The 144,179-nt window shown below is 46.0% G+C and overlaps 1 protein-coding gene and 1 non-coding gene across 2 annotated transcripts; both read right to left on the reverse strand.

Moving 5' to 3' along the window:
- Window positions 1-11,816: 11,816 nt before the first annotated feature.
- B4GALT1 (beta-1,4-galactosyltransferase 1) lies at window positions 11,817-64,990 on the reverse strand. Its single transcript, NM_177512.2, is given in 6 exon segments — window positions 11,817-12,285; window positions 12,750-12,854; window positions 15,849-15,971; window positions 23,060-23,247; window positions 35,298-35,533; window positions 64,384-64,990. Coding segments are annotated over 6 exon segments (1,209 nt in total). The 5' UTR covers window positions 64,808-64,990; the 3' UTR covers window positions 11,817-12,152.
- MIR12061 (microRNA mir-12061) lies at window positions 12,894-12,941 on the reverse strand. Its single transcript, NR_162437.1, has one exon. It is a non-coding gene; the product is annotated as a microRNA mir-12061 (primary transcript).
- Window positions 64,991-144,179: the final 79,189 nt, after the last annotated feature.

Genomic DNA, 144,179 nt, shown 5'->3' on the forward strand with positions numbered 1-144,179 from the left:
TGACTGAATATTTGATATTAAGGAGTTATTATTAATTATTATATTTGGGTTTTAGAAAGAATACTGACCTTTTAGTGATAGACAATGAAATATCATATTGTCAGGTATCTGATTCAAAATACTCTGAGACAGCGTAGGGATAGGAGTGAAACAAGTTAAGTAGGTACTGATAATTATTTAAGTTGTGGTTTAGTCGTCAAGTTGTGTCCAACTCTTTTGCAACCCCATGGACTGTACACCATCATGCTCTTCTGTCCGTGGTATTCTCCAGGCAAGAATACTGGAGTGGGTAGCCACTTCCTTCTCTAGGTATCTTTCCGACCCAGGGGTCGAAGCTGGGTATCCTGCATTGCAGGCAGATTCTTTACTGTCTGAGCCACCAGGGAAGCCCAAACCAGTCAATCCTAAAGAAGATTAACCCTGAATATTCACTGATGCTAAAGCTGAAACTCCAATACTTTATCTATCTGATGCAAGGAGCCGACTTATTGGAAAAGACCCTGATGCTGGGAAAGATGGAAGGCAAAAGGAGGAGGTGGCAGAGAACAAGATGGTTAGATGGCATCACCAACTCGATGGACACGAATCTGAGCAAACTCCGGGAGATAGTAAAGGACAGGGAAGCCTGACACACTGCAGTCTATGGGTTGCAAAGAGTCAGACACAGCTTAGCAACTAAAGAACAACAACATTATTTATTACAATATAAATATACCAAATACCTAGGGGAAAAAAGCGTAAGAACCCTAAGCATAAAGAAGACCTAAACCAGAGTTCTCTGGCAGTCCAGTGGTTAAGACTTGGCACTTTCACTGCCTGGGCCCAGGTTCAATCCTTGGTCAGGGAACTAAGATCCTGCAAACTGCATGGTATGGCCAAAAAATAAAAATAATAAAAAGAAGACCTAACCAAAAGAGGATTATAATACATTTATCTTTTTTAGATAAAAGAGATTAAGTCTCCTTATAGTGGTGCATAGAAAGAAAAGTGAAAGTGTTAGTGGCTCAGTCGTGTCCAACTCTCTGTGACCCCAAGGACTGTAGCCCACCAGGCTCCTCTGTCCATGGGATTCTCCAGGCAAGAATACTGGAGTGGGTTGCCATGCCTTTCTCCAGGAGATCTTCCTGACCCAGGGATTGAACCCAAGTCTCCCGCACTGTGGGCAGATGCTTAACCACCTGAGTCACCCAGGAAGCCTGAGTGGTTTCATAGACTCATCATAATTTCAGTCAGGATCTCAACAAGTGTGGTGATGGTGGCGGTGGTTTTCTGGTGGAACTTTTGTGAGAAAGCAGAAGCCTGGCCACCAGATGCCCTGGGCACAAGTCTTGTGTTTCACCTTGTGAGTTGAATTCGGATTTATTGCAGCTTCAGTCCAGGTGACAAGACAAGGAAGAAGGAAAAGCATAAGTTCCCTCCGGGAAGGCTTGCAGTCCAGTTCCCTTTGGACTCTGGACCCTGACCCTGAGGGTGCCTTGGATCTACCCTTCCTTTTACCTTCCCCCTTCCTGGTTCCTGGACTAACAAAGAGGACTTTTGTTTCTTGCCTTGAATTCTGGCTTAAGTGCTCCAGCAGCAACCTCAAACAGGCAGAGAGGGCTGGAAGAATAAACCACCCCAAAGAGTTTTCCTAGAACCACAGCCAGCAGCCCCAGTGGGCTCTCACATCCTTCTCAGCCGGTTTCTGGATGGGGACCAGAGAGGATATGGCCTTGGTCACCCAGCAAGTCAACACTGGGCTTCCAGTCAACACTGGCCTTCCTCAATTTCCTCTCCTGTCTCATCCTCCTGAAGCCAGTCACTCCAGCAGTGTGGTAAGACATGTGCTCACTCAGTATTGGTAGCGAGCCAGGGAAAGGCCTGGCAGGCCCTGTTTCCCATGAAGAAAAGCCCTGAAAAGATCTTCTGGAAGGTGTGGACAGTGAACGTGCAAGACAGGGCAAGTCCCAGGTAGAGAGAGTGCCCACAGGCCCCATGGAGCCAGCACAGCCAAGCTCAGCAGCCAGGCCCACCAGTCACCAAGTCCAGGGCCTGTGAGAGACGGAGTTGAGCCCCAGCACCTGAATCAGAGGCAGAGTGTTCCGAGCTGGCAGCAGGGCCCAGCCTGGCATCTGAGAGACATTGCCCAACAAATTGGTTGTGGCAGAGGTTTCCTCCGTCCTCAGCAGCAGGTTAGCTCTCCCCATTCCACGTCTCATTGTGGCCAGGTCAGCTTCCATCCAGAGCAAACCGCATGAAACAGAAATAACTGAGTCTGATGAAGTTAAACCCAGCAGAGCTTTTTAGAACTATTGATTGAGACAGTCTAAAAATCATGAATCATCAGGATACAGCCCCTGGCTTCATTTAGGAAAATGCCATTGGATAAGAAAGTTTGGGAGGATTGGGAATGGGGTGACAGCTGCTCTCCTTTGGACAGAGGGTGTACAGTGAGGAGAAGGGGTGACAAGAAGGAAAAGGGAGAGATGAGTAGGAGTCCAGGCCTCAGCAGAGCCGCCCGCCTCTCGGCCCTCCGGCACTTCCCCAGGAGCCTTGGGACAACACTGTCCTGAGCCCCCTGGATGCCAGGTGTTAGCCCAGGGGAAGAGCAGGACTGAGCACTGGGATGAAGGAGCTGTTGTTGTTCAGTCACTCAGCCATATCCGACTCTTTGCGACCTCATGGACTGCAGTACACCAGGCCTCCCTGTCCTTCACTATTTCCTGGAGTTTGCTCAAACTCACGTCCATTGAGCCAGTGATCATCCAACCATTTCATCCTCTGTTGTCCACTTCTCCTCCTGCCTTCAATCTTTCCCAGCATCAGGGTCTTTTCCAATGAGTTGGCTCTTCATATCAGGTGGCCAAAGTATCGGAGCTTCTGTTTCAGCATAAGTCCTTCCGATGAATATTCAGGATTGATTTCCTTTAGGATTGACTGGTTTGATCTCTTTACAGTCCAGGGGACTCGCAAGAGTCTTCTCCAACACAGTTCAAAGGCATCAAGTTTTTGGCACTCAGCCTTTTTTACTGTCCAGCTCTCACAACCATACATGACTACTGGAAAAATAGTCAATAGCTTTGACTATACGACCTTTGTAGGCAAAGTAATGTCTCTACTTTTAAATACACCATCTAGGTTTGTCATTGCTTTTCTTCCAAGAAGCAAGCGTCTTTTAATTTCAGAAGGAGCTGTACTGTCTGTGAACAAGGGACTGTTTCTTGCCGTCCAGAGCGATGCTTCCAGAGGCAAAAAGCAGTCCCAACTTCTTCAGGTCCGTGTGGACCCTCAGCTCTCAAGGGTCTCCCCTCCTCTCTGTACCCATGACCCAGGCCCCCTGAATCGTCATGGATGATTTCAGTGTTAACCACTCCAGTGTGTCTCCCAGACGGAGGCTGCAATGATATCCCTGGCATAGGGAGCTGTTGCCACCGAGTATACTGGCTTCCCAAATCCTCTTGAACTGTAAAAGGAAAACGAAACAGAACCCAAACCACACAAAACAGAAACCAGGTCTTGGGTCCAGCCCGTGGTCTATACTGCACTTCTCTTAGTGACACTAGCAGCGAGGCTCAAGGCGAGGCTCCTGTCTTCTTGCTGAGGCGGGACACCCTCCTTCCCCAGCCTCGGGCTTCCATCTGTTTTGTGGAGGACGAGCCCCTGAAGCTGATGAGTGGCTGGATCATGGTTCCATGGACAGAGCCCAGGCTGGGACTCAGCACTCCTGCATCAGAGAGTAACTCTGTGTGATCTTGTGTCCTTACGTGACTGCCTCGAGCCTATGTTTCTCATGACGGGGATGATTGTAATGAGCAGTGCAGCACAGGAGGTGGCAAAGGGCCAGATGTGCTCAAAAGGGGAGAAGCTGGGTGAAGGGTCACAGTGGAGCAGCAGTTCGCCAGGTCCTCCTCTTCTGTCCATCACTACAGACCCTTGGTGAAGTGGGAGACCACAGAGCTGGGGCCTGGGAGCTGGCCTGTCCCTGTGCTGCTGTTGTCAGGGAAAAGCAAAGTCCCTAAAGCCACAGCAACAGGACATTTCGCAGAGAGGGAGCACTCTCAAAGCCCCCCGATGGCCCTAGTCCCCAGCTAGATGATGGCTGCTGGCCCACCCTGTCCAGTCTCTCAGTGCAGGAAGCTCAAGCTGGCTGAGCTCCCATGGAGCTGAGCAGCAGTGGGGGCAAGACTGGGCATGCAGCTCTTGGCACCCCACCAGACAGAGATTCCAAGGCAGTGGAGTGCACTCTTACTGGTCACAGCCTGGTGCCCACCCTTCCCTGGCACATGCCTCCCAGGCAGGATGAGGTCCCAGAGGACATGCCAATCGTCCAGCACTCACATCTGGCCCGGAAATGAATCTCTGAGAGCTCTAGGCTTGGGTCTGCATGAAAATCCAGATGGCAGGGCCTTCTCGTGCCAGCAACAGGACTCCTGGATTCTGGGGCCAGAGATCCAAAGGCAGCCAGATCCCCCTCACTTCCTGCTCCTCCCAGGGTCCTGATGAGGTGTCTCAGGCCAATCTTGCCCCTCCAGAGCCAAAGGGCACAGTGCTCCCCGCCCTCGCCACTTTTTTTGGTTGGTTAATATTACCAAGTGTAACAGGTGTGAATGTTCAATGGCACTCAGAAAAGAGTAGCAAACTGTTCTAATTTTTATGTTTCTAAACCCGAGAACTGATAGAAACTTCTGAGCCTGAGTTGATCCTGTCCAGCCTCCATGGACAACCCCACAGCGTGCCACGTCCCCTACCCTGCCCAAGGTGAACAGGGCACAGGCCTCCATCACCTCCTCAGAGGAAGAGGACCTGTCTCCCTTCCACACCTGGGCACTTTGAGGGAATGCAACTCCCCTGGAAAAGATGCTGATGCTGGGAGTGCAGGAGGAGAAGGGGGTGGCAAAGGATGAGATGGCTGGAAGGCATCACCGACTCACTCAATGGACATGAGTTGGAGCAAACTCTGGGACAAACTCTGGGAGATGGTGAAGGACAGGGAAGCCTGGCATGCTGCAGTCCACGGGGCTGTAAAGCCCCTAAACACGACTGAACAACTGAACAACTCCCCTGGGGACAACCCAGCTCATTCTCTCAATGAGGCTGGTCCTGTTAAAGGCCTCGGCCCTCAGGCAGCCCCCAAACACTAAAGGCTGTTACCCTAGGCTTGGAGCCTGGCCGCAAAAGCGGTGCAGAGAGAGGAGATCATCTTTCCATTTTATTGCTTGTGTATCTGCTCCCACCAACAATCACAGAATAATTTTTGCACTAAATTATTCAGGCATTTCCTGTCTTATATGGAGATCCCATTCTGTAGCTTGCCTTCTCCCTTCAGACCTCTTTCCAATCAGTAAGTACAGATCCACTCCATCATGCTCAGTGGTCGCCTTGTTTGGACACACCTCATTTCACTGAGCACAGCCCCCACTGATGGTGGCTCTTAGGTTTTCAGTGTTATGAGTAATGGCAGGGTAAACACGGCTACTACAGAGGCTCCTGTGCTTCTCCCTCAGGGCCGATGGGATAATCAGGAAGCTTGAATCTGGAAAACCCAAGGGGAAGCAGGTGACAGGAGTCTGTCCAAAGTTGGAGGGGCCACAGGCAGAAGACGGAGACAGAAAAGCAATAGTATTCCAGCCTGCTCCTCCAGGTAGAAATTTTTGTTTTGTTTTTAAAAGTTTCAGAAAAATATTTATTTATTTGGCTGAGTCAAGTCTTAGTTGCAGTACAAGGGCTCGGTAGTTGTGGTGTGTGGGCTTAGTTGCCCTGCAGTGTGTAGAATCTTAGTTCCCTAACCAGGGATCAAACTCTTGTCTCCTGCATTGAATGGTGGATTCTTAACCACTGGACTGCCTGGGAAATCCCAGGTAGAATTTTTTTTTTCTTTTTCTGGGTAGAGTTTTAAAAGTGTATCTTGTGGGACTTCCCTAGTGGTCAGTGGTTCAGACTTTACCTTCCAGTGCAGGGGGTGAGGGTTCAATCCCTGTTCAGGGAGTTAAGAGCCTACATTTTTTTTTTTTTTTTTCAGTCGCTCAGTCATGTCCGACTCTTTGTGATCCCATGAATCACAGCATGCCAGGCCTCCCTGTCCATCACCAACTCCTGGAGTTCACTCAAACCCACGTCCATCAAGTTGGTGACTGCCATCCAGCCATCTCATCCTCTGTCATTCCCTTCTTCTCTGGCCCCCAATCCCTCCCAGCATCAGAGTCTTTTCCAATGAGTCAACTCTTTGCATGAGGTGGCCAAAGTACTGGAGTTTCAGCTTTAGCATCATCCCTTCCAAAGAAATCCCAGGGCTAATCTCCTTTAGAATGGACTGGTTGGATCTCCTTGCAGTCCAAGGGACTCTCAGGAGTCTTCTCCAACATCACAGTTCAAAAGCATCAATTCTTCAGTGCTCAGCTTTCTTCACAGTCCAACTCTCACATCCATACATGACCACTGGAAAAACCATAGCCTTGACTAGACGGACCTTTGTTGGCAAAGTAACGTCTCTGCTCTTCAATATGCTATCTAGGTTGGTCATAACTTTTCTTCCAAGGAGTAAGCATCTTTTAATTTCATGGCTGCAGTAACCATCTGCAGTGATTTTGGAGCCCCCCAAAATAAAGTCTGATACTGTTTCCACTGTTTCCCCATCTATTTCCCATGAAGTGATGGGACCAGATGCCATGATCTTAGTTTTCTGATGTTGAGCTTTAAGCCAACTTTTTCACTCTCCTCTTTCATTACTCTTGGCCAGAAAACTGAAACATGAAATAGAAGCAGCACAGAAGTAACAAATTCAATAAGGACTTTAAAAATGGTCCACATCAAAAAATCTTAAAAAAAAAAGAAGTATATCCTGTGATGCTCAATGCTGGGAGAAGAGGGGAAAGGCAGGGGTGATCCTGCTATTTTTACAAATAAAGTCTCAGATAAAATAACTTCCTCCAAGGCAGCATGAAGGGTGAGTCTCAGAAGCAAGGGGAAACCCGAGACCACAGCACTTCCTTCTGCGGGGAGGGAAAAACTATGGGGAGACCAGGGGTAGATTCATAAAACAGGAGAGCAAACTGAGGCTCGAGGAGGGGAACGGACTTTAACTGAGTGAGCCAGTGAGTGGGAAATCAGAGGGCCAGACATAGTGACCACTCTTTGTATGGCCTCCTCCAGCCCTCCTCCTGGCCCCTGCCTGGTGTCCTGGCACATAACTTGCTCAAGTGCCAGTATCTTGAGAATGTCACAGTCCTCTGCTTTCTGGTCCATTGACCCTATCATTTCACATGCCATTCAGACCCTGCCGGCTCCTCTGCCGCCCAGCCTGGGGACAGGTCCTGGAGCCTAAATGAAGGCAGCGGCCACGTTCTCTACCTGGGGACCGTGCCAGGGGAGGAAATAAGGTTCATCTGGCACAACCGGCTCAGCTAGCAAAGCTCATTTCCTTTCTGATGGGGTAAGAAGTTCCAGTTCTTAAGAAGAAATCAGCCCCTAGGAATGTCCAAACTCCCACCTCCTGGAATAAACAGGAGGAGGCGAGCTCAGGAGAGTGGTGGAGACTTGGCAACACCTAGCACTCGCTCATCTTCTCATTTCCTCCACCTTCCCCCAATCTTCCCCACACACAGCTTCCCTCTATCACCAGTAGCAAAAACTCCTGCCAGGGAGGTTTCACTCATATACTTCCACGGGCACCACAGCCCTGCCTCTAAAGGACATCTGTGGGTCAGTGATTAGGCATCCAGGTCACATTCTCTCATGGAAAAGAGGTACTCTATGGGGGGCAAGACTGGTACCCACCAAATCCACACCCACGGCTACTGGGCTCTGCCCTGGCTCAGACTTGGTTTGGGTCCCAGGTGAAGCAGCAGACTAAGGGCACTTCTCAAGGAAATGGCTACCCCAGGAGCCTGGCCCTGGCCCTCTTCCTCCCATCTTCCTGGCGCCTTAGAGCACACCAACACAGGATTTGAGCCCCGCTCCCTTGCCAAGGCCACCATTCCAAACACCTTCTGTCAGGGCAGGCAGGATGGGGTGGGGAAATAGCATTGCTGAGGTCTCGGGTGTCTCCAGAAGAGAAGTGGTCACTTACCCTGAGATCCATTCACCCAACTGCCACACAGTTAAGTCCCAGACATGCGCCCTAGAAGAGGAAAAAGATCCCCAGCACACCTGGTGTGTTCATGTGTATATGTGGGTACCATGTACACAGCAGTCTATGTACATGTTGGTATGCATGTGTACCTGCACTTTTAAAATTTAACAAATATTTGTAAAGGGCATAATGCTTATTATGAGCTAGATGTGGTCTGAGTGCTTTATAAAATTAATTCACTTGATCTTTCTGACAATCCTATGAAAGAAGTACTATTATCCTATTAAACAGATGAACAAACTGAGGCATAGAGAGGCTAAGTCACTCACTCAAGGTCGTGAAACTGGGAAGCAGCAGCAACAGGATTCAAAGACAGACATTCTGGCCTCTCCTAAGTACTCGGTGGTGTCCATGTATTTTGGGAGTGGGAAGGGTGCCCCACTTAACCCAGACCTTATAGCTTGCAAAGCCCTGTAAAGGCAGCACTCTGTCCAAAGGAGTCTGGTCAGAAAGCCAGATCTGAGTGCCAGCCACTGCTCAAGCCTGAGGCTACTAGGGCTCCTTCCAGGAGTCACAGGGATGGGTGGAGACGGCCAGATGGCCCTGGTGGGGCTTCAGACAGCTGTCCTTCCGGCTCTGTTTCCCAGCTGGTCCCACAATCACAACTCCATCCAGCAGGGCCTGTGGCCCCTCAGCCTGGACAGCGTGGGGGTGACCTCTCCTGCATACTGGTTTTCTCTGGCCCATTTCTTCCAGAAGCCAATTCAATCAAAGCCACATGTCAGAGGCCGCAGTGCCTGATCTGGAGCACTGGAGGAGGTGTCCAAGGTGCTTACTGTCTCAAGTCCTTGGGGCACAGCTAAGGCCTTTTGTAGTGCCAGGTTAGATTTCCTAGGGCTGAGAAGAAAGCGTATTGACCTAAGCTAAGCTGCGAACACCTTGTGTAAACGGCTCTGAGAACACGCTGGCTTGTGTGGAAAACAGAACAGAGCCAGAAAACTGCTGGGAAAACTTTTTCTCTGAAGGGTCCCCAGCAGCTATGTGTAAGTACCTGTGACGTGCCTATCGCTGTATTTGACACATCTCTTTTAAGCCTCAGAAAGTGTGTGTGTTACTATTCCCATTTTACGGATATCCGTATGAGACTCAAATGGGGAAACGGCTGATTCCAGTAAGGTGCGTGTGATCCTAGGCAGGTGAGATAACATCTCCTCCCCTCACCCAAGCCCCCAGCTCTGCCCCCAACACAGTGAGGCAGGCAGAGGAGGTACAGCCCCGCTTTCCTCAGACCCTCCCAGCAGGCAGCCCCCATCACTGCCCTCCAGCTTTGGAGGAACCTAACCCCCTACATCAGAAGAGAGACCACCTGCCGTTACAAAGATAGGGTCATTTATTCACGTTATATTACTGGATTTTAAAGGCAAAAATACAGTTCTGTTTTGAACACCAACGTCAGACATTCACCCACTTACAATGGTAAATACATACATTTGTGTACATGGGAAATCAAAATACACAGCACACAGGTCTCTAGGACAGGAAGGCTCCCCTCCCTCCAGCCCACCCCCCCACCACTGGTCAGCAGAGGCCCTGAGGGGGCAGCACCAGCATTTCCTTTACCCTCTTGCGCCACCTCTGCCCTCTGACCTTTCCCAAAGGCCACCTTAGAGGGTCACCAGCAACAGAATGGACAGAAACAGAGAAGGGCACGTGACAATATCATGGTGACAACTTCCAGGTGAAGGAAATGCTCCTGAACCCTCAGTACTCAACTCCCCAGGGAGGAAGTAAGCGCTGCAGCATCTGATGAACCAGACCAGGGCTAGGCTTAACCTTGGGCCCAGGTGGACCCCATGAGCGCACCAGGAGATGAGCAAACGGGGAATGGGTGATGAAGCAGCGTCTCCGGTGGTCCTGAGAATGAACCACAGATTTGACTATTACAATGGAACATGAAAGAAAATGTAATAGGAAAACAAAAAAGAAAAAAAAAGTCAGAATTTAATTTTTAAAAGTAAAGTAACAAAAAGGTTACCACCCAGGATACTTGTCTCCTTTCTTTTAAGGCACTTTGGAAAAGTCAGGATCTGGGAACAGAAAGTGAGGTCTTCATTCTTTGCGTTTCCCAAAGCTTCCTGTCAGGGCTATTCCTGGCTTGAACAACATCGTTATTAAGGAGTGGGGAATTGACAGACAGAATACTCTTTGCATAGCCCAGCTACAGTGGAAAATAATTTGTAACCAACACAAAGGTTTCTGGAAAAAGAACCAGGTAATAGCATGAGATGCTCAAAGCAATAAAGGCACAGGTATGATTGGGGCCAGGCACCAGTTCAGCGTCCACACTGAGGGCTGGTTTCTAGGCTGCCCCCAGCTGAAAGGTTAACCCTGGGATTAGAAAGCTGAATTTTAAGCCCTCAGCCCAGCCTGGACCCAGCACTCGTGCCCAGTGGCAGGAACTGCCTTGTGCATCTCACCCAGGCAGGCTAAATAAAACCTCCAGCAGCAGAGGTGGGCTTGGGGAAGACATCCACTGTGAGTCGGCCTCTCTGGGGTAGGAGCACCTGCTAAAACCTGAGGGGGGATGGGACGCTTTCGGCACCAGAGTGGCCGTGGGAGGAATGTGGGTGTGTTCAGCTGAACTGCTCTCTAGATCTCTAATTAAAAGGCACATTCATGCTGGAGAATGGACAGTCTGTTTGACCCTGAGTGCCACAGGCCAGTTTTAGGAAACAGGCAAGAGGCAATGGAACAAAAAGGGGGAGGGAGGGAAGAGAAAGGCAGCACAAGGGAGGCAGGAAGAGGAGGAGGACAGAAAACCGGTCCTGCAAGGTGGGCCAGGCAGCTCAGCCAACGGTGCCTGGAAGGCAGCCCCCGGGGGCAGATGGAAGGCCAGTAAACAATCTGATGGCTGTCATTTCCAGCTCCACAGCCTGGGGCCTAAGAGGGTTGCTGGGATCAGTCTGAGGTGGGGGTTGTTCCCTGGCCCTGCCCACCTGGGGAGGGCAGGGAGGTGGCGAGGTGGGGAACTCTGCCAGGCAGGCCAAGATGTCTGCCTCCCCCGCAGAGTCCAGCTTGACAGCGCTCATGGGGCGCCTTAGCTCTCACCGAAGGACCCAAAGATGTCTATGTTCTTCAGAAAACCTGGCCTGCCAGCTCCATCCGAAGCCCATGTGGGGCCACTACAGCATACGTTATTTTTCCCCCTAAAAAATGCTCAATCCCCATCCCCACATGTAAAACACAATAAAAATACATAGGAAATTCAAGTTTATATAGCATGCTCAGAAAAATAAATTGCCATGACTAAAGACTATGCCATTCTGGATCAACACAAAAATCAAGCTAGACCATAAGGAGGATCTGATTTGTTCTTTCTTTAAAATACTACAAATGCTATTTAAAAAAAGGATTTACATTCAGAAATCAGACATTTGGAGAAAGGCCACTGACTGTGAGAACACCCAAGGCTTTTGCTCTGGTGGCTAAAGTGGCCTTGGAATTCAAGCCTCAAGTTTTAAAATTCTTTTGCTAAGAAAAGATACACACACACAGTGATTGTAATAGTTGCATATCATGGAGAGAGGGTCGAGGGTTGGGGGTGATAACATGAGAATGGTTGAAACTGGGTGTTTTTCTGTTAAAACACGACAATGGAAAAACACCACACCAATCCGATTTCAGCAGCACTCTCCAATTTTTCACAAAGTAAGAATACCATGATTTAAAGCAAAACTCTTACCTATATCACAACAAATTAGCAGTTTTTTTTTTTTTTTTTTGCTGGGGATGAGTCCCACAGTCACCAGATTTGGAGCTGTGCACAGCTTTGATTCTTTGGGGTGAACCATGAACATGCCGAGAGCCTCCAAAGGCTGATGGTTTCTATGCTTACATACACCTCATGGGGCTGACAAGTCACATGCTGAGCCAAGTTGGGGGCAATATATCCCACTTGTCCTGGTCGTCCGGAAAGGCGTCTGAATGATGAGCAGAGAGGGCCTATCACTGATTGTGAGAATGAGAGGGACCAGCCCAGCACACAGGCAGAGACACAGCAGAGGTCCCTGGCCATTTTCAGGTCTCTGATCAGTGCACCAAAATGCTAGCTCGGCGTCCCGATGTCCACTGTGATTTTGGTATACAACGGGTACCTCTGGACCTCTAACACCATGTAGGTGAGTGAGTTCAAACCATCAGAGAGCATTGTCTCCTTTGTATGTGCAATTCGGTCAAACCTATAAGGAACAAACAGACAAAGGGTTTGAAGCCAAAACAAAAATCTTTACTCAAAACTTTAAATGTGTGTACTTTAATGGCCCCTTTTCCCTCCTACTAGGCTTCTCCGGTGGCTCATCAGTAAGGAATCTACCTGCCAATATAGGAGATGCAGGTTCAATCCCAGGGTCGGGAAGATCCTCTGGAGAAGGAAGTGGCAACCCACTCCAGTATTCTTGCCTGGGAAATCCCATGGACAGAGGGGCCTGGTGGGCTACAGTCCGTGGGGTCGCAGAGTCACACACAACTGAGTGACTAAATCACCACCACCACCACCACCTCCCTCCTACTCCAACCCTGCCCTGTGGATAGAAGCTGTTTTCCCTTGAGGCACAGAGCCCACTCCAGAGCCCCATTCCTGCAGCCAGCCCCACCTGAAGGCGGAAGGAAACACACACAGGGGAGAGAATAAAAGAGAACACACCTCTGAGGATTAGGTTCATTTTTCTTGTCTCTCGAGTGGCGGATCATCCGACACTTCCCGATCACAGCATTTGGGCGAGACACAGACATGCCTCTAAAAGCTAATCTGTAAGGAGCAAAGGGACAAGTGGTCATCACAGAGCTGCCACAAGACCCAGGTCCCACAGCCCCAGCTGCAAGACTTTTGTCCCGTCTACCATCCTATCCTGCCAGCTGGTCTCACCAACCCACACCCCAGCCCAGTGTACAGGCAGCAGTTAAAACTCACACCCCTTCCTCATAACCTTTTACCCTTGGTTCTAGATCTTGTGGGGGGACTATCTTGTGCCAGGCACTGGGGGTGTCTGCCCTCGTGGAATTTATGATGTGGATGCTTAGAACGTAGGGCCATAGGGGCCAGGACGAAGGGGAGGAGGTGGGCGTGGGGATGCTCAGCACAGAGGGAGAAGCAACCAACTCCACCTGATCTAGACTGGGCAGAGCCAAGCCCTGAAGATGAGTGGGTGTTTGCCAGAACATTTTGGGCAGTCAGGACAGCACAGGCAAAGGCAGGGAGGTGAGAGCAAGCGTAGTGCCCTCTGGGATCATCAAAGTTTGGGGTAGGAAGTGGCCAGAGGTGAAGCAGGAAAGAAGGGCAGAGACTGTATCATGGAAGCCTTCCAGAGCATCTCCCAGAACAGGGCCAATGTCTGAAAGGGATATAACACAGTCATCCCTTGGTATCCCCAGGGGATCGGTTCCTGGACAACCTCCTTCCCCGTGGTTGCTCAAGTCCCTTATGTAAAATGTGTAGCATTTCCATATAACCTATGCACGTCCTCATCCTCCCATATACTTTACATCACCTCTAGATAACTTATAATACCTAATATAGTGTGAATGATATGTAGAGAGTTATAAATACAATGTAAATGTTATGGAAATAGTTTCAGGTGCACAGCGATTTCAAGTTTTGTTTTCTGGAATTTTCTGGAATTCTTCTCCCCCCCTGAATATTTTTGATTGAAGGTGCGTTGAATCTGTGGGGATGTGTAATCTGCAGATATGGAGAGCTCACTATATGCTGTGTTTCCCAACACCATACACAGAGTTGGCCAACGGGAAGTCTCTCTGTTAGGCAGTATAATAATGGAAAGCGGGGAACAAGACTAGAGGCAGCCAGATCACAGTGGAAGATTCTGTGTGGGTTCTGAAGGAGAAAGGAATGAGGAATACCAACCAAAGTCTTGACAGGAAGAATACAACACTAAGCCGAGAGGCAGAAATGGCTGGTCTGAGGTGACTTAAAGGTTCCCAGCCCGGCCTCCCTCAGTGCTGAGCTAGGGCCTAGCAAAAGCAAGCTGGTACAGAGTAAGAGTTAGGTTCTTTACCTTTCAGGAAAACTGCTCCAGGAGGAGAAGCAAGATAGGCATAAGGGTTTAAGAGGTAAAAACCACTACGTATAAGATAAATATAGCTTCCCTGGTGGCTCAAATGGTAAAGAATCTGCCTGCAATGCAGGAGACCTAGGTTTGATCCCTGGGTTGGGAAGATCCCCTGCAGAAGTGAATGGCTACCCACTCCAGTATTCTTGTTTGGAGAATTCCATGGACAGAGGAGCCTGGCAGGCTACAGTCCATGGGGTTGCAAAGAGTCAGACATGACTGAGTGACTAACATGTCCACTTCCCGTACGACAAATAAGCCACAAGGATATATTACACAGCACTGGGACTATAGCCAAAGTTTTATAATGACCATACATGGAATATAACTTTTAAAAATTGTGAATTACTATGTTGTACATCTGAAACATACATTGTACATCAACTATACCTCAATTTAAAAATTTTAAAAACTTTTTTTTAAAGAAAGGACAGAAAGCTCCTCCATAACCACTGATGCTTCTGTTCCCCCACCCTCAGGAGTTCGTCCTCAGGGCTCCCTCCTGGAGACTTTTCTGATCACTCAGGTCTGTGCAGCACGTCAGTCTTGTACACCGTCACAGGGGCCCCGCATGGGTGCGGTGCTGTGAAAGGAGGTCTGTTTCTGTCTGGAATCCCTCTTCAGGGCTTCAGTGTCTTCCTCCCCACCGGTCCTGCCTGGCCCAGTGTTCTGCATATTGATAATCAATCTCTAAAATTCAAATTTTCTTCAAGGACTGTGTTAAAGACTTGGGTCTATGCTGCAAAGCTAATCTTAAGTGACTTGGATGCAGCTCTGAAAGACATCTTCTGTTAATGATGAAATTAAAGTACTCCAGTTCAGGAAGGCACCAGGGGGTATTCTGGTTTCAAACTCAGTGGCAAGTTCAGGTTGGCTCCCAGAGGGAGAAGGTGCTTTTTGCCTACATCCAGCAGGGGTGAAGATTCCACTGCCAGGAAAAACCAAGCAGAATGTGCTTTCAAATGCCACTGACAGATGGTTTTTTTTACCATCTGTGATGACAACTCACATAATAAAGTTTTACCAACTCATGAAGAGCCCCAGGGTGTGGATGGCCATGTCGTGTGATTCACCCCTTCACATGTTTCTCATTTTACATTTTCCAGAAGGCTAAGGCAAAAATCACAGAAGCTAGTTTTCCTAAAGATACTTTTTAATGTTTTAAAATTTTTTTTGTATTGGTGTATAGCCAATTAAAAATGTTACCATAGTTTCAGGTGGACAAAGAAGGGACTCAGCTATACATCATATACATGTATCCATTCTTCCCCAAACTTCCCTCCCATCTAGGCTGTCACATAACATTGAGCAGAGTCCCATGTGCTATACAATAGGATCTTACTGGTTATCCATTTAAATACAGCAGTGAGTACAGGTTGCGTTTTTTGTTGTTTTTGTTCCTAATGCAGGTAGGTTAAAACCTTCAAGTGCACATCAGAGTTACACACATGCTTATTTTCAGATGCTTTCCAGTTTCGTTAAGGGTTCTCATGGTGTGTCTCTTAAGACACTCTTTATCACCTGGAGCATCTACAGCAGGGCTCACCTAAGAATTCAGGCTCAGTGGGGATTGCATCTCTCCTCAGGGTCAATCCTTGCAAAATAACCAAGCATGGATAGAAAAACTAGAAGTGAAGGGAGACAGGGAAGCACGAGATCTAAGTTGTGACTCTTACCTGTTATAAATGTCATCATCTTCACCTCCCCAGCCCCAGTAGTTATTAGGAAATCCATTGATGCTGAGAAACTGTTGTTTACTTAGAGCAGAGACACCTCCAAAATACTGCACGTAAGGTAGGCTGGGGAAAAAAACCATACACATGCACACACAGAGGACCAGTAGTTAGTATTTATTCTTTAATAAAGTTCACTCAAAATATAAATACTTCTGGGATTCCCCCAATGCAGGAGACATGGGTTCAATCTCTGGTCCAGGAAGACCTCACATGTCTCGGAACAACTAAGCTCTGCGCCACAACTATTGAGCCTGTGCTCTCAAGCCCAAGAACCGCAACTATTGGAGCTCGTGTGCCTCGAGCCCATGCTCTGCAACAAGAGAAGCCACCACAATGAGAGACCCACGCACTGCGGCGAAGAGTTAGCCCCATTCGCCGCCACTAGAGAAAAGCCCACATGCAGCAACGAAGACCCAGCACTGCCAAAAATCAATCAGTTCAGTCACTCAGCCGTCTCCAACTCTTTGTGACCCCATGGGCTGCAGCATGCCAGGCTTCCCTGTCCATCACCAACTCCTGGAGCTTTCTCAAACTCATGTCCGTCAAGTCGCTGATGCCAGCCAACTATCTTATCCTCTGTCGCCCCTTCTGCTCCTGCCTTCAATCTTTCCCAGCATCAGGGTCTTATTATTTTTTAAAGATACATAAACACTTCTAAAGTTATTTTTATTCCCTGGAACTTTTAAGTTAGGGATTTATGAGGGTTTCCTTTGTTTTGTTTTCATATCAGACTCAGATTATCTCAGAGAAGACACAGATATCAAAAAGCAGAATCTTGCACTTTCCAAGAACACTGGTAATCTAGACAATCAGTCAGTGACAAATACAGAGGCCCAGTTCTGCACTGCTTGAGAACCTGCTTTCCATGGGTCAGAAATTCTTCTCCAGAAGGTCCCAGAAACTGAGACTGCTTTAGAATCTCCTGTGCCCACCTTGTCATGCCCCCCTTCCCACCCCTGGCCCATCAACAGTCTTCTTTCATTCTTCCAAAGGTATACTGACTTGAACACTGACCCCAACAGTCAAGACAAAATTTGCTAAAATAAAAATTTTCTTGGAAAATTCTACCACATCCTGACTTGGCAAAATGTATGATGATGAATCTATTTTGACCCATTTTCAAGCAGCAGGGCATCTGGGCTTTCATCCTTCCAAACCATTCTGCATTTCAATATTTCAGTGGTTATGAATCATGGACTCCTGAGGGACACAGAGGAAGAACTGACGAGAAATGTTAAGAATCTGGATGTGCCCAGAGGGCAAGCAAAGGCTTTCCTGTGGGCTTTATAAAGGCTGCGATTCTGTGACAGTCCTGTGTGTACCTCCAAACCACAACTGGGCTTTTACTGGAATCCAAAGAGACCAAAACCCATCACACAAATTAAGGAAAACTCTAACTCAGACTTTGAGGGGGAAGTCAGCCAAACCATACAAAATGTATGAAAAAAAAGATGCAGTTATTATTTTCAAATACGTTCCAGAATTCTGAATGCAAGCATACACAAGCAAAGATCCCTGGGGGCCTGCTTTAATGAATCAAAGATCAGATCAGTCGCTCAGTCGTGTCCGACTCTTTGGGACCCTATGAATCGCAGCACGTCAGGCCTCCCTGTCCATCACCAACTCCCGGAGTTCACTCAGACTCATGTCCATCGAGTCAGTGATGCCATCCAGCCATCTCATCCTCTGTCGTCCCTTTCTCCTCTGGCCCCCAATCCCTTCCAGCATCAGTCTTTTCCAATGAGTCAACTCTTCGCATGAGGTGGCCAAAGTACTGGAGTTTCAGCTTTAGCATCATTCCTTCCAAAGAAATCCCAGGGCTGATCTCCTTCAGAATGGACTGGTTGGATCTCCTTGCAGTCCAAGGGACTCTCAGGAGTCTTCTCCAACATCACAGTTCAAAAGCATCAATTCTTCGGTGCTCAGCCTTCTTCACAGTCCAACTCTCACATCCATACATGACCACTGGAAATAGCCTTGACTGGACGGACCTTTGTTGGCAAAGTAATGTCTCTGCTTTTGAATATGCTATCTAGGTTGGTCATAACTGTCCTTCCAAGGAGTAAGCGTCTTTTAATTTCATGGCTGCAGTCACCATCTGCAGTGATTTTGGAGCCCAGAAAAATAAAGTCTGACACTGTTTCCACTGTTTCCCCATCTATTTCCCATGAAGTGATGGGACTGGATGCCATGATCTTTGTTTTCTGAATGTTGAGCTTTAAAAGCCAACTTTTTCACTCTCCACTTCCACCTTCATCAAGAGGCTTTTTAAGTTCCTCTTCACTTTCTGCCATAAGGGTGGTGTCATCTGCATATCTAAGGTTATCGATATTTCTCCCAGCAATCTTGATTCCAGCTTGTGTTTCTTTCAGCCCAGCGTTTCTCATGATGTACTCTGCATAGAAGTTAAATAAACAGGGTGACAATATACAGCCTTAACGTACTCCTTTTCCTATTTGGAACCAGTCTGTTGTTCCATGTCCAGTTCTAACTGTTGCTTCCTGACCTGCATACAAATTTCTCAAGAGGCAGCTCAGGTGGTCTGGTATTCCCATCTCTTTCAGAATTTTCCATAGTTTATTGTGATCTGCACAGTCAAAGGCTTTGGCATAGTCAATAAAGCAGAAATAGATGTTTTTCTGGAACTCTTGCTTTTTCCATGATCCAGCGGATGTTGGCAATTTGATCTCTGGTTCCTCTGCCTTTTCTAAAACCAGCTTGAACGTCAGGAAGTTCACGGTTCACATATTGCTGAAGCCTGGCTTGGAGAATTTTAAGCATTACTTTACTAGCGTGTGAGATGAGTGCAATTGTGCGGTAGTTTGAGCATTCTTTGGCATTGCCTTTCTTTGGGATTGGAATGAAAACTGACCTTTTCCAGTCCTGTGGCCACTGCTGAGTTCTCCAAATTTGCTGGCATATTGAGTGCAGCACTTTCACAGCATCATCTTTCAGGATTTGGAATAGCTCAACTGGAATTCCATCACCCCCACTAGCTTTGTTTGTAGCGATGCTTTCTAAGGCTCACTTGACTTCACATTCCAGGATGTCTGGCTCTAGGTCAGTGATCACACCATCGTGATTATCTGGGACATGAAAGATCTTTTTTGTACAGTTCTTCTGTGTATTCTTGCCATCTCTTCTTAATATCTTCTGCTTCTGTTAGGTCCATACCATTTCTGTCCTTTATCGAGCCCATCTTTGCATGAAATGTTCCCTTGGTATCTCTGATTTTCTTGAAGAGATCTCTCGTCTTTCCCATTCTGTTGTTTTCCTCTATTTCTTTGCATTGATCGCTGAAGAAGGCTTTCTCATCTCTTCTTGCTATTCTTTGGAACTCTGCATTCAGATGTTTATATCTTTCCTTTTCTCCTTTGCTTTTCGCTTCTCTTCTTTTCACAGCTATAATCCACTTGTAATTAGGTATCATCATTTAAGCATCGAGTCATCCCCCTTTGATTCTGCACACTATAGTCTGCACTTATAATGTGAGGGTTTGAAAACCAGAGGTGACCAGGCCATTAAGGCTTTTTCATAATCAGTGTTTTTATAGAAGTGGACTCTCAGCCACTGCACAGGGGAAGTATATGCTATTCTGACCAGATTTGGTTTTGCTGTCTCTGCTGGTTTCTCTTACCTTCCTGCCTCGTCTCCCAAGCCTAACTAGTTCTGGGTGAAATATACATGATGCTGTGGTAAAGAATTAGGTAAGCACCACCACACTTCAAGGGCAGAGTTCAGAGGAACCGGTGTGTCTCAAAGAGGAGAAGATGCACAAACAGGGAGGGAGATGGGGAAGATAGGAGGGTACAAAGTTCTGTTTACATCCTTTAAGACAGGATGTTTATGGTCTGAACGCTTTAATCTTGGGGAAGGACTTCAGAGCATCCTCTGTTCATCTCACAACCCTCATGCCCCCAGCAAGGGAGGACAGAAAGAAATGATGAGAGCAAGATGAGTTTGGGGCTTCCCTGGTGGTCCACTGATTAAGGATCTGCCTTGCAATCCAAGGGACACTGGTTTGATTCCTGGTCCAGGAAGATCCCATGTGTTGCAGAGCAACTAAGTCCGTGAGCCACAACTACTGAAGCCCTCGTGCCTAGAGCCTGTGCTCACAACAAGAGAAGCCACTGCAATGAGAAGCCTGTGCACCACAAGTAACCCCTGCTTCCTGCAACTAGAGAAAGCCCATGTGCAGTAACAAAGACCCAGCACGGCCAAAAAATTAAATAAACTTTAAAAAATAAATAAAATGAATCTGAAAGAAAGCTGCTGTATCTATACCGAGGGACTGACAGTTGGCACACAGGCCTGCAGTACTGCGGTAGTCAAGCCTGAGCCAGGGATGCTCAGCACACGAGGTACCCACAGCACACCTTCTTGGAGCTTCCAGGTTGACTTAGAACATGGAGGAAGAGGTCAGGTTACCCAACTGACAGGTGCCTTAAGTTTATGTTGATACAAACGTGGACAAATTATGGAATTAAATACAAATTTACTTTTTAAGATTAAAAAAATGGACCACAAGACTATTTTCCACCTATGACAATAGGCTTTAATTACACTGCTGCTCCTGGGGACAGGCATCAGCTAGCTTCCTCGCAAAGGGGCATTTTGGTGGGAAAGTCTGAGCCCCAGTGTTTAAGCAGAAGCCTGTGCTTTGCAGGGAAAGAGAACCGTGTTCCTTCTTAAAGTGCCAAGGAAGATCTGCTCAATTACCCAAGTCTAAGAAATTACTGAGGGAAGATGACTCCAATTTGCTTCCCAAATTGTGAGGGGAAGGGGAGAAGAAAATCAAGTAATACAATCACCTGGAGCCTGAAGATAAGTACCATCCCAAATATAAACACTTCTCACCTGGAGGTGCAGAGGTATAGGTGCTTCTGGACTCCACTTCCCTCCTTAAATAATAACCAACTATAACTATTCTCCATCTGAATGCAGAGTTCCAAAGAATAGCAAGGAGAGAGAAGAAAGCCTTCCTCAGTGAGCAGTGCAAAGAAACAGAGGAAAACAATAGAATGGGAAAGATGAGAGATCTCTTCAAGAAAAATTAGAGATACCAAGGGAACATTTCATGCAAAGATGGGCTCAATAAAGGACAGAAATGGTATGGCCCTAACAGAAGCAGAAGATATTAAGAGGTGGCAAGAATACACAGAAGAACTGTACAAAAAAGAGCTTCACGACCCAGATAATCATGATGGTGTGATTACTGACCTAGAGCCAGACATCCTGGAATGGGAAGTCAAGTGGGCCTTAGAAAGCATCACTATGAACAAAGTTAGTGGAGGTGATGGAATTGCAGTGAAGCTATTTCGAATCCTGAAAGATGATGCTGTGAAAGTGCTGCACTCAATATGCCAGCAAATTTGGAGAACTCAGCAGTGGCCACAGGACTGGAAAAGGTCAGTTTTCATTCTAATCCCAAAGAAAGGCGATGTCAAAGAATGCTCAAACTACCGCACAACTGCACTCATCTCACACACTACTAAAGTAATGCTTAAAATTCTCCAAGCCAGGCTTCAGCAATACGTGGACCACAAACTTCCAGATTATCAAGCTGGTTTTTGAAAAGGCAGAGGAACCAGAGATCAAATTGCCAACATCCGCTGGATCATTGTAAAAGCAAGAGAGTTTCAGAAAAACATCTATTTCTGCTTTATTGACTATGCCAAAGCCTTTGACTGTGTGGATCACAATAAACTGTGAAAAATTCTGAAAGAACTGGGATGGGAATACCAGACCACCCAACCTGCCTCTTCAGAAATCTGTACTGGACATGGAACAACAGACTGGTTCCAAATAGGAAAAGGAGTACGTCAAGGCTGTATATTGTCACCCTGCTTATTTAACTTGTATGCAGAGTACATCATGAGAAACGCTGGGCTGGATGAAGCACAAGCATGGAATCGAGATTGCCGGGAGAAATATCAATAACCTCAGATATGTAGATGACACCACCCTTACGGCAGAAAGTGAAGAAGAACTAAAGAGCCTCTTGATGAAAGTGAAAGTGGAGAGTGAAAAAGTTGGCTTAAAGCTCAACATTCAGAAAACTAAGATCATGGCATCCGGTCCCATCACTTCATGGGAAATAGATGGGGAAACAGTGGAAACAGTGTCAGACTTTATTTTTCTGGGCTCCAAAATCACTGCAGATGGTGACTGCAGCCATGAAATTAAAAGATGCTTACTGCTTGGAAGGAAAGTCATGACCAACCTAGACAGCGTACTAAAGCAGAGACATTACTTTGCCAACAAAGGTCCGTCTAGTCAAGGCTATGGTTTTTCCAGTACTCATGTATGGATGTGAAAGCTGGACTCTAAAGAAAGCTGAGTGCTGAAGCGTTGATGCTTTTGAACTGTGGTGTTGGAGAAGACTCTTGAGAGTCCCCTGGACTGCAAGGAGATCCAACCAGTCCATCCTAAAGGAGATCAGTCCTGAGTGTTCATTGGAAGGACTGATGTTGAAGCTGAAACTTGAATACTTGGGTCACCTGATGCAAAGAGCTGATTCATTTGAAAAGATCCTGATGCTGGGAAAGATTGAGGGCAGGGGGAAAAGGGGATGACAGAGGATGAGATGGTTGGATGGCATCACCAACTCAATGGAGATGAGTTTAAGTAAACTCTAGGAGTTGGTGGTGGACAGGGAGGCCTGGCGTGCTGTGGTCCATGGGGTCGCAAAGAGTCAGACACAACCGAGCGACTCAACTGAACTGATGAGCTTCAAAGGACTTCCCAGGTGGCTCCAGTGGTCTAGAACTCCTACCAATGCAGGAGATGGAAGAGACATGGGTTCGATCACTGGGCCAGGAAGATCCCCTGGAGGTGGGGCATAACAAGCCACTCCAGGATTCTTGCCTAGAGAATCCCACAGACAGAGGGGCCTGGTGGGCTACGGTCCATAGGGGTGCAAGGAGTCAGACACGACTGAAGTGACTTAGCACAGCATTCAGCACACGTGCACTCTGAAGAGACTTAACACAGCATTCACACACATGTGCTTCAAAAGCACCCAGTTCTCCCAAAAGCCATTCTCTTCCAAAGCCTAAGAGGCACTACTCCTGGGCTAGAGGAACTGTGTTCCCTGGTTGTCATGGAAGACACAAAAATGTTTTCTGCAGATTCCAGTAAACATCTCTTACCTAAATCCAAACTTATCCATTGCTACAGAAATGTGCCGTGGCTGTGAAAAGCACCTGTAGGTGTTATGGTCGTTCATTGGGATGAGGTCCACATCGCTAAACACAAAGCAGTTGTAGTCATAGTCCTTCAAGGCCTCTTTAAAGCCAACATTGAGGAGCTTTGCGCGGTTGAACATGGACTCTCCAGCCTGGTGCAGAAACAAAAAAAAATGCCATCAGATGCCATGAGGCCTTTCAGCCAAACACTCATGGGGACTGGTGACCTGTCTGCTTCACGTAGCCCTTAGACCATTCCTGGGCCTCATTTTCTACCCTCACTTTACAACTCAATCCTGAATAGCATTCCCTGAACCAGCAATCCCTCTTCTAGGAGTTATTCTGTAGGACTTGCAAGTGTGCAAATGACAGGTGAACAACGTGTTCACTCTTTTCACCACATGTTCACCAACGCAAAAGGCTGCAAACAATGACGTAAGCATGATCAGGAAACGGCTTCAACAAACCATGATGCATCCATATAATGGAATAGAGCTGTTTAAAAAAAAAAACAAGGAAGCTCTAAAAGGAAATGATCATTGAGATAGTATTGTTAGGTGAAAGGTGTTTAAACAGATGTGTTATTTATTCTTATAGTACATATAGGCTAATTGCAGGAAGGATATCAGGAAACTGCCGACAATGGGACTTTTTCACTTCTACCTGCTTTTGTGTGGTTGACTAGGGTTTGATCATCACATTGGGTCCAGGTATTTGTCACTAAACCAGGCACCAGGAAATATGGCAAATTCAAGTCAGTCTCTGCCCTCCCAGTGCTCACAGTGTAGGGTGGAACCAGTGAGCTACAGGGCATAGTAGAGATAGTGTGTATGAGAGAGGAGGACACCCCCTTCAGGATGCCAACCACGGGGTCTACAAGAATTAAGTGTGTTGGTGCAAAGGTACTTCATATTTTATTTACTTCTCGTTTATTTTCAGTCTTCCCAATTAGAACCTAAGCTCAATGAACGCTGGAATTTTTTTTTTTTGCTGTTTCTTCACCCATTGGAAACAGGCCTGGAACATAGCCTGGCATACAGTAAGAGCTCAGTATATAACCACTGGATGGATGGATGGATGGATGGCTGGATGAGTAGACAAATGGATGGACTTCAACATACAATGGCAGATGGCAACCCTTTGGGGAGACTCCAACCTAAGGGGCCTCTCATGGGTCTCTGCTCTTACCAGTTACCAAGGCCCCAGGTTAGTAAGGACAGTAACATCATTGACACAATCATGCTTACACTTAATTCACAAGCACTTCAATACCCATACTCTCATCCTGGCTGGAATTCTCCCATCATTGTCATGAAGAAACTAAGGCCACATAAATGACACAGCTGGTGCTGGAGCCCAACCCTCTAGAATCCTCACTTTTCAGTCTTTCTCAGGATCAAGAAGATCAAGGACCTCTACTTTGGGGGAAAATGTGCCTCACGAGGGCCTACAGTATCTGTACGGTCTCTAAGGTGGGGTGCTGCACATCTTCTCTCCAGGACTCTAAGATAGGGCCTGGACACTGGCTCTCCACCAGGCTGCCTGAGTGAGGACAGAGTGCCCAGATGGTGCCACAGCCCCCAGTGTCAGGAGGGTGACTCAGGGCAACAGACCATTTGAGAAAGACAAGTACCAGGAAGTCAGAAAGAGCAGCCCAAAAGAGTAAATGAAACATTTTACATGAGAGCTCCTTTCTTCAGCCTGTGACAAAGCATTCTAACCATGCATGGTAAAGGGAGAAGGCTGTGCCCTGTGGTACTCGGGGTGTACTTGGGCTGCTCTGTCAGTTAAAGAGAGGCACCATGGCGTCGCAAAGAGTTGGACACAACTGAGCACGCATGCAGGCACACACGCCAGTTAAGAACCATTTAGAATTCTGCCTTCAGCTAATTCTGTGTAAGTCCTGAGACCAAGAAAAAAAAAAAGACCAAAGTTTAGGAACTGCATATGAAGTTGTTGTCATTATTATTATTATAATAACACACCGCTAATATTCTCGGGGGGATCTGATACACCAGGCACAGGAAGTATTTTACAAGCATGGTGTGTCCTTTAATCATCTCAACAATCTTGTTAACAACTTTCACCCCCAAATCTGATTTGCTTCCTTCTCCCACACCCTTCGACCTCCTGGAAATAGAGGCCTGCATCTAGTGGTTTCCATCTTCCTCCTCCAGCCCCATTAAGATTCTCAGAGAGTTAGCTTTCTCTGAATATTGTGAGATAAAATTCAGCCCCATTGAACATGTTTCCAACAAGTGAACAGGCAATGTTCCAACAAAGCCTTTTCCCAGTTGTGGAGCAGACTCCCACCCAAGTCGCTGCCCAGTGCTCCCTTCTGTTGGTCTGTTCCCCAGTGACAGGAGCAGGGTGTTGGTGGCCTTGTCTGAAGCACAGGACCTGGCCTGTTGGCCATGACTGATTGACCTAAGCAGATACCTGAATGAGACTACCCTAAGCATTTTCCTCCCACAGGAACTAGAAATATGGAACCATGAATGGGCACCGCTGGTGCCAACCCCAGGACCAATGGCAGTCTGGAGGAGAAACCCAAAGAGCAGACCTGTTCTACCCCTTTCCCCATGTGTGGGGTGACTGACAAGTGGGTGTATCAGTCAAGAGAGGCCAACATCCATCAGTCCAGAGGGGACAGGAGTCTGGGCCTGGTCAGTGTGCTGGCCTGGGGAAGAGTGAGGACACGTGAGGTGGGAGGCCTGGCAGAGTCTACGCTCTCCAGACGCTTCATGCAGCAAACCCGATGCCCTTTGGGCAGATCTGGGTGGCAGGGACAAATGTCTCAAGCAGTGTCAGATGGCTCTCCAAGGCATTAAAACCTTTTTCTGAGAGCCCTAAACATGTACCCTAAACATAAGAGCAAGTAATATGTCCACTCAGAATCCTCATACACTGCTGGTGGGAATACAAAATCGTGCTGCCATCTTGGAAGACAGTCTGGAGTTCCTCACATGGATAAACAAAGAGTCACCATGTGATCCAGAAATTCTACTCCCACATATATACTCAAGAGAAATGGAAACATGTCCACACAAAAACTTTCAAATAAAGTTCACAGCAGCACTGTCCAGCACTTTTTAGATAGCTAAAAAGTGGAAACAACCCAAATGGCCATTAACTGATAAATGGACAAATAAAATATGGTATATGCATACAATTCAACATTATTCTGCAATAAAAAGAATGAAGTACTGCTACATGCTGTAAATTGGATGAACCTTGAAAACATCATGCTAAGTGAAAGAAATCAGTCACAAAGGATCACAGATAAGGTTGCACTTATATGAAATGTCCAGAACAGGCAAATCCACAGAGACAGAATATAGAATTGTAGCTACTAGGGCGGGAGAGAATGGAGGAGTTAACTGATAGCTAAGAAGTGTAGGGGAGTTTTTTTGGCTTAATAAAGATGTTCTAAAATTGATCATGGTTGATGGATGCCCAATTCTGAATATACTAAAAGCTACTGAATTATATACTTTAAATAGGTATATTGTATGATATGTAATTATATCTCAATTAAATTATATAAAAAAAGAAAAGCCTGCTCCGGAGATGGGAGAGGACCAGAGGGCCCTGTTTCTCCCTCTTTTTCTGTATTGATTCTGCTCATTTATTGGGTATCTACTTTTTGCTTAGCAGTAGGGATACAGAAAAAGAAAAGACACAAGCTCTGCTTTTGAGAAGTTCCAAGTTAAACAGGCAATTGTATTTTTATGGAGTGATGAGCTCTTTAGGGTGGACAGCTAGCTAAAGGGGAAGGAGGAGAAAGGAGCTCCCTAGCCCAGCACATACAGAGAAGTAGAGGTGGAAACACGAACCCAATCATAGAAAATTAGAGAAGGCCTCAAAGAAGCTAGCCAAGTTTAGTTGGGAGGCATGAGAAGAATATTCCGAGATGAGCAAGCAGCATTTGTAAAGCCTGTGAGAAAAGATAGCATTCAAGGAACTACAGAAACACAGACTGGGGAAGCCAGACTAAGACAAGAAGGTAGATGTGGACCAAAACATGAGGCAGGAAAGGGAGGCTAGGAACTTTGCTAAAATAATCAAGACTTTCTCTTTTTTATTCAGGCCATAGGAAGCTCTTGAGGTTTTAAATGAGAATTATGTTTTGCAAGCCCAGGAGGAATTTGTGCCCTACTTGCCAACTGAGGGCAGCAAGACCAGTCTGCAAGCTATGGCATGATTACTGGAGACTAGGCAATGACACGGGGCAAGCAGAGAATGCCTCTCCGGAAGGGCTAAGGTGGGGACTCCACTTCCCCATTTCACACCTCACTTGTTCCCAGGCCTGTGCGCTGCACCTGCAAGCAGCCTTCGTGGGGTTTCCAGGAGAGGTACCAGAATCTGGTCTAATCACCAGGCAAATCCTGTGGTTAAGGCAAGTGCAGCCTTTCCCTGATGGTAAGAGGAGACAGATGACCAACTATCGAAAGCCACAGCGCCAACTGCCCAAGTTCTCACAGTTTCTAGAAGACCCACCAAACCACCCTGGCTTCCCTGGATGTCAGGCCCTCGTGTGTACACAGCACACATATCCCCTGATCATGATGGCATGGGGGCTGACTACCTGGCCCCTCCGCCACCAAAAACACAGCAGCAAAGAGGTTGGAAACACCAACCCTAAGCCCAGAGTCTCAAATAATCAGAATTTCTATGGGACGGGAGAAACAATTTTGCTCCTATACACACCCCCTGCCCATCACACCACTCCTCCCCTTCACAATAGCTACAGTAACCCACAGGCTCTCGAGCCCACAGCTCCAGAGGCAGGTCTGCAGGCAGTGGAAATCTCTACAGATATATCCTTTTGCATGCTTCTCTGTGCCCCCTCAGACTCCAAGAGGAAAGACCCAGGACAAATGGGTGGCAGACAAGCAGAGGAAGCTCTGGCCAGGCAGCCATGTAGCAGGACTGACCGGCAAGCCTCTGGAGGGTAGACAGGCTGGCTGTGAGGGGATCTCCAGAGAATTGCTGGGATTACACAAACGCTGAGTCTGTGGCAGGCTAATATCCACTGACCCATTATTTCACAGCAGTTGGGTCTCTGGCTTTGAACCTTAATAACACAGGAGCCCTGAGTTCAGACAAGGCCCTCAATAAAACCTGGATCAGAGACTTAAGCTCTTCTCCCAGTGAGTGAAGGAAATGTGCCCTCCAGGGTTCGTTGGGGGTGGGCGGTAGTCCTCTTGTTTGCCCCAGTAATTACTCACAAGAGAGGGCATATCCTTGGCCCCTGACAGACCAGAACACAGGTCAGAGCCATAAGGTCCCTTCAGAGAGAACAGAGCTAATAGAACAGCCAAGCAAGGACTCTGGGTAAGGTAAACAGAAAATAATTTTAAAACTTCAGTTCTACAGCAGGATGTCTGCCTCTCTCCCAGGGCCTAAGGCACTGAGATGAGATTTTCTGCAGAAAAACACTCAGAAAATAAAGGCTTCATTTTCAAGAAAGCAATTTGGCCACTTATATTACAAACCATAGAAATGTTTACACCATTTCTGAACCCATAGTCTTGTATCTGAAAATCTAGCCTAGAGAAATAAATCTAAATATGGAAGAAACACCACAGAATAAGCCATAAACTGAAAGATGTTCATTACAGTCTTATTTACACTACTGAGAAAGTGAAAATTACCTAAAGGCCTTCTAACAGAGGAATGTCTACACTAATTATGGTAGAACTACATGCTCAACTATTATGAAGGCATGGAAAGTGATGATTATGAAGACTATGAAATAACATGGGAAGATGCTGATGATATACAATTTAAGGGAAAAAAGCAAGGTACAAAAGTATACATACATACAGTATGAGCTCAACTCCGGCTTGATTTTAATGCAGTCTCTTTGACCTTTGCACAACAGGCAGGCTCGCACCAACCTCAGCATTTCTCAGTGAGCCCACAGGGGCCAGGGCCCTGCCTGGGAAACCCCAGGGCCCTGGATGGCACATGCTCAGGATCATTTACACAGCTTCCCCCTGTCCAGCAGCGCCTGGGCTCTGGACTGGATTTGGGGGCATGTGGACATTACCAGGGTGGCGGCAGTGGTGGCAGCGGCGGCAGCAGTCGCAGCGGTAGTAAGGTCGGCATTCCTCTCTCTCTCTAGGAGGTGAAGGGCACAGAAGAGGAGCAGGTGGAGAGCAAGAAGCAGATCACAGAGAGGAGGTCCTCCTTCAGCTTGCTTTGCTACAAACAGGATTAACAAGGAAAAGCAAAGGGCCCCCACTAGAAGGAAAAAAAGAAAAGAGAGACAAGGATGGCTGCAAGGGAGAGACGTGAGGAAGACAGGCAAGGGTCTGGGCTGTGGCCACCCTGGTTTCCAAGGCAAAGGCACATTCCTAATAAGTGGTCAGTCCCCATCACAAAGTCACGGGGGAATGACATTTCCCAGGACAATGCCCAGGGAGGCAATTCACCAGCTCAGGCAAGTACATGTAAGTGCTGCTTCAACATGATCCCTGCAGGCTGGAGCGAGCCACAGACAGAGCAAGGGGAAACACACGGCAAAGGAAACGACCAGTCACGGGGGCAGCACATGAGCAGCGGTGGGATGCGGATATCTACAGCCGTCCCACCAAAGGTCCCAGTGCCCAGAGAAAGGGGCTGCTGCAGAATGGGGCCGGTCCCACCCCTCTGCAGCCCTACTCCTGCATACCTCAATCTGGGTGCTGACAGCTCAGGCAGGAAATGCAAGGCAGGGAGGCAGGGTGGCAAACAGACAATCAAGATGGAAACCAACCCAGGGGGATGCCTCAGGCCCAGGCAGCTGTCCACCGGAGCAGGGCAGATGCAGGAGCCTGCTTCACTCTAACAGTCTTGGCCTCATTTAGGAATCAGCTGCCTGGCCCAGGGACACAGGTAAGCAGCCAAGGAGGGTAACAGAGGCTCTCGCTCACTGAGGGTGCCAGGGGCTGTCTCCAAACCTGCCCACTCTTGGTCTCAGACAAGCAGCTTAGAACCACCTCACGACTGTGCACAGATGAGAAGGAAGAGGGAAAAAACTCCAAAGCTGGACGGAGACTCTTCTGATGGGAGCTGGGGCCTCCATTCAGGCCAGGTTTTACCCATAACCATGACAACTGGGCCAGCCTCCTGGGGGTTCTGAGGCTGCTACTCCCAAGCCACTGTCCTCTTCTTGTGACCCAGTGGGACTCACGGGGGACACTGCCAAGTGGAAATGGAGCTGCTCCTCAGTGAGGAACAGACACATGGCAAGGTGAGGCATTCCAGGGGCCGCAGGTGATTTCTGTCCTGGCTCTGCTGCCCGGCCATCGCGAAACCCCCAGCAAGCTGCTCCCTTCTGGGAGTCTTCCCTCAGCAGGAACGGTGTGCAGGAGGGGTACCGATTGCCTCAGTAGGGGCTGTCACGGTCAAAACTCAAACTTTGAGACCATGAAAGAGGCTCAGTCCAAAAGACCATCATGTATTATGACCATCAACCACCACAGGACTAAAGTAGGGTCTCTGCTGGGCAGGAAGCTTTGACGGGGCAGAGGGGAGAAGGCCATGCAGGTTCCCAGGGGTCATGACCTGGCCTGGAGGGGAAAGGAGGCTTCACGTCTCAGGTTCTCACTTGCCAGAAAGCCAGGAGCAAAGGGTCCTGTCCCGAGAGCTGATGGATCCACAGGAAGCAGCTCTGGCTCCACACCCTAACCGTGCAGTAGATGAAGCATGGAGCCTGGTGGTCAGGCAGACAAGGGAGTCAAGCCTGAGGGATGTGGGTCTCGGGGCCACAGGGGCGGGGAGAGCCCGCACACAGGCAAGCACTCCTCTCCCCTCACTAGAAAGCACTATGCGGCCTGGAAGCAGCCCAGATGGAGAAGGCAGCACAGCTCCACTCCAAGCCTTTGCAGAGCTAAGGGGAGGGCCTTCCATGGTGGCCAGAAAGAAAGCAACCAGGGGAGGGAAGGGAGGCACACAGGATAGAGGTATTCGATGCAGCATGAGCAGAGGTCCAGGAGGGAGCGTGTCTCAGGGATGGTAGTGAGTCCAGTGCGGCGTGTGAAGGAGACCTGAGGGGAAGTGGCGGCAGGTCTCAGTCCGGGTGCCAAGCTCAGGCTTCCATGCCCTTCAGACCCTCGCCTGTGGGCGAGGACATAATGGAGTTTAGAGAGGGCATGCCATGGTCGGAGCTAGAAAAACTTAATGAGCGCAGAGGCACCAGAAGACCTACAAACTGAATCAGAGACGGATCCTGGGCCCTCTTTCTGGGGCAGGGTGCTGTCACAGCTACTATGAACCCACTTGCATTTGTCATCCATTTGGTAATTCCCCTGGTGACTTATCTCACAAACATCCTGTATTTCTTATTAGAGTCAGGGCTGCCAGGTGGTGATCTGCCTTCCCTCTGCCCTTGATGGTTTTATAGTTTCCTTTCTTAATGAAAGTATAAGAAAGTGAGGTGTGCACCCCACCTCCCATCTGCTAAAATATCTTACTGTCCTCCTCTGTACCTGCGCTGGACCTCAGGTAGGATATCTGAGCCTCAGAGTAGCACCCTTGGCTCTGAAAGGCCGGACCCGCCAGAACCCTAATAGGATATTCAGACACCAGTGGAAGAAGGCAGGAGGAGGGCTGGACGCTGAGGACAGACAGCAATGCTGCTGCTTCTCAGGACTCACTCAACCCTCTACCCCTCTTCTTGTGAGATGCAAGTTATGATGGGGAATGGAGGGGACTGAACCAAAAGAAAGTGGTCAACAGCTGAGGATCCATAGCAGGAGCCATAGAAGCCCATGCAAGCTCACCCCTGTGGGTGGAGCCAGAGACACAACCCTTCTCTGAAGAAGCTGGCAGGTGGGCCATGGTCCCTAAGTCCACGACCTTCTGCTCAAACAGAGAACCCAAGAATGGGAGGGAGGGTCTCGATACTGGTACTGACAGGGGGTGAAACAGGAGGCAGGGAGAATAGTACAGAGTTTATCACCATAGTCCTGGGCAGAGAAAACAGGCAGGAAGATGGGGGACGGTGGGGGGCGGGGGGAGAAGGAACTCAAAGCAGCTAATGTTTACAGAGGGTTCCCGTGTGCCAGGTGTGTGCGTCACAGCCCCGTCCCGTGCGTGCAAAGGACTGAAGGCTTCCCCTCCCATGAATGAGGAAACCGAGCTGTGAAGGACTTGAGTCCAAGGTCACTGAGCTGGGAAGGGGCAGAGCCAGCACCCAGGCAGTCTGAGCCTGGAGCTCACTGCCAGTCCTGGACGCCCAGCTCTGAGGAGGAGGGACTAAGTGCCCTTGAGAAGGGAACTGGTGCTAATGTGCTGAGAGGGCACTAGGGCACGGGGCTGGGCTCGGAGCTGCAGCCCTACTGTGGCTTACGTGCCTTCCTACCAGTCCCTTCCCCCGATCCCTGAGCCTCAGTTTCCTCATCGGCAAAACAGATGAGAACAGAACTCTCTGTTCTGTACCTCAGGGGTACAGGTGAATCCCGGCAAAGAATGAAGGGGAAGTCAGGGATAGAGGTGGGAACACAGCCCCCACTTCAGGCAGAACATGCTGTGACCCAATGTGACCCACTGTGGATGCAGGGCTAGGCAGCATTTCAACGTGGCAGGGGGAGGTTTGTTCTTAAAAACCTGCCCGAGAACCTGAGGGCTAGATGTCTCAGGGGCCCCTCCTATTTTAGGCACTTTCTCTTCTTAAATCGGGTGTGTGTGTTGGGGCGGGGCAGTGAATGAATGTCAAGATGACAGCAGGGTGTCTGAGACAGGAAGAGGCCTAGCTGCTCAACAAATGGTACACAAAACCCAAGCCAGATGCTCTGAACCGGAGCATCTAATTGTAACACAGGGAACACGGGAGTTCTAAGTTGTAGAGAGGGCACGCTCCAAATGTTTCCCCTCCCACCTCTTTCAAGGCTTGGGTTTTCCTATCATTGCTTTATTATGGGTTTCTTATAGATACCCTACAAGATGTTCTTTGCTGGAAAGGTAGGGGCAATTTCAGGTTTCTTTTTGACTTGGTTACCTGGAAGTCAGATCATATTTTCCCAAAGAAATAATCAGGGTGGAGCTGGAGCAGAAGAAATAAGATTAGCTGGGGGAGAGGGAGATAAAGGAAATGATTTTCTCAAGGCGGAAAGTTAACCCTTGGGAGAGCAGAAAAAGATGAAGAAACCACAAGACCCGGACTAGAGCAGAGGGTAGGGGTGGTGGTGGGGTGTTGAGGGGGAGATGATTATACTGACCAGACTAGAGGAAAAAAAAAAAGAGATGTAAAGGTTTGAAAAATGAAAAATAAAATCCTTCCGATGCTGAGATACATGTGGGAGAAGACAGGAGTTGGGGGTGTTTCTCAGCATCCTAGGGAAAGTGAGGAGGTGGGAGAAGAGGAGGCCTGCTTTCCCCCAGCCTTCAATTCACAGAATAGTTGTCACTTGAGATGGTTCTTGGAAGGCGGTTCCTCCAGTCAGATGAGCTCAGGAAACGTGCCGAGTTCCCTCTGGAGGCTGTCATGTACACCAGGACACTGAAGGCTCTGCAGGAACAAAACCTGCTTCACGTTGTCCCCAGCATCCCTCAAATGCACGTGACCTCAGGTCTCCATTTCGGAGAGCACACTTGGGGAGAAGTCCCGTCTTGGGCAGTGACCGGGGTGAGCTGGCACAGCAGTACCGCTGGTCCAAGCTGGCTTGCCTGTTTATTGTTCTGCCAGCCTGGACTGGGGCAGGCAGGAGGAAATAGCTGGTGTAAGACATGTGGAAATCTGTTGTTTGAAACTTGGGTAATATCTATATAAATCCTGCCATAGGAACTTAGGACAGCAGCTAAATTTTACCAGTCCAATATATGTTTGACTTCATAATTGAACGAGGCAATCTCACATTTACCTAAAATACAACCTTTCTATACATTAGCATTCTCCACTCCTGCCCCCAAGTCTTCCTCGATCAGTCACCTAAATTCAAACACTTGGCATCATCACTCACTCTCTTTAACACTCTTTACCCAAGTTATGCATTTTAATCTATACAGTTTATATGCCACCCAGACCACAGCTGTCTAACTTCTGTTTAGTCAGATTTGTAGGAGGCTATCAGACACCCTGATGAAACAATCTGCCACGGTGTCTACCGTGTTATCACTCATCTACTGGTATAACAATTATCAATGAGGGAAAGGAGAGGCAGCTGGCGTGGCTTGTGCTTAGTAATCCCTGATGGCCTGGTAACCGTGGCTTCCTCTTCCAGGCGCTCAGAGCCACTGCTTTAATAACGGGCTCCTGAATCCTACCATGATCGACATGTGCACACTGGCATCAGACAAGTGTTCCTTGACGGCAGGGCTTTTTTTAAACAAATACTCGTTGGACTGAAGTGGCTTGGATTTTGCAGGGCATATACCTATTCTCTCTTACATAATACAAATATTCTTCCATGATAAAGCCCAACTGCCTGGCTATCTTACAAGCAGATTTTCTTGGGGCCTTGGTCTGTGCCTCACTTGGCCAAGGCCCTCCAACAGCCCTGAGGGGTTTTGCCTACCACCTGTTCTCCCACTTTGAGATTCAGTTCTTGAGATTATTAGCAAATTGTTCCTTGGAAGGGTCCCACTTGCCATAAATGAGGATGGAAGCTTCAGGACAGGTAGAACCAGGAAACTTCGTCGTTTCTTTAGTATCTCTCTGCTTTGTCCTGGCAGTGCTCAGAAATGCTTGATGGACACATTGTTGTTTCTAGCTTTTCTTCTGGTCCAAGGAACACTCACAGAGTCCCTCAGTTTTGATGGAAGCTGTCAGCTGCTAACAATCTTTCTATTCAAACTAACTTACTACAAAAAGATCCATAGTTTATCTTGAAGTGAAATGGACACTGGGCTTTTTAGAAATGGAAATGTATATACTCTGTCTCTTCAAAGGAATTTCAATGGAATTTAGTAGACAGATAAGTTAGATGTGTTATTCCACCTGGGAGATTATAGTCTAAAGATGGGAATTTAAGTATTCAGGCTAAACTTGAAATACCAAAGTTAAATTCTTGGGTAGGGGTAGGGGTAACTATACAGCATTTAGCTCATTTGCACCTGAGGGTGGTAATGGTAGAATTTCAAAATGCCAGATGTCTAAAAGATTACTTCTATTCCTTCACCCCTCATCACTCACATATTTAAGTACATAAGTGTGCACATGCACACACATGACATGCATGCCTTCCCTCCCTCCCTCCACCCCCCCAGACCTCACCTGGTTGATAACATAGATGCCATAGTCTAACTGCTGACGCTGTAGGATTGGGTGCAAGTAATACAGCCAGTACTTGAGGTGTTCCTGCCGGTTGCGGAATGGAATGATGATGGCCACCTTGTGAGGAGAGATGCAGTCCATGGGGGTGTAGCGACCACCCAACTTCACCTTCGGGTTCTGCTGCTCCACAAGCTTCAGGTCCACAGGTATGTTAAACTCAATCAGCATGGGGCCGACTAGAGAGGTGGGGGAAAGGAGAAGACATCAGGCTCCAGGACTGCCTCAGGAAGCCATCCCTGGGGAAGTAGTGTGGCCATGGAAAAGGCTCTCAGGCCGAGCACTAGGTACCATGTCCAGCACCAGTGTGACCAACCATCTTGGAAAACCTTTCAGTCCCCAGCAAACCCAGACAGCTGGTCACCCTTTGAAGCACTCTCCTATCCCCAGGACCCACTCAGACTCTTATGTTGCTCAACTGAAAAAATGGAAATAGAGTAATTCTTGCTCAGATTTCCGGACAAGCTGTTATAAGGATCAGAGAGCACGGTTGAGAAAGCACTTTCTCAGAAATCCGGACGTTGAAACTTAACTCTGCTATCTCCCAGCTGTGTGGCCTTGGACAAACAACTTACATCATCTCTCTGAACCTAACCTAGTTGGAAGGGAAGCGTGCATATGTGTTGAGGAGCTCAGTGTTGAGGAAATCGGCCTGAAGTCAGAAGGCAGCAGCGAGTGGCATGGGTTACCCATGTCTGGGGAAGGGATGTGATGCATGAATGAAACAAATTTGATGGGGAGGGGCTGGAGGAACTGGGGAAACAGAAGGAACAGCCAGAAAGAACACCAAAGAAGAATGCTTAGAATAAGTAGCGGATGAAGAAGGGAGAAGAAGTTGGGGGAGACTCCACAAAGATTCTGTCCTGGAAGAACACGGCTCCAAATGAGAGAATTAAGTTCCCTGGTGCCTCAGATGGCAAAGAATCCTACTGCAATGAGGGAGACCTGGGTTTGATCCCTGGATTGGGAAGATCCCCTGGAGGAGGGCATGGCAACTCACTCCAGTATTCTTAGCCTAGAGAATCCCCAAGGACAGAAGAGCCTGGCAGGCTACAGTCCATGGGGTCGCCAAGAGTCAGACACGACTGAGCAACTAAGTACATCACATTAAAGTAAGAGAGCTTGGGGCTTAGAGGAAAAACTGATGAGATCCAGATGGTGGATTCTGAGGTAGTGGCAGGTTAGGAGCAGAGGAAAAGGTCAAAGTCAAGATCCAGATACAGGAATGAACGTCCCCGCCTCCTAAATAGAAACAGGTGGAGCCGAGAGAAGACTCCAAGTGTGAGGACTGCCTCTGCCACAGTACACAAGGGGAGGGCAGGAGAAAGAGGCCCAGGGACAGACAGGGGATGGTGGACAGAGTCAACATTTCAAACCAGGTCCCCAGTATTCCCGGTAGGCCAGACTTTCTCAAAGTGGATTCCAGGAAGCACTAGTCCCAGTAAGATGCTCAATGGAAAAACAGGTTCCCCTGGTCAAAGAAGTCTGGGAACCCCACAAACTAAATCTTGCTTCTGGAAGGTCATAAGGCACACCAAAAGCTCTGAGGAGCTGTGCAGTCAAGAAACCCCATTCAGGGACTTCCCTGGTGGTCCAGTGGCTAAGACTCCATGCTTCCAATGCAGGGGGACCTGGTTCGATCCCTGGTCTGGAAACTAGCTCCCATATGCCACAACTAAGGGTTCCCAGGATGCGACTAAAGATCCCATGTGCTGCAATGAAGATCAAAGACTCTGGGTGCTAGAACTAAGACCTAGAGCAGCCAAATAAACAAATAAATATTTTTAAAAAGAGAAAGAAACCCCATTCACTTTATCTAACCCACCACTTCCTAAACTTACTTAGCCACAGAACCATTTTATCAGTGAACATGCTTTGGGAACCATTACTCTAGCCTAACCAACTTTACCTGTGGAGCAAACCATCCACAGGAAGGAAACTACACACAACACAACAGAGGCCAGACCCTGATCTCAAGCTCAGAGCGAGTTCACCTGAAACATGCTGGTGAGGACCACCCGAGGGCCAGTGGGGCCTCTGCTGGCTTGTCAGTAGCATGTGACTTTGTCTGAGCACCTCTCGTCTTCATGGATCACTCACTCTCCCGAGATGCGGCAGCCCAAGGAAAGGAAGCCATGACTCTCGCTCCTCTGGCCTGTCAGCAGGTGTGAACCTGCCGTCTCTTCTTCCTCTCGCCTTTCCTGGATCCCTGGGACTCCTCACCCCTTCCCTCCCTCTGACACTGATCCAGTTCCATCCTCACAGGACCTGCTCCCAATAGTCCATTTTCTTCCAAGACACAGCTCTGATCCTGTCATTTTCCTGCTAAAACCCTCCAATGGCTCTAAGGCCATGATCTTGGACCATGTAGGGTTAAGCCTCTTAGCTCCCCTTCCTTTCCCGCCCCTATAAACTGTGTCTGTGCCCACACTTTCCTCTCTGCCAGAAATGCCCTTCCCTCTTTCCTCTAATGGCATTGAGAGACCAGAATCTTCAAACTGAAGCCCCAATCTGGCCTTGTCCTTTATCTCTACTCCTTCCCACAGAGCTCAGATGGCAGACCTCCTGGGCAGAAGGGGATCTTTAGGGATCAAAAGCCCTGGTCATGGACTTCCCTTGTGGCACACTGGATATGGATCCACCTGCCAATGCAGGAGACATGGGTTTGATCCCTGGTCCAGGAAGATTCCACATGCAGTGGAGCAACTAAGCCCACGCACACAACTACTGAGCCTGTGCTCTGGAACAAGAGAAACCACTGCAGTGAGAAGCCCCTGCTCGCCACAACTAGAGAAAGCTCTCACGCAGCATCAAAGACCCTGCGCAACAAAAACAAAACCAAAAAGCCCTGGTCTCTCCCTGGCCATGCACATGGTCTCTGGAGGAACAGAGGCCTCACAGACCAGTCCCTCCCACGACTGCCTGTTGCCCCAGCCCCAAACTCCCATGGTGCCCTCCAGTGAGTAGGTCCTATGCCCCAGAGCTAAGTAAGGGGTTGGTGTGACCATTTTATCCACACTGATCATCAAAATCAAGTGAGGCAATCAGTAAAAACATGGAATCTCAGGCCTCTGCCCTAGGGAGTCTGACTCGTCAGATCTCAGGAAGGACCCACGTAAATAACAAGCAGCCCAAGCAACTCTTTCTGGACAAATTGGGAGGTGGGGAGCGGACAGGGCCAGCCTGTGCATCTTTACAAGCTTGGGGCCTTCGGGGAGGTAGTAGCCCTTTCCCACGGGGTCCCATAGGCCCGGGTTACTCGACTCCCCAGCCGTGGGCACAGCCTTCTGGGAGGCCCTGCTGCACAGGGCACTTGTGAAAAACACGAAGAAAAGATCGGTGCTCAGGTTCTTCTCACTTCAGAAGGCCCCATGACATCTGCACTCCATCCACGGCCTGCCCCACTTTTGGTTCGGAAGATGCAGCTAAACATATCTTCATTTTCGGGAACCCAAAGGGCATCTGGACTGTCACTCTACCAACTTTCTCACAACTTCTGAAACCAACCCAGGAAAGAGGTATTTTACACTTGGGCTGCCTGGCCTCCCTGGAGCAGACACCTGCAGGCTTAAAGCATCTTAATCTCGTCCCTTCGGCAGCTCTAGGAAGACAGCGGTGAGGCAGAGTTTCCTGGTCAGGAAAAGGCTGCCTGGGCCCTAGCTCAGCTCTGCCGGTGACTTGCTGGATGATCTTTGGGTGACGACCATCCACTCTCAGGATACTGGTTTCCAGTTGTAAATTCCAGGGGTTGGAACTCAAATGAACACTTAACCTCATTACTTCCACCAACCACCACCACCACCACCACTACCTAGGGCCAACCAGCTTCTGCTCCAGAGTTCCTTCAGCAACTGATAACACTGTCCACCCAGTTATGGCAGCTGATAACCTTCCTCCCCTTCCTTTAATCCCAGAGTGTGGTATTAATAGCATGTGACCACCCATCCATGGGAACCTACTCAAGCATCAAGCCAGAGTCTTTTCTGAAGTGTTTGTTTAATGTAAACATTTCCTGTGGTGTGTCAAGGCCACTTTCAATTCGTTTCAATCAATACTTTCCGGACATCCACTGTGAACCAGGTCGGGGAGGTGGGAGGTGATGATGGGATAGACACGACAGTTCCTGACCTCGAGGCACTCCCTGCTGAAAAGGGCAGGACCCATGTGAAAACTACCCTGGCTCAAGGCTGTCTAAGGGACTGGCTGTCCCAGCGGCTCCACGCAGAGCCTGATCACCAAACAGCCTCTTCCCGCTCGCTGCTCCTCCCTATGCCCCTCTTACAGCCCTGCCGTGTCTCCCACATGGATGGGAAGAGTGAATCCTGGCCCTTCCTGCCCAATCTGACAATTCTTTCCCCCCCTTTCTCTCCTTGAAGCTGCCACTGCTCTGAGAACCCTCCAGCTCACAACCCTGAGATGGGTCAGGGCTTGGCAGCCGTGGAGGCTCCCGATCTGGAGCCAAATGCCTTCCTGGGTCTGGCGCCAGGTGGGAAGCCTCCCCATGTGCCCTGCACACCTCCTGCTACGCGGCAGGGGCTGTCCTGGGCAGCACACCTGGCTCTGTCCTAATGACAAAGTCTAAGCGCTCAGACTCCAGGAGGGCAGTGACCAGCTCTCCCCGGAACCTCAGGGACTTGCCAGCCAGTCTCAGAGACACCGTGGGGGCCTCAGGGAGAGGCGTGAGGAGGAGGCAGAAGGCCGAGCCAAGGCCCCCTTGCTGGGTGGCGCATGGCGGTGCTACCACAAACCCTTGGCCCCGCTGGGTCGGCTTGTGTGTTTTCTTGGCTCTGAGAGCCGGGAGGCAGGGTTACGTAAGCAGATGAGCAGATGTGAGCCTGTCCTCAGCTCCTCCTGCTAAAGCTCTGCCACGTGGGCCTCTCAGCTGGGAGTCCAGGTCACGGCCTAGCGTGTAAGTCGCTCAATAACTTCAATGTGTGAGCTCAACTCAGACAAATTCCACTGCTCCCTAGCCCAGCACAGCAAACCCAAACACACACGCGCCCCTCGTCAGAAGCCCTACAGATCAAGAGCCAGCCCAGCATGGACGCCCTGCCACCCTGCCAGCCAAGCCACTGGTTCATTCCTCTGGCCTCAGCCAAAGAGGCTGGAACATCCAGTCACGGCTTCCCAACTGACCAACCGATTGGTCAAGACAGTCCTCGGCCTGAAGTGGGGTGATGACAACAGTTCACCAGCCCAAGACAAAATGGTTAATGTAAGGACTATGTGGGGCTTCCCAGGTGGCTCAGTGGTAAGACTCTGCCTGCAATGCAGGAGCCACAGGAGACGCAGGTTCTTGGGTAGGGAAGATACCCTGGAGAAGGAAACAGCAGCCTACTCCAGCATTCTTGCCTGAAAAATCCCATGGACAGAGGAACCTGGGGGGGCTACAGTCCATGTCACAACACGACTGAGCGACTGAACAACAACAAAAGATAATGTAGGTGGTCCTTCATTAAGCTCAAAGCAATCAATATATCAGAATGCCCGTTCTTCCAAGAGGAAGTGCTTCTTACTCATTAAATGTTAAGATCTCCTTTCTTTTAGGAAATGATCACAGTGGATTTTAATGTTGGATTGATTGTTTTTTAATTTAAATGTATACCTGTGGCGGATTCATTTCAATATTTGGCAAAACCAATACAATATTGTAAAGTTTAAAAATAAAATAAAATTTAAACAAACAAACAAACCCTTACTTGGAAACCAGGGGTCAGGACTCCCCAGTTTTAAAAAAAATTTTCTTGAGTGACGAAATTCACATTTTCGGGAACTAGCCAATGCCCACAACTTTGTGACTCAACCAGCTGAGATGTTGGAATCTCTTCCTTGGCCAAGCCTCAGACCTAACAACATGGCACAGCCCCTCTTCAAACCATCCCTCCCGCAGCCCACCCCTCAGCTCCCCTGAGGTGTTGCTCCTCAGACTCTTGTTGAGGGTGAGCCATTTTCCTCTGTACCAACCTTCCAAAGACCTGATGTAGGCTGGAAGCCGAACTAGGCACTATCAAATCCCCAGGCACAGGAATGACAGCTGTCTGCAGTGGTCTTATCAACCCACGGTGCCCCTTGTGACTACAGACTAGAAGTGAGAACCAACGTTTCCTGCAAGGGGCTTACACTAAACCATCTCTCCAACAACTTCATTATCACCAATCCAACAGCTGCCTGGCCACAGCTCAAACATCACCTCTCCTCGGAAGCCTTCTCACCACTCAAGGTTGGTTCTTACTCTTCCTCTTCTTTCGTTAAGGACTCGTAGCACCATGTCCATTTAAGCATGCACCTAGTTAGCACACACCACTTGCCAGTTGGTGCCAGGCATGCAAGCAGTGGGGGATGGGTTAAGAAGTCTTTGCCCTTGGCCAGGAGGGAGACTAGCAATGCAAACACAATGCTGAGGGTGATAGTGGTGAGAATAGCAGAAATGGCACAAAGGAAGGGGAGTCAACTCTGAGGCCAGGGAACAGAGTCAAGGAAAGCTCTGCAGAGAGCTCTACTGGCTCCCTCAGCTCCACCCCGGGAGAAGAGTCATGAGTGTCCACTTGGCTGCCGTGGGCATGGAGTATGCCAACAAACCTGAGCTGAATGGATGGTGCGCAGTTCTTCTCCCTGCCACCAATACAAGAAACGAAGAAGATTTCAATAAACCTTGAGAAAATGTGATGAAGGTTTAATGTACAAGAAAACACGAGAGAACGCGATGGAGGAGGACAGGACAGAAAGCCACCAGATGGGACTGCTCATGGTTCATGGTAACTATGTCTCACTGGGTTTTAAAATCCAAACCACAAAGGCTCCCAAAGTACTGGAAATCATTTCTTAAATCAGATGTTCATGCTCCTTTTCTTTATACTTTTGGGTATATCTTTAAAATTGAACAATAACTATCTAAAAATATAACCCGAGGACAAGAAGTGTGACCACCCCCCCTTCTTCATCCTTTTCCCAATAAAGAAGTGTCTTCCAAAATAAAGACTTCACAACATACAACTCCGTGACCAGAAAACAGGAATCATTTACTCTAAAGGCTGGCCTGCTGAGTCTCAGACACACTAAACGCAGGACGCTATTTCAACACCCACTTGTTTTCTGCCAACTCATCATCCAAGTCGCTATTAGACCCTGAGGGGAAAAACACTTTTTCAACAGGAAGCTGAGCACATTTGTGGTCTCAGAACCCTGCATTTGGGGGCACAGAGAAAAACAAAGTATTTGCTCAAAAAAATAAAAGAGCCTGCCAGAGCAGGTCTACAGAAGAGAGCCCAAGAGGGCGAGGGGAAGCTGGACAAGCCGGACAACACAGTGGGGCCAGCTGCTTGCCATCCATCTCTGTGCTGAGGAGTGTCCCTGCCACGCGCCTGAATTACCACATTGAGTACCTCTTCTAAAATATGACCTGAAAGTGACCTGGCCAGGAATGAACCTCAGTGGAACTGCCTATTCTTATGCCCTGCTCTCTCTCCCACTAAATTCCCACCCAGCCTTCACACAAAGGCCAAGCCTTCACGTTTGCTTTACTGCATGTGCTTTCAAGATATTGTTCAGGTTTCCATCTACTGCAGAGGTTCTCAAGTTGTGGAGTACATAGAAAGTCATCTGGGGAAGCAAGTAAAATTGCAGATTCCTGGATCTTCCTGCCCAGAGCTTCTGATCTGGTAGGTCTGGGGTTGGGGCCCAGGACTCTGCCTTTTACAAGCACTCTAGGTAGCATTAACATAGGTCCCTAGAGTATGTTTTGAGGAATGCTGGTTTGCAGGCTCACCTGCTAACCACCACCTCCCTCCCACCCCCATGAAGATCTTGAAGAGTGAAGCACCAAGAAAAACAACTTAGGCTCAGGAACTACTACATATCGTTGTTCTCTGACGTTTCACTTGTAGCTTTTGCAAAGCGACAGATGAAATGGCTGTGCTGGGTTGCCGCATCTGAATATCTACATTTTAACTCTGCCTGAATCTTAACTTTTAAGCCACATTTTCTCTTTCTCTTGTTTTATTTATGTTGATCCTTTTTTACAGTGTGTACTCTTGCCTGGAGAATCCCATGGACGGAGGAGCCTGGTAGGCTGCAGTCCACGGGGTTGTTAAGAGTCGGACATGACTGAGCGACTTCACTTTCACTTTTCATTTTCATGCATTGGAGAAGGAAATGGCAACCCACTCCAGTGTTCTTGCCTGGAGAATCCCGGGGACGGGGGAGCCTGGTGGGCTGCCATCTATGGGGTCGCACAGAGTCAGACACGACTGAATCGACTTAGCAGCAGCAGCAGCAGCATTCTTATGCTATCTCAAAAACCTTTGTGAAGTAGGCAAGGGAACAATCCTTCAAAGATCAAACTTTGAATTTCAAAGCTTTTCCAGGATCCTTCAGGCCAACTGGTCCGTGCTCCAGATGCCTTACGAACACTCTTCACCTACCAATGTTTCAACCTTTACAAGCCCACATCCAAGCCTCCTGGGAGGAGGGTGCTAGTCTATCTACCTGCTTCCTCTAGTAGACCCTTGTCTCCTTGAGGGTAGGGGCTGTATACCATTCCTTTTGAACTAGGAACAGTTTCTGAAAGAACAGGCTGTACAAATGTTGGTGACCCCCACAACCCATTCAGCTATGAACTAAGAAGCTGAGTTAGCAGAATTGGGAGCCATCTTGCCTATATGATGCTTAAGAATCTAGACTGTTGTCCTAATTACACACCTACACCCAAGGTGACCAAGGGCAAGAAAACTCTCCCTTCTGAGCTCTAAAGATGCCTTTGGTTTCCAGGTATAGCACCTAATTCATGACCTACGGGCATATCCCCCACCCTACATTTTAAAATGAGTTTCCTCCAGATTCTAGCCCTATAATTTTAGACACAGTGATAGTGTATAGCCTCATCTTCCAAACAATATATTGCTATTTCCTCATCTAAACCTCACACTGCCACATCAAACAGGTGCTTCCCCAAATACTACTTATTCCTTGAGAAAATAACTCCAAAGCTCAAAGTGTAACATGGGTCGTAAAATCATCAGAAAAGCCTTGGATGTTCATCTGGTCCAGGATCCTATTACCAAGGACACCAAGGCTTAAACCTAAGGGAGTGAAGTCAAGGTCAGATTCCATCACCTTGAAGGGTCAGGATCCACCTTGAAACAGGCCCCTTGGATAATCCTAGCAGACCAGAGCTGGAGGGACCTTGAGAATTATATTTTAACCCCAGTGTTAAACAAAGGACAGAGAGCCTGACGGATTTCTGCAAGGACACTTAAGATTTGCAAAAAAAGTCATCTTTATCATCTCCTTATTAATCCTTTAAGGTTCTGATGATCATGGCTACATCTACACAGTGGGCAGCAGATCATAGCTCACGTGGCCCTTTGCTTTCCTTCCACTGCAGGGGGATAGTCCATCTCAGAACTCCAGGGTTCAGAATCCATGGGGATTCTGACTCAAGGAGCCTAAAAGTGAACCCAATGTAACATCGCTGATCTAAACCCTTCTCAAGTGTATTTCCACACATACATGGTCATGGTTCAGAATTCAGAGTGGGCAGTAGAAACAAGGATAGAGAACTAGGAAGCCCTGGGAGACCCCAGGACCGGGCGCCTAACAGTATACATCTGTCCTGGGGTAACCCAAAGAGGTTTCTACAGGCACAGAGATGCAAGGCCTGAGATCAGGAAGCAGTACCCAGGAATCAAGGCTTTTACAGCCCAGTAAACAGGCTTCCCCCATTTGTCCTCTGGGAAAAAACTGTCCCAGGAGGAATTTCTGCTTTGTTTGGTTCCAGCCCAAACGCACACTTCCTCCTCACCCAGCCCTTCTCCTGCCGGGCTGGAATTTGTGGAAACTGCGCCTGCTCACCGTTATTACTACCAGGAAAGGCTTGGGGGGCCTGGAAATTCTATGTTAGCCCCCAGGATGATCCAGCTGTATCTCTCTCCTCTTAGAATCAGGGCACTTCTGGAAGGGATGATTTGAGCTTCTCAGAAAGGATTAGATGATACAGGTCTGGGTGTTATTTTAAGACCTTCCCCTGCAGGCAGAGGCAGCCTCCCAGTCTCCTCTGGGTCTGACACTATCAGCCTGGAGCCAGTCACCAGCGGGTAGCCCAGGGTCTGCCAGGCCCAGGAAGGCGGGAGCCACACTTCCCTCCACTCCTCTCCTGATGACTTTCCCCTCCCTGGATGCCGGGGGAGAGCACTTTGCTTTCTGCCTTCTTAGGCCATTTGTTACAAAAGGTGTGGAAATTTGACACACGGTTCTATAGGAATCAAATGCAATTTCTGAGGGAAGCAGCACAGGGGGAAAGACCAGGTTTAAATCCCTATTCCAGAAGTAGAGAACGGACATGTGGGCATGAGGGCAACGGGAAGGATGGCACAGATCGGAAGAATGGCATTCACAAACATACACTACCAAGTGTAAAACAGATAGCTATGGGAAGCTACTGGATAACACAGGGAGCTCAGCCCGGTGCTCTGTGATGACCAGAGGGGAGGGATGGGGGTGACTGGGAGGGAGATCTGAGAGGGAGGGGGTATACTTATAGTCAATTCACTTCGCTGTACAGCAGAAACCAACACAACATTGTAAAGCAATTATACTCTAATAATAAAATTTAATAAAAAAGCAAAAAATCCCTACTCTACCTCTGAAAAGCCACAGGCATGTTTCACCCTCTTTGAACCTTATCTGTGATACAGCACAGTGCCTAATAGATAGTGGGTTTACAACACGGATTTACTGAATAAATATATGAATAATACCTGCATGCGGACCTTACATTCTAAGAGGCAAAGTCATTCTTAACAGAATTCAATAGAGGCTAAGAAGTCATAAGACAGACTGCTGTGGAGAATCACCAGAGCTTAGTCATACCAGCACATTTAAAATGTGGAGGGACTAAGGGTATTCACATAGTTATAGAAAAAGGCTACTGGTGAGAGAAAGCATAAAACCAAGGGGGGGAAAGTCTTCCCTTCAAACAAAAGATAGCATGGCCAGAGTGAATAGATAAAGGACAGACTGAGAGAAGAGACCTGCAATGTCTGAGACCAGCAAGAGATTAGTATCCAGGATGTATAAGGAAATCTTACATATCATCACGAAACCACAAGAGCCCCAGCCAAAGAAGAATTATGAATAAGCAATTTCCCAAAGAAGACTCCCAAAGGCCATCAAGCATATGAAAAGATGCGCCAGCTCATTTGTCATCAGAGAAAATCAAGTTAAAACAAGAGCTCACCCAGCATATCTAATCGTTTGGCAAAAATGAGGAAGTTCGTTAAGGCTAAGTATTTGTGGAGAGGTACAGAGACGCTCTGCGCTCCGCTGGTGGAGATGTAAACGGGGGCAGCCGGTCTGCAGCCCTATCTGGCACTCAGGGAGCAGCATAAATCCACACACAGGTCTATGGAGAAGGCTGTTCCTTACGTCACGATGTGTGAAGGTAGTGTGGGAGTCTGTCATTAATGGAGAGAGAAAACTGGGATGAACACCACAGACACTAGATTACACATGGCAAAGCGGATGGACCTTAAAATCAAGGGTGAGTGCCTGGAGCCCAGCTCCTGGTTTCTAAACGCCATCCTCTACTAACAAGAACGAGAGCTCATCGGAGAAGTGGCTGATTCCGGGGCTGAGTCAAAACGAACAAGAGGGGGCTGGAACATCTTGATTTGTCTAAAAGTGAAGGAAATGCTCAAAGAACAGAGGGATGTGCCCAGATGACACAGGAGCTAGCCTGACGGGGATCTCGTCGGCCAAATCTGGGACGTACGTGCTTAGTTGCTCAGCCGTGTCTGATTCTTTGTGACCCGAGAGAGTCTGAACATTAAAATAAATAATGTTAGTGAAGAATTATGAACTACTGAACAAAGAAGGATCTGTAACTCTGTACTAATATATGAGTGGGAAGAAGGGAAAGCTCTTCCTTATAAGAAAATGCCCACTAATAAATGTAGAAGCAATGATAGAATTAGATCGCCAAACACCGTAAAAGTAATGGATTCCAGTAAGAATCACTGATAGGTGCTAAAAGCCAATGGATGAAAGTTTGACGAATAACAAGATATTCACATAATCTCAAAGTAAATGCCCGTAAGACACATTTTAATTAAAATGGGTAAAATAACAAACTTGAAAATGGAGAAACGGCAGATGCCACCATAATGAAAAGATCAAAGTTCACTTGGCCAATAAGGAACAAATTAACAGCATGTGTTTCTACATAATACGTATTAAGAAGAACTCGGCAACATTCACCCAATATTCTTGCTGTAAATGCATAACTTGAACCTCACCACAAGGAAACATCAGACTCAAATTGAGGGGCCTTTATAAAACAACTGGTCTGTGCTCTTCAACAACGTCAGTGTTATGTAACACAAAGAAATGTCAGGCATTTTTCCAGATTAAGAGACTAAAGAGACATGATCATGGAATAAAATGCCTACTCTTCAATTTCCTTTTAGTACAAGGACAATCTTGGGACAAGCAATAAGATCTTCATAAGGTCAATAGATGGGATAATAGAAAATTTTCAATGTTGATTTCTTGATTTGGTCATTGTACTAACTGGTTATATTTTTAAAATTCTTATTTTTAGGAAATACACACTGAATATTTAGGGATAACAGGGCATGATTTGGAATATCACACATGCACATACATGGAGAGAAAGAAGAAAAAAGCAAATACAGCAAATGTAAACATTTGGGGAATTCAGGGGGATCCAAAGGCTATCCCTGACAGTTGGTAAAGAATCTGCCTGCGATGCAGGAGACCCCGGTTCGATTCCTGGGTCAGGAAGATCCCCTGGAGAAGGGAAAAGCTACCCACTCCAGTATTCTGGCCTAGAGAATTCCATGGACAGTCCATGGGGTCACAAAGAGTCAGACACGACTGAGCCACTCTCACGTTCAAAGGCTATCCAGAAATTCTTTGCATAATTTTAACAACTTTTCTATGAGTTTGAAGTTATGTCAAACGTTTTAAAAATTGAAGAAAAAAAAAAGAAGAAAGAAAAAGCAGAAGTGGGTAAAAAAAAAAATTAGAATCAAAATGAGCTATAAAAAATATCATTGGGACTTCCCTGGTAGTCCAGTGGTTAAGACTACAAGCTTCCAATGCAGGAGGGCACACAGATTTGATCCCTGGTTGGGGAACTAAGATCCCATATGCCACATGGCATGGCAAAAAATAAAATGGTTTATAAGTTAAAATATATATATATACATACATACACTATATGATCCACTTACACGGCATTCTCAAAAAAATAAAACAACAGTAATGATCAGTGATTAACAGGGGTGAAGGGTGAGACGAAAATATGACCACAGGGGGATTTTGGGGGGAGGGGTGAAAAAATATTTTACATCTGGATTGTGGTAGTTTTATATATATGTGTATATATACATATAAAAATTCATAGACCTATAAACCAAAAAGGCCAATTTTATGTATGTTAATTTAAAAAATTAAATTTAAATTAAAAATTGCACATATATGAAGCAGTGGCTCCCATCTGGTAAGAGCAAAAAACAGATACACATTAAACACTTTAATGCCCATGGTGGAGTTGGAAAATGGAAGTGGGAATGAGGATCAAAGAGAACAAATAAGGCAAGAGAGTCCTTGATAATAACAGGCTATGAAATAAAAAGTTGGATGGCTGGATGGAAGGGAAGAAAAGGAAAAAAAAGTACACAAGGGAATACATAGGCGAGTGGTGGAGGATGGCGCAGGATGAGGCCTTCCAGGGCTGCACAGAGTGGAGTTCTGACCTCTGGACCAGACCAAGGTCCCTGAAGGGCTTCCGCAGTTCTGCGGGGATGGGTTCATCAGCCTGACCACCTGACTCCAACCAACACTTGAGAACAACTCACTGCTCTGCTCCGACTTCTGACTTCACAGCTGCCTGATTACACTATGGCTTCCCTTATAGTGCTGCCAGCAGCCAGAGAATGCTAAGCCAGTTGACAACAGTTTCAATCTTCCAGTAGCACAGCACAGCTTAGCATTCCAGCATGTAAATAAGTCTCATGGGGGTTTTATTTCTGAGTCAGCTGACCCTCTGATCAGTTTTGGAGCCTTGACTGCATTTCTGGATCTGCAGTGCTAGTTACCAGTATATCCTTCCCTCTCCAACTAGAACCAGACCTTGGACTATGGAAAGCTTGCTGCCCTACAGGCCACCTGGGCAGTCAGCCAGCCATGCACTCCTGACAATACCTCTTTGGCATCAGGACCTCTTTGAGTGCAGCCTGTTCCAATTTCTTCCTCTAAGGAGTGGAGATAATAATGTGTTCTCTCCACATGGTAAATGAGATAACACATATACAGTCTTACCACAGTGCTTAGCACTAATACATGTTCAATAAATATTACTTCGTACTAACAGATGTTCAATAAATATTACTTCGTCTTCTCCCCTGACTCCCTAGAACTTCAAAGCATACAGATTATTACAACTCTGTAATCACAAGTGGCTGAAATTTCACATTTCTACTCTAATCCACCAGCATCGATGATAGATTAAGAGCTCAAAGGGTTCTGTGGGTATGATATAAGGGTTCTTACAACATATGATTCTATTTGGTTTTTACTGTCAGGGACAAGTACTAAAATGCTTAAGAATCAGCTTAGAAAAGAATACCAAAAAAAATTTTTACAATCTTGGAAACATGAAGAACTTCCTAAGTGCCAAAACAACCTGAAGTCATAAAGGAAAAGACAGACTTAAATATATGAAACTTTTATATGATCAAAGATACCAGAGATAAAGTTAAAAGACACATAACAAATGGAGAGATCATATTTGCAAATGATATATTATAAAGGAGTAATATCCATAGTCTTAAAAACTCCTGTAAACATATTTTAAAACTGTTAGAAAAATGGATAAAAATATTAACAAGTAATTTACAAAAGAAATACAAACGGCCAACTAATACATTAACATTTGCTCAACACCATCAGTAATCAGAGAAACTAACTAAAACAAGATACCCCATTTGACCATCATATTGATAAATGTAGAAAGAGTGATGATAAATATCCAGTGTGGGAAACAGGCAATTTCCATACACTGCTGATGAATGTAAACTAGAGGACGATTTAACAGTATTTATTAAAATGTTGAAAGTACATGATCTTTAGACCCAAATCAATAACCTAACCTTCTACCTTAAAAAGATTTTTAAGAAATAGAAAAACAAACTAAACATAAAGCTAAAGCAAAACAGAAGGAAGAAAATAATAAAGATTAGAGCAGAAATTAATGAAATAGAGAACAGAAAAATAACAGAGAAAATTGATGAAGCCAAAGTTGGTTCTTCGAAAAGATCAACAAAATGCCATACTTTTGGCTAGACTGATCAAGGTGGGAAAAAAGAGAGATAGAGAGAGACAAAATTACCAAACTTGGGAATGAAAACAGAAATACTCCTAACAACTTTGGAATGAAAAAAAAAAAAAAGGATTATAAGAGAATACTATGAACAACCATGCCAACAAATTAGATGAATTAGATGAAGTAGACAAATTCCTAGGAGGACATAACTATCAAAACTGACTGAAGAATAAAAAGAAAATCCAAATAGACCTGCAACAAGTAAAGGAATTGACCCAGTAATCAAAAAGCTTCTTACAAGTAAAAGTCCAGGCCCAGACAGTCTCACTAGTCAATTTCACCAGATATTTAAAGAAGAATTAATACAAACCCTTCACAAACTTCTGAAAATTGAAGAGGAAGGAACTCATCCCTATTTACTCTGTGAGGCTGTGTTACTTTGATTCCAAGTTCAGACAAAGACATCAGGAGAAGGATGAAAAGGGAAACTACAGATTATTTGCCAATTATACTTCAATAAAGCTGAGGGAAAAACTCTATAGATCAATGACTCTTATGAACAAGAATTCTCAACAAAAATATTAGCAAGAGGTATATGAAAAGGATGACATACCACAACCAAGTGGGATTTATCCCAGGGATTCAAGTTTGATTAATACCTGGAAAAGCAATCGGTGTATCATATACCACATCAATAGAATGACCAATGACAAAAACCACATGATCATCTCAACAGACACAGAAAAGCACTTGACAAAACACACCACCTATTCACGATAAAAACATTCAATAAACTAGGAACAGAAGGGAACTTCCTCATCTGATAAAAAGCATCTGCAAAAATCCCACTGCTAAGATCATACTTAAAGACTGAATGTTTTTCCCCTAAGATCAGAAACAAGACAAGGATGTCCTCTCTTACTCATCTATTCGACGATGTGCTGGAAGTTCAAACCAGGACAAATAGGCAAAAAAAAAAGAGTTGCTGTGAGAATCACTGAAAATAATGCAGATGTAGTACTTTTCCCATGCTTGGCATGTAAGTAAGATGCTAAGTAAGATTATCTGTTGTGGGTGTGGTTGATGTGGTTTTTGCTGGAACCTAGAACCCTAGATTCATAGCGACTCCCACTGATTGTGTTTTCAAGCTAACCAATTTACTTGTGATTTGGGGCCTAGCTATGGGAATTGCTGGGAGGGTCAGCTGGGTGTGGATTTGGCCAGTAACTGACTCAATCCTGGCTCAGGGTGCACTGACAGTCACCCAGGTCTACATGGCTAGCTGTCCTGCAGCCCAGACATTCAACTGTATTACGCAAGAGTTCAAGGCTACATCAGAATCCCCAGGCAGGAGGAGACACCAGAGAATATCCAGGCCAACCCCTTATCTCATTTAACAGATGGGTAAAGTGAGGCCTGGGGAAGAGAACGTGACTTCTCTCGGATCACTCAGTAGGCTGGTGCCAAAACGGAACTTCAGGGTGTGGTATCCTGGCTTCCAGCAGACACAGGCTGTCTAGGCCTGTGTCTTAGTTTTCTAACAGGACAGTGGTACAGGCCACTAGGTGGCCCAGCCTGAGCCCACCTATGTCCAGCCCAGCGCCTGTTTTTTTGTTTGTTTTTTTTTTTTAACACAGCCATTCTTAACTCCTGTTCAGTTCAGTTCAGTCGCTCAGTCGTGTCCTACTCTTTGCGACCCCAAGAACCGCAGCACGCCAGGCCTCCCTGTCCATCACCAACTCCCAGAGTCCACCCAAATCCATGTCCATCAAGTCGGTGATGCCATTTAACCATCTCATCCTCTGTCATCCCCTTCTCCTCCTGCCCTCAATCTTTCCCACCATCAGGGTCTTTTCAAATGAGTCAGCTCTTCGCATCAGGTGGCCAAAATATTGGAGTTTCAGCTTCAACATCAGTCCTTCCAATGAACACCCAGGACTGATCTCCTTTAGGATGGACTGGTTGGATCTCCTTGCAGTCCAAGGGACTCTCAAGAGTCTTCTCCAACACCACAGCTCAAAAGCCTTAACTCCTGAGACTCCACCAAATATCCAAAGCTCCCTCCAGCTTCTACCCTGACCACCCAGCTACGGTGTAGTCTGTGATGGCCTCGACCCAGGACACTGACAAACAATGATCACCTGGAGAAGGGAACACTGTGAATGACCATAGAAGCCTGGCACACCTGACACATGGCAGCCCACGCTCCGGGTTCCCAGTGTTGCAGATCCAACAAGGTGGAAGTTTCTCCTTGGGGCCTGGGGTAGGTCTGTTCAGATAAGCAGGCCACCGTCTCTACCAAAATGGCTAAACTCTGTTCCTAAACTGTGGATACAGCCTCAGTCTCCTTCTCCTGACTGCTCCAGAGCAGAGAGAAAAAACTGCATTTGAAAAACATTTTACTTGGCAGCCTACTGTGTGGAACGTACACCTTTGCTGCCTAGGGGATGTGTTGTGCGTTGATCAGAATTCCATTACCAAGTACCTCAGATCATCCTATCCTCTTATCAACCCTCTGAGGTAAGGATGATCTTTCCTCTTTACACAGGAAGGAGGTCTTGCCCTGGGTCCCACAGGAACAAGATGTTCACAGCAGCTCCAGCCCAGTTGCAAACGGATCCTGGGAGCACCCCATTGAGACACAGCTGATTGCTGAGGAATGTAGTAGAAGAGAGGACATGCGGAGGGGCTGCAAGGCTAAGGAAGCAGCTGTCACAGGCTGAAGCCACCTCGGTCTACTTGGTGTAAATCTCTGGTCAGTGACATCACTAAAGTCATTCGAACATTTGTGCAAGTGGTAGGCTGGCAGGCTCCTGTTTGTCTACAGAAAAGACATGTGTATGGGGTAGGGCTGTGGCTACAGGGTCAGAAACAGCAATTCCTGTTTGCAGACCTCGGGCTTCTGATCAACTTATTTATATCCAATCTAATTTGAAGTCTTTCTTCATTCGGGCCCCGTGTCTGGATCCCATAAACCAGGGCTGTCAGAGCAGAGTTCGTGCAGATGGGCTAATGGTCAGGTGCCCAGGCCATTAGAGCCTAACATGGGTTCTGCGTGTGGTATTTCCAGCAACTGACCTGCAATGTGTGAGATCAACAGCATTGTAAAGCCAGGCTTTTAAAGCTGGGATCTGCCCCCAATCTACAGGTATGGCTCCACAAATAAAGAAAAGGTCCTTATGTTGTGTAAATCAACTCTTTGGCAAAGGTGTGTGAAGTGTAGAAAGAGCCACGTGTAAGGTTCCTCTGTGGATACCCAGTAACCTCAGTAGGAACTGCCCACAGGAAACGGCTTCTAGGAAAAGCCTCACATCCAGAGCACCTGCAGGGTCCTACACAGGAAACTGCACACACACACACACACACAGCTGAGAGCATTATGTGTGAGACTCCAGATAAATCTGACTTTCCCTGGGAACCCACACTCTTTAGAAGTTAAAATCCCTAGTGTTAGTGGCCCAGTCATGTCCAACTCTTTGTGGCTCCCTGGACTGCAGCCCATCAGGCTCCTCTGTCCATGGGATTCTCCAGGCAAGAATACCAGAGTGGGTTGCCATTCCCTTCTCCAGGGGGTCTTCCTGACCCAGGGATCAAACCTGGGTCTCCCACATTGCAGGCAGATTCTTTACCATCTGAGCCACCAGGGAAGCCCCAGCCCAGGAATTTATTGAGCCAGCCAAAAAGTTCATTTGGGTTTTTCCATACCATCTTACCCCAACTTTTTGGCCAACCCAATAGAATTTAGGGCCTGTGGATTATTCCAACCCTATTGGAAAGCACAGTGACAGTGTGAACCAGTGTCGTAAAGATGGCCATATCCTCTGGCCTAGAAATTCCCCTCTAGGAATTTATCCCCAGGAAATAATTCAACTGAAACAAGAAGCAACATGCAGCAAAGATGATCTATGATGGGGAAACACAGGATATTTAACCTTAAGGGAATAAGCCCTAAGGATTTCAGAAAGGAGCCACAAAAGATAGTTCAGGTAACATAAGCAATAGTTTATAAGATAATGCTGAACAAATATAGTAGAAGGCAAAACAGTTCCCACTATGGTTGCAACAGAGTAAAAAGTATGTATGCACCTGCAAAGTATGCCAGTAGATGTATGGTTTTACTACAATGGGAAGGAGTAGAATTATGCATATTTAAACACTGAATGTGGTGACACTGCACTTTCAACTGAAGAAGAAGGAAAAGAAGCAGGAGAAGGAAGAGGAGGGGAAAGAGAGGAAGAGGAAGTAGATGACTTGGAGAAGGAAGAAGAGAAGGAGAAATATTACAAAGTAAAAGCCAAAATCTTCACAAATAAAAACTATTAGTACTACCAATAAGAGATAACATATCTATATCTATCTGGTGGCTCAGATAGTAAAGAATCCACCTACAATGCGGGAGACCCAGGTTCGATCCCTGGGTTGGGAAGATCTCCTGGAGAAGGAGATGGCTACCCACTCCAGTACTTCTGCCTGGAAAATTCCATGGGAGGAGGAGCCTGGAGGGGCTATAGTCCATGGGGTCACAGAGAGTCAGACACAATTGAGCCACTAACAGTACTACCAGTAAGAGAGAACATATATTTGGAGCTTACTCTGTGTTAGGCACTGCTTCAAGCCCTTTTGTGCCTACTAACTTCACAGCATCCATGAGGTAGATTCTTTTATTATCCCCATTTTACAGGTGAGAGCAGTGAGGTACAGAGAGAATGACAACTTTCCCAAAGCACACAGCTAACCAGCATGATGGAAAGAAACACTTCCCGTGCCATTTCAAAGGTCACCCACCTAAAAGCTTTATGCCTGCTTAGACAGAGATGACAGAGTCCTCAACAGAGGCCTCATCACAAGACCCCTCAGCCCCTCAGGAGCTCCCATAGAGGGGTCGCGTGGCACATAGAACCAGGGTTCCCCGCTAAAAATCCAGACTCCAGGAGGAAGAGGAAGAAGCTCACTAAGCACCAACAGGTGGGCTTCCCAGGTGGTGCTAGTGGTAAAGAACCCACCTGCCAACGCAGGAGATGTGAGAGACTCGGGTTCGATCCCTGGGGGGGGGAGATCCCCTGGAGGAGGGCATGGCAACCCACTCCAGTATTCTTGCCTGCAGAATCCCCATGGACAGAAGAGCCTGGCAGGTTATAATCCATAGGGTCACAGAGTTGGACATGAGTGAAGCAACTTAGCACACACACTTCAGAGAGAGGAGAAGGGACCAAGGTAGTCAGGATTTGTTCGCAATGATATGAGCTAGAAGAACCAGAATTCAGAATCCTTGCTCCAGAGGCCCTTGAATTCCCCACACTCCAAGCACCTTTTTCTGCACTTCTCCCCTTCTCCTTCCTCCCTTTGGGCCCTCAGTCTAGCTTCCTGGGCCTGCCCTTGTCCACACACTCCAGCTGCACGGCCTTCTCTCTCTTTTATCATTTTCCCTGCACCATGCCTCAACTTCCTGTCCTCTCCTGCCCTGCTGGGGACAGCCTGCCACAGCTGGGACTTTGTTATGGCACTCTCCCCATGTGAAAGCAACTAGCGATGACAACAGGCAGCAGACTCCTGCCCTTCCCAACCAGTGAGACCGTTCAACATGCTGAGAGATCTTCATTTTGACTCTAGCTCTGGCCCAGACCACCCATCCGGGTCCCTGCACCTTCTCAGTGCCCTGGGAGCACCCCTGCCTCCTCTTATCTTTGTCGGGGTCTGTCCACCGCTGAGGAATGCCCCCGGGGTGGGGCCCAGCCTTTGTTCATGTCCGTGTACTGTGCTTCACAGAGCGTAGTTACCAGTACGAGTTTGCTGAATGAGCAAAGGAGTCCCCACTCATCCTCTTCCTGGGCAGGGGGCCTCCTGCCTTTGGGGTAAGTACTCAAGGCTGCCCATTCTGAACCAGGCAGGGACCTTGCCACGCCACCTAAGGTGCTCATTTGAATGCCAAGAGCTACCCAACACCTCCTCGCCAGTGTCCGAGCCTTCTGTAATGCAAATACCAGTTACCCTGGGTCCGCCCTAACTGGGAGTCCTTTCCTGTTTTTTCAAGCTGACAGTATCCTGAAACACAACGGCAGAGGTGCCATTTCAGGATGTCAAAGGCAAAAGGACGGTATGCAAAACAGGAGGACATTTTTAAAGAAATGTTTAAAGGCATTTTCAGAACGCAACCTGTCATGAGGTCAGGCAGTCACTGAAACTTCTGCCAGGGTGCCACCTCGTGACCTGGAGACCCATGTGGTGGGGCAGGAAGGAGCCTGACCTCACACCCTGGTGGTCACACTGGTCTGACATAACCCTGCCCTTCCCTCAGTGCAGCCTCTCCTTCGATAGCCGGGCTCTGTGCCAAATGACCCTGGGCAAAGTCCCAAATCCAAAGTGTGCCTCAGAAGAGAATTTAGCTCCAGAGAGGACATTCAAAGTCGACTGACTTCAAAGCAGACACCTTGCAAAGAGCCTGAGTGTCACGCTCTGCTGGTCTCCGAGGCTTCTCCTGACAGGACTTTGTGGGAACCTATAGATTCTCGCTTCCTGGTCCCTCTCAGATCTCAGGACCCTCTGGAGAGGGGAGGTGGGAGAGCTGTGCTGGTTCACTAGTTTGTTCCCACACCTCTTGCGGACACAGTTCTATCTCAGTCATGTCACCAGAACTGGGTTAGCTAACTGGTGCTCACCCAGCACCATCGCCCCAGGGCCACGAGGCCCAGTCCAGGGACTTGGCTGCTAAGGAGACAGATGGAGATATTACTAAGGAAGCGGACTCCTAGGACATCACGCCCACCACAGAGTCATCCTGCAGCCTGGCCCCTTGCCCCCACCCCAGGCACTTACTTCCTGCGCCTAGTTCTTAATCAGAGTTCTAGACACAGCCTTTATTCAGCAGTAAGTGGTACTCATCTGCCACCACTAAGAAAACCTGAAATTCTCAATGAGTCTATCCTTTAGTAAAAACAGTTTAAAAACCAAGCCCTTTTCTTTCTTTCTTTTTTTAAACCAAGCCCTTTTCAAAAAGTGTTCATCCCCTTTTCTTCCTTTTCAAAAAACTCCACTTTGGAAACAATCCAAAAAGTATGTAAAGTTTTATGCATGAGCCTCAGCAAACCACTAAGAAAACCCAAAAACTGTATGTGTGTTCAGCAACAGTTGAAAAATACAAGTTATACCCTTTGTTGTTTTTAAAGGTATAGGACCAAGCCCGTGATAGAATTTTAAGTGAAAAAATCCTGGCCATCAGGCTATCTAGATCTATCTGTACCAATCTATCTGTCCATTTGTAAAAATTTATCAGCTAAATTCTTAAACATGTATAAGACAAACTTTGCCAATATGCCTGGTGTAGGTATAGGAATATACATGTGCTTTTCAACCTCTTTTAACTTCTCAAATATTTTTCAATGAGCCCACATTACCTTTTACAAAAAGGAGGAAAAAAGATTACTCGCTCCTCAAAGAAAAAAAACAGGCAAAGCCAAGACCCACGGCCCTGGCCTCTGGTATCCTAGTGAGACAAATTCTCCACCTCTCTCTCTCTGAGCTTTGTGAGGGGCTTGGAGAGGCGGCAGGGGGAAAGAGAAGCCGCTATGTTACACACCCAGACCAGACATTAAAATCCCTGCCAAAGAATTCAGCAACAGCCAATAATACAGCCCCTGGCCTGCATTTGTACAGGGAAGGGGCGGGCAGGGCCAGGCTGAAAAGTGGAACCTGAAACACTGAGCGTGTGACTCAGCCCTTCTGCCTCCTAAGGACGAATCCCTTCAGGCCACGTTCACCCAGAACCAGCTTCTTGCCAGGCCCTGTCCCCTATCCTTCAGGCCACCACGACCTTCCAACTTGAAGGTCTGGCCTTTAGAACACGATCGAAGATCTCTCTCCTAGGCCAGCGACCGCGCAGGCCCAGGTAAACAGAGAGGCCCCACAACGGAGGCTTTTGCAATCACAGCCACGGTCCCTCACCAAGTTAAGAGTCAGGTGGAACCCTGTGGATGTCACCGAATCCAACTGCAGGCCCTGTTAGCTCCTCAGATGTCAGGGTCTGGCTTACAGTGATCTCATCACCTGGCCCACATGGGCAGTGCTAGAGGCAAAGGTAAAAAGATCCTCGAGGGAGTTAGCTTAGGGAGGACCACCATCCTAAAACAACTGGAATGCTGCTTAACCAGATAAGAACTGGAATTTCCAGGTGGACGCGGCTTCAAGCAGAATTTCCATCTCCACTTCATGAACACTGATCAGGAAGTCAGGCATGGGAGGCAAGGTGGAAGGGGGTCAGTGAAGAAATCACCCGGTCTGACTTGACCACAGGATGCCTGGGCCCCTTTCACACACTGGCCAGAGCCTAGCTGAGCCTGAAGGGGATGAGACTCCTGGCCCTGCCCCCAGGATCTAGAGGGTCCCCAGGCTGGAATCCATGGAAGATCCAGGATTAACTGTTTTGTCTTCCCCAAACCATAAATTTGTCTAGTCCCAGCCTGGAAACCCCTACTCTGCTGCTAACCAAAGACCATAATATCCAACCATACGGCCACTGATGTATCATTATAGTCATTATAAAGCAACAAGTTAAAAATTACCCAGCAGAGCTAATGCAAGGCTTCAGAAATCAGAGGAACATTTTCACACAATCAGATAAAACCAGGACTGGAAAACTTGGTCCCAGCTCTGGGTTTCTGAATAAGAGAAAGAAAGAAGGAAGGAAGGAAGGAAAGGGGATGGACAGGGAGGCAGAAAGACTAAACGTGTTTGGACACACTGTGGCTTCCCTAAGTGACATCAGTATGATTTAATTATGTCTCCTCTGCCTAAAGGGGCTTTTCAGGTGGCTCCATGATAAAGACTCTGCCTGCAATGCACGAGATGTAAGAGACGCGGGTTCAATCCCTAGGTTGGTAAGATCCCCTGGAGGAGGGCAAGGCAACCCACTCCAGTTTTGCTGCCTGGAGAATCCCAAGGACAGAAGAGCCTGGAGGGCTATGACCCAAAGGGTCGCAAAGTGTTGGACACAACTAAAGTGATTTAGCACATGTACCTCTGCCTAAATTGTGAGTTCCAAAGGAGGAGGCATTTTGTTGTCTCCCTCTCCATAGCTCTAGCACTCGGCCTAGGAACAGGCACACCGTCAAATCCAGACAAACTGTTACCATATCAGACCTCTCAGATGGACCCACCTGTAAACCTAGCAGGGATCTTCCCAAACTCAAGGCCACATTAGGCTGCCCTGAGCCTCTGCACTAAGGGTCTACTGGGCAATAACTTTTAAGCAAAAGCATTAGACTGGGAAGCAGGATATCAGTTTTTCTAGCCCCAGCTGGCTACTGCCTGACTGAGTGGCCTGAGGCAAGATCCTTCCCCTTTAGCACAGTGCATGACAGGGGTCAGGAAACTGGAGACCCATCCTGGAACCACAACATCCACAACCCCTTGTGGTTCCAGGATGCCACAGTTTGAGTCCCATCTTATGCGTGGCTCAGGCACCCTGTAATCCATGGAACTTTCACCTGGTTCATCAGGTGGAGGCACCCATGTGCTTTCACAGAATCTGGGTCAAATTATAACAGACAGGATACACTTCTGCGACCATCAGGCTGCATGGAAAATAGTGAGCCAAAAAGTCATGGAGGGCATTTCTCCTTCTCAGACTGTCAGACAAGAAAGCAAGTCTATGTGTATGTTAGGAAATTATTTTCCCCAGGAAAAGCAACAGGATAAAACTGGTTTAAAAGACTGTTACCGAACCTCCCAAAGCTTAAAGGTCTGGACACAGGGGAAGTTCCTGGTGCCTCCCCAAGCCCCAGGATGAGGCTCCACCCCAAGCCAGAAGGTTACGAGGCTCCAGGACTCATCCCCAAAGGAGAGAGACAGCCCTTTCCCGAGCTGAGGCCACATGTCCTCTAGATACACTATGTCCCATGTGTGATGATGGGAGAGTGGGGGGAGTGGGAATTGTGTGCTGCTGAAGAAACACCTGGGAGCTAAAAGCCAGGGAGAAGCCCAGCAAGTGCTCTGTTCTGCCAAGGGCACAGACCATGTCAAAGGTTTGGCTGACAGCCCCCATGAAACCTGGGGAAAAGGGCTCATGGACAAGTGTTCTCTCAGGGCCCTGGCAACCTGCAGCTATTGGCTGGCCCAGACGCCCACGCCTCTTTGGTGCCCACCTCTAGATCAGAGTCTTCATCTAAACATATGAAGAGGATCTTGCCAAAGGGGAGCTGGGCAAGCGGGGCCTCAGGTTTGGGCAGTCCTATACTCATACCCTCCCGCCACTACCCCAAGGGCTGAAACCAACTGTCCAGGTCAGGCTGGCCTCCCCTAACCAGTCCTACCTGAGCCACTGCCCACCCCTCAGCCAGCCCCTCTCTGAGCGGGCAGTGCCAGTCAAGTATGTTGTGCTGCCGCCAAATCCAAGCAGAGATAAACATTCCCGGAAAAGTAACTCAGCACACGGCCGCTACTCTTCCCAGGCTGACTATATCTCAGGCAAACACCCAGGCAGCCAGAAAAGAGAGCCTTAATGCCATGCTCAGTGAGATGCTGCACAGCCAGGCCAAGGGCTGAGATGACAGCACCTACAAGCCTGGACTCCCTGGGAGGACTCCCTGGGAACTTGCAGGAATCCTTAGCAAAGACCCATCTCTCCCCTATAGCTCTCATTCCTGAAAGCCTCACCTCAACCCAGCAGGGATCTGGGGACAGGGCCTACTCTGGCTCCAAACACTGCAACCTGCCCTGATATACAGGGTAGACAGACGCAGGACTCCAACTCTGAAGTGTACTGAAGTCTGGCTGCTGCTGCTGCTAAGTCGCATCAGTCGTGTCCGACTCTGTGCGACCCCAGAGATGGCAGCCCACCAGGCTCCTCTGTCCCTGAGATTCTCCAGGCAAGAACACTGGAGTGGGTTGCCATTTCCTTCTCCAATGCATGAAAGTGAAAAGTGAAAGTGAAGTCGCTCAGTCGTGTCCGACTCTTCATGACCCCATGGACTGTAGCCTACCAGGCTCCTCCATCCATGGGATTTCCCAGGCAAGAGTACTGGAGTGGGGTGCAAAGTCTGGCTGAGGCTCTGACAACCCAGGACAGACTGAACAGGGACCTGTGAGCAGCCCAGCCTGGTGCCTGGCTCCAGCAGGAAGGACATGCCCGTCACCCATCACCCACCAGCCAGGAGAGAGCCAAGCATCGGGCATAGACCCTTGGATGCCAGAGAGCAGAGCCCAGTTGTGCACAGGAACTGCAAGTAGTGAAAAGGCCACAGCTTCAAACCCCGAGGGTGCTTTCTCCCAACGACCTCAAAACCACCATGTTAGGCGTTTAGCTGACACCTGCCCAGCTGAACAGATGGGCTTGACTCCCCCAACCCACACAAACACGTCCCTGGAGACTTTCAGCTTTCTCAAGGCCCTCTCCTAACCAGGAACCTCCACATTGCGAGCATCCAGTCCTCGAACCTAAGGGCTCAATAACAGTGAAGAGAAACCCTCTGCCCTCACCTTCCAGAGCTGCCTCGGCAGAAGCCAAAACGTCAGGGTCCCATGCATGTTACATTAAGGTGGACGAGCTAGAGAAGGCCCAGGGCCTCTCCCCACCCCAAACCTGTGCTCTCCAAAACTTTGTCTCTCAGGAAGTCTGTTTGTGCCGTCAGAGTCAACTCAGAAACAAGTGACTGGCCACCCATCGCCAGCAACATCATTACGAAACAAAACAAGAGAGCACAGGCCACCGCAGCCCCCCACGCTTCACTGAGACGGTCCCACACTTCAAACACCATTCTAATGGACTCTGGGTTCTGGTCCTTTAATTTGCTAGAGGATTTCTCTTCCTTTCTACATAATATCTGGGCAACAATTAAAAACAAAAGGTCAAAATCTGGCCTCTGTTGGCATGTTAATCGCTCAGTTGTATCCGACTCTTTGCGACCCCATGGACTGTAACCTGCCAGGCTCCTCTGTCCATGGAATTCTCCAGGTAAGAAGACTGGAATGGGTAGCCATTCCCTTTTCTGGGGATCTTCCCAACCCAGGGATCAAACCCGGGTCTCCTGCATTGCAGGCAGATTTTTTTTTTACCGCATTGCAGGGAGACTCTTTACCGTCTGAGCCACTAGGGAAGTCCCTCTGGGGTGTGAAGACTCACCAGCTCTCTTCCCCTTTCTATGCTGTTCAGGGCCATCTCCAGAGGCTGACAAAATGGAACTTCAAATCCTGGGTCCTATTTGCATGTACTTAACAAACACAATCTCATATAGTCCTAAAAATAACCCTGTGAGTTAGGCATGGACAAGCCCATTTTACACATGAGAAAGGGATTCTGAGGACCCCATAACATGTCTGAGGTCAGACACACAGCAGCATGGCCAAGATTTCATTTCATTTCCGGGACCAGTTTTAGTCACCCAGACTAACCATCAAGTCCAAAGGAATTCAAGCTTCTGGTTTAAAAAAAACAAAAAACAAAACAAAACCTCAATTCATGTCCGACCAATTCCAAGAACATCCTCCCAAACTTGATATGAAAATACTGAAGTAATTATTGGAAAAATTGAGCAAGAGCATGTAGGAGGCTTGCTCTGCCAGGGCTCTTCGAAAAAGTGACAGTTCCTACTGGCAAGATGCCTGCCCTTCTGCTGGGTCCCTCATTCAGAATGACATTCTCGACATCCTGGCATTGAAACTGAGCAGCCACCTGTCTGGTAATCTTGGGAGCAACCTGTGGCTGCCTTAAGCTTCACTGCCAGTGGATTACAGGTCTAGGGGAGGTTCCGATGAGCACAGGCTCAGCCTCTTCCTGACATAAGGAACGCAAACCCACCAACCCAAGCTCTCTGCTCCCACTGAAACACAGGCTGTAGGCGCCAGTTCAGATCATCTGGGCAAGATACCTGAGACTCCAGGCTGCTACCAAGGAAGGGACAACATGGTACTAACTGGTTACATTGTAGCCCTCCAGCTCCCAGGATACACACACTACACTGGTACAAATACACTCCGCCCCTGGGAGGGCCCCGCTCACAGACATTTTGGGAACCTACATGGGCAGGAAGCTGGGGAGGAGGGCCCCAGGGCAGGCATCTATACAGAGGAGGAACTGAACACAATAGTGACAATCTACCGAGGGCTTACCCACAGTAAACTAAACTCTTGTTTACACTGCTTCGTCTAATCTTCCAAGAGTCCCCTGAAACAGGTAACCCTTCTTATTCCCATTTAACAGATGAAAAACCAGAGGTTTAGGGACAAGTCACGTTCCCAAACGCTTAGGAATAAAGTTAATCCACACTCAGGAGACGATGGGTCTACCGAAGACAGAGATGTGACCTGGGAGGTCTGCTCCCTTCCCTGCTGGAGGCCTCATCATCAATTTTCTAAGCTAAAGAGGGTTACTCTGAGCTGCCTGGTAGTCCCTAAGCAGAGTTAGCAGGGCGAAGGCTGCTCCGAATTAGTAGGACTCAAACTCCCGAAACTTTTTGAGGTTTGGGCCACAGCTGGGAAGTCTCCAAGGCCTTCTCCGGTTCTGGGGTCGGAGGGGCCTAAAGGTTTTCCAAAACCGTGCCCGACTCAGCCTCCATGAATCCGAAGGGACTCACCTCCCAACCTCTCACCCCAGTCCAGCCCGGAACCTCTGTCTGCGGATTAGGGGCTCTGATCCGGAACAGGGGGGGGCTGTCTGTCGTGGAAGAGGGCATGGGCGAACCTCCATGGGGATCTTACCGAGCAGCGGGGACTCCTCAGGGCATGCGGTCAGCGAGCGTGTTGTGGTGGAGGGCACTGGGGCCGAAGTCAAGTTGCTCCCCGGGCCCGGGCCAGGGCCGGGGTGAGAGTACGCGTCTAGGTTGGAGGGGGCCCGCGAGCGCGGCTTGGAAGAGTTCTGCAAAGGCGGCGGCGGTGCGACCCCTCGCAGCCGGAGCTCCCCGGAGGGCTGCCCGATAGCGGCGGCGCCGTGAGAGCTTCCCTGAAGCGGTGGGTGGACTCCGACCAGCTGAGGCAGGCGTCTTAGGTCTCGGCCGGCCAGGTAATAGACGAGGGTGACGCCAAGATGCAGGGCGCAGACAGCCACGAGGAGGCGGCAGGCCCGCTGCAGGGACGCGCCCGGCATCGCGGCACTGCCGCCCAGGAGCGGCTCCCGAAACTTCATCTTCCCGCCGCCGCTTTAAGAGGGGGGTGGGCTACCGCGAGGAAGGCGGCCCGCCCGCGGGCCGCCAGCCAGGCACTGCCAGACCGCAGCAACTGGGGGAGGGACGGGAGGCGGGGGGAGGCGAAGGAGCGGCACCGGCGGGCAGGCGGCGGATCTCGGCGACTCTGGCCGGCTCAGCAGCCCAGCCAGCAGAAGTGCGCCCAAGGCGCGGGCGCGGGCTGGGGCGGGGCCGCCAGCGGGGCGGGGGCAGGGCCCCGGTAGAAGCAGAGTTTTCGGGACTGTAGCTGGAGGGCGGGGCCTCCTGGGACGGGGCCGAGTGGGTGGGCGTGGTCGAGCTGAGGGGCGGGGCCTGTGGAGGGTGGGCTACCCGGGCTACCGGGGCGGAGCCGTTCGGGCAGGCGGTTGGCAGCACGCAGGCTCCGCGTTGAGCTCTCGGGTTCCCACGCTGCCCTCCTCTCAAGCCCGCACCGTGAGGATTCGGTCCCTACTAAGCCTCGCTTCCTCCTCCTCTTCCTCCGAGCTGCCCCCGAGAGGCCCCGCCACTTCCTGCGGGGCTAAAGAGCAGGGGTACGCGCCTGGGCCTGCGGCGCGGCGTCAGAGAAGAGGGAGGAGAAGAGGGCAGGCTGGTGGTTGTCTGGAGGGGTTGGGGCAGAGGCAGCTTTCCCGAACGGTGGACCTCGGTAGATCTGGGGGGTGGGGGGGGGGGCGGTCCACGAAGAGGGCGGAGAAAGGTTGCTCTGGAAACGGATTCGATGCCCAGCGGGAGGTAGGACAGCGGAAGGATTCTTAGGGAGGTTCGAACCCCCTCCCTAGGTGGAGCTAGGTCCCTCTACCAAGCTGGGAAGGTGGGGGGCCCAGCAAGGAGGCGTGGCTCACCTGGCATCCTGCGGAAAAGAAAGTGGACGAAGCTTCTCTGGACAAAGCTTCTCTGGACTCACTGTCCGACAGCCCAGGCTAGGGGATATCGGAGACCCACCCAGCTCGGATTGGGAGTGTGTGGGTGCCTGTTCTAGCGCATCCCACACCATGCATTGCATGGGAGGATGTCCTGGAGCCCAAGTAACTCCTACGCTGCCATGCACAGGAAGAGCAGCTGGCTTTATTTACAGTATGAACGGACCTGGACTCAATGCCATGAAGTAGGGGATTGTTCCCATTTTACAGATAGAGTTCAAGGCTCAAGAAATTTAAGACTTGCTCAGCTGGTGTGTGGCAGAGACAGAAATCTGGCTCTGAAACCATTATTTCCCACTTGTTGATTTGCAGATAAGGGCTGGAAGCTGTCTATGCTATGCTATGGTAAGTCACTTAAGTCGTGTCCGACTCTGTGTGGCCCCATAGACGGCAGCCACCAGGCTCCCCCGTCCCTGGGATTCTCCAGGCAAGAACACTGGAGTGGGTTGCCATTTCCTTCTCCAATGCATGAAAGTGAAAAGTGAAAGCGAAGTTGCTCAGTCGTGTCCGACTCAGTGACCCCATGGATTGCAGCCTACCAGGCTCCTCCATCCATGGGATTTTCCAGGCAAAAGTACTGGAGTGGGGTGCCATTGCCTTCTCTGAGAAGCTGTCTAGGTGAGAGGTTTAGGCGCTGAAGTCGCTTGCTTCAGATTTGACCCGGGCCCACCTGATTGCCTCAGTGGGCAGGCACCTCATTCCTGAGGACTCATGGAGGTGCTATCACTTTGGTGGATGGGGCAGCTGAGGGGCTGTGGCAGCCTACTCTAAAGTGCTACCATACACTGAAAGAGTTTCCTACAGCCAGTCAGACACAAGTGTAACTGCTTTACGTATGTTGCCTCAGTCTTAATGCCAGAAGTAGGCAGTTGTTTCTCTCACCACTTCACAGATGAGAAAATTGAGGCTCAGGAGTTGACACGTGGTTGTGATCACACAGAATCTCCTTTCTTCACTTGGCTTCCTGGACAGCACGCTTTCCTTACTTCACTGGCCGCCACTCTGTTTCATGGGCTTCTCCTCTTTCCTGGTTGTTGAAGGCCCCAGCCCATAATAGTCCACGAATGTTCTTTTCTGTGTACACTCCCTAGGGGTGATTTATAATATCTGCAGGCTGATGACTGCAAAATTTTCTGTCCCAAGCCCTGACCAACCAACTCATATTCAATTGCCTCTCCTACTGGCATCTCAAACTCAACACATTCTGCCCCCAACAACCTACTCCCTACACTCCATTCCATTCTTACTCGCCTCAGAGAATGGCGTTCTCCACTGTTCATCTCTCTGTTGTTCATCCATTTCCCCAAGCCCCAAACCTAAAAGGTGTCCTTGGTGTGCTTTTCTTATTCTTAAAGGCCATTTCCAGCCCCTCAGCAAGTCTTGTCAGTGCTACCTTCAAATTATCAGAATCAACCACTTCGTAACTCTGCTATAACCATCCTAGACCGAGCCACCATCGTGGTGGCCTGGATTATAAAGTAGACTCCAAACTGGTCACCCTGCTTCTACCTTCACCATGCCCCCTCCCCAATCTATTTTCTAAGCATGTAGGGAGATCATTGTAATCATAAATCAATTCATGTCACTTTATTTAGAAAAAGGGCTTCCCAGGTGGCTCAGTGGTAAAAAATCTGCCTGTTAATCCAGAAGAGGCAGGAGACGTGGGTGCAGTCCTTGGGTCAGGAAGATTCCCTGTAAGAGGAAATGGCAACCCACTCCAGTATGCTTGCCTGGAGAATCCCATGGACAGAGGAGCCTGGTGGGCTGCAGTCCATAGGGTCGCAAAGAGTCAGACACGTATTTAGAAAAAAAATATGTATTTAGAAAAAACTCCACATCTGTAGAAGCCCTGTCTTATCTGATTTCTATCTCTATTCCCCTATCACTTTCTTCTGCTATCATCCTGTACCATGCTCTACCTGCTTAACTACACTAACACACTAACCTAATTGCTGCTATTCCTTGAACTTACCTTGTTTCTTCCTGCCTCGGGATGTTTGTATTTGCTGTTCAGTTAACCTGAAACACCTAGGAAATGCCTCCTGTGCCCAATCAGTCGTGTCTGCCTTTTTTCAACTCCTTGGACTGCTGCCTGCCAGGCTCCTCTATCCATGGGATTTTCCAGGCAAGGATACTGGAGTGGGTTGCCATTTCCTTCTCCAGGGGATCTTCCCAACTGAGGGATCGAACCTGCATCTCCTACATCTCCTGCATTGGCAGGTGGATTCTTTACCACTGAGCCACCTGGGAAGCCCACTACTTAGCCCTATTTTACATTCAGATCTCTCAAATGTCACCTTATGAGAGAGGGCTTCTCAGACTAACCTATGTAGAATAGTTCCGCCCACCCAAATCTGCTTAACCTGCTTGATTTTTTTTCGGAGTAGTTATCACTACCCCAAATTAAACATTTAATTTATTGTTGTCTCTCTCTCTCTCATTAGGAGATCAGATGCATGAGTGTAGGAACTTTCTCTCTTGTTTACTACTATATCCTCAGCTTCTAGAACTGAACCACAGACATAGTTGGCACTGAATAGACATTTGTTAAAATACCTAGAATATTTGTTAAATATATTATTTTACGTATATGTAAGTATACTTCCCTGTAGCTCAAACGATAAAGAATCTGTCTGCAGCGCAGGAGACCCAGGTTCAACCCCTGGGTTGGGAAGATCCCCTGGAGAATGTAACAACAACCAACTCCAGTATTCTTGCGGGAAGAATCCCATGGACAGAGGACCCTAGCAGCCTATAGTGCATTCGGTCGCAAAGAGTCAGACACAACTGGGTGACTAAAACTACTACTAAGTATATTAAATATTTTGCATATTTTACAAATATTGCTAATGAATGCTTATGATCATCTTGATAATGTGGGAACGGGAGAGGGGAGGAACTATTGCATTTCAAACACAGAAGTCAAGAGTTGTTCACCAGGGAACTGGTAAGGGTAAAGCTGGCACCAGCTGTCTATGCCTAGAGAAAAATGCCTGGCTACTGAGTGAGGATGGGTCAGAATAGTCCCCTTTCTGAAAAAGGTGAGGAGGGGAAAATGGAGGTGTCTCTTTTATATGTCCAGAAAATGACCAAGAGACAGAATCGAGCGGAGGTTAAGGGTCACAGACCTACCCAAAGACCCTCTCTGTGGCCAGAAAGCAGAAAAAGGAACAACACTTGCTTACTGTCCATCTCTTGGGAACACACAGAGTCCACTGAGGCTTGACACAGCCTCAACAGCTCCCCCATCCCAAGGTACCTAGAATTGGTCAGTTTCTTGCTTCAGAAAGGTCCAGAAAGTCAAAAGCCACCCAGGACAACATTGCCCAGCTGTCTAAACCTGAAATAGAGTTAGAGACAGAAACAGACCCAAGATAACCTTCTTCAGTTCTTTTCACTCTTGACTTTGTCAGATGAAAAATTAATACCATGAAGAGATACCAGAAGGAGGAAGCTGCAGTGCTGATTGGACAAAAGCTGGAATCTGGGTTTGATGTTTACCCATCCAATGCTGATCTTCCCAGAACCACCCAGCTGACTGCTTCTCCCTGCAGGTTGCCTTCAACTGGTTAGTGATTTCCTCTGCCCTCTTATAGTACCCTCATTGCACCTGTCATTTTACATTTTTTTTTACCCTAGTAGGTGAGAAGAGCATAGAGTAGTGCCTGGCACATGGTGGATAGTTATTTCAGTTATTTATTTCTGTATAACACACCATCTCAAAGGTTAGTATCTTAAAATTAACCATTTCTTTATCACAGTTTTGTGGGTAAACTAGCAGTTCTGCTTCACGTGGTGTCAGCTGAGGCAGTGGCACAGTTGGAAGTTCCAAAATGGTGTCATTCACAATGGCTGGCAGCTGGCACTGGTTTGGGGTTGGGTCAGAATGGGTCATGGATCAGGAGTCTCGGTTCTTCACGTGAGCCTCTCCACAAGGGCCTCTCATGTGACTACTTGGGTTTTCTCACAAACTTGACTGTGTGTTCCTGGAATGAGCATTTCAAGAACAAGGGGAGAAGATGCACATCCCAGAGGGCCTAGCCTTAAGCGTCAGGTCTGTGGGCATTTTCTTTCTTTATTCTCATGTTATGTATTTATTTTTGGCTAGCTGGGTCTTCGTTGCTTCACGCATGCTTTCTCTTGTTGCAGTGAGCAGGGGCTACTGTTTGAGCTGCGCAGGCTTCTCACTATGGTGGCTTCTCTTGTGAAGCACAGGCTCCAGGCATGCAGGCTTTAGTAGCTGCAGCTCTAGGACACACGAGTTTCCTTAGTTGTGACACACAGGCTCAGTATTTCTGGCTCTTGGGCCCAAGAGTGCAGGCTCAGTAGTTGTGGCTCACTGGGCTTTGTTGCTCTGCAGCATGTGGGATCTTCTGCAGCCAGGGATCAAACCTGTGTCCCCTGACCTGGCAGGTGGGTTTTTATCCACTGTGCCACCAGTGAAGTCCGTGTGAGCATTTTAGATAAATTACAGAAGAATTCAGATTCAAGGGGAGTAAAAATAGACTCTACCACTTGATAAGAGGAGGGGTAAAGAATTGGCAGCCATCCTTTTTAATTGACTGCAGTTTGCCCAGAGACCACAAATTATTTCAATTCCTCCCCCATGTAAAATACATTAATCTTCCCCACTCCAAATTTTCCAAAGGTTCATCCCATTATAACTTCAGGTTCAAGTCCAGAATTGTATCATTTATATTAAGTATGATTCATCAGGTTCAAGAACATATGAACTATAAAACAAATTGTCTTCTTCCTCTTCCTGTTGCTGAATAGTTGAGTCCAAAGGCCATTAGGCAGGGATGAACGAGGTAGGAGTCCACATGTCATAGGTGTGGATAATGTGTCAGCTGCTGCTGCTGCTGCTGCTAAGTCGCTTCAGTCGTATCCAACTCTGTGCGACCCCAAAGACGGCAGGCCACCAGGCTCCCCTGTCCCTGGGATTCTCCAGGCAAGAACACTGGAGTGGGTTGCCATTTCCTTCTCCAATGCATAACAGTGAAAAGTGAAAGTGAGTCGCTCAGTCATGTCCGACTCTTAGTGACCCCATGGACTGCAGCCTACCAGGCTCCTCCATCCACGGGATTTTCCAGGCAAGAGTACTGGAGTGGGGTGCCATTGCCTTCTCTGAGTGTGTGTCAGAGCCCAAGTGAACAAGGGGAAGGAATAAGGGGAGGGGAGTGGCAGCCCAGCACAGGATATCAAAGTCTGAGCAGAGTAAAGAGGGCACCCATGGATTATTGGGGGATTTCTGTGAAGTAAGTCAGCCCACTGCAAGGAGTTGGAGTCCCACTGGGGTGAGGAGATCCTCAAATACAGGGAGACTGATTAAAAGTAACTGTATATAGGTAATGAGAGTCACCCAAGTTTCTGACTGCCAGAGAAGGGAGTTACAAGTATAGACAAGTAGAAAACTGAAAGGAACTCTGATACTTTACTGAAATTGGAGAAATCGCTGTGAATGCATGGTTTCAATACATAGATAATAAAATAAATATAGCTGTGTGTTTATATGTAAATATGAGTGAATACCTGGGAGAATTCTTGAGGGCAGAAGCTTCCCAAAAGTGTTAGTCCCTCAGTTGTGTCCAACTCTGTGACCGCATGAACTGTAGCCCGCCAGGCTCCTCTGTCCATGGGATTTCCCAGGCAAGAATACTGGAGTTGGTTGCTTTTTCCTTCTCCAGGGGATCTTCCTGACCCAGGGATCAAACCTGGGTCTCCCACATTGCAGGCAGATTCTTTACTGTCTGAGCCACGAGGGAAGCAACCTAGCACCCAAATCTTAGTTTCTAAATACGATTTTCCAATAAAAGGAACTAGGTATCCTAGAAGGAAAGGCTGATTTCAGGGACATTACAAGATGAGCCTGGAAAATCTTATGCCAGAAGGTAAAAAAGAACCCAAGCTCCTGATTTAAAACCCCCACCTCCCTGCAATGTTTCCTTTTGGTTAACCATAAGTTTGTTTTCAACATCTGGAACTCTGTTTCTATTTTGTGAATAAGTTCATTTATATCATTTTTAATTAGATTTCATATATGAATGATATATTTGTCTTTTTCTATCTGACTTACTTCACTTAATATGATAATCTCTAGGTCCATCCATGTTGTTGCAAATGGCATTATTTTGTTCTTTTTTATTGCTGAGTAGTATTACAATGTATATATGAACCACATCTTCTTTATCCATTTCTCTGTTGATGGACATTTAGATTGCTTCCAGCTCTTGGCTGTTGTAAATAGTGCTGCAGTGAACATTGGGGTGCATGAATCTTTTCAGCTTATGTTTTTCTGAGTATATGCCCAGGAGTAGGGTTGTTGGATCATATGGCGGTTCTACTTTTAGTTTTTTAAGGAACCTCCATACTGTTCTCCATAGTGGTTTTACAAGTTTACATCCCCACCAGCAGTATAGGAGGATTCCCCTCTCTGCATATCTTCTCCAGCATTTCCTATTTGTAGACTTTTTAATGATGACCATTCTAACTGGTATGGGGTGATACCTTATTGTAGTTTTGATTTGCATTTCTCTGACAATTAGTGATATTGAGCATCTTTTCATGTGCTTTTTGGCCATATGTATGTCTTCTTTGGAGAAAAGTCTATTTAGATCTTCTGCTCATTTTTTAATTGGGTTGTTTGTTTTTCTGACATAGAGTTACATGAGCTGCTTACATATTTTTTGAGATTAATCCCTTGTCAGTTGCTTCGCTTGCAAATATTTTCTCCCATTCTGTGAGTTGTCTGTTCATCTTGTTTATAGTTTCCTTTGCTGTGCATAAGCTTTTAAGCTTAATTAGGATAAAGAAACTTTAATGATATATTTACATAACTTCAAAGTACCTCTCCTACAAAACACTTGTAATTTCGATGGGAAACATTAGAGAAATCCAAATTATGAAACATTCTACAAAATAACCATGCTGAAATCCTAAAAAAATTGTCAAGGTCATGATCATCAAGAAAAGATGCAGAACTGTTCCCCATTGAAGGAAACTAAAGAGAAATGGAAACCAAATGCATTACCATGATTCTGAAGTGGCTCCTTCTGCCATAAAGAATATTTTGGGGACAACCAGTGAAACTTGACTTAGGACTAAAGGTAAGATAATGGTAATACATAATATTAATTTCTTGATTTTGATGATTGTAGTTATGTCTTTACTGCTTCATCTAGTCCCAACCTAATCTAAAATAAAATGTGGTTTGGGACGGGGTTTTGGAGAGAGATGGGGGTTCCAGACACCTGAGCTTAACAATGGAGGAGGAAATGGCAACCCACTCCAGTATTCTTGCCTAGAGAATCCCGTGGACAGAGGAGCCTGATGGGCTGCTGTCCATAGGGTCGCACAGAGTTGGACATGACTGAAGCGACTTAGCATGCATCCATGTGTTGGAGAAGGAAATGGCAACCCACTCCAGTATTCTTGCCTGGAGAATCCCAGGGACAGAGGAGCCTGGTAGGCTGCCATCTATGGGGTCACACAGAGTCGGACACTACTGAAGCGACTTAGCAGCAGCAGCAGCAGCAGTTATGTTAGAGATAATGAAGGACAGGGAAGCCTGGTGTGCTGCAGTCCATGGGGCCGCAAAGAGCAACTGAACACCAACAGTAACTTATGTTGGAAATATGCACCTAAGATTTCAGGGTAATGTGGCATCGTGTCAAAAATTTACTCTCAAATTGTTAAAAACAGCATTTGTACTAAACTTGCAACTTTTCTGTAAGTTGTCTTTTCCCCTCATATCCAACATATAACAGGAAGACAGGGACAGGAAAATCATAATAGAAACTCCCACTTAAAAGGGGGTAATAAACATAGCAGTCCTTAAGTCTTTAGGAAATCTAGGATTCCATGGTGCAAATGTCACAGTTTCCCCCTGCTCCAGAGTCCAGAAATGTGATTCTCTGTGGTTCTTCACCCTCTGGGTTCTTGGCTCCATCCTCTGGGTCATTCCTCCTTTCCCTTGGTTTGCAGCAGAGTGGTTTGTTCAGGCTGCTTCAGTGGGTGCCCAGTGCCCTCATTTCATTTTGAACTGTCTTTGTCTATTTTAGTTCAAGCTAGTGGTACTTATACTGGTACAATTCTGTTAGGTGAGGAGAAAATAATAAAAAATTTTGTGTATTTCCCATGAAATTGAGTTTCACTCCATTCGACAAAAACTACATCCCTAAGTCTCAATACAAGTTCCTCCCTTCTTTTGTGAGTCAGGGTACCATCGGACAAATCCTTAAGATTCTTAGAAGCACTTTCATCTAGATAAGAAGTCCATAAGGCACTGCTTGAAACCTTTATGAGATTTTATGTCAAGAGTTATACAGTCATGTCCTTGACCTTGAAACCAAACATTACTGGGAGTGTCCTAGAATTAATCCTGCCTCTGGGTTTTAGTTTACTTTGAGTAAACTGTTTTTGCAGTTTGGGATTAAGATTTCTTAGAACACCTAGGTGGTTTTCTGCTTCATATAGTGTTGGCTGGCGTATGGCCTCATTCACATGGCTAAAAGTTGGTGCTGGTTGCTGTCTGGGAGTTTAGTTGGAACTGTTAGCCAAAAGTTTCAGTTTTCCTTCATGGGACTTTTCCACATGCCTGCTTGGGCTTCCTTACAGCATGGCAGCTAGACTCTAAGAAGGAGTATCCCAAATACATAGGAGGGAGTGGAAGATCTCTTAAGACCAAGTATTGGAAGTTATTCAGTGACACTACATTCTGTTGGTCAGAACAGGTCACAGAGCCAGCCCAGCTTCAAGAGGAGGGGAAGTAGACTTCATCTCTTGATGAGAGACGTGGTAAAGAATTTGTGTCATTATAACATAAATAAACTGTTTCTCAGGATGGTACTCCCATCCACACTTGTTTTGAGTGCCCAGGTGGGCCTCTTCCCATGACCTGAAGCGAGGTTGGCTTCCTCCTCACATTCTTTCCCCCAAACCCACAAAGTGCCCCTAATGCTGGATTTGTGCCCCATGAAGTGATCTTAGCCATCCATTCCCAGAAGTATCTATACCCAGAAAAGAACGTGCCCACAGTCTGTTGGAATGAATTCTTTCCTCAAGTGCTACTTTCTCATACCCTGGAAAGGCCAGCAGAAGCCTGGGAACTGCTCTCAATGATGTATCTGAAGGTCTGTTGGAATATCCTATCTGTCTAAATGCCATAATAATGCTACATAGCAAATAACCAACAAATCTAAGTGCTGTATGTGGCTCAGCTGGTTAAGAATCCATATGCAATGTAGGAGACCTGGGTTCGATCCCTGGGTTGGGAAGATCCCCTGGAGAAGGGAACGGCTACCCACTCCAGTATTCTGGCCTGAAGCATTCCATGAACTGTATAGTCCATGGGGTTGCAAAGAGTTGGACACGACTGAACAGCTTTCACTTTCACTTTTCACAACAATAAAGCATATATTTCTCTCTCACGTATCCATAGGTTGGTTAGGGCAGCTCTGCTTAAGGCTGGAGATCTGTTGGTTGGCTAGGTGAGTCTACTCCATGAGTCTCTATTCTGTGTTACCTACCAAGGGCATGTATTTTCACATGGTAATGGCAAAAGCACAAGATGAGTGAGTAAAAAAATCCAGTGCCCCTTTGAGACCATGCTTGGAATGGTCACTTCTACTCACACTGTGAGGCAAAGCAAATCACTTGGCCAACCCAACATTAGCAGGATAGGAAAATGTATTCTATCTCTAGAGAAATACAGGGAGTGGTGAGGAACGGAGAATAATGCAATCCTCCATTCCGTTTTTTTTTTTTTTTTTTTTAATAACAACTCACAATTTGCATTTCCCCTGATCTTCCTACCTCCAGCTTCCTGCCCTTCTCAACCTGGCCTATGGATTTGGTCAGATTTCAGAACTGGAGAGAAACTGGAAGGACACCAGCTGTTCTTTCATCCACACACAATAGGATTTTCTCACACAATACACTCTTGAGAGTTCATCCAGTTTTGTGTGCACACCTCCAGTGTCAGGGAGCCCATCATATTATGAGCCAGCCTGTTCCACTGTGGATATCACAGACCCAACTACTAAACCCTTCTCATGTTAAGCTGAAACTCACTAGTAGCAGCGATGTTCCATGGAGCCACAGAGAATAAACTGAATCTTCTTTCACTTAATAGAAAGTGAAAAAAGATTTAAAAGGTCAGACCTATGCCTTCTTCCAACATAAAGGCAGTTCCTCTCTAGGCTGACTCATATCTGTCATTTCTACTATTCTTCATGCTTCATGGTTGAGTTCCTTCCCCATCATGATCATTCTTCTTTAACCAGACTCTGGCCTGTCATTTTCCTCCATAAGAGAGCAGCACCTGGGTCTGAATTCAACATCCCAGATGGGGTCTCAGGAACAAAAGAGAGCAGGACTATCACTCACCCCCATAGTCCCATATACCACACTTTCACCAGTGCTTTCTAATACAACTTTCACTTTTTGATGTTCATGTTAGAGACAGAGCTGAAGACAGAACCCTGGAACAGTGGAAACGCCCCCTACAAGTTGACTTGGAACTTTTTAAATACAGTCTTTGTACCAATCAGTGTTTTTGAATACATAGACAGTCAATTACACCACTGCTCTGCCATAGCCATTACTGCCGGTAAACACTGAGCATCACCACTTCAGGACGGCTCAAGCTGCTGCTGCGGTTGTCATGACTACTTCCTACACTACATCCACCTCTTAAATTCACCTCCTAAAAATTAAAAGTCCCTGGTGGGAATGGCTGAGCCTAATTCACATGATTGACCCCTGGCTGCAAGGAAGTGAAAAGGAAAGTCTTTCCCTTTCTACCTCTATGGAAGCCAGGACAGCTTCCTTGGTGGCTCAGACAGTAAAGAATCTGCGTGCAATGTGGGAGACCCGGCTTCCATCCCTGGGTTGGGAAGATCCCCTGGAGGAGGACATGGCAACCCACTCCAGTATTGTTGCCTGGAGAATCCCATGGATGGAGGAGTCTGTCGGGCTACAGTCCGTGGGGTTGCAAAGAGTCAGACATGACTGAGCGACTAAGCACAATACAATAATGGTATTGTTGGAAATTTTCTCCAAAATAAGAAAGGGGTTTGCATGCTGAATGAACAAATGTAGTGACATAGGTTCACCCCAGTGATTTAGCAGATTACTTTTCCTCTTAATTGTACTATCATCTAGGCTTCTCTGGTGGCTCAGTGGTAAAGAATCTGCCTGCCAATGCAGGAGACACAAGTTCAATCCCTGGTCCAGGAAGATCCCACATGTGTGGAGCAACTAAGCAACTAACCACAACTACTGAGCCTGCTTCCCTAAAGCCTGGGAGCTGCAACTACTGACCTCACATGCCACAATTCAACTTCTGAAGCCCTTGTGCCCTGGAGCCAGTTCTCTGCAACAAGGGAAACCACCAAAATGAGAAGCCCAAGCTCCACAACTGGAGAGTAGCCCCCACTCACCACAATTAGAGAAAAAGCCCATGCATCAACAAAGACCCAGCATACTCAAATGTGTAAAATTATTTTTTAAAAATCTATTCTTAGATGAGAGCATAATTTGCAGAATCAGTTTTCCTCCCTGTAATGGACAGGTGTTAATTTTGTCTCCCCTGTGTTCATTCCTCATTCTGGTAAAAGATGTCCACTCTTCCCCACGTGGTTGGGATAGTCTAACCTCACCACAGTCCCCTCAGTGAATGTGGAATTCATATCAGTCCAAACAGAGTGCTGTTTCCCTCCAGTCACAGTGATTCGTTCAGGAAGCAAAGGTCCCCTCCTCTCCAGAATTTTGGTAAGTGTTGAGAAAAAGCCTCTTCCCTTCCTCTAGGATGGCCAACCCGGGGTTGACAAGGGTATTGTATTAGTTTTCTAGGACTCCTGTGACAAATTGCCACACACTTGGCAACTGAAAACAATAGAAATATCCTCTCTCACAGTTCTGAAAGCTAGCAGTCCAAAGACAGGATGTTTCCCTAGCATTTTCAGAAGCTCTAGGGAATATCCTTCCTTGGCTCATTTACCTTCAGTGGCTTCCAGCAACCTTGACCTTCCTTGGCTTCTAGTTGCATCCCTCCACTCTGCCTCTGTTACCATATGGCCTTCTCTGTGTGTATCTCTCTCTTCTGCCGATGTATTCTCTTCTGACTAGGGCACCAATCACTAGAAAAAGGGGCCCAACCTTAATCCAGTATGACATCATCTTGCCTTAACCAATTGCATATGTAAAGACCCTATTTCCAAAAAAGATCTTTTCTGAGGGCTTCCCGGGTGGCTCAGTGATAAAGAATTCGCCTGCCAATGCAGGAGACACAGGTTCGATCCCTGATCTGGGAAGGTTCCACATGCCTTAGAGCAACCAAGCCCATGTGCCACAATTACTGAAGCCCACACGCCTAAAGCTTATTCTCCATAGGAGAATCCATTGCCATGAGAAGTCTGCACACTGCAACTAGAGTGTAGCCCTGACTCACAACTAGAGAAAAGCCCACACAGCCACTCTTTGTTAAAGACCCAGCACAGCCAAGAATAAATGAATAAATAAATTATTTATTAAAAAAAGATCTTTTGTGAGGTTTTGGGTAGACATGAATTTGGGGGGTACACTATTCAACCCCCTAGAACTACCACGTGGAAAGAGCCTGCCCGAGAAGCCGAAAAGGAGGTGGGAGTGTGCCCTGCCATGGCCATATCAGACTGCTCTGGACTCATCAGTAATGTGAACTGGCAAATCCCCCCTCCCTTTTCCCCCTTAGATCTGTTTGAAGTAACAGAAACCGATCACCACCCCTCCTTTTTCAAAACTGGAAAATCATTTGCACATGACCAGTGTTCCAAACTTCTTCCTATTGCACTCGTCCTCCAAAACCCTCTGACAGGGATTGCGCAATCTCACTTGAAAGTTTTCTCAGTGTCTTGGATTGACTTCATTTGGACAGGAAACAAATTTATTTCGAGCAGCTGGATGAACTCTTGCAATGTCTTCTATTTTACAGACCACAAAGACAAGTGAGCCCAGAATTGAAGAGCGAGCACTGCCTGCATTCCTGAAGCTTCTTGCCCCATTGTCCCTCCCGAGACCCAACAGCATTTCTACCCATGGATTCTGTACCATTCTCCTTCTCTTGGAATCTTCCAGGTATTGCATGAGTGAAGTTCAGACTTTACAGTCAAAGAGACTGACAAATAGGTCATGTACCGAGCAGGGACAAAATAAGAGAAGGAGAAGGGTAAGGGATGCTTAGCCTAGGCACACAGGTCAATGTGGATCACTGGGCAGGTAGGTAGAGGAGAGGCCATTCCTGGCAGGAATGAAGTTTCAGGATCCAGAATAGAAACTTGCTCCTGGCAGGCCGGGTGGGTGGGGGCTTCCCCCAGCTTCCTTGGGAGCCACCTGGGCTGCCTGCCAGTCCTCCCCTGGGAATTTCCCAGTCTTCCTAATTGTGTAAGACTGGCCTTGCCAGAAGACACCTGTTCCCACTAAGCTCTGAGGGCTGAGGTGTCCCTGTTTTATTACTGCCTGTCATTATAGTCTGAACTTCCTAAGTTTGGGCTTACCTGGTAGCTCAGATGGTAAAGAAACTGCTTGCAATTCAAGAGACCTAGGGTTGATTCCTGGGTTGGGAAGATCCCCTGGAGGAGGGCATGGCAACCCACTCCAGAATTCTTGCTTGGAGAATCCACATGGACAGAGGAGCCTGGTGGGTTATAGTCCATGGGGTCTCAAAGAGTAGGACACTACTGAGCACAGCACAGCACCTCCTAAGTATCTGGGAAGAGCTGCTGCCAGCTGGTTGTTATTCTGCTCCTCTTCCCAGTCAGCACACCACTCTGTTATTCCCTAGCCTGGGAATGTGAGGGGGAAGGTGGCCTGCTGGTTGGACCTGCAGTTGTTGACAGCAATCCAAGACCAGACCTTATGTTACAGGCAGGATGGTCAACTTACCCCTACTTGCCCATGAACATGAAAGTCTGTTGCTAAGTCATGTCTGACTCTCTGTGACCCCATGGATTATAGCCCGCCAGGCTCCTCTGTCTATGGGATTCTCCTGGCAAGAATACTGGAGTGGGTTGCCATTTTCTCCTCCAGGGGATCTTTCCGACCCAGGGACTGAACCCAGGTCTCCTGCTTTGGCGGGTGGATTCTTTAGCACTGAACCACTATTCCAGTTTTAAAAGTGAAAATCAGCATCCCAAGACCCCTCTCAGTTCTTGGAAAACTAGGAGGGTTAATCAGCCTAATTATAGACGCCCCCAGGTCCTCAGTGGAAACCTGCATTAACACTGGGCCTCAGAGGCACCATCCCAGGTCTGGGGACTCCAGCCTCCTACTCTCCTAAGTACTCCCACACAACTGGCATTTCTGAAGCTGATTTCTGAAAATCACTGTAGGCCGTATGGCGAGTTAAGAGCACAGATGCTAAAGCCTCTCATTCATGAACTGGGTGAACTTAGACAAGCTAGCTAACCTCTCAGTGCCTCACCGGAAAAATGGTATCAATAATAGTACATTTACTGTGCCATGGTGTTGTGAGAAAAGTAAGAACAGTGCCCAACTATATAAATGCTGGCAATTACTTCCGTGCCCTCACTCTGATCTAGTTAGTGCCTCCTCCCTCCAGTGGGCACATGCCCACCTCTTCCTGGGCACACACCAGAGTCCCAGTGGCATGGCACAGACCGTGGGAGGACCCAGGCTGTCTCTAGAGACTTCACCCGGGCCTCCTCTCCCTGAGTTTCAAGATGGGGTGTCAGAGGAGGGCCTGCTTTCTTTCATTTCTGGGCAGAATCCCTAAAGAGGAACACTCAAGGCGCCCTTTGGAAGGCACAGCAGAAAGGGATGAGCACAGGACCTCAAAGGCTTGGCCAGCCCTCTGGTACTGACAGAGGCCCCCTGTGTCTCCAGTCCACTGCCATCGTGGTCAGCCTAGTCCATCAACCTGTTTCTCAGCAGCTGTGCTCTCACACCTGTCAGCCAGAAATAAGAAATTCCAGTCCAGGAGTGTTGTCTCCTGACAACTTTGCCGACAATCACAGCACGCCTTGAGGGCTTACTACGTGTGCATGGTTGAGAAGTGACAGAGTTGCTGCAGACGGCTAATCCCCACGACCACTGACAACTGGAGGTGGGGGTGACTGCCCACAGAGTCACCCTGGCCTGCGTTCATTTCCTCCACTCTGTTCTGGGAAGTGTACACACCAACCCTGGCTTTGTGTGTCACAGTGAAAGCAAACCCCGGTGCCCTGGTGCTGGATTTCAGGTCCTCTAAGGAGAAAACCCTGGGAGTGCCTGCGGGTCTCCCCACCTCCCCTCAGGCCAGCCACACCAGGCCAGCTCTCAAAGGCCTCTTGTGTGTCTCCCTTTTCTCTCATCTTTCCCCACTCTGATAAATGTCTTGGGATTAGCCCTTCTGTGTTTATTGGATGAGCAATTTGTGTCTGTCTGAAAAGCTGTGTCTGAATAATATTTGGCACGAGCTGAAGAAATGTGATCTGCCACGTTCCCCTCCAGGCAGCTCTCAAGCCAGCACATCTCCTGCCAACAGGGCTGCACGGCTCTGCAGCTGGGTCTCCAGCCGAAACATGTGTGTGGAGTGGGAAGCAGGGAGGGGGAGTGGGTAAAAGGGTGAGGGAGGTGCCTGGGGTGGCACTAGAGTCCCCGAGCAACAGAGGGATAGGGCAGCCTGAGTGAATCTGCTAGTCATCCTGGAGCCCCGAGAATAATTTGGGGACAGGCCTCCATGTGGCTCGGGAGCCCAGATGGTTACGTGGGCCCAGAATCCCAGGTGTGAACAGCAGCTAAGGAGATTCAAGAGAGTCCAGGAGTGGCTGGAAGCTCTCAGGCCTGGAGTGGTCATTAGGGCTGGGCTGCTGAGGTCTGAGTGTTTGTGTGGGACAGGGAGAGGTAGGAGGCTCTGAGGCTGCTTAAATGTTTCCTCGCTCCATCTTTACAGGCTGCCTGGGAACTGGGGGGCACAGAGCTTGCAGTGACAATCAGGCAACCCAGCCATGATGTGCTGCAGAGCATGGAGGAAGAGGAAATTTGGTGGGTGTGGGTGTGTCAAGAACTTCCACCCCGACTCCACCCCACCCCAGAAACCGCTATTATCCCTCCTCAGCACCCTCTCTGCTCCTATCTTAAGGCCCACATCACTTCTTGAATCCTGTGACTCAGGTCTCCATCCTTCCACCACCTCTGCCCTACTCTCTCCCAGCCTGTGATCAGACTGAAGGCAGGACACCGTCCCTGGGCTCCTAATGGCGAGCACAAGAGGAGAAGGATGCCGAGGAAGCATCAACCCTGGTTTACTGAGTCAAGGGATGAATTAGAGAAGCTGGGAGCTCAGACCTCGGTGGTCACAGGTGCCCAGGAAGATAGCAGGTGACAAGTCAGGCAGAAGCAGCAGGGCAGGACATTGGTTCAGGAGTCAGAATGGAGCTGTAACAATCCTCAGCTCTGCCCAAGGCTATGGGGAAGGCCGGCCGCTCAGGACGGGCCCCTTGCGGCTCTTTGTATATCTATATTAGCGTTCCACACAGTTCCATCACACGGAACTGACCGGGTTTCCATCCGTTTGGTTAATGTGTTTTGAATCTCTCCCTTGTACTTATACTCCATAGGGTACCATCTGTCTCCTCAAATAGAAAAAAAAAAAAGCAGAGGTATCATAAAAAGATAGCAATCTAATGCTGTCACTAAGGCACAGAGAGAAGGCGATAAAAATTCAGAAGAGAAAGAGGTTAATTTCACTTGAAGGAGCAAGGAAGTCTTCATGGGGATGGGGCAATCCATAAGAACCTCAACCTGGACCAAAGTACCCTCGCACCCCAAGAGTGCTGTTCATCACCACCTACTCCCTCCAACCCTCCACCTCTCCCTGATCCCCAGCCCCAGCACACACCCGATTTGGTGCCCATGGCTGATTTTGCTGACTGATCCCTTACTCTTTCTTTTTAAAAAAAAATTTATTTGACTGTACCAGGTCTTAGCTGTGGCATGTGGGATCTAGTTCCCTGACCAGGGATCGAACCCAGACCCCCTGCACTGGGAGTTTGGAGTCTTAGCCACTGGACCACCAGGGAAGTCCCTGATCCCTTACTCTTTCACTGAAAACAGGTATGTCCACAGAATCCTTCTCAACACGGCAACACAGCCAGATGATCGGAGCAGGCATGTGGCTCACATTTGCCATCCCTTACCCTGGAAGGTATGTACAACTGGGACTTGCAGGGATGCGAGACAGAGGGAACAGGGCAAGCGGAGACACCAAGGTGGGGAAACACAGACATATGTGATGAAGGTGAGTGACCTGGCGTGGGTAAGTTTCCTGAGGACCAGGGAACAACATGGCTGAGAAAGTAGGTTGAGGTAATATCTGGATTAGGGTCTTGCCAGGCTAAGGCTTGTGGGCTCAAGGCTGGGAAGGGGGCAGAGGCAGTCTGAACTGAGCTGTTGGGGAAGACATTTTGGTGGCAGTGGGCAGGGTGGGCTGGGGTGGGGAAAAGCTGGAGGCAGATAGAACAGAGTCACAGCAGACAATCCTCGGCAGCCAGTGACAGAGCCCCCTCTGAGCTCTTGCAGCACTTGGCAGAGACATCTGCTCCACACTCGCCCTGCCGTCTCTCTTGGAGCTGTCTTCTGACAGCCTGATGGCCCCCATGGCCTGCAGCTCCTTGACAGCAGGAACTGTCTGCTGCCTTTCTGGGGCCCCAGGCCTGACATGGTTCTTGGCAGGTGCTCATTAGATATTTGCGAAGTTACTGAATAGGGCAGTGAAAAAAAGAACAAGGGGCCTACAGAGAAGGGCACAGATTTCCGGGATAACATCCTGTTTAGCAAGTGCAGTTCCTTAGGCCAGGCATGAGCACAGCAGTCTCTGGTGTGTGTAGAGAAGCTAAGGTCTGTGTGGGCAGCGCAGGAGGGGAAAGAACACCAGTTCATATCTGCTGCTGCTGCTGCTAAGTCTCTTCAGTCATGTCCGACTCTGTGCGACCCCACAGACGGCAGCCCACCAGGCTCCCCTGTCCCTGGGATTCTCCAGGCAAGAACACTGGAGTGGGTTGCCATTTCCTCCTCCAATGCATGAAAGTGAAAAGTGAAAGTGAAGTCGTTCAGTCATGTCCGACTCTTAGAGACCCTATGGACTGCAGCCTACCAGGCTCCTCCGTCCATGAGATTTTCCAAGCAAGAGGGAGTGGGGTGCCATTGCCTTCTCCGCCAGTTCATATCTAGAGGCTGGGAATTGCTGTGAGTGTGTGCGCGCGAATATGTGTGTGTGTGTCTTAGGGCTTTTCAGAGAGGTGGACAGACAGGAGACCCCATGATCTATACTGTACTAAGGTGCCTTAGGAAATGTACTCAGACTCTTTCGATTGCAAGTGACAGAAACTCAATGAGGGCAATCTTAGAGAAAATGGGTATTTATTGGCTCATAAGGTGCCTTTCAGTTCAGTTCAGTCGCTCAGTCATGTCCGACTCTTTGCGAGGAGACAGCCAAAACTAAGGGTTCCAGTAATGTCCATCTCTTTTCATTTCCAATGTCAACTTTTCTCCACTGGTCAGTTAGCCTCACTCTCAAAGCCGGGCTCCCCTCACTGGCTGGAAACATGGCTGCCAGGAGCCTGGGTCTCACACCGTGGGAGTTTCCCTATCAGAAAGGCACTAAAGGCTTCTTTTCTCCTGTCCCAGGTTTAGTCCCCAGGAAAGGACTGTGATTGGCTCTGTTCTTGTGAGGAGCCTGCCCCTGGCCTAAGACTAAATGCAATGGCTAAGAGAGCGGGGTCTTGGAAGAAGGAAATGCTTCCACCAAAACCACCGTAGTTGAAGTGGAAACCATGTGTTTCCCAGAGGAAGAGCCAACAGCAATCCTGTCTGGGTGTTTTGCATAAATTAACTATTCTGCACAACAACCCCAACAGGTGTTACTATATTTACTATTATAGTCATTGTTACCGTTAAGAATTATTACCTCAGGAAACCAAGGTACAGAGAGGTTGAGTAACTGCCATAGAACACACAGCTGGTAAACAGCAGAGATGGAGCTGAGATTTATTCACTCTAGCTTCAATCTAGCTTTTGCAATCTGGCTATTGCAATAGCATTGCTATTTGCAATAAAATAGCAATGAAGCTATTCAATCTAGCTTCAGACCCAATATCTTCCTATTCTGTTATTTTGCCTATTCACTTCAGAGGGAAGAAAGCATGGTGTAGGGCTATGAGAAAGAAACCTGGACAGTTTCTCCTGCAAAGATCCAAGGCCTGGGCTGAGGAGCCCGTGGAAAGATTGGTCCAATGTCATGGAAATCTGGAATAAGAAATACCACCACCCATTTAAATCTCACTGAAGATATCTGAAAAGGAATGTTCCATTTTAACTTCTTTTTTTCTTCCATCTTTATTTACTTAAAGTAGAATTAGATGAAGCCAAGAAAAGCATGAAAGAACAATGAGGTCCCATTTTCACCTATTAAATATTTAAGCAGCAGTGTAATAGTCATGCTGATAATGGTGGGGAGATGGCTTGCTTCTAAATGCTGGTAACAGGACAAATCCAACCAGTGAAAAAATTATTTGGCCATGAGGGTCAAGAGCTTTAAAAGCTTTCTTTAACTTTGACCTGATCACCCCACTCTTTAGAAACAGCTCATGAAATCACAAAATAAAACCTAGGTAGTGCCATGTGTAAGAGACATATCTAAAATAGTGCTCCTCAGACAGATTGAAAGGAGAAGAGAAGGAAAAAATAGAAAACAGAACAAATATCACACATGCAAATACAGGTAACAACAACAACAAAAAAGAGTTATGATTTTAATATCAGACACAGCTGAATTCACAGAAAATCAGAAAACAAGCCACAGGAGAAAATGTTGTAATGATAAAGGCTGAGAGCCACAGTGAAGATGTGTCATAAATATTTATGCACCAAAATAAAGTATCAGAATTTATAATGCAAAAAAAGAAGAAGTACCTGGAGACATGGACAGAAATATAGTAAGAGTAGAAAATTCTCACTTACCTCTCTTAGTCCATGATCAATAAATCACACAATAAGGAAGGATATGGAGGACTTGATTTGTTAACTTAGTAAGACAAATCAAATTAAAAGATATCAAGCTCCATACCTTGAAAACCTAGAATATACTCTTGTTAGTGCCTGTTGATCATTAACAAATGACCACATGACAGGCTGAGAAAAACAAACGAACGAAATCTCAGTACATTTCAAAGTAGGATGAATATAGATAACATTCTCTAATCACAATGCAGTAAAACTAGAAAGTAATAGCAAAATCTGAGACTGAAAAGCAATAGAAAAGTTGAAAATTAAATAAAAAGAAACAAACTAAAAGTTACGTCTGAATGGAATATTATTCAGTCTTTAAAATGAAGGAAACTCTGACATATGCTGTGATATGACATGATGAACCTCGAAGACACTGTGCTGAAATAAGCCAGTCACAAAAACACAAATACGGAATGATTTCACTTACATGAGGTATTCAAAATAGTCAAATTAATAGAGACATGTGTAATGGTTGTTTCCAGGGGCTGAGAGGAGTAGGGAATGGGGAGTTGTTTAATGGGTATAGAGTTTCAATTTTGCAAAATGCAAAAGTTTATCTTATATATTGCAAAACATTGTGAACATACTAAACACTACTGAACTGTGCATTTGAAAAGGGGTGCGATGATAAATTTTGTAATACATGTATATTTTAAGAAATTTTCTCTTTGTTAATTCTCAAAGTATAAAATATCTTTTAGAGGGAAAAAAAGAAAAAGAATAATTCCCAAGGAAATAGTGCAAAAGACAATTCAAAGGAATGAGCATTTTTGTGGTTCTCAGCTAAGTTTCACATAATCTTCAGGGGAGGATTTAGAGGGATAAACAGGAACAAGCTCTGAAACTGACGCATTGACATGGCTCAAAAAAACGTTGGTTTTCTGCCTGCACTTATTCAACAAGCATTCGCGCCAGGCCCTATATTAGGCCCTGGAAAGACCAAAAAGAGTTCGTCTGTCCTCAGTGAGGGCGGCCTGCAGGGAGGCAGGCCTAGGGGAGACATGTACTTCATGAACTACAGTCAGGCTGGACCGTGCCTGAGGGCTCCAGGAAGGGGCTCCAGGAAGGGGAGGAGGAGGAGCAGGAGGCCCTACCAGGGCCAGGACGTGGGAGCTGGCCTCTCAAAGAAGGCTGAAATTTCACCAGAGGAAAAGTGCTGTGAAGGGCAATGTAGGCGGAGGAAACTGCAGTACAAAGGCCCAGAGAACAAGACTAAAAATTCCGTTCAGCCCCACCAGGTACTTCCAAGCAGATGGAGAAGGAGAAAAAGAAGTATGAACAGCCAAGGGTGGGTCCTTCTCCTCTCTGAAGTTAACCCCCTGCTCACCTGGATTTCTGGTTGTGGCCCCCTCGAGGTGATCATAGTTAAGTCATCTCACCTCTCATCAACAAAATGCAGCTTCCTCATCAACAAAATGCCACCTGGGTTCATGGGGATCAAATGAGACACAGTATGTTAAGAGTTTGGAGCCTCACACACATTCAGCCACAAGAACCATTAGTGCACATTTTTTAAGATGAAGGAGCATTCTCCAACTCACCTGTATCCCTTATTCTCTTAGGAGGCTTTGTTGGGCTCAATTCTTTCTTTCCTGAAGTTTCTTCCAAGATTCCCTCTACACACTTACACATAAGTTATCAGCTCCCCAAGGAAAGAGAGAAAGTTGACTCTTCCTGCTCTCTCCGGGACCTGACACTCGCCAAATAGAATGGCCTCCTTAGCTTCTGGTGGTCTGATCCGAGTCACAGCCACTCCATGGTGCCAACCACGGTGCCACGAATGGTTGGAGCCCCAGCGAACATTACAGGGGTGGCCACATCTTCTATCTTCTGGTGTTTGGGGTTTTGTCTCCTGTACATGGCAGGCAGCATCCTTTGAACTTGGAAACTTAGTTTATTTGTTAACTCATTGACATGTCAACAAACAATGGCAAAGTTTTGTTGACACGTCAATGAGTTAACAATGGCAAAGTTTGCATTAGTGCCAAATGCAGTGAGGTCCAGGACAAAGGAGCACCTAGGCTTCACAGAGAAGCAGCATGAACTGGGCTTGGAGTCAAGAAAGGACAAAGGGGTTAAGAAAAAGAATACAGTTAAGGAGGAGAGCTTGGGGCCACTTGCAACAGTTGCAAGGTTGACCAACTCTTTTTCCTAAGGCCATGCCTGGTGGCAGGGACACAGCCTCTATTAACCTCCTCCAGAGGGTTCTTTGCAAATCCTCCTCTCACTGCCTCAGCCCTCTTGGCCTTTCATCATTGGCCAGAGCTTTTTCCCTAAGGAGAACAGAGTGCTGCCAGAGTCCCAGAGTGAGTGGTGATGCAGCAGAGATTACGATCTAACTGAGTTACAGTCCTAGCTTTTCTATTCTTAACTCTTAGGCTTTTATGGAGCTCTGGGAGTTGAGCTGCCTTTTAAAAGGCCAAAGGCATGGTGGGTACAACTTACTCACCATTAGGGAAAAAAATTAAGTTAGAGCTCCGAGTCATGGCTGAGATTAGAATAAATTCCAGATGGCTGAAACCTTTGAATGTAAAACGTAAAATCATCAAAATAGTAAAAGAAGAAGATAGATGAATATTTATTAATATCATTTTGGAGTGGAAGGGAGTAGAGAAGACCATTCTAACTTCAACATCAAAGGCAGATAATAAAGAACAAATTGACACTGTTTTTAAAAAAATCATGCAAAGAAGTCTGGCACAAAAGTAGAAATGTTAAGAAAGAACTTGAATTTCAAAATTTCAGCGTTACTGGAACCTGGGCCATTCCTTGGGATTGTTGATTTGGAAACTGCATTTGAAGTATCTAATGAAATTTCCCCCTTCCTTATCCTCACACCTACACTGATCACCCAGCTATGGGGGAGATTCACCTCAAACCAGGCTCTTTGGCCAGAGGTAAGGTCTTGTTCCAAACCTCTCTGCTTTATGGCTTTCAGTGTTCTCATTTGTAAGATGGAAACAATAATTATACCTACTTCATAGGTTTCTGGGAATTAAATAGGGTTCTGTGTCAAGTACTTTTCTCACTGCCTTCACACAATAAGGAGCCAATAAATGTTACTGTTGATAATAATGTGGTTGTTGATGTAGGTGCTGAGAATGAAGAAGGAGGTCATGTTTATTCAGCACCTACTGTGCACACAACAAGGCTGAGTCTTAACGGGACTTGGAGGATTTCATTTAGTTATTTTTATTACTTAATAAAAAACACCTCATGTTGGCATAGAAAAAAAGTGGGGAATCCATGGAAGATGGATCCAGAAATTCTACCATCCTATTTTATAGGAATTTCAGAAAGGGAGAACAGAGGGAATGGAAGGGGAATAATTAAAAAATAAAGCAATGACATATTGTTTCCTAGAAGTGAATAAGGAATAAGGAATAAGCTTTCACAGTGAAATAGCCCACTGAGCACGAAGAATAACTTTTTTAAAAAAAGACCTACACCTGGATTCAGTCAACTCAACATTCAGGAAACTAAGATCATGATATCTGGTCCCATCACTTTATGACAAATAGATGGGGGAAAAGTTGAAACAGTGACAGATTTTGTTTTCTTGGACTCCAAAGTCACTGTGGACGATGACTGCAGCAATGAAATTAAAAAATGCTTACTCCTTGGATGGAAAGCTATGACAGACCTAGATGATGTATTAAAAAGCAGAGACATTACCTTACAAACAAAGTTTCATATAGTCAAAGCTATGGTTTTCCAGCAGTCATGTATGGATGTTAGAGTTGGACCGTAAGGAATGCTGAGTGCTAAAAAATTGATGCTTTCTAACTGTGGTGCTGGAGAAGACTCTTAAGAGTCCCTTGGACAGCAAAGAGATCAAACCAATCAATCCTAAAGGAAATCAACCCTGGATATTCATTGGAAAGACTGATGATGCTGAAGCTGAAGCTCCAATATTTGACCAACTGTTGCAAAGAGCCTACTCATTGGAAAAGACCCTGATGCTGGGAAAGATTGAGGGCAGGAGGAGAAGAGGGCGACAGAGAATAAGGTGGCTGGATGGCATCACTGACTCAATGGATATGAGTTTGAGCTAGCTCCAGCAGATAGTGAAGGACAGGGAAGCCTGGCGTGCTGCAGTCCACTGGGTTGCAAACAGTCAGACATGACTTAGCAACCGAACAACAGCAGCAACACCTGGATTAATTATGATGAAATTTCAAAATACCAAGCATAAAGGAAATGCCAAGCAATTTCATTCCATTTCCTTACATCTGTAAGTGCATATTTCTAGGAGGACCCAGAACAAATATCCAGTTCTCAAAAGAGCAACCAAAAAGCAAGTTGAAGAACCACTCTCTCCAAGAAGGCAATGCCTTCAAAGGGGTAGGGGGGCTGGTTGGAGGGGCTTGACCCCTAAGCAAGACCTTCCCTCAAAGGTTGTTCCACATCTGGATCTTTAATTTTAAAATACCACGTTGGCATATGGGGGAAAAAAGAAAAAGAAAGGTTAGGAAGCCTGGAGGGTGGGTCCAAAATTTTTGCCATCCTATTTAATAGGAATTCCAGAATAAGAGAAAAGAAGGAGTAGTCCCTTTCACTCCATTTTCTTGCATATTTGGAGAAGGAAAATTTTAACCAAGCTCAAAACCAGCCTGCCCTTAACTCAGACAGCATATTATTATACTTTCTTCTCTCTCAGAGGAACATCTGCAAAGGTTTTCCTCCAGGAATGTGCCTGAGTTTAAAAAGTCTCTGTGGCATTTGCTACTCTGAAAATCTAGCTGAAGAAATGCGGCAGAGGGCGGGTCCTGAGAGCCCACTGCAGCCTTACAGCTTTGGAAACGTGGAGATGTCCTGATCAGGTACAAGCCCCATCGGGGTGGCTGGAGACTTGGGTGGGAGACTCAGCTCCACTACTTCCAACTGTGTGATCCAGGCAGATCCCCTTTACTTTCTGAGCCTCTGTGTCCTGTTCATCGAAGTGGGAACACATTTGTTCTGCTTCCCAGGGTAATTCTGATGCTAAGATGGTAAAATATGAAGGCGCACTGATTCAGCAAGCTCTAAACCAAGGGTCACATGTGCAGATGCCTTCAAGGACACTCAGGTAAGCGAATTTGTGAAGTGGCCAGCTTAACATACTAGGGAATGGTGGAGACACTGACCTAACAAACACTCCTGGAAGCCAAATTTGGCCCTGAATCACCAGGTTGTGATCTTGCTCCAAACAGAAATAAGGATACTTAGAACAAAGCAGCTCTCAAAACTGATGTAAAATAAAATTCTTATTTATTTATTTATTTTCTTTGCCCTATTATGGGTTCATTTGTGTCATCTTCTCTCAATAAATAAATTAATTAATAGTAAGTGGAAGTCCTGGGACTTTCCTGGTGGTCCAGTAGTTAAGAATCTGCCTTGTAGTGCAAAGGACACAAGTTTGATCCCTGGTCAGGGAACTAAGATCCCACATGCCTCAGAGCAATTAAGCCCACACATCACAACTAGAGAGTCTGTGCACCACAGTGAAAAAGCCCGTATGCTGAAACTAAGACCCGATGCAGCCAAATAAAGAAGTAAATAATTTTTTTTTAAGTAAGTGGAATTCCTAACCCCAAGAATGTGACCTTATTTGGAAATAGGGTCATTGCAGATGTAATTACTTAAGATGAGTTCATACTGGAGTAAGATTGGCCACTAATCTGACTGGTGTCCTTAGAAGGAGGCAGTCACGTGAAGACAGAAAGACTCAGGGAGAAGCCCACTTTAAGATGCAGGCAGAGAGGGTAGCGATGCACCCAACTATGAGCCAAGGAGTGCCAGGATTGCAGGCCAGTGGGGGAAACAAGGGAATAAATTCTCACTCAGAACCTCAAAGGGAGCTAATCTCACCCTCACCTTGATTCCACACTTCTAGCCTCCAGAACTGTGAGAAAATAGATTTCTTCTGTTCTAACTCACCTGGTTTGTGAGACGTTGTTATGGCAACCTGAGGAAACAAATACACTCCCCTAGACGGAACTATATTTTATAAGAGGTCTAAATTTCTGATTTTCGTCGCGAGTCAGTGACTCTCCCAGCTTAAGCGCTCACAGGGTCAAGGCCTAGGGTGAGGTGTGGCAGGTGTGGCAGGGCCCCCCGCTTCCGGGGGCAATCAGTCTCCAGTTCCTGCAAGGGCTGATCCTAACAGCAGGTGCCTGCTTAAGAGGTGGGCACCTCTGGCTATGCCAGACTGTGTGACAGTAGTCCTGCTGGAATCCTTGATCTAAAGTCTTTGAATGGTGCTGTGAAGCTGGCTTCCCAGGTGGCATTAGTAGTAAAGAACCTGCCTGACGATATACAGAAGATGTAAGAGACTCCGATTTGATCCCCAGGTCACAGGTTAAATCCCTGGGTCGGGAAGATCTTCTGGAGGAGGGCATGGCAGCCCACTTCAGTATTCTTGCCTGGAGAATCCCATGGACAGAGGCGCCTATCGGGCTATAGTCCCTGGGGTCACAAAGAGTCGGACATGAATGAAGTGACTTAGCACACTTGCACTCCTCTAAGGCCTACATATCCGCCCCCCCAACCCCCAACCCTTCACCTCTCCCTATTAAGATGGCATTTAATCCTGAATTCTTAAGCCACCTTAGGAAATTTTATTTATTTTTTCCCTGGGTATCTCCCATGTATGTATGAGAGAGACAGATTAACAAACTTCTGTTTGCTTTGCTCTTGTTAATCTGTGTTCTATTACGAGTCTCAGACAGGAATTCAGAAGGGTACAGAGAAAATTATTTTCCCTCTTCTACAGTTTCTGAGGATGAGAAGGGACCACTGAGCCACCCTCCTCAGATGGAATCCTAGGAAAATTGGCAGAAGGGTAAGACTTCATCCCAAAGTCGGTGCTCCTGGAACTCTCTGTATGGCTCAGTTAAGAGAGAAAGGCAAAATTTTATGCGAGCCCTTCCTTTCTAATTTCAAATTAGCAGGAGAAAAACACTACTGAAGTTCTTTGGGCCTTCCCTGGTTGCCCAGTGGTTAAGACTCCTCTTTGCAACACAGGGGACTCAGGTTTGAACCCTAGTAAGGGAACTAGAGCTCACATACCACAGCTAAAGATCCTGTGTTCCTCAACTAAGATCCAGCGTAGCCCCCCCAAAAAAGAATTCATTCTCTGAATTGTGACTCTTACGAATTTTATTTTTGGGGTACACTTTGATCAGAAAGATCCCCTGGAGGAGGGCATGGCAACCTATTCCAGTATTTTCTTGCCTGGAAAATTCCATGATAGAGGAGCCTGGCAGGCTACAGTCCATGGGGTTGCAAAAAGTCGGACATGACTGAACAACTAACACAACACTTTGGTTATCTATCCTTTCCCTCCCAGAAACAGCTATTACTTTTTTATTTGTCTCATGTTGTGTCCTGACACCTCAGCTTGAAGGCAGGCTATTGGTTCTTGTGTGTACAGGTGGCTCAACCATCAGGTTGGGGGGCCCCAAGAATGTAGCCAGACGGGAATGTGGGCCGCACCCCATGTGCAGCTCTCCTGCTGACTGTTGCCGCTTGCAGGGGAGTTAGGCCTTTTTTTCTTTCCGTGATCTTTGTATTTCTGGGTCTTAGGAGAGTTGCACCTTTTGTACCCTTTTTCAGGACAGCTCTGTGTCCATAGTGAAGTCATGAAAGGTCTGGTTTCAAGTCACTTGGTAGTTATACCTTGGTTTGAAAGAAAAGGCAAAGAGATAATTTTTAAAAAGCAACTCAATATTGCCAGAAATATTTACTGTTTGTACTTGCTGAAATATGATAAAATAAGATATTGAAAGAATTTTTTAAAAAAGAACTCTATGGTTAGAAGGTGCTTCCCAGGTGGCTCAGTGGTAAAGGAATCCACCTGCCAAGGCATGAGATGTGGGTTCAGTCCCTGGGTAGGGAAGATCCCCTAGAGAAGGAAATGGCAACTCTTGCCTGGGAAATCAATCCCATGGACAGAAGAGCCTGGTGGGCTACAGTCCATGGGGTCACAAAGAGTCAGACACGCCTTAGCAACTAAACAATGGTCAGAAGATGCCCTTCCTAATTGGAAGCTGATATTCAGACTTTAAAGAAGTTTGTTTGTTTGTTTGTTTTAAGACTTCTCTGTCCTCTCTATTTGACAGTGTTCCTCCCGGGACTTTCCAGTCAACTGAAACCCTCTTCTCAAAGCTGTGCTGATTACATTCTCCACCAATTTTGTCCACTTCCTTTTTTTTTAATTAAATTTTTATTTATTTCTTTATTTATTTTTGGCTGCACTGGCTCTTCATTGCTGTGTGCCAGCTTTCTCTAGTTTCAAAGAGCAGGGGCTACTCTCTAGTTGCAGTGCGCAGGCTTCTCATTTCAGTGGCTCCTCTGGTTGCAGAGCACAGGCTCTAGGTGCACAGGCTTCGGTAGTTGTGGTACATGGGCTCAGTAGTTGCGGTACACGGGCTCAGTAGTTGTGACATGTGGACTTAGTTGACTTGCAGCACTTGGGATCTTAGTACCCGTACCAGGGGTTGAACCTGTGTCTCCTGCACTGGTAGCAGATTCTGAGCCAGTGGGCCACCAGGGAAATCCCTCCACTTCCTTTTTGTCAGCATGATTTTACTGCAGATAATTTGAAACTTCATTGGGAAAACTTAGCATCTCACCAAACTGACTCCTCTAAGACCCTTTCCTTTCCATGTTCTCTGCTCCTCCTTCCTCCTTTTGCCACCTTGCATCTTCCGTTCAGCTCCCTTGAATCCTATACAAAGCCCCATCAACTCCTACCTCCTCCAGCCTTCTGTCCACCCTACCAGACCTTTTTCTTCCCACTTTGGCCCCTCAACTCCCTACAGACCCTTGAACTTAAGGTCCCTTACCCCACATCAGGGGCTTTCAAGGGGTTCAAACACCCCTCAAAGCAACTACGGAAAAGGAACTAGGAGCTTTTGGAATCTGAGAAAGTGAAATCTCTTAAAAGTCTTCTCCTTGAATACAAGTGAAAACCTTAGCCAAGTAGTGGGTAATCAACTTATTAATCTGCCAGAAACACAATTTGGATCCAACTATTCTTTTGTGAATTAATATACCTAACATATGGCTAAAATTTTTAAATAAAAGCTGTAAGATTTCAGTTTGTATTTGTCTTGTGTAGGGGACTGGAATGCAAAAGGAGGAAGTCAAGAAACACCTGGAGTAACAGGCAAATTTGGCCTTGGAATACGGAATGAAGCAGGGCAAAGACTAATAGAGTTTTGCCAAGAAAATGCACTGGTCATAACAAACACCCTCTTCCAACAACACAAGAGAAGACTCTACACATGGACATCACCAGATGGTCAACACCGAAATCAGATTGATTATATTCTTTTCAGCCAAAGATGGAGAAGCTCTATACAGTCAGCAAAAACAAGACCAGGAGCTGACTGTGGCTCAGACCATGAACTCCTTATTGCCAAATTCAGACTTAAATTGAAGAAAGTAGGGAAAACCACTATACCATTCAGGTATGACCTAAATCAAATCCCTTATGATTATACAGTGGATGTGAGAAATAGATTTAAGGGCCTAGATCTGATAGATAGAGTGCCTGATGAACTATGGAATGAGGTTTGTAACATTGTCCAGGAGACAGGGATCAAGACCATCCCCATGGAAAAGAAATGCAAAAAAGCAAAATGGCTGTCTGGGGAGGCCTTACAAATAGCTGTGAAAAGAGAAGCGAAAAGCAACAGAGAAAAGGAAAGATATAAACATCTGAATGCAGAGTTCCAAAGAATAGCAAGAAGAGATAAGACAGCCTTCTTCAGTGATCAATGCAAAGAAATAGAGGAAGACAACAGAATGGGAAGACTAGAGATCTCTTCAAGAAAATCAGAGATACCAAGGGAATATTTCATGCAAAGATGGGCTCAATAAAGGACAGAAATGGTATGGACCTAACAGAAGCAGAAGATATTAAGAAGAGATGGCAAGAATACACAGAAGAACTGTACAAAAAAGATCTTCACGACCCAGATAATCACGATGGTGTGATCACTGACCTAGAGCCAGACATCCTGGAATGTGAAGTCAAGTGGGCCTTAGAAAGCATCACTACGAGCAAAGCTAGTGGAGGTGATAGAATTCCAGTGGAGCTATTCCAAATCCTGAAAGATGATGCTGTGCAAGTGCTGCACTCAATATGCCAGCAAATTTGGAAAACTCAGCAGTGGCCACAGGACTGGAAAAGATCAGTTTGCATTCCAATCCCAAAGAAAGGCAATGCCAAAGAATGCTCAAACTACTGCACAATTGCACTCATCTCACATGCTAGTAAAGTAATGCTCAAAATTCTCCAAGGCAGGCTTCAGCAATATGTGAACCGTGAACTTCCTGATGTTCAAGCTCGTTTTAGAAAAGACAGAGGAACCAGAGATCAAATTGCCAACATCCGCTGGATCATGGAAAAAGCAAGAGAGTTCCAGAAAAACATCTATTTCTGCTTTATTGACTATACCAAAGCCTTTGACTGTGCGGATCACAATAAACTGTGGGAAATTCTGAAAGAGATGGGAATACCAGACCACCTGAGCTGCCTCTTGAGAAATTTGTATGCAGGTCAGGAAGCAACAGTTAGAACTGGACATGGAACAACAGACTGGTTCCAAATAGGAAAAGGAGTACGTCAAGGCTGTATATTGTCACCCTGTTTATTTAACTTCTATGCAGAATACATCATGAGAAACGCTGGACTGGAAGAAACACAAGCTGGAATCAAGATTGCCGGGAGAAATATCGATAACCTCAGATATGCAGATGACACCACCCTTATGGCAGAAAGTGAAGAGAAACTAAAAAGCCTCTTGATGAAGGTGAAAGTGGAGAGTGAAAAGTTGGCTTAAAGCTCAACATTCAGAAAACGAAGATCATGGCATCCCATCACTTCATGGGAAATAGATGGGGAAACAGTGGAAACAGTGTCAGACTTTATTATTCTGGGCTCCAAAATCACTGCAGATGGTGACTGCAGCCATGAAATTAAAAGACGCTTACTCCTTGGAAGGAAAGTTATGACCAACCTAGATAGCATGGAGAAGGCAATGGCACCCCACTCCAGTACTTTTGCCTGGAGAATCCCATGGATGGAGGAGCCTGGTAGGCTGCAGTCCATGGGGTCGCTAAGAGTCGGACACGACTGAGCGACTTCACTTTCACTCTTCACTTTCATGCATTGGTGAAGGAAATGGCAACCCACTCCAGTGTTCTTGCCTGGAGAATCCCAGGAATGGGGGAGCCTGGTAGGCTGCTGTCTATGGGGTCGCACAGAGTCGGACACGACTGAAGTGTCTTAGTAGTAGTAGTAGATAGCATATTCAAAAGCAGAGATGTTACTTTGCCAACAAAGGTCTGGCTAGTCAAGGCTATGGTTTTTCCTGTGGTCATGTATGGATGTGAGAGTTGGACTGTGAAGAAGGCTGAGCACTGAAGAATTGATGCTTTTGAACTGTGGTGTTGGAGAAGACTCTTGAGAGTCCCTTGGACTGCAAGGAGATCCAACCAGTCCATTCTGAAGGAGATCAGCCCTGGGATTTCTTTGGAAGGAATGATGCTAAAGCTGAAACTCCAGTACTTTGGCCACCTCATGTGAAGAGTTGACTCATTGGAAAAGACTCTGATGCTGGGAGGGATTGGGGGCAGGAGGAGAAAGGGACGACAGAGGATGAGATGGCTGGATGGCATCACTGACTCGATGGATGTGAGTCTGAGTGAACTCCAGGAGTTGGTGATGGACAGAGAGGCCTGGCGTGCTGCGATTCATTCGGTCGCAAAGAGTCGGACATGACTGAGCGACTGATCTGATCTGATCTGATCTGTGTGTTTATGTATGCCTATACTGCTTAGTCAGTAAGTTGCATCCCACTCTTTGCAACCCTATGGACTATAGCCCATGAGGCTTCTCTGTCCCTGGGATTTCCCAGGCAAGAATACTGGAGTGAATCGCCATGTCCTCCTGCAGGGTATCTTCCCAACCCAGGGATCAAACCCACATCTCCTGCATTGGCAGGCAGATTCTTTACCACTGAGCCACCAGGGCAGCCCCAATTTGTAAAAGACCTGTATTTAATTGGCTTAAAGGAAAATAAATACTTATATAAATTAAGTATTCTCTCAGAGAAATATAGAAACTAACCCCAATGTTTTTCAAGCTCACGTGACAGGTAATCTTTGGCAAATAAGAATATCACTGGTTTAGTGAAACAAAAATAGGAATGTCTTTAGGGTTGTTAGTATCAGATATTATACATATATACAACTTTAGTTCTACCTGGGTTTACTAGTCAGGAAGAAACATAATTTAAAATAATTTAACTTGTATAATATCTCATGAAATTGTCACCACTTATCCAAACATAATTGTTAAGAACAAAGGAATTAACTAAATGTAGATGAAATAAAGTTTATAAATGAACTTTTCAGACTTCCTTGGTACAGTAGATAAGAATCTGCTTGCCAGTGCAGGGGACACAGGTTTGATCCCTGGCCTGGAAAGATTCCACATGCCTCGGAGCAACTAAGACCATGCACCACAACCACTGAGCCCACGCTCTACAGCCCAGAAGCCCCAGCTACTAAGCCCATGTGCTGTAACTTCTGAAGCCCAGGCACCTAGCGCCCGTGCTCCGCAACAACAGAAGTTACCGCAATGAGAAGCCTGGCACAACACACCGAAGAGTAGACCCTGCTCATTGAAACTAGAGAAAGCCATCATGCAGCAACAAAGACCCAGCACAGCCAAAAATTTTTTAAATAAATAAATTTTTAAAAATAAATTATAAATGAACTTTTCAACAATTATGTTTTATAAAATATAAAGTAGTTTATAATAGTTTCCAAAATCTTTTTGGTCCCTTGAAATGTCCACTGAATATCTAGATAATTTCTAAATAATATTCTGAAACTTTGCTAAACATAAGTGTAGCTTTTACATCCTTAAAGTGTCCGGTTCAGGTTAAGGAAGCTGAACTAACTGTTGCAATGGATGATGGAAAACATACAACAAGATGTCAAGAAATCCAAAGCAATATGGATGAAGTCTTTTATAGCATCCTGCAGTACACTGCCAAACATGATTTTAAATCTCAAGTATGCTATTGAAATAGAGAATAAATGAGTGCTTTCTTGCTATATAAATAAAATGCTTGATTTTTACAGATAGAAAACAAGAAAGTCTAATTTGGCTCACTTTTGGTCTCTAATTATAGAGAGAAAAAAAATTGGTTCTAGTAGTAAGCATCCTTTTGCTCCATTAAAAAGTGTACAACGTGGAAGCCTATGATTCTGGATATTATGAAATGACATAGTCACAAGTTCGCCACCTCTAGAGTGTTGGTGTGACAGTTCCAATTGCTTTTCTTAGTTTTTACTAGAAATTAAGGTCTCTAAGAGTTAAAAATTCTAATGCATATTATTAAAAGCAGTAGGAAAAAAACTATGCCAAGTATACAAGGCATGTAGGGTATGATTTTAAGTAATAAAAAGTATGAGGTATGGAGACATATTTTTGTTAAGAAAAAAATGAGAGTGATTTTGTCCTAAAATAGAATAGCTGGTTGTTCCAGAATGAGAAAGACAAGAATAAAGGACAAAGGGGAGAGGTGGAATTGGAGGAAAGTAATCAGAAGGTATGCTTCCCTGGTGGCTCAGAGGTTAAAGTGTCTGCCTGCAATGCGGGAGACCCAGTTTCGATCCCTGGTTTGGGAAGATCCCCTGGAGATGGAAATGGCAACCCACTCCAGTATTCTTGCCTGGAGAATCCCATGGAGGGAGGAGCCTGGTAGGCTACAGTCCACGGGATTGCAAAGAGTCGGACACAACTGAGCTACTTCACTTTCAATCAGAAGGTATAAACTTCCAATTATAAGAGAAACAAATACTAGAGATGTAATGCACAACATAATCAATATAATTAACACTGCTGTAATTATGTGTGAACATTGTTAAGGAAATAATTTCTTATGATTCATGTTGTTTTATCAGATCTTTGATTACTTAAGGAAATAAGTCTTCTCCAGTTACTGTGTTATCACTTATTTGTGGAATCTAAAAAATAAACTACTGAATACAACAAAAAAAGAAACAGGCTCACACATTAGAGACCAAACCAGTGGGGTTAGGGAAAGGGGGACAGAACATGATAGGGGTAGAGGGTTAAGAGGTACAAACTACTATATGTAAAATGTTACAACGATACATCGTATAGCATAGGAAATATGGCCAATATTTTAAAATAATTGTAAATGGAGTATAACCTTTAAAATTTGTGAATTACTATGTTTTACACATGAAATTTACATAATATTGTAAATCAGCTATGCCTCAACACAAGTAAAAGGAAAAGAAAAGCAAATCTTCTATGTTGAAAGAGCTAAATTTCTTTTTACTACTATGTAATTTCCATATTTGCCTTTGAGAGCTTTGTCATTTTGGTTAAATGGATAACTAAGTGTTATTTCACAGTGACCTATGCTACTGTTTAACCAAGTGTTCTGAAATCTTTTGATATATTTGAAAAACTTATTTTTGTAATTCAGTCACTAAGTTGTGTCTGACTTTTTGCAACCCTTGAACTTCAGCACATCAGGCTTCCCTGTCCTTCACTGTCTCCCAGAGTTGGCTCAAATTCATGTCCACTAAGTTGGTAATGCTATCTAACCATCTCATTTTCTGCTGCCCAATTCTTCTTTTGCCTTCAATCTTTCCCACCATCAGGGTCTTTTCCAATGAGTCAGCTCTTCAAACCCAAAGTATTGGAACTTCAACTTCAGCACCAATCCTTTCAATGAATATTTAGTGTAGATTTCCTTTAGGATTGACTGCTTTGATCTCCTTGCAGTCCAGGGGACCCAAGAGTCTTCTCCACAATTCAAAGTTATCAGTTCTTCAGTGCTCAGCCTTCTTTATGGTCCAACTCTCACATCTATATATGACTCCTGGAAAAACCATAGCTTTGACTATACAGACTTTCGTCATTAAAGTGAGGTCTTTGCTTTTTAATATGCTGTCCAGGTTGGTCATAGCTCTCCTTCCAAGGAGCAAGTGTCTTTTAATTTCATGGCTGCTGTCACCATATGCAGTGATTTTGAAGCCCAAGGAAATAAAATATGTCACTGTTTTGACTTTTTCCCCATCTATTTGCCATGAAGTGATGAAACTGGATGCCATGATCTTAGTTTTTTAAATTTTGAGTTTTAAGTTAGCTTTTTCACTCTCCTCTTTCACCTTCATCAAGAGGCTCTTTAGTTCTTCTTCGTTTTCTGCCATTAGAATGGTATCATCTGCATATCTGAGGTTGTTGATATTTCTCCCAGCAATATTGATTCTAGCTTGTGATTCATCCAGCCCAGCATTTTGCATGATGTACTCTGCATATAAGTTAAAATGCAGCCTTGTATTGGGAAATACTCCTTTTCCAATTTGGAACCAGTCTGTTGTTCCATCTAACTGTTGCTTCTTGACCTACATACAGGTTTCTCAGAGGCAGGTAAGGTGGCCTGGTAGTCCCATCTCGTTAAGAATTTCCCACAGTTTGTTGTGATCCACACAATCAAATGCTTTAGTTAGTCAATGATGCGTAATTAGATGTTTTTCAGAAATTCCCTTGCTTTCTCTATGATCCAACAGATGTTGGCAATTTGATCTCTGGTTCCTCTCCCTTTTCTAAACTCAGCCTGCACATCTGGAAGTTCTCGGTTCACATGCTGCTGAAGTCTAGCTTGAAGGATTTTGAGCATAATATTACTAGCCAGTGAAATGAGTGCAACTGTATAGTAGCTTGTACGTTCTTTGGCACTGTCCTTCTTTGGGATTGGAATGAAAACTGACCTTTTCCAGTGCACTAGCCTTGTTTGTAGTAATGCTTTCTAAGACCCACTTGACTTCAGATTACAGGATGTCTGGCTCTAGGTGAGTGACCACACCATCATGATTATCTGGGTCATTTTTGTACAGTTTCTCTGTGTATTCTTGCTGCCTCTTTTTAATCTCTTAAAAAGTTTGGAAAACTTACCAAAAATCAAATTCTAAATGAAGTCTTTTTGACCTTGAACTAACTTTGGGATTTCCCAGAGGGCCCCTGATTATTTAACTTATATGCAGAGTACATCATGTGAAATGCTGGACTGGGTGAAGCACAATCTAGAATCAAGATTGCAGGGAGAAATAGCAGTAACTTCAGATACACAAATGACACCACCCTAATGGCAGAAAGTGAAGAGGAATTAAAGAGCCTCTTGATGAAGGTGAAAGAAGAAAGTAAAAAAGCTGGCTTAAAACTCAACATTCAAAAAACTAAGATCATGGCATCGGGTTCCATCACTCCATTGCAAGTAGATGGAGAAACGATGGAAACAGTGACTTAATTTTCTTGGGCTCCAAAATCACTACGGACAGTAACTGCTACTATGAAATTAAAAGATGCTTACTCCTTAGAAGAAAAGCTATGACAGACCTAGTCAATGTATTGAAAAGCACAGACATTACTTTGCCAACAAAGGTCCATATAGTCAAAGCTATGGTTTTTCCTGTAGTACATGTACAGATGTGAGAGCAGGACAATAAAAAAGGCTGAGTGCCAAAGAATCAATGCCTTTGAACTGTGATGCTAGAGAAGACTCTTGAGAGTTCCTTGGACTGCAAGGAAATCAAACCAATCAATCCTAAAGGAAATCAGCCCTGAATATTCATTGGAAGGACAGGTGGTGAAGCTGAAGCTCCAATACTTTGTCCACCAGGTGTGAAGAGCCAAGTCATTAGAAAAGACCCTGATGCTGGGAAAGATTAAAGGCAGGAGGAGAAGGGGACAACAGAGGGTGAGCTGGTAGGATGGCATCACCAACTCAATGAACATGAGTTTAAGCAAACTCTGAGAGATAGTGAAGGACAGAGAAGCCTGGCGTTCTGCAGTCTGTGGGGTTACAAAGAGTCAGGCACGACTGAGTGACTTAACAACTAAAGGGCTGGGGCTGGAACTTTTCAAAAGATTGTTCTCTCTCCTTATAAAAAGGAGATGTTAAGCTAATTAGGCTTATGCCCTATGTTAATTTACATGGGAAATATTGTCAAGTAAAAAGTAATGTTTAACTCTGAAAGAGACTCACAGTCTTAGATAATGAACTTATGATGGCTGGGGGGGAAGATGGGGTGAAGGGATAGCTAGGGAGTCTGGGATGGACATGTACACACTGCTATATTTAAAATAGATAACCAACAAGGACCTATTGTATAGTATAGCACCTAGAAGCTCTCTGCTCAGCGTTATGTGGCAGTCTAGATGGGAGGGGAATTTGGGGGAGAATGGAGAAGGAAATGGCAACCCACTCTAGTATTCTTGCCTGGAGAATCCCATGGTCAGAAGAGCCTAGTGGGGTGCTGTCCATAAGGTCATACAGTCAGACACAACTGAAACGACTTAGAATGAACACATGCATTGGAGAAGGAAATGGCAACCCACTCCAGTGTTCTTGCCTGGAGAATCCCAGGGACGGGGGAGCCTGGTGGGCTGCCGTCTATGGGGTTGCACAGAGTCGGACATGACTGAAGTGACTTAGCAGCAGCAGCAGGATACGTGTATATGTATCCTTTTACTGTTCATCTGAAACTCACAACATTGTTAATTGGCTATATGCCAATAAAAAATAGAGTTCTTCTCTTTTTTTAAGGAAGTAACGTTTAACCTTCCTGTTATATTTGTAAGGATGTATATTATTAGTGTGTGTTCCAGAAAGTATATGAAATTCCTAGAATCTGATACATCCTCATACAATGTTATCAGTCATAATTCTAGTTATTATCCTAAACTGTTGTACAACACAGAAATAACCAAATTTCCTTGTCAGTTGTGCTTAAATGAACTTTCATCAAGTTTTTAACCATGGTCGTTTTGTCAGTCACAGACAGTTATTGTTTTACTCTGCTGTTTCCTGAAGGCTTTTGCAAGTACCTATGATGCAAAAACTCTTTGTCTTCAGATTCATGGAAAGGACTCTGATATCTGATAAGATATCAGTTTCCAATAACTTTAAGATCATATCATTAAACTGGGTAAGAATTTCCAAAGCTGTAATGGAAAAACAGAATGATTCATAAAACTGGTAGCTCAAGATCAAGCAAAATAAGATTTAATCATACGGAACTGAATAAACTGATGAGCACACCTACAGTTTGTATTACTTTTTGTTTGAAATTTTGCTAGTTCTTTCATGCTTTGTTTTCTAGATTTAAGAAAGCTTTTAATCCACGCACATATGGACGCCTTATCTTTGAAGGAGGCAGGAGTATACAATGGATTAAAGACAATCTCTTTAACAAGTGGTGCTGGGAAAACTGGTCAACCACTTGCAAAAGAATGAAACTAGAACACTTTCTAACACCATACACAAAAATAAACTCAAAATGGATTAAAGATCTAAACGTAAGACCAGAAACTATAAAACTCCTAGAGGAGAACTTAGGTAAAACACTCTCCGACATACATCACAGCAGGAGCCTCTATGACCCACCTCCCAGAATATTGGAAATAAAAGCAAAAATAAACAAATGGACCTAATTAAACTTAAAAGCTTCTGCACAACAAAGGAAACTATAAGCAAGGTGAAAAGACAGACTTCAGAATGGGAGAAAAATAATAGCAAATGAAGCAACTGACAAACAACTAATCTCAAAAATATACAAGCAACTCCTACAGCTCAATTCCAGAAAAATAAATGACCCAATCAAAAAATGGGCCAAAGAACTAAATAGACATTTCTCCAAAGAAGGCATACAGATGGCTAACAAACACATGAAAAGATGCTCAACATCACTCATTATCAGAGAAATGCAAATCAAAACCACTATGAGGTACCATTTCACGCCAGTCAGAATGGCTACGATCCAAAAGTCTACAAGCAATAAATGCTGGAGAGGCTGTGGAGAAAAGGGAACCCTCTTACACTGTTGGTGGGAATGCAAACTAGTACAGCCACTATGGAGAACAGTGTGGAGATTCCTTAAAAAACTGGGAATAGAACTGCCTTATGACCCAGCAATCCCACTGCTGAGCATACACACCGAGGAAACCAGAATTGAAAGAGACATGTGTACCCCAATGTTCATCACAGCACTGTTTATAATAGCCAGGACATGGAAGCAACCTAGATGTCCATCAGCAGATGAACGGATAAGAAAGCTGTGGTACATATACACAATGGAGTATTACTCAGCCATTAAAAAGAATGCATTTGAGTCAGTTCTAATGAGGTGGATGAAACTGGAGCCTATTATACAGAGTGAAGTAAGCCAGAAAGAAAAACACCAATACAGTATACTAACGCATATATATGGAATTTAGAAAGATGGTAACAATAACCCTTATACGAGACAGCAAAAGAGACACTGATGTATAGAACAGTCTTTTGGACTTTGTGGGAGAGGGAGAGGGTGGGATGATTTGGGAGAATGGCATTGAAACATGTATAATATCATACATGAAATGAGTCGCCAGTCCAGGTTCGATGCATGATACTGGATGCTTGGGGCTGGTGCACTGGGACGACCCAGAGGGATGGTATGGGGAGGGAGGTGGGAGGAAGGTTCAGGATGGGGAACACATGTATACTTGTGGCGGATTCGTTTTTCTATATGGCAAAACCAATACAATATTGTAAAGTTAAAAAATAAAATTAAATTAAAAAAAAAAAAGAAAGCTTTTTTCTCTTAAGCTATCTATGACTTACTGCAGTTTGGTATAGTATACCTTCATAAACAGAATTGAAGCATTTATCTTTTCTCCCTATCTGATCCCTCCAGAATTCATACTCTTAATGTGTATTCTTATTTTCACAGCAACATAGCTATTTGCCTAAGTTGGAGAAGAATCTGTTCTTCTTGTGACAGGACAGAGTTGGAAACAGTTATATTACTAAGGCTTGATTAGGATATCAAATTGGAGAATGATGTATGTAGAATGAGATATGACCAGACATCTTTAAGGAAGTAAGCTTGACTTTACAGAGCCAATGCTTATTAAGCCCCTTCTAAGAAACTTCCTGGTTCCTTGACTTGAGGTTTTCCAGCCTTACCAAGTGAGTAAGGAAGATCACTTCCTACCAGTCCCAGGATTTTTTGGGGGACTTTGAGCAGAGAGGAATTAACCCAAATGTATAGATATGCATGTGAACTCTGACAATGAGTTCTTGGTTTGGCTTCCTAGCCTTGAAAGTCTTTTAAAAGTCCAATCTGAGATTCCTTATGAAAGTTCCAACAAAGCAGATTTTAAAAGCATCTACGTGGTCAATTGTTATTCTTGCTGCTCTTATGTAAATAATCAGGTCAAGTTTTGTGAGCCCAAACTTGTTTTGTGAACAAATTTGCTTTTCTGTGATTATATTTTCTAGAAATGGGAGTGATTGTACAGCAAAAGATTATTTCAGTAGAAAATTATAACACATCTTTGTGGATATGAGGTTCTAGCAAACTGGACTGGATCTTAAATTCTAGTTTTCTCTAATATCTGACTAAAATTCTCCAAACTAATGCTTGCAATTTTCTTTCACCCCTCTGAAAGTCCTAAAAACAAACCTGCCCTTTTCCCAAAACCCTGGAAGCTGAAGCTGGATGACTTGATATAAACCTCAGAGAAATCATCACAACAGATCATGTATGGACAACCTTCATGTCTGTTGCTGTCTAGGTCGCTCAGAAAGTTCACCAGAACACCCAATGACATCATCAAAAATATTAATATTAAACTTCAAAAGGTGCTTCCAGCCCAATATATAGAAATCTTCTCAAGACTGCCCTCTGGACTCAGAAACTGACTTACAGTGTGTTCCAACCATTATTTGTTTTGGTTCCAAAGAAATGCCTCTTATCAAATGCCTGCTTACTTGTACCATATACATTCTAACTTTGGTAGGATCCCACCTGCAATATCACTTCCTGGAATGAGACACAATTGTTTCACTGACCTATTCTCAAGATTAAGAGACTGGTTCAGTGAGATCTACCAACTCAGCTTCTAGACCATGAAACTTGGGGAATTTTCAAAGGTGGGTCATGAGGGTAGCAGAATATGCCACCTCAATAGATGACTGCAGGAGTTCAAGACTGCTGCCAAGCCACTTCAGTCGTGTCCGACTCTGTGCGACCCCATGGACTGCAGCCTACCAGGCTTCTCCGTCCATGGGATTCTCCAGGCAAGAACACTGGAGTGGGTTGCCATTTCCTTCTCCAATGCATGAAAGTGGAAAGTGAAAGTGAAATCACTCAGTCGTGTCTAACTTTTAACGACCCCATGGACTGCAGCCTACCAGGCTCCTCCGTCCATGGGATTTTCTGGGCAACAGTACCGGAGTGGGGTGCCATTGCCTTCTCCAGGAGTTCAAGACATGCCATTCCAAAATATGCTGCTTTGGTGTACTAACTGTTTGGAGCTGTAGGCACTTGAAAAGTGGCAAATGCAGGTAGAGCTTTCTCTGAATCCCACTTATCTGCCTAAAGATAGATCCTCCAAAAGGAACTCATTTATCATAAATATCCTCCCTAGAGGCATCATTAACCCAGGGAGATTGACTTATCACAGGAGAAGAGGCTAGAAGTTGACACAACACGCAGACAAACTTGGTCACAAACTATCATATCTTCCATCTAGTCTTTGAAGAACCCATTCATCTTTCCTAAAAATCATTTTCTCTTCCCTGAGAGTCCTAAATGGAGAAGACAATGGCACCCCATTCCAGTACTCTTGCTTGGAAAATCCCATGGATGGAGGAGCCTGGTAGGCTGCAGTCCATGGGGTCACTAAGAGTCTGACACGACTGAGCCACTTAGCAGCAGCAGCAGCAGCAGAGAGTCCTAACATCCTCACTCTTCTTTCTCTACTAAGATGGTATTTAATCCTGAATTCTAAGCCAACTCAGAGAGTTACTAATTTTCCCTTGGACATCGCCCATATATGCACAAGGTATACATGTTAGTAGACTTCTCTTTGCTTTTCTCTTGTTAATCTGTGTTTTACTGCAGAGATCTAAGCAAAGAACTCAGAAAGGTAGAGGGGAAATTATTTTTCTTCCTTTGGAAGGCTTACAAATTGGAGTTCTCTTTCTCCCTCCTGCCTCATCCACTCCCACGCATGTGTGTGTGTGCTAAGTTGCTTCAGTTGTGTCCAACTCTTTGCAACCCTATGAACTGTGGCCTGCCAGACTCCTCTGTCCTTGGGATTCTCCAAGCAAGAATACTGGAGTGGGTTGCTGTGCCCTCCAGGGGATCTTCCCAGCTCAGGGATCAAACCCACAAATCCTGCATTGCAGGCAGATTCTTTACTGCTGAGCCACCGGGGAAGTCCTCACCCACTCCCGTCTATCAGTAAGTCAGTAAATTCTCTATCCTAGGTGCTAAGGATTAAGAATTGAATAAGATACCAAAGATGGTGGTGGGCGGAGACAGATTCATTTTTTAAAGATCAATTACCATACAGTGTGATAAGTGCTGTAAGAGAGACAATTTCAGAGGCTTCTGAGAACTTCTGAGAACACCCAGACCCCACCAGTCTGAGGAGACAGGGTAAGAAGATGGTACCTACACTGTCTCTTTAAGAACAAGGAGTAATTGTTGGACTTCCTGGTGGTCCAATGGTTATGCAAGGTTTCCATCCCTGGTTTCGGAAGATTCCACATGCCTTGGGGAAACTAAGCTCTACAACTACTGAAGCCCTCACCCTCTATGGTTTGTGCTCTACAACAAGAGAAGCCACTGCAATGAGGAGCTGGCACACTGCAATTGAAGAGTAGCCCCCGATCTCTGCAACTAGAGAAAGCCTGTACACAGAAATGAAGACCCAGCACAGCCAAAAATAAATAAATGAATAATTTTTTAAAAGGACAAATAATCATTCATTAGCCAGATGAGAAGAAGAAAGGAGGAAGCAAGAGAGGGTGAACAGATTGGATGGAAGAGGAAAAGAACTCAAGAACAACACCCAGGTTACTCGCATGGTGGGCAAATGTGGTGCAGTCACTAAGACAGAAAAGACCAGACGAGAAACAGATATAAAGGAAAACAGACTGATTCAGACTAGGACATGCTGAATCTCAGGGGCCTGCAGATATACAGGGAAAGATAACCAACTTGAATTTCCAAAGTATGTTCTAGGAACCCAAGTTCTGGGAGATATTAATATTCTAAGGAAAAGGGTGGGGCTCTGTTGCAGGTTGTACTGGCCCAAGTTCCCTAGAAAACAGAACTTGAGGCAAAGATTATATGCTCAGGCTTTTTTATGAAGGCGCAAACCCAAAGCCTCAAGAATGATATAAAAGGGAAGAGGGGTGGGATGGAAAATAATGCAAGACGCAAGGAGGAGCGGTTGGTTGGCCACAGAACTACACTATTGGCTACAGTAAAATAGTTAGGGAAAAGCAAAAGTCAGGTGTTCAGGGCTCAGGCAGGACTGGGAGAATCTGAGGAAATGTACTGGTTATGTCCTATACAGACATCAAATAAGTTTAAGAAATACAGAGTATTACATGCTGCTGCTGCTAAGTTGCTTCAGTCGTGTCTGACTCTGTGTGACCCCATAGACGGCAGCCTACCAGGCTCCCCCGTCCCTGGGATTCTCCAGGCAAGAACACTGGAGTGGGTTGCCATACCTCCTCTTATATGTTTGCAATGCCTTTTAGCACATTAACTGTTCTAGGAGCACCTCAGCAAAATAGTCAATTTCATTTTATTTAACCCAGTATTTCCCAAACTTATTTGAGCATAAAGGCTTTCTTTTGTGTCCTATTTGTCTGTAGAACTCAATTTTGGTAAGCTGTGGGTACTGGAATCTGGACTCAGGGGAGAGTACAAATTGGAAATAAAGATTTGAGAAATATACAGATATTCATTGAAGTCTGGAGAATGAAGGGGATCATGCAGGAGGAGTTTGTAGGATGCCCTCTAAGCCAGAGTCTTGGGAAACACCAATATAAAGGGACAAACACAGCAAGATCAGATCAGATCAGATCAGTCGCTCAGTCGTGTCCAACTCTTTGCGACCCCATGAATCGCAGCATGCCAGGCCTCCCTGTCCATCACCAACTCCTGGAGTTCACTCAGACTCACATCCATCGAGTCAGTGATGCCATCCAGCCATCTCATCCTCTGTTGTCCCCTTCTCCTCCTGCCCCCAATCCCTCCCAGCATCAGAGTCTTTTCCAATGAGTCAACTCTTCACATGAGGTGGCCAAAGTACTGGAGTTTCAGCTTTAGCATCATTCCTTCCAAAGAAATCCAGGGCTGATCTCCTTCAGAATGGACTGGTTGGATCTCCTTGCAGTCCAAGGGACTCTCAAGAGTCTTCTCCAACACCACAGTTCAAAAGCATCAATTCTTCAGTGCTCAGCCTTCTTCACAGTCCAACTCTCACATCCATACATGACCACAGGAAAAACCATAGCCTTGACTAGACGAACCTTTGTTGGCAAGAGAGTTCCAGAAAAACATCTATTTCTGCTTTATTGACTATGCCAAAGCCTTTGACTGTGTGGATCACAATAAACTGTGGGAAATTCTGAAAGAGATGGGAATACCAGACCACCTGAGCTGCCTCTTGAGAAATTTGTATGCAGGTCAGGAAGCAACAGTTAGAACTGGACATGGAACAACAGACTGGTTCCAAATAGGAAAAGGAGTTCGTCAAGGCTGTATATTGTCACCCTGTTTGTTTAACTTCTATGCAGAGTACCTCATGAGAAACGCTGGACTGCAAGAAACACAAACTGGAATCAAGATTGCCGGGAGAAATATCAATAACACAGCAAGTAAACCCCCTAAAAGAGACAAGGAAGAATCAGCCACAGAATTAGGAGAATCAGAAACCATCATTCAGCAGACAAAGAAGAAAGGAATTTATGATTAGATGTAGGTTATCAGAAGACACGTTCGGACTGAGCTACTAAAAGTCCATCCTAGTTCCCTGGCAGTCCAGTGGTTAGGATTCCTCGCTTTCACTGCTGAGGGCCTGGTTTCAGTCCCTAGTCAGGAGTTAAAAATCCTGCAGCCAAAAAAAAAAAAAATTCATCCTAACCATCAGACATTACGTAGGAGCTTGTTAGGAATGCAGAATCTGAGATCTCACTCCAAATCTACTGAATCAGACTCTACCCTTTAGCTGGACCCTCAGGCCAATATGAACATTGAAATTTGAGATGCTTCAGCTCACAATATTGCTGGTGGAGGGCCTGGAAGAGTAGACTTAAATGGAGCTTCCAGAGATGACTGTAAGCCCTCAGGATCACCATGCCTCTGTCTTCAAGATCAAGAAATAAGCCATGACAGGAAGCTGCTGACCCAGGAAGATGGTGATCATGAAACAAGTTTGTATCATCCACTTCTGCAAAATTGATACCTCACTGGCTCCTTCTCCCCCCTTAGCTTGGTTCCAGATTCAAGTCTTGTGCAAGTCCATTTAATTGGCAATTCCTAAATCACATTTGGAATGCCAGCTTTAAGGGAGTCTAGGCAGTGTGGCTTCCCAGCTTTGATGTGTGAATCAGTCCACAGTATCAACCACTGGTGATGTCACAGAAGCTCTGACAGGGGCTGATATCTGCCCCTCAATATCTTTTCTCCCCTTCATCCATGGCAAGAGACTGCTCAGAATAACATTTCCCAGCCTCTCTACAGATAAATATGACTCATGTAATTAAGTTTGGGCCAATAATACAAAAGTGAAAGGATCATACAGTAGCTCCTGGGACTCTTTGAGAGATAGCAGATGCATGTCCTTTATGATGTTCTTTGTCCCTCCCTCCAACATGCTGTTTGGAGCACCACCTTGGACTATTACACCTGGTGTTGGCAGAGCTAGGAAGAGTCACTCCTCCAACTCTGATGACTGACTCTGTTTGCAAGAAGATCAAATTGATCTTTGCTATCTTGGATCACTCCCGGCAGAACCTAGTTCTAACCACTACAGATTTCAAGGCCACTGGTTCTTAACATTTTGGCAGATCGTTGATCATTTTTGAGAATTCAATGAATGCCCTGGGCCATCCTCCCTAGAAAAATGCAGTTGTGTACAAACTTTGTGTAAAAATTGTATGGACTGCACATTGTTTCTTCCTAAAGACAATCTAGGGACTCATGGATCCCTAATTAGGAAGCCCTAGAGCTGAGATTTCTCAAGCAGAAATGATTGTAATCAAGTAAATGAGAAGTCAAAGAAAAACTAAGAACTGGGAAGTGGCCCCTGGATTTGGCCCCAGATTGCTGATGCCATTGGTAGGAGCAGTTGCAGTGGGGTGGGGTAGGGTGGGACAGAAGCTACACTGTAGAGTGCTGGAAGAATGAGAACCAAGAAAGTGGAGGCAGCAAGCATTGTCAACCATGTTGAGTAGCCTGGCCCCAAAGGTGGTGGTGACCAGGAGACAGCAGAGGCCAGGGGCTCCGGGGAGGGTTTTCCTGGCCTTCCTCTGTTTCTAGGACTAGACCAGCCAGAGTGAGGGTAATCTGGGTCTCCACTGCCGCTCAGTGTTGCAGCCTAACAGACCTTCACTGCTCTGGAGATGCTGATGCTGTCTCAGAAATGAGCATTGACAGGGAGCCTGGAAGGAGGAAACATCCCTAAAGGAATAATGGAGGATGGTTTGAGCTCAGCAAGAGTAGATGCTTCCCCTTCAGACACTCCGCACTAGGGTGCCTCTGGGTGTCCTTCAATGAGAAGACTGTCCCCTCTGCATCCAGAAGGCTGGATTCCAGACCTGACAGCAGTGCATCCAACGTCCTTGGCACATCTGTGGAGCTAATGTCCAGGCAGACAACTGCTTGTCTTCAAGAGGAGAGGAACCCACACTATATGTCCTGGTTTTTCTTCTCACTGGAAGCTCTTCCACACTCTTCTGCAATCAGACCTTAGGTGGACGTTCCTGGCATGCCTCCATGACTCTCCATCCACCCCTCCTCAACTCTGCTCTGTCATCCCAGGCTTATCCTTTTCTTGTCACCTTGAGGCCTTCCTTTTCATCATACATTAGCCACTTACATCCGCTCTTCTTCTTTTTTTTTTTTTTTCAATTTTATTCATTTATTTGGCTGTGTTGGGTCTTCATTGCTTTGTGCAGGCTTCCTCTAGTTACAGCAAGCAAGGGCTATTATGCTTCATTGTGGTGCTTGGGCTTCTCTCTGTGGTGGCTTCTCTTGTTGCGGAGCACAGGCTAGGGCATTGGGCTTCAGTAGTTTCTGCACATGGGCTTAGTTGCTTCTTGGCATGTGGAAATCTTTCCCGACCGGGGATTGAACCTGCGTCTCCAGCACTGGCACACAGATTCTTATCCACTGCACCACCAGGGAAGTCCCACTCTTCTTTTAGCATTGTCCTCTCTAACGATAAAACCACTGTGCTGGTGAAAGATTTATTGTGCAGGAAACCCTCCCCAGCCCCCCACGGTGGTGAAATTAGACAAAGGCTAGTCGCTGTGGGAAACTGGAGAAGGAAGTGGCTGGGATTTATACCCAAGTCCTGGGGGACAGCAGTGTGAGGGGGAGCCTATGACAGGAGTTCCACACTGCATGGTGGGACCTTTATGGGGACACAAACTGCCCATTTATCTCCTCTCTTGGGAGGACACAAAGCTCCTCACTGGGGCCTGGCATTTGCTGGCTTGCTGATTGCTCGGCTAAGTTGTCAGGTTTATTCATCCCTCAAAGGTACCCAGGAAGAAATCAAGGGTCCCACGGGTCAGAACCAGAGGAGGGTTTGCTCTCACCTCTGTGGCCTCCTCCTCCTCCTCCCAGGACTTATTCCTGCTGCTCTGGACCATGGCAGCCTCCAGAAAGGAGACCAGGCTTATGAAGTGGAAACTTACAAACATCCTACCGGACCCTCACCCCACCCCTCTTCCCACTACCAAGACCCCAGTATTCAAAAAATACACAGCTTAGCTGCCAAAAAAGCCTTTCAGATAGATTAGAGCCAAGCCAAATGTACAAATACTGGGGGACTGGTTCCCTAGGGCAGCAGTGTCCTCCTCTCCTCTTCTCTGGGTGAGGAGAAAGAATTTAGCAAAAGGAAGAAACCCGCTCCCCCACCCTGGAATTTTAGCACAGGGCCTGGAAAGAAACCTGGGCTCTGGCCTCTGAAAAACCTCTCTGGCAATCCCATCCCTGCCACTACCTGCTGTGTGGCTTTGATCACATCCCTTAACTTCTCTGAGCTTCCTGCTTTCTTAACTGCAAATTAAGAATTAGAATTCCTTTTATACATGGTTTTAAGACTTCAGTGAAATAAGGTCTGCATAGTTTCTATCTTTTATTAAGTTACCAATCTGCTTGAAAATAAAGCCTCTGAAAGAACCTGTTCCCCATTTTCTGAAATGCTCTCCTCTCTGCTCTCATCTTTCCTTTCTCCTCTCTCATCATTTCTTTCCCTAGCACAGAGAAAGATCTGCGTGTGTGCTAAGTTGCTTCTGTCGTGTCCGACTCTTTGTGAGACTATGTCCATGGGATTCTCCAGGCAAGAACACTGGAGTGGGTTACCACGCCCTCCTCCAGGGTATCTTCCCAACCCAGGAATCAAACCCATGTTTCTTGCATCTCCCGCATTGGCACCCAGGTTTTTTTTTTTTTTTTTTTTTTTTTTACCATTAGTGCCACCTGGGAAGCCCAACGATCTCCCTGCTGCTGCTGCTAAGTCGCTTCAGTCGTGTCCAACTCTGTGCGACCCCATAGACGGCAGGCCACCAGGCCTCCCGTCCCTGGGATTCTCCAGGCAAGAACCTGGAGTGGGTTGCCATTTTCTTCTCCAAAGCGTGAAAGTGAAAAGTGAATGTGAAGTTGCTCAGTCGTGTCTGACTCTAGCGACCCCATAGACTGCAGCCCACCAGGCTCCTCCATCCATGGGATTTTCCAGGCAAGAGTACTGGAGTGGGGTGCCATTGCCTTCTCCGAAAGATCTCCCAGGTCGCTGCTATTCAAAGGTCCAGGGCAGTAAGTGGCCTCATCAGGAGCTTATGAGAAATGCAGAATCTCATGCCTCACCCCAAGCCCTTCGGAGTCTAAATCAGCATTTTAATAAGATTCTCAAGTATTTCTTGTGCAATTTAAGGTGGGAGAAGCACTTGCATTAAGTTTCCCCTTGCTTTTTTTATGGGCTTCCCTGGTGGCTCAGTTGGTAAAGAATCTGCCTGCAATGCAGGAGTCCTGGGTTTGATTCCTGGGTTGGGAAAATCCCCTGGAGAAGGGAAAGGCTACCCGCTCCAGTATTCTGGCCTGGAGAATTCCATGGACTGTAAGAGATCAAATTGCCAACATCCATTGGATCATAGAAAAAGCAAGAGAATTCCAGAAAAACATCTACTTCTGTTTTATTGACTATGCCAAATCCTTTGACTGTGTGGATCGCAACAAACTGGAAAATTATTTAAGAGGTGGGAATACTAGACTACCTTACCTGCCTCCTGAGAAATCTGTATGCAGGTCAAGAAGCAACACTTATAACTGGCATGGAACAACAGACTGGTTCCAAATAGGAAAAGGAATATGTCAAGGCTGTATATTTAACTTACATGCAGAGTACATCATGCAAAATGCTGGGCTGGATGAACCACAAGCTGGAATCAAGATTTCCAGGAGAAATATCAATAACCTCAGATATGCAGGTGACACCACTCTTATAGAAGAAAGCGAAGAGGAACTTAAGAGCCTCTTGATGAAAGTGAAAGAGGAGCGTGAAAGAGTTGGCTTAAAACTGAACATTCAAAAAATGAAAATCATGGCATCTGGTCCCATCACTTCATGGCAAATAGATGGGGAAACAACGGAAACAGTGACAGACTTTATTTTCTTGGGCTCCAAAATCACTCCAGATGGTGACTGCAGCCATGAAATTAAAAGACGCTTGCTCCTTGGAAGCAAAGCTATGACCAACCTAGACAGCATATTAAAAAGCAGAGACATTACTTTGCCAACAGAAGTCCATCTAGTCAAAGCTATGGTTTTTCCAGTAGTCATATATGGATGTGAGAACTGGACCATAAAAAAAGCTGAGCACTGAAGAATTGATGCTTGTGAACTGTGGTGTTGGAGAAGATTCTTGAGAGTCTCTTGGACTGCAAGGAGATCAAACCAGTAATCCTAAAGGAAATCAGTCCTGAATATTTATTGGAAGGACTGATGCTGAAGCTGAAGCTCTGATACTTTGGCCACCTGATGGGAAGAACTGACTCATTGGAAAAGACCCTGATGCTGGGAAAGATTAAAGGCAGGAAGAGAAGGGGACGGCAGAAGATGAAATGGTTGGATGGCATCAGTGAATTGACGGACATGAGTTTGAGCAAGTTCTGGGAGTTGGTGATGGACAGGGAAGCCTGGCGTGCTGCAGTTCATGGGGTTACAAAGAGTTGGACACGACCGAGCTACTGAATTGCTTCTTTTTACAACATGAAATAGCACTAAATTTCACACCACTTAATGGGCGTTTCCCATCACTTAACAATGGGAATTTCCCTCTAGCAAATTGCTACACACTAGAATTAGTGTGCAGCAGTCTCCAAATTGCTATACACTAGAATCTCCTTAATTGAGCAACAACAAATCACAATATTAAATAAAATATTTAACAACACAATCTAATGTATGTTTAATGCTTTGGTATTTACAATGCCCTTTTATATCCACATGGTGTATTCCCAGTTGGTTCAGTGGTAAAGAATCCGCCTGCAATTCGGAAGATGCAGGAGATGCAAATTCGATCCCTGGGTCAGGAAGATCCCCTGAAGGAGAAAAATGGCAATCCACTGCAGTATTCTTGCCTGGAGAATCCCATGGACATAGAAGCCTGATGGGCTAAAGTCCATAGGGTCGCTAAGAGTGGACACAACTGAGCACACATATGCTCACATTTATACCTACATAAATCTCATCTGATTCTAGAATATGGGGTTATTTTCAATCAGAGAGTGCTTGAGTGAATAAATGAATGGATGACTTGAGAACTATTTAGTGGAGAAAAATTGAATTATGAGAGTGCTTTCAGAGTTATACCAATGAAGAGTTTTGTCCAGTCCCTGGTAAGAGATTCAAAACAGCAATGGCCTATGTAAGATGTATTCCCAGGTGGCTCAGTGGTAAAGAGTCTGCTTGCCAGTGCAGGAGACACAGGAGACTTGTGTTCAATCCCTGGGTCAGGAAGATCCCCTGGAGGAGGGAATGGCAATATACTCCCAGTATTCTTTCTGGAAAATCCTATAGACATAGGAGCTTGGCTGGCTACAATCCATAGGGTTGCAAAAAGTAGAACACAATTGAGCATGCAGGCACGCATATAAGATAGGGACTTATTTTCCTCTTACATGATAAACTGTCTTCAGGCAGGTCAAGCTGGTATGGGGACTATAGAAGGTCTCAGAAGCTGAAATTGGTCATCTGCTCTGCCATCCTTGGTACATGACATCAATCTTCAAGATCACTTCATGCACGAGAAATGACTCCAGGCAGAGCTCCACCCATCAAATTCATGTCCAAGGGACAAAGAAGGAAGAATAGGGAGAAACTGAAAAGGAGACCTTGCTAAGTTTACTCCTTTGAATAGCTTTCTCAAAACCCCACCCAGTCACTTCCACTGACTTCTCATTCAGTTCAGTTCAGTCGCTCAGTCGTGTCCAACTCTTTACGACCCCGTGAATCACAGCACACCAGGCCTCCCTATCCAACACCAATTCCCGGAGTTCACTCAGACTCACGTCCATCAAGTCAGTGATGCCATCCAGCCATCTCATCCTCTGTTGTCCCCTTCTCCTTCTGCCCCCAATCCCTCCCAGCATCAGAGTCTTTTCCAATGAGTCAACTCTTCCCATGAGGTGGCCAAAGTACTGGAGTTTCAGCTTTAGCATCATTCCTTCCAAAGAAATCCCAGGGCTGATCTCCTTCAGAATGGACTGGTTGGATCTCCTTGCAGTCCAAGGGACTCTCAAGAGTCTTCTCCAACACCACAGTTCAAAAGCATCAATTCTTTGGTGCTCAGCCTTCTTCACAGTCCAACTTTCACATCCATACATGACCACAGGAAAAACGATAGCCTTGACTAGCCAGACCTTTGTTGGCAAAGTAATGTCTCTGCTTTTGAATATGCTATCTAGGTTGGTCATAACTGTCCTTCCAAGGAGTAAGCGTCTTTTAATTTCATGGCTGCAGTCACAATCTGCAGTGATTTTGGAGCCAAAAAAAATAAAGTCTGACACTGTTTCCACTGTTTCCCCATCTATTTCCCATGAAGTGATGGGACCGGATGCCATGATCTTCGTTTTCTGAATGTTGAGTTTTAAACCAACTTTTTCACTCTCCTCTTTCACTTTCATCAAGAGGCTTTTTAGTTCCTCTTCACTTTCTGCCATAAAGATGGTGTCATCTGCATATCTGAGGTTATTGATAATTTCTCCCGGCAATCTTGATTCCAGCTTGTGTTTCTTCCAGTCCAGCGTTTCTCATGATGTACTCTGCATAGAAGTTAAATAAGCAGGGTGACGATATACAGCCTTGACATGTATGCAAAAAGTAGACTGGAATGCAAAAGTAGGAAGTCAAGAAACACCTGGCTACTGCTAGTCACTTCAGTCGTGCCGGAATCTGTGCGACCCCGTAGACGGCAGCCCACCAGGCTCCCCCATCCCTGGGATTCTCCAGGCAAGAACACTGGAGTGGGTTGCCATTTCCTTCCCCAATGCATGAAAGTGAAAAGTGAAAGTGAAGTCGTTCAGTCATGTCCAACTCCCAGCGACCCCATGGACTGCAGCCTACCAGGCTCCTTCGTCCATGGGATAGAAACACCTGGAGTAACAGGCAAATTTGGCCTTGGAATACGGAATGAAGCAGGGCAAAGACTAATAGAGTTTTGCCAAGAAAATGCACTGGTCATAGCAAACACCCTCTTCCAACAACACAAGAGAAGACTCTACACATGGACATCACCAGATGGTCAACACCGAAATCAGATTGATAATATTCTTTGCAGCCAAAGATGGAGAAGCTCTATACAGTCAGCAAAAACAAGACCAGGAGCTGACTGTGGCTCAGACCATGAACTCCTTATTACCAAATTCAGACTTAAATTGAAGAAAGTAGGGAAAACCACTAGACCATTCAGGTATGACCTAAATCAAATCCCTTATGATTATACAGTGGAAGTGAGAAATAGATTTAAGGGCCTAGATCTGATAGATAGAGTGCCTGATGAGCTATGGAATGAGGTTTGTGACATTGTACAGGAGACAGGGATCAAGACCATCCCCATGGAAAAGAAATGCAAAAAAGCAAAATGGCTGTCTGGGGAGGCCTTACAAATAGCTGTGAAAAGAAGAGAAGCGAAAAGCAAAGGAGAAAAGGAAAGATATAAACATCTGAATGCAGAGTTCCAAAGAATAGCAAGAAGAGATAAGAAAGCCTTCTTCAGTGATCAATGCAAAGAAATAGAGGAAAACAACAGAATGGGAAAGACGAGAGATCTCTTCAAGAAAATCAGAGATACCAAGGGAACATTTCATGCAAAGATGGGCTCGATAAAGGACAGAAATGGTATGGACCTAACAGAAGCAGAAGATATTAAGAAGAGGTGGCAAGAATACACAGAAGAACTGTACAAAAAAGATCTTTCATGTCCCAGATAATCACGATGGTGTGATCACTGACCTAGAGCCAGACATCCTGGAATGTGAAGTCAAGTGGGCCTTAGAAAGCATCACTACGAGCAAAGCTAGTGGAGGTGATGGAATTCCAGTGGAGCTATTCCAAATCCTGAAAGATGATGCTGTGCAAGTGCTGCACTCAATATGCCAGCACATTTGGAAAACTCAGCAGTGGCCACAGGACTGGAAAAGATCAGTTTGCATTCCAATCCCAAAGAAAGGCAATGCCAAAGAATGCTCAAACTACTGCACAATTGCACTCATCTCACATGCTAGTAAAGTAATGCTCAAAATTCTCCAAGGCAGGCTTCAGCAATATGTGAACCGTGAACTTCCTGACGTTCAAGCTGGTTTTAGAAAAGGCAGAGGAACCAGAGATCAAATTGCCAACATTTGCTGGATCATGGAAAAAGCAAGAGAGTTCCAGAAAAACATCTATTTCTGCTTTATTGACTATGCCAAAGCCTTTGACTGTGTGGATCACAATACACTGTGGAAAATTCTGAAAGAGATGGGAATACCAGACCACCTGGTCTGCCTCTTGAGAAATTTGTATGCAGGTCAGGAAGCAACAGTTAGAACTGGACATGGAACAACAGACTGGTTCCAAATAGGAAAAGGAGTTCATCAAGGCTGTATATTGTCACCCTGTTTATTTAACTTCTATGCAGAGTACATCATGAGAAACGCTGGACTGGAAGAAACACAAGCTGGAATCAAGATTGCCGGGAGAAATTATCAATAACCTCAGATATGCAGATGACACCACCCTTATGGCAGAAAGTGAAGAGGAACCAAAAAGCCTCCTGATGAAGGTGAAAGTGGAGAGTGAAAAAGTTGGCTTAAAGCTCAACATTCAGAAAACGAAGATCATGGCATCCCATCACGTCATGGGAAATAGATGGGGAAACAGTGGAAACAGTGTCAGACTTTATTTTTCTGGGCTCCAAAATCACTACAGATGGTGACTGCAGCCATGAAATTAAAAGACGCTTACTCCTTGGAAGGACAGTTATGACCAACCTAGATAGCATATTCAAAAGCAGAGACATTACTTTGCCAACACAGGTTCGTCTAGTCAAGGCTATGTGAGAGTTGGACTGTGAAGAAGGCTGAGTGCCAAAGAATTGATGCTTTTGAACTGTGGTGTTGGAGAAGACTCTTGAGAGTCCCCTGGACTGCAAGGAGATTCAACCAGTCCATTCTAAAGGAGATCAGCCCTGGGATTTCTTTGGAAGGAATGATGCTAAAGCTGAAACTCCAGTACTTTGGCCACCTCATGCGAAGTGTTGACTCATTCGAAAGACTCTAATGCTGGGAGGGATTGGGGGCAGGAGGAGTAGGGGACGACAGAGGATGAGATGGCTGGATGGCATCACTGACTTGATGGACGTGAGTCTCAGTGAACTCCGGGAGTTGGTGATGGACAGGGAGGCCTGGTGTTCTGCGATTCATGGGGTGGTAAAGAGTCGGACATGACTGAGCGACTGATCTGATCTGATCTGTAGAAACAATGGGACACAGAGAAGAAGAATTTTAACAGATTTTGCCAGTTTCCACCCCGAGTACCACACCTAGTTTGTATTATAATGTAGATATATCTCTGGTGGTAGTTCCCTTCCTGGAGAAGGCTCTCTCTCTGAATTCTTTTTAGACAGTTAGCAGGGAGGTGAAAAGAAAACACTTCTCAAGTCTTTTGTTTCTTCCTCTTGCCAAAGAGACATATTCTGGGGTGGCAAATTTTGCTCCCCTACAGAACATATCACAGGGTTGTGAGAACATATAAGCTGAGAACTGAAGGATGGGGCAGGAGTTGGGTAGAAGAACAGGGGAATTAGCATGTCGAGGAGGGAAAGCGTCCCAGGCAGGAAGAAGAGTGTTGAGTGATGACAACACCATCATGAAGCAGCATCCTCTGGAACAAAGGAAAGCTCCTTTCCTAAAGCAAAGCTCCAGCTGAGTTAGACCAGCTGAGGAGCCTAGTATCTAACCTCCCCACATTTTGGGCCCTAGCTATTACATTAGAAAGAAGCTCTTTCCTTTCCCTGAAAGCAGCCTACCAGGGACCATTCCTTCCTGTCCAGACTCTTCTACTCCTTACTGAACTATTGCATGGGGAGAAACACAAAACAGTTCCAAGAAGGCTTGACACTGAATATGATCTGTATATGCATTCTTCCCTTTCATTCATGCCCCTTTTGGCAAGGAATGTAACTTTTATCCTAATAGCCTTTATGCCACCTTCCTTACTCCCATGTTGGGGGCAGCATGTATCTGGGTAATAAAAACACTTTCCCAACCTTCCTTGCAAATGGGAATGGCTAATGAGAAGTCCTAGTTCTAACTGTTGCTTCCTGACCTGCATACAGATTTCTCAAGAGGCAGACCAGGTGGTCTGGTATTCCCATCTCTTTCAGAATTTTCCACAGTGTATTGTGATCCACACAGTCAAAGGCTTTGGCATAGTCAATAAAGCAGAAATAGATGTTTTTCTGGAACTCTCTTGCTTTTTCCATGATCCAGCAAATGTTGGCAATTTGATCTCTGGTTCCTCTGCCTTTTCTAAAACCAGCTTGAACGTCAGGAAGTTCACGGTTCACATATTGCTGAAGCCTGCCTTGGAGAATTTTGAGCATTACTTTACTAGCATGTGAGATGAGTGCAATTGTGCAGTAGTTTGAGCATTCTTTGGCATTGCCTTTCTTTGGGATTGGAATGCAAACTGATCTTTTCCAGTCCTGTGGCCACTGCTGAGTTTTCCAAATGTGCTGGCATATTGAGTGCAGCACTTGCACAGCATCATCTTTCAGGATTTGGAATAGCTCCACTGGAATTCCATCACCTCCACTAGCTTTGCTCGTAGTGATGCTTTCTAAGGCCCACTTGACTTCACATTCCAGGATGTCTGGCTCTAGGTCAGTGATCACACCATCGTGATTATCTGGGACATGAAAGATCTTTTTTGTACAGTTCTTCTGTGTATTCTTGCCACCTCTTCTTAATATCTTCTGCTTCTGTTAGGTCCATACCATTTCTGTCCTTTATCGAGCCCATCTTTGCATGAAATGTTCCCTTGGTATCTCTGATTTTCTTGAAGAGATCTCTCGTCTTTCCCATTCTGTTGTTTTCCTCTATTTCTTTGCATTGATCACTGAAGAAGGCTTTCTTATCTCTTCTTGCTATTCTTTGGAACTCTGCATTCAGATGTTTATATCTTTCCTTTTCTCCTTTGCTTTTCGCTTCTCTTCTTTTCACAGCTATTTGTAAGGCCTCCCCAGACAGCCATTTTGCTTTTTTGCATTTCTTTTCCATGGGGATGGTCTTGATCCCTGTCTCCTGTACAATGTCACAAACCTCATTCCATAGCTCATCAGGCACTCTATCTATCAGATCTAGGCCCTTAAATCTATTTCTCACTTCCACTGTATAATCATAAGGGATTTGATTTAGGTCATACCTGAATGGTCTAGTGGTTTTCCCTACTTTCTTCAATTTAAGTCTGAATTTGGTAATAAGGAGTTCATGGTCTGAGCCACAGTCAGCTCCTGGTCTTGTTTTTGCTGACTGTATAGAGCTTCTCCATCTTTGGCTGCAAAGAATATTATCAATCTGATTTCGGTGTTGACCATCTGGTGATGTCCATGTGTAGAGTCTTCTCTTGTGTTGTTGGAAGAGGGTGTTTGCTATGACCAGTGCATTTTCTTGGCAAAACTCTATTAGTCTTTGCCCTGCTTCATTCTGTATTCCAAGGCCAAATTTGCCTGTTACTTCAGGTGTTTCTTGACTTCCTACTTTTGCATTCCAGTCCCCTATAATGAAAAGGACATCTTTTTTGGGTGTTAGTTCTAAAAGGTCTTGTAGGTCTTCATAGAACCGTTCAACTTCAGCTTCTTCAGCATTACTGGTTGGGGCATAGACTTGGATTACTGTAATATTGAATGGTTTGCCTTGGAAATGAACAGAGATCATTCTGTGATTTTTGAGATTGCATCCAAGTACTGCATTTCGGACTCTTTTGTTGACCATGATGGCCACTCCATTTCTCTGAGGGATTCCTGCCCGCAGTAGTAGATGTAATGGTCATTTGAGTTAAATTCACCCATTTCCGTCCATTTCTGTTTGCTGATTCCTAGAATGTCAACATTCACTCTTGCCATCTCCTGTTTGCCCACTTCCAATTTGCCTTGATTCATGGACCTGACATTCCAGGTTCCTATGCAATATTGCTCTTTACAGCATCAGACCTTGCTTCTATCACCAGTCACATCCACAGCTGGGTATTGTTTTTGCTTTGGCTCCATCCCTTCATTCTTTCTGGAGTTATTTCTCCACTGATCTCCAGTAGCATATTGGGTACCTACTGACCTGGGGAGTTTTTCTTTCAGTATCCTATCATTTTGCCTTTTCATACTGTTCATGGGGTTCTCAAGGCAAGAATACTGAAGTGGTTTGCCATTCCCTTCTCCAGTGGACCACATTCTGTCAGATCTCTCCACCATGACCCGCCCATCTTGGGTTGCCCCACGGGCATGGCTTAGTTTCATTGAGTTAGATAAGGCTGTGGTCCTAGTGTGATTAGATTGACTAGTTTTCTGTGAGTATTGTTTCTACATGGCCCAGCAAACATTTGTTTACTAAACATTTGCTCTTTTTTCATCTTCTATAAATTGCCTTCCTTCCCTTTGAAGTCCTGGGCAGCGCCCCCTTCTCTTTAGCCCAGAATGACTTATATATGCTATTTTTGTGTGTCTTTGGAATCTCTCATGTTAATGTGGATTTCTTGAACCTAAGTGATTACATTTGATTTTTTCCTGTTAGTCTGTCTCATGTAAATTTAACTTTCAGACTAGTCAGAAGAGCTGAGAAGGGTAGAAGAAAAACTTTTTTTCCTTCTTGGCAGTTCTCATAAGGGCTTCCTTGTGGCTCAGCTGGTAAAGAATCTGCCTGCAATGCAGGAGATCTAGGTTTGATCCCTGGTTTGGGAAGATCTCCTGGAGAAGGGAAAGGCTACCCACTCTGTTCTGGCCTAGAGAATTCCATGGACTGTATGTATAGTCCTGCTGCTGCTACTGCTGCTGCTAAGTCACTTCAGTTGTGTCCGACTCTGTGTGACCCCATAGACGGCAGCCCACCAGGCCCCGCCATCCCTGGGATTCTCCAGGCAAGAACACTGGAGTGGGTTGCCATTTCCTCCTCCAATGCATGAAAGTGAAAAGTGAAAGTGAAGTCGCTCAGTTGTGTCCGACTCTTAGCAACCCCATGGACTGCAGCCTACCAGGCTCCTTCGTCCATGGGATTTTCCAGGCAAGAGTACTGGAGTGGGGTGCCATTGCCTTCTCCCATGTATAGTCCACGGGGTCGTAAAGAGTTGGACATGACTGTGCGACTTTCACCGGTGGCTCAGATGGTAAAGAATCTGCCTACAATGCAGGAGACCTGGGTTCGATCTCTGGGTCAGGAAGAGCCCCTGGAGAAGATAATGGCTACCCACTCCAGTATTTTTGCCTGGAGAATTCCATGGCACACATAGGGGCTGATGGGCTATAGTCCATGGGGTTGCAAAGGGTTGGACACAAATAAGTAACTTAACACTTACACTTTCACACTTTCACTTACAGTAATTGTGGCATTTTATGGTTTAATATTAGGAAACTGCCAGGTAGGTTGGTTACATTATCTATGAACGCTGAGTGACACTTAAAAGTATTATAAGAAACTGGCACTGGTTGGCATAAAGTTGAGAACTACAAGGAGTAGGTGACTCATTGCCAGCAATCTAAGTGCTCGGTAAACAGTACCGATTGTTAGGAAGCTGTTATCACCCTTCATCACCTTCAGGTATCTTGTGTTGAGGGCTTAGGAGACCAGACCCGCTGTGAGTCACTAGCTCGGTAGGTCAGGGAGAAGAGGGCGCAGTCTGGGAGCCAATTCCCCAGGCTGTGGTGCTGAGTGACGCCAGCCTGGGTCTTGAGCAACCGACACTGACATCATAGACCCCTCCCTCGGAAACAAGGTGTCTCCAGAGGTAGGCACTCTTTCTCTTCAGCTCTGAAAGCCCCGCTGCGTCCTTCAGCAGGTGCGCCTGCGCGGCACCCTGCCCAGCACCCTGCCCACAGACCCTCACCCTGGATTTTCCCCCAAAGCCGGGAGGCCCAGCCAGGCCAGCCTCCAAAGCCGCAAGCCAGACACGCCCGGCCTGGCTGACATCAGCGAGTTGGCCGGATGGGGGAGGAGAGGGAGGTGGGGTTGGCCTGGAAACCCGACCGTCGTCCCACCCCCAGGGGAAGGGAGGAGGTGAGAGAATTGGGAGAAGAGCGAGGAGAAAGGCAGGCAGGGACGGGAAATGGGTCCACCAAAGTCTGACTCAGGCCAGTCTGGACAGCCGTGGAGAGGGGAAATGGGTACCGTGTTACCTCGCCGCTTGAAACATGATATTCAAGGCCCCTGCCTGCCTCTGCATGCTCATCTCCCTGCCTTGCCAGGGACCATCCCACAGAATGACTGGTAGATCCCTCCAAAGGCCAGGCTAATCCATGCCTGTGTGCCTTTGGGTACACAGTACTTTGCCTGAATTGCTTTTCGCTTATCTAGCCTGGGGCTTCCTATAAACTGTCACTGTCTCCATGACGAATTTCCCAGTCCAGACATAATTTCTCTTGTCTCTGTGCATAGATGTCCAAGATAGATGAGAATGTCCATTTATCACTTTGGTACAGTATTTGAAAACTTCAGCATGCATCAGAATCACCCAGAAGGCCTGTTAAAGCACAGACTGCTGATTCCAGAGTTTCTGCCTCTATACTGGTCTGGAGTGGTGTTGGAGGAGGAATGGAGAGGGCATGACCCCTGATTGACCTTCCAGCTGGACCCAAAGCAGTGGCAGGCTTCTCCCCCACCCTCTATCTTTGGCATGTTCGCTGGGCCTACTTTCCCACAGTGGGAGCTGTTTCAAGGTCACAGCCTTGAGAGAGAAAGGTGTTGTTGAGACTTTTGTGCTGAATATAGGAATGAATCCAGTTATAGTCCCTTTAACTTGAAGGTTTTGGAGCTTTGGTGTAGGGATCTACTCTTCTTGCAGCTGCCCCACTACTTAGACAGGAGGTAGATCCCCCCCCCCCAACCACCCTCCCCAGGGAAAGCAATTTGAGTTCATTCCCTGTGGACAGAAATTCCAAAATATCAGTAGCAGGACAATCCAGAGGGGAGGCTGGGCCCTGCCCAGATAGAAGATAAGAGACCACATATTTCTCATTCTTGAAGTCAAGGAAACCTTCACCGCTAGAAAGCTCCTTGAACATCAAAAGGGGCTACTGCTGCTAAGTCGCTTCAGTCGTGTCCAACTCTGTGCGACCCCATAGACAGCAGCCCACCAGGCTCCCCCGTCCCTGGGATTCTCCAGGCAAGAACACTGGAGTGGGTTGCCATTTCCTTCTCCAATGCATGAAAGTGAAAAGTGAAAGTGAAGTCGTTCAGTCGTGTCCAACTCTTCACGATCCAATGGACAATAGCCTACCAGGCTCCTCAGTCCATGGGATTTTTCAGGCAAGAGTACTGGAGTGGGTTGCCATTGCCTTCTCCTATCAAAAGGGGAGTGACACCTAATCTACCCAAAGGCCTGTTGGGTGGAATCCATCTTGGCTGAGAGAAGTACACACACACACACACACACACATGAGAGAATCCTGCTGCTGCTAAGTCCCTTCAGTCGTGTCCGACTCTGTGCGACCCCATAGATGGCAGCCCACCAGGCTCCCCTGTCCCTGGGATTCTCCAGGCAAGAACACTGGAGTGGGTTGCATCCTGAGAAGTACCAAATATGGACTCAGAACCAGGCAAATCAGAATGATTGGGCAAAGGAAACCTGAAACACATGCCCCATAAACGTGATTCAAACTACAACGAGGCCACGACTTTCTCTCTGAGTCCCCCCTTACCCCGTGTGTCTATCCACATGTACTGTACTCTTTTCCTCCTGATAAACACTTTGCTTGCCTCACTACTTTTCATCTTTGTGGGAATTCTTTTCTGCAAAACCGAGGAACCAAGGCCTTGTCAATGACCACGGGTCTAGTGCCTAGAATGTGGTGCTCTCACTGCTGAGACTCATCCTTAATCTCTGGCCGGAACACCCTGCTTCAAGCCTCTGCAGGCCAAGGCCACCTGAGATCACTATCACAAATTATGCAACTGGGTTTCCCAGTGTTGCAGAGAAGAACCAATTCTGACTCCATAATGGATCTGTTTCTTTGACTTTAAAAAAAAATATTTTTATTTATTTATTTGGCTGTGCTGAGTCTTCATTGGGGCACTTGAGATCTTCAATCTTTATTATGGCATGTAGAATCTTTAGTTGTGATGTGTGGGCTCTAGTTCCCTGACCAGGGATCGAACTCTGGCCCCCTGCATCAGGAGTGTGCAATTTTAGCCACTGGACTACCAGGGAAGTCCCTGTTTGTTTGACTTTAACCTTTGTTTTTCAACGCTTTTTTTATTGTAATCATACATAGTGACCTGCCTCAGGAAACCCTGCTCCACATCCCCTCCTTTTCCTCTCTGAGTCTGACACAAAGAACATGGCCTGCCCTGAGTGCAAACAGGTGGTGAGTAAGTGGCAAGCCTAACACAGTTGTGTTGAAGTAAGAGTGGCCATTCCAGGAGATATCTACAAGATAATGATTTTTACTTCCTCAATTCCTCCTCCTCTCTGTCCTATAAAAGAACCTGGTATCCAGATCCAACAAGATGGTTATTTTGAGACATCAGTTTGCCATCTTCTCAGTCAGCCAGGCTCTCGGTTAATTGGCCTGTCAAGGGGCAAGTAAACCAAGCTTGGATTTGGTAACATCACGTTTGTGGAAATCTCAACAATCAACATACCCAGAGTGCAATGGATGAACCTCGTCCTGAGAAATACCACCTTCCTGGTAGTTCCCCTGGGCTGGTATGTATACAAGAACCTATTTTAGACTGAATGGTCTGGTAAGGCTTTACAGGAAAAAGGGATGTATACAGGCGTATTTTAAACAAACTCCTATAGCATGGACTTATAGTACAATATTATGATCTATTTTTAAGTTGTCCAGCTAAATACTAGACTATGTTCTCCTTGAAAGCTAACATCTTTCTTAATATTTGTGCCTTCAGCATGCTGCAGAGAGTAGGTCCTTGATAGATAATGTAAGAAGGAACAGAAAGGGACTTCCCTGGTGGTCCAGTGGTTAAGACTTCACCTTCCAATGCAGGGAGTGTGGGTTCAATCTCTGGTCAGGGAGCTAAGACACCACATGCCTCATGGCCAAAAACAAAACAAGCAATATTGTAACAAATTCAATAAAGACTTTCAAAATGAGCCACATTAAAAAAAAAAAAAGAATGGATGGAAGGACGGAAGGAGCATTGGAAGAAAGAATAAATGAATGAATAAAATGTAAGATGATGTATGCATGCGTGCATGGCTGGACGAATAATGGATGGATGGTGGGTGGATGAATGGATAACTGTCTCTGGCACCAACCCAGAGAACCAGCTTCCTGGTGGTACCAGTGAAGCCACAGTAGAAACTGATAGAAACTTAGTTGACTCTTTTACCATATTTCCAAACCCTATTTATCATTTAAGGTGACCACAAATGACCCCTCCTCTCCAAAGCTCTCTTAAATATCATTGCTCAGCCTCACTCCCCATGTGAATGAATTACATCACCTCTCACACTCCCACACAGGCCACTCTTACTTCAACACGACTATCTTAGGCTTGCCACTTACTCCCCACCTGTGTGCACTCAGGGCAGGCCATGTTCTCTGTGTCAGGCTCAGAGAGGAAAAGGAGCAGGAGGAGGAAGAAGAGAAAGTTTTCCTCCTGCCTCTGCGCCAAAGAAGGTGCAGAGCTCAGAAGGTGGTGAGGACATTCTCGCTCTGATAATTCCTCACATGACTTCACAAAAAAGCACTCCAAATGACACATTTCCTCTAAATATGTCTTAGGCTCCTAAGAGGGATATAGTTTATTTAGAGATTCAATTTGCAGGAAGAAGAAAAATCACCCAGGGCCCCTCTGGAGTGCTTAAAAATGGAAAGTGAAAAGAAGATTACATAGAGACCAGTTCCTTCCCTTTGAAAACTCTCCAACTGGGGATGAAAGTTCAGCAGGCTTTGCAGACTTCAGACTTCCATACACTTGTTTCCAGCCCCAAAGAAGCTCTTATCCACCCAAGCACATCCTCCTATGCCAAAGGAACTTGAATTCAGAGGGAAATTTCCAAAGGATTTACAGGTGGGAAAAGAGGACAGGATGGAGAATCTGGGACATGAAATTCCCCCAAGATAAAATAAAATACTTTTCAATTGTGAATGACTTGAACAGAATGCTCTCAAAAGAGGACAAATGTGGGATGAATATCCAACCCCAATAATAACTAAAGAAGCGTGAAGAAAGCAAGATTTCTTACGTATGCGTGCACACAGATACACACATTTCAAAATGTAATCGTCCAAGTCAGGATGTCCTGAAATGGCCTCTGGTAGGACTGTATTTGGTACATTTCTGAAATCATTGGGCAGTATGTAAGTCTCAAGTGTCTGTAAAACATTCATGCTATCCCTCCCAAAAGAGGAGGATGTGATCTGATACAAATTTATTTCCAATTCTGACTATCTATCCTAAAGGAATCACTTGAAATACAAAAATAAATAATAATAAACAAAACAATAGCAAAAAGAACACTGAATATAAGGATATTTATCCCTGGGTTACACATATTAGTGAAAGACTGGAAACAGCCCAAAAGTCCAGGAACTAAAGAATGATTGTTGGTTGGGTATTTATATTAATAGAATACGACTTATCCATACACAATTATATGTTCTGCAGGGTTTCTCTTTGGGGAATGTGCTAGCAGCGATGTCGTCTAGCGTGTAGGCTGCAGGTCCTTCAGAAGAACACCCTGTTTGAGTCCCTTGAGTCCAAAACCTGGTTCTTAGCTCCTCAGGGTGAGAATCTGACTTCTTACTGTACCACATGAAAGCAGAATCTTGGTCTGTCAACTTTCTCTAATGACACCCACGCTGTTAACATCAAACACTGATTTATTAGATTATGGTGGATGATATCCCTTTTCAAACAGCAGAATATGTAGCCACCACTCAAGTCTATCTCTCATCTGGTTTTGGTTAGGCAGGAAGAGACATCAGGTTTCTTGGTGAGCTGCATGTTTGAATAAAATAAAACGGGTAGTCTTGAGGAGTATCTTTTCAAACCATGGTGAGGCTTGATGGAATGTCCCTGATGTGTTGGACAGGCAATTTCTCTAGCAACTGAGATGGGTGTTTCTCTTCCCTGGAGAGCCAAGGCTGCTTGGTGATCAGTTAGCTTTCTTGCACCTGCCTGTCCATGCTTATTGCTTCTCTTTTTATGAATGCAGTTCCATTTTCAGCACAGGTGACTGACCCACCCAGGGATAGCACTGGCTAGACCAGTCATCGTTCCTCCTCTGGGTATATGGACCTGGGATCGTGCTACTTCTCAATCTATTGTCTCTCAACTTCAAATTGAATCTTCATTGTCTGTGCTGCAAAAATGTAGTGGATCATCTCAATTATTTTCCCCTGCCAGCTGATGGGTGTTAAACTTTGTCTTTGTCCAGTAGAGGGCACTGGAGAGACACTGTGGGAGGGAATTTTCCTTCCTGATTGCGGTGTGCTCTGCTCAGCACGCCCCTGTGGCAAGCAGCGCCTGGTTCCTACAACCTAGACTGTTTCTCTGGTATCCAGCGCCTGCAATGCAAGCAACTTCTCCTATATCAGCTTCCTGCAGGACAGATGGTTTCTTTGGCATCCAGCTCCTACAGCACCTAGTGGCCAGCATCATCCAAACGCCCCAGCTTCCTCTGGCGCTACTGCTGCAGGCGGTTTTGTAGAGGTGGGACCCCCGTGAATGCAATCCAAGCACTCTAGAGGGTGGATTTCCAGCACATTCTGCCATTACAGCACCATAGTGACATCTCTACCATCCCATGAACCCAGCTCCACATAGTCTGGACCTACAAAGTCTGGATCTCAGCTTTGAGCGTGGGATGGGAGTGGGGGCTGCCTCAGATGCAATCCCTCAGCCCTAGGCAGAGCGGCTGCTCTTTGGAGCCGCTGTTCCTTTACTCCTGAAGTCCACTGGACCTCCGAAGACTCCCTAGTATCCTAATAGTCCTGATAATTAAGGTTGCCCTTTTTTTCCACTTTTTTTTTTTCAAAAGATTTATCTGTTGTCTGGAGTGGGTTTCCGTTGCTATGCTGGCTTTCTCTGGTTGGAGCTTGCAGGCTCTAGAGTACTGACTCAGTAGTTGTAGCCCCCGGGCTTGATCGCTCTGAGGCATGTGAGATCTTTCCAGACCAGGGATCAAGCTGGTGTCCCTTGCATTGCAAGGCAGATTCTTAACTACTGGACCATTAGGGAAGCAACTCTTTTATTTTTTCACTGTAATCTAGCTCTAGTGTGTTTCTGTAGCTTATAAACAAAAGAGACTTAACTTGGGAATTCTTAACGAGGACTCTGTTCTCACTGCTGAGGACCCCAGGTTCAATCACTGGTTAGGAAACTAAGATTCCATAAGCCTTGTGGGCACCCCCCATCTCCCACAAAAAAAAAAAACATATATATATATATATTGAGCAAGAAAGACTTAACAATAGAGTCTGACTCTGAGAGAGACTGCACCTCTTCTCATCATATATTAACTTCAGTAGAAGATTTAGAGTTTGAGAGATGTCCCTGTTTGAGACAACATTATTTATAAAAGTGAAAATAAGAAGCAACTTGGAAGTCCAATAATAGATATGATTTGGAAAGTATTAATGTGCTTGTTTACACTTTTGTGTTTTCCTCTTTGGCGCAAATCATGCAGGATAGTTATCGTTCATTTGCCCCTTCAAATCCATTGTTCGCTGTATGCCACACCCTCTGTGCACTGGGAGGTTGACCTCTGCAGAATACCTGTTCCCTGTCTTCCCATTCAGTCAGGTTAATGGGAGGCACTGGAAACAGGTAGAAGGCAGCTGGAGAGAGATGTCAGAGTCTTTACTCCCCTAAGTCCCTCTCAGCCAGACCATAGGGAGGCTATGGCAGTATCCTTCCACCTCTCCAAGCTTCAGATTTTGCTGTTGCTCCTTCAGGACTAAGGGTGTTAATACCCTCGCACATCTCTGGTCTGGGTGCTTCACCATTTCTTATGTGTTAAACTAGCCTTGCTGGCACCTTTCTAGATAGTCCCTCCATGAAACTCTCTAGTGTCTGCCTTGAGTAAGCTATCAGTTTTCTGCTGAGACCCTGGCTGATTCTATATCCACGAGAAGACAAAAGAAGCAGGAGTTAGAATTTGTTATAGAAAAGATGCAGAGTGGGGATTCCCCAGTGGTTAGGACGCTGCACTTTCACAGCCAGGGGCCTGGGTTCAATCCCTGGTTGGGGAACTAAAATCCCACAAGCTATATGATATGGCCAAAAAAAGAGAGAGAGAAAGAAGGACGCAAAGAGAAAGACTGAGGTTTCTGACATGCAAAATGGGATCACATAGAAGGATGAAAGCCTTAAAGGCAGGCTATTCAAATTATTTCTTCAGATTATTCTTTAGTTAGAATCATTGCTAATTTTGCCTATTAAGCATGTAGGAAGTAGTGCAGGAGACGAGATCTGCTGCTGCTGCTAAGTCGCTTCAGTCGTGTCTGGCTCTGTGCGACCCCATAGACGGCAGCCCACCAGGCTTCCCCGTCCCTGGGATTCTCCAGACAAAAAGTATAGAAATCGCATTTCTATAATCAAATTTTCTATATATTCCCAATTGAAGTGTGATATAAATCTGTAACCACTACAGGGATGTGGCTAACTAAATTATAAAAGGGTAGGATGGAATATTAATGATGATCACAGCAAGCGAGTAAGAGCTTATAATGTACTGCCAAGTGAAAAAGGAAGGCAAGAAACTCATAGCCAGTATGATCTCAGCTATGTGAAACATGTACATATATGCACGTGTATGTGTGTGTGTGTGTTCAGTTGTGTCTGACTCTTCGTGACCCCATGGACTGTAGCCTGCCAGGGTCCTCTGTCCATGGGATTCTCCAGGCAAGAATACTGGAGTGGGTTGCCATGCCCTCCTCTAGGGGATTTTCCCAACCCAGGGATCAAACCCAGGATTCCTGCATTGCAGTCAGATTCTTTACCATCTGAGCCACCAGGGAAGCCCAATGGTGTCCTGGAGAGTGGAAAACACAATAGGGCCAGCTTCATCAGGACTGAATGAAGACATGTAAGTTGACCCCTCTTCCCACCCAGGACCTTTTGGGCCTTTGGGGCTTTGTGTGGGCCCTTCCCTCTGCTTCAAATGCTACCTCCATGTCCAATCTTGGTCTATTGCTGCCTGACTCACCTTTGGAGTATTTAGGTAGAATAGCAAGTAGTCTTAGGGTTTCTCTGGTGATCTAAGTGGTAAAAATTCTACCTGTCAATGCAGGAGACATGGGTTCGATCCCTGGTCCAAGAGGATCCCTCATGCCTAGAGCCCAGACTCCAAAACAAGAGAGGGCATCACACCACAACTAGAGAACCCTGAGAACCGTTCTTAAAAGTCTTTATTGACTTTGTTACAATATTACGTCTGGTTTTGTTTTTGTTTTTTATGTTTTGGCTTTTTGGCCCCAAGGCATGTGGGATCTTAGCTCCCTGACCGGGGATCAAAGCCATACCCCCGCATTAGAAGGCAGTGTCTTAACCACGGGACTGCCAAAGAAGTTCCTGGAAGATCTATCTTTAGGCAATAAGGAGAGTTCAGAGAAAGCCTCTCCTTGTTTTGCTATTTCTCAAGTGCTTACAATTCAAAATACTCAATTTATCAAAGCGTTCATTTTGGGGTAGCATATTCTGCTACCCTTCATTGTGGTTGTCAGTGTTGTGATTTTCAGTTTCCCCTGCCTTAGTTAACCGCCATCTGGTCTAGTTAACCCTCCACCCATCACAAGCCTAGTCTGTGGGAGGAGCTCCCCCAGGCCCTCACCCGGCCTGCCCGCAGTCTCACTGTAGCCCACAGAGCTCACCTCACCAGGGCCCAGGGCGACACCCAGACATGCGCACGACCTGCAGTAGGAAAGAGATTTCAAAACTAGGCCACCTGCTCAGCATCTAGGTGCACTCGCCCTGAAACTTCTTTGCTTGTTTATGGGTCAGGCTGCCGTGAACCCTCCCTGTATCTCCTCCATTAAGCAATGTTGAGGATCAAGAGGAAGAAGCTGAAAGTTCTCCATACAGAGCCCTGAATCCTGGGCTCTCTGGCTGGCCATTTGTCTGGTCCAGAGCAGAGACGGTGTCTCTGGGAGGGCAATGGGAAGTATCTGCTTCCCCTCCAAACCTTGCTCTTTCCCTTCCTCCCAGTCAGACCCATTATGCCTCCCAGTCATGGCAGATATCCAGGCAGGAAGGACCCCCAGGTACGGCCTCATTACCTGTCCTCACTCCTGGATGACATGCCTGCAGCCTGACCTGCTGAGTCAGCCCTTGTTGGGTGAGGAGAGGAGAGAAGCCACTTGCTTCCTCCGCCAGCCTTCCCTTCCTGTTCTGTCTGACTGGCCCGGCCTGGAGGCGGCTGGGTCAGCTCTTTGGCTGAGACACACACAGAACTGCATTTGGTTTTGTTTACATGCCTGTCAGAGAGTGCACTCATTTCAAGGCAGTGCTTCTCAAACAGTAATGGACAGAGGAGCATACATACACACACTTCTGAAGAGCTTTTCAAAACCTTTAATAAACTGACGGTCATTGCTAGTGTCCGAGAGAGAGCTTCAATAGGCAGTGTTGCCCTCACTTATTTGACCACAGAGAACTTTCCAGAGACTTATTTTATAGTGCTGAGAAATATAGGTGACAGTCATCACTCCGGGTGCTCATCCAAGGACTGTAAATAAAAATTAAGTTTCAAAGGAGATCTAGAGAGATGTGGGGAGTGGAGGTGAGAATTGAAAAAACAGACACCACTTTTCTGTTCCCTTTGCAGACTGGTGTCACCAGACTCAAGATCTTGTCAGCCACTGTGGGGTTCTTCCTGCTCCTCTGAATTCCTCAGGGAAGGGAACACAGGAGAATTCTGACTCCTTCCTCCTCCTCTGGTGCACTGTAGTGTCTGAGAGAGGGAGGCCAGGAAACCTAGAGAAGACTGCCTGGTGTTCAGTCCACTAAGAGACTAAAAGTTCTGGTACATTTCTCCAGGCAGAGCTTTATTCCAGTTGGAAAGTAGAGGTGGACATTTTTAAAAGGACCGTGTAATACATGTCTGTAGCTGAGATGATTGTTGTTCTTTGTTGCTAAGTCGTGTCCGACTCTTTTTGTGATCCCATGGACTGCAACCCGCCAGAATCCTCTGTCCATGGGATTTTCCAGGCAAGAATACTGAAGTGGGTTGACATTTTCTTCTTCAGGGGATCTTCCTGGCCCAGGGATCGAAACTGCCTCTCTTGCTTGGCAGGCAGATTCTTTACCACCCAGCCACTTGGAAGCCCATAGTTGAGGTTAGGGTTGAAATAAACTGACAAAAAGGAAGGGAGAGTCTAGTAAAAGGGTCCCAAGTGAATTCCAGAGTTTGTTTACCACAAATCAGTGGTTCTCTACTGGAAGTGTTTTTGCCCCCGTCATTGGACATGTGACAACATTTGGAAGCATTTTTGGTTGTCACAACCAGGGAGAAGGGATGTTACTGGCATCTAGTGGGCAGTGGCCAGGGACACTGTCGAACAGTCTATAATGCACAGGACAGCTCCCTACAACAAAGAATTATCAGGCCCAAAATGTCAACAGAGACACAGTTGAGAAACCTTCAGAGTTTTCCTAGGACATCACCTGTAATAAACCTTTAGGATGTTACATAAATTCAGCTCTCTTACCACAAAGAATCAGGAGACATTTATTCAGTAGAAGAAAATCCAAGATTATCAATTTGGACATCCAAATCTTAGTAACAGTACTATTTTGTAAATTTAAACAACATCACAAAGAGCACTACACACTTTGCAAGGAGATGTACAAATAAAACAACTCACAGAGTTGTGAGTTGTAAAGTAGTTCCTTTAAAAGCTTATGGCTGTATGTCCTGGAACTTTTTTTAGTAAGTTTCAGTAATATTAACTATATTTTCTCACTTGTTCAGATTATTTGTGGTGAATCTTTGTCCACAGTTCCTTTTCAATACAGGTCAGTAAGTTCCAAAAAAAAGTTTATGGACTTCCCTGGTTCAATGCCTGCTCCAGGAAGATCCCACATGCTGTGGAGCAACTAAGCCTGTGTGCCACAACTACTGAACCTGTGCTCTAGAGCCTGAGAGCCTCAACTACTGAAACCCTTGCACCTAGAGCCAGCGCTCTGCAACAAAGTGTAGCCCCCTCTTGCCGCAACTAGAGAGAGTCCACTTACATCCAAGACCCAGCGCAGCAAAATATAAATAAATAAATAATAAAAGTTTTGGATGATGCCTGGATTCAGCTGTTTTAGCACAAAGAACTTGGGGAAAATTTATGAAGCAAAAGGGATAAGGAGGTAAAATAAATAAGTATTATGAGTGGGGTTGGGAAGGACCCCACTCCTGGCTACGTCATTAGAGAAATTCTCACACCGGTGCATAAAAATCACATAAGAGGATATTTTATCACAAAATTATTTGTGATGATTGAAGGGATGGACACAGTGAGGCATCCATCATTGGAGTGTTATATCAGAATAAAGAGCAATGAAGTATATATACACACAATAATGTAAACAGATCTTTAAAACAAGGTGCTGAGTGGGTGGGGGCAGGGAAGAGTAAGGAACAGGAAGAGACCTCAGCACAATACTATTGATTGAAATGAAAAATTCATGCTTATAAAATCGTGCCTCATACTCTTAAGAACACACACAAATAGCATGATTTACAAATGTTAGGCACTGCACACGCTTTACAGTCAAAGAAATTAGTTTCCACTGCCACCTGGTGACCAGTTCAGTTCAGTTCATTCGCTCAGTCGTGTCCGACTCTTTGTGACCCCATGGAGTGCAGCATGCCAGAACTCCCTGTCCATCACCAACTCCTGGGGTTTACTCAAACTCATGTCCATTGAGCCGGTAATGCCATCCAACAATCTCATCCTCTATTGTCCCCTTCTCCTCCTACCTTCAATCTTTCCCAGCATCAGGGTCTTTTACAATGAGTCAGTTCTTCCCATCAGGTGGCCAAAGTATTGGAGTTTCAGCTTCAGCATCAGTCCTTCCAATGAACATTCAGGACTGATTTCCTTTAGGATGGGCTGGTTGGATCTCCTTGCAGTCCAAGGGACTCTCAACAGTCTTCTCCAACACCACAGTTCAAAAGCATCAGTTCTTTGGCGCTCAGCTTTCTTTATAGTCCAACTCTCACATCCATACATGACTACTGGAAAAACCATAGCTTTGACTAGTTGTTGGCAGAGTAATATCTCTGCTTTTAAATATACTGTCTAGGTTGGTCATAACTTTCTTCCAAGTAGCGAGTGTCTTTTAATTTCATGGCTGCAGTTACCATCCATAGTAATTTTGGAGGCCCCCAAAATAAAGTCTATCACTGTTTCCACTGTTTCCCCATCTATTTGCCATGAAGTGATGGGACCAGATGCCATGATCTTAGTTTTCTGAATGTTGAGCTTTAAGCCAATTTTTTCACTCTCCTCTTTCATTTTTATCAAGAGATGATAGCAATCCAAAATTGAGACATAAATCCATTTTTTAAGAGATATAATTTATATACTATGAAATGCACATTAAAAAATTATTTATTTTTGTCTGCACTGGATCTTTATTGTCGTGCATGGGCTTTCTCCAGTTGTGGAGAACAGGGGCTACTCTTTGGAGAACGGGCTCTAGAGCATGGGCTCACTAGTTGTGTTGCATGGGTTTAGTTGTATGTGGAATCTTCCTGGAGCAGGGATAGAACCCATGTCCCCTGCATTGGCAGGCAGATTCTCAACCAATGAACCCCCAGGAAAGTCCAAAATCACAGATCTTAAACGTTTAATTTGATTAATTTTGACCACTGTATTCAGCATAATTACTCTAAACAATAGATAGAACATTGCCCCATGACCCCAGAAAATTCCCTTTTGCCCTCCCCAGGAAATCCTGCCCACACCCTTCCCTCAAAGCAAACGCTGATCCTTTCTGTTATTATAAATAAGTTTTGCTTATTGTAGAACTTCATACCCATGGAATTATATAGTCTGCCCTCTTTTGTGTTTGCCTTCTCTTGAGAATTATATCATGTTTTTGATTCATTCATGTTATAGCATATATTGAGTTAGTTCATTTTTATTGCTGAGTAGTATTCCATTGTATGAATGTTTGACATTTGTTTCACATTTTGTCTATCAATGTATGTTTCACATTTTGTCTATCGTTTTACCAGTTGATGGACATTTGGATTGTTTCCACTTTGTGGCTATTACAAATAAAGCTGCTTTGAATATTCATTCTTTAGCCACTTTTAATATTTATTAATTTTATTTGGCTGCATCTGGTCTTAGTTTCTGCACAGAGGATCTTTATTGTGGCATGTGGGATCCTTCATTGAGGCACGCCGGCTTCTCCCTAGTTGTGGTGTGAAAGCTCAGTAGCTGCAACATGAGGGCTTAGTTGACTGATCAGGGATCAAACCTGCATCCCCTGCATTAGCAGGTAGATTCTTTACCACTGAGCCACCAGGGAAGTCTAATAGTGGCTATACTGCAACATAAAATAAAAAGCTAAAAAAAAAAAAAAAGCTGCCCCCTCCCAAACAATTATCTAAGGGTAATTTCTGAGGTTTGCTTTAAAATGTTTCAGGAAAGAAAAAAAGGTTGTTGGTTGAGCTGTGGCAAAATCTGGATAATTGTGGAGAACAGATACTACTTTGGGAATTTATAAAATGATTATTTCTACTTTTGAGTATGTTTGGAAATTTAAAAACCTTTTATTAGAGTAAAAAAATAAATTAAAAAAATGTATAATGGCATCTGCATATCCTAATTGTTCACTCATAGCCCCATCTGAAACAACTTTATAAACTACAGTACAAATCCTTTTGCCTTTAATCTTTCAGGCTCTATTTATTTCCAAAGTTACTTAGGTCAGCATTTTTCCCCACTACCTTCAGTTAGGTTGTTTTATATGTATGTAAGACAGTTAAATTGTTTTATTAGTAGCCTTGACTTTTCCAAAATATTGTATCATTGGAAACATATAGGATATAGCCTTTTCAGACAGTTTATTTCATTAGCAAAATGTACTTGAAAATTCATTAATGTGTTTTCATGGCTTGATTCTTTTTATTCCTGATAAAAGTTCATTGTGTGGACGTATCACAGTTTACCCATTCACCTACTGAACAGCAAGACGATTGTGTCCAAGTTTCCACATTTACAAATGAAACTGCTGTAAACATTCATGTGAAGGTTTTTCTGTGGACATAAGTTTTTAAGACATTGTATAAGACTATGTTTACCTATATAAGAAATGAATAAACTGCTAAACCGGTCGGCTGTGCCATTTTGCATCTGTCACTGTGTATCCTCACTAGTGGCAATTGATATATGATCAGTTTCATTTGTTTGGTTGAGTTTTTTTTAGCCAGCTGAGCAATGTAGCTTGCTTGGCCCTGCAACAAAGCCGTGTATTCCATGGGTGTCGGCATGCTCAGTTGTTCTGACTATGTGACTCCATAGACTATAACCTGCCAGACTCAACTGACCATGGGATTTTCCAGGCAAAAATACTGGAGTGGGTTGCCATTCCCTTCTCCAGGGGATCTTCCTGACCCAAGGATTGATCCCTCGTCTCTTGAATCTGCATTGGTAACGGATACCCTGACTTAGCTGCAAATACCCACTGTCAGAGTTTGGCTTTTGGTGCTGTGGGCACAAAGGCCCATTGTTTTGTTTCATGAAAAAAGAGGAAAATAGGACTTCCTTGGTGGTCTAGTGGTTAAGAATTTGCCTGCCAGTGCGGGGGACATGGGTTTGATCCCTGATCCAGGAAGATCCCACATGCCACTGGGCAGCTAAGCCCATGTGCGACAGCTATTGAGCCTGTGCTCTAGAGCCCAAGAGCATAACTACTGAAGCTCTTGCACGTAGAGCCTGTGATCTGCAACAAAAGAAGCCACCACAGTGAGTAGCCCCTGCTCACCACAACTACAGAAAGCCTGTGCGCAGCAGCGAAGACCCTGTGCAGCCAAAAATAAGTATGTAAATTTTTTAAATAAAGAAATACATTTTTAAAAAGAGAAACAATAGCAATTATTAAAAAAAAAAAAAAAAGAGGAAAGTAGCCCTCAGAGAGGTTTAGGAATTTGGTCAAGGTCACACAGCAGCTAAATGTTAGTACCTTAATCAAACAAGGCTTCCCTTATAGCTCAGTCAGTAAAGAATCTGCCTGCAGTGCAGGAGACCCAGGTTTGATCCCTGGATTGGAAAGATCCCCTGGAGAAGGAAATGGCAACCCACTCCAGTATCCTTGTCTGGAAAATCTCATGGACAGAGGAACCTGGTGGGCTGCAGTCCAAGGGATCGCAAAGAGTTGGGCACGACTGAGCGACTAACACTTACTTAATCAATCAAAGGTGGGCTTGCTCCAGAGCCCTGCTATTTCCATCTTGCCAGTGTCTGTGCTCAGCCTCTTGCAGGGGCTCAGAATCCCAGAGAATCAGGGACAGAATTGGCTGGACAGTATCAAGAAGAGGATGTCCCAGTGAGGGTCCAAGACCTTCCCTCCTCAGGCTGGGGAGGAAGAGGTAGTCAAGAGGCTACACGCAGGAGACTGGACCACACCCCCCATGGAGGGAGGGCAGTGGGAATCTTTGGGTGCTGGCAGAGATGGGGAGGAGACAATCCCTAGGGAAGGGCAGAAAAGGCCTGAGGCAACATTGCTCACAGTCAGTTCATTTCAGTCAGTCACTCAGTCATGTCCGACTCTTTTCAACCCTATGAACTGCATCATGCCAGGCTTCCCTGCCCATCACCAACTCCTGGAGCTTGATCAAACTCATGTCCATTGAGTTGGTGATACCATCCAACCATCTCATTCTCTGTCATCCCCTTCTCCTCCTGTCTTCAGTCTTTTCCAGCATCAGGGTCTTTTCCAATGAGTCAGTTCTTCCCATCAGGTGGCCAAAGTATTGGAGTTTCAGCTTCAGCATCAGTCCTTCCAATGAACATTCAGGACTGATTTCCTTTAGGATGGACTGGTTGGATCTCCTTTAAGTCCAAGGGACTCTCAAGAGTCTTCTCCAATACCACAGTTCAAAAGCATCAGTTCTTCGGTGCTCAGCTTTCTTTATAGTCCAACTCTTACATCCATTCATGACTACTGGAAAAACCATAGCCTTGACTACATGGACCTTTGTTGGCAAAGTAATGTCTCTGCTTTTTAATATGCTGTCTATATTGGTCATAGTTTTTCTTCCAAGGAGCAAGTGTCTTTTAATTTCATAGCTCAGTTACCATCCACAGTGATTTTAGAGCCCAAGAAAATAAAGTCTGTCACTGTTTCCATTGTTTCCCCATCTATTTGCCATGAATTGATGGGATTGGATGCCATGATCTTGGTTTTCTGAATGTTGAGTCCCAAGCCTACTTTTTCACTCTCCTCTTTCACTTTCATCAAGAGGCTTTTTAGTTCTTCTTCGCTTTCTGCCATAAGAGTGATGTCATCTGCATATCTGAGGTTATTGATATTTCTCCCAGCAATCTTGATTCCAGCTTGTGCTTCATCTAGCCCAGTGTTTCTCATGATGTACTCTACATATAAGTTAAATAAGCACAGTGACAATATACAGTCTTGACAGACTCCTTTCCCGATTCGGAATCAGTCTGTTGTTCCACATGCAGTTCTAACTGTTGCTTCTTGACCTGCGTACAGATTTCTCAAGAGGCAGCTCAGGTGGTCTGGTATTCCTATCTGTTTAAGAATTTTCTGGTTTGTTGTGATCCACACAGTCAAAGACTTTGTTATAGTCAATAAAATAGAAATAGATGTTTTTTTGGAACTCTCTTGTTTTTTCCATGATCCAGCAAATGTTGGCAATTTGATCTCTGGTTCCTCTGCCTTTTCTAAAACCAGCTTGAACATCTGGAAATTCACGGTTCACATATTGCTGAAGCCTGGCTTGGAGAATTTTGAGCATTACTTTGCTAGTGTGTGAGATCAGTGCAATCGTGCGGTAGTTTGAACATTCTTTGGCACTGCCTTTCTTTGGGATTGGAATGCAAACTGATCTTTTCCAGTCCTGTGGCCACTGCTGAGTTTTCCAAATTTGCTGGCATATTGAGTGCAGCACTTGCACAGCATCATCTTTCAGAATTTGAAATAGCTCAACTGGAATTCCATCACCTCCACTAGCTGTTTTTAGTGATGTTTCCTAAGGCCCAGTTGACTTCGTATTCCAGGATGTCCGGCTGTAGGTGAATGATCACACCATCACGGTTATCTGGGTCATGAAGATCTTTTTTGTCCAGTTCTTCTGTGTATTCTTGCTACCTCTTCTTAATATCTTCTGCTTCTGTTGGGTCCCTACAATTTCTGTCCTTTATCGTGCCCATCTTTGTATGAAAAGTTCCCTTAGTATCTCTAATTTTCTTGAAGAGATCCCTATCATTCTATTGTTTTCCTCTTTTTCTTTGCACTGGTCACTGAGGAAGGCTTTCTTATCTCTCCTTGCTATTCTTTGGAACTTTTGAAATGCATGCATTACCGTATGTAAAATAGATAACCAATGGGAATTTGCTGAATAGCACAGGGAGCTCAGCCTGGTGCTCTGTGACAACATAGAGGGGTGGGAGGGGTGGGAGGTGGGAGGAAGTCTCAAGAGGGAGGGGACATATATGTACCTATGACTGACTTATGTTGATGTATGACAGAAACCAACACAACATTGTAAAGCAATTATCCTCTAATTAAAAATAAATACATCATAAAAAATATAGCTGTTCTCTTGCTTTCTGCACATCCCCTGCTCAACCAGTGTCTGTTTCACCTACACCTGCTCACATGACTGACCTTCCTATGTACTTGCCTCCAGGCCCCCACTAGTGATTGTTCTAAACTTTCCTTAAGTTTGTTTTATTAAAGTATAGTCATATAGAATGTTGTTTTACCTTCTGGTGAACAGCAAAGTGATACATAATAGTTAGCATTTGCTAATCCCAGACTCCAATCCATCCTTTCCCCAGCTCCCTGTTCTTGTCTTTAGCTCAAAGCATCTCCATCACAATAGTTTATCAAAAGGATGATGAGGTGCATCCTCTTAGGCTTGTTTCCCTAGTAACCAATGAGCCAATCTGTCTTCAATTCCCCCTCTAACTGGTAATCTCCCTCTCTTTTCTGGAGCGAAGACTGCTTGGTGACATGTCTTGCCCACTGTCTGCCACACTCACACTTGGGGTGTTGCTCCAGGACTTGGCTTCAGACATATAAGTTCTCCCTGTCCCTTAAACCATTGACATCTCTGTCACTGACTCCAAACTCTTTCTTCAGTCTTGATGCTGTAGGAAGACGGGATGTGAGAGGATGGTCACATCCCAGATCTTGGGTGAGTCCGCCAAGGAAGGGTCGTTGGCTTCACACAGGAAAAATTTCAAGAGTGAGCCATAGTAAAGTGAAAGCAGGTTTATTTAGGAAGACACTCAATCCATAGATGGAGTGTGGGCCTTCTCAGAAGACGAGAGGCAGCCCTGGGTCATGGG

Source organism: Bos taurus, chromosome 8 (assembly GCF_002263795.3).
Source record: "Bos taurus isolate L1 Dominette 01449 registration number 42190680 breed Hereford chromosome 8, ARS-UCD2.0, whole genome shotgun sequence".
In the NCBI taxonomy this organism is placed as follows: Eukaryota; Metazoa; Chordata; class Mammalia; order Artiodactyla; family Bovidae; genus Bos; species Bos taurus.